Consider the following 108,809-nt stretch of genomic DNA (forward strand, 5'->3'; position numbering starts at 1 on the left):
ATGCTGTGCTTCAACCCGCTGCGCCACCAGGGAGGGCCTGCACAATGAAGATTTTTAACTGGCTCACTGAAGTTGATCCACTAACGAAATTAATGTTAATTAATGTTCTTTTAAAATGTGGATTTTGAAGCTGAACTGCCTTGATTTTAAATTCATCTTTGCTACTTATTAGATATGTAACCATGGGCAAGTTACTTGACGTCTTCATGCCTCAGTTTTCTCATCTTCAAAATAGGGAATATTAATAGCATCTGCTTGATGGGTTTGTAGGGAGGAATAAATGGGCTAAGTTATGTCACATGACTAACTTAGAGGCAGCACTTAGCAAATGTTCACTGTTCCACTTGTTTATAAGGAATAGAATTATTGATTAGATTGTAAAGGCTAGATGCATTCAGAGAAGGTTTATATGGAAGGGTTTAAAGGAAGGAAAGTATTTTTGACATAATGTACTTTTTTTTCCTCCAAGTTACAAGGGTGGTAGAAGACTTAGGAATTTCCTCCCTACTCCAAATGAATAAAGGCTTTCTTTATGAGAAAATTAAAAAAATTTAGTATTGGATTTAGTTAGCAAGGTATTTGTCAATTTGGGAAACATTGATTAATTGATTACTACAGACTTATGTTTTGGTGGCAAATGAGATAACAGCCTCTTACTTCAGCAACCTCCTATCTTGGAGCAGTGTGGGGTAGAGAAGAGTGAAGAAGTGAGGATGACCTAGTCCTACAAAATGATTCTTTATATATACATCATGTTAGGTGCTACGTTAGTGGATTTTTAAATTTTTTTTTTTAAAGATTTATTTATTTGTACATACAGAACTGGGGTACAGGCCAGAGGTGAAGGGGCGGTGAGAGGCTTCACCAGAGACAGAGTGGGGAGCAGAACAGGCAGATCTACGAAGTACACTGCTGAGGGGAGCAGCGGGCGGGTCAGGAGAGGTCTGCCACGCCTTGTGGTCACCTCCGGGGCAGGCGGGAATCGAACTCATGCGGAAGTGGCTTTAGATTTTCAGTGCAGTGCTTTAATCCGCTGTGCCACCAGGGAGGGCCTGGATTTTTAAATTTTTAAACGTGATATGAAAATAGAATGCACAATAATAAGAAATATGCAAGACTCAAAGAAAGTGATAAACCTTTACTGAGGTACTTTTAAAAGGTAATAAGTGTTTTGTCCCAACTTCTGTGATCGGCCGCAAGAAAGGAAGGCGAAAGGCAGAGAGGCTGAGCAAACAGTTTATTTCTCTCGGACAGCAGCTGAGACAGAGCCCAAGAGTAGGGTCCGCAGCTACTGCCCACTCAATAAGGGGGTTAGGTCTCTTATATAGATTCTAAACTCAAGATTCCAAAGGGGTGACTCATCGTTGTGTCCTTGATGGGAGGCCCAGTTCGCTGTCACCTTCAGCTAGTCCCATCCAGGATCTCAAGGTTAGTTTTATTACCACTTTATCAAGCTTGGATACAAGGCAAAATTCTATACCGCCTAATTCAGTCCTTGTCAGTAAATCTTTGGTCACTCCCAACAATAAATTCAATATTTATGCTATATTCCCATATATATAAACTTTAAACGTTATAAAGATAGTGCATAGATGTCAGTGCTTCCCAATTTATTTTACAGATTTTATGCAGGCTGCTTTGTAAATCCAGTAGGGTATGAACCTTTTTGAGAGCTTGACAGATTCTACATACAATTCATTTGAGAACTTTTTAAAAGTTGACAACGTTTTAAAAAAGAACAATAACTGGAGGTCAGTAGACAGGAGGGAAATGGGATCAGAACTGGGGTGGGAAGAGTGCACTGGACTATAGTGATGACACACGGGTAAATTGGTGGTGGGACGCCCATAGAGATTACAACTGAGATGAAAAAATGCACAAACTAAAGAATAAAGTCCAGAGATGGACTTAGATATGTGTGGAATTTAGAATGGAAGAAAAGCATTTAAAAATCAGGGAGAGAAGGATGGACTACTCATCAATGCACCTGAAACAGTGAACTGTTTGGGGAGTGAAGGGATAGACAAAAAATGCTAATTAAGTGAGTATGATCAAATAGTCATCATATTATAGAGTATATTTAAATAAAGTATTGAATTAACCCCACTTCATTCTTCCTCTAGAAGGAACTGAATGATTCTTAAAGTAGTTTACACCTGACCGGTAGACTACTCTAGAATGCCTCACCTTCTGCAGTCACACTTGAATTTATACATTCAAGAAGCAGTATATTCCAGACTTACTTATACCATTATACATGTGTGTTAAATAAGATATAAACTAATTAAATATAAATACAAAAAATGGTTTTTAAGAAAATTAAGTTGAACGTCTTGAAATACGTAAATACAAGCCCTTTCTTTTCCCAGTTTATTGTCTTACTACTTCCGGGCATGAATACTTTTAAAATAATAGGGGAAAGTCATAAAATTTTAATTAAGGTTCTGTGCTCAGTTTTCTTACAGTTGTCGCAATTCTTACTCCACTTTTAAGAAAAAGAATCATGCAAATATTCAAGAAAGAACATGTGAAACAATTAGAATATTCATGCTCAAAAAAGAGTATGGCTTTTTTTTTTTTTAAGATTACTTATGCTTACAAGAACTGAGGTGTAGGCCAGAGGTGCAGGGGTTAGAGGGTTCATCAGAAACAGTGGGTCAGCTCCCTGGCCAGCTCAGGATTGCTGCCAATAGCTTGATACAGCTGTCTTTAACCTTTGTGCCACCAAGGAGCCCAAAAGAGCCTGGCTTTCTACGAAAACATTGGTACATGTAAATACATGTGTTTGATTTAGTTAAAAATAAAATATGTGGAGTTACTTTTTTAAATTACCTGACTTACTGTGCATTTTCACATAACCAACAGCCTCTGGTTCTATTTGTGTTGGGCAGTAGTTTTTGTCCTCTGAAAGTAGTAGAGGAGATGCTTTTATATGATTTATGTAAACTTTTTTTCAAAGCAGGGGTCATCAAGCATTTTCTGTAGTGGCCAGTGGGCAAATATTCTGAGCTTTACAAGCCAAAAAAAGAAAATCAAGGCTGTTGTTTAGGTACTTTTATACCAAGAGAGAAAACACATTTTTATAAGTTTCTTATGGATGAAACTAAAATATAGCAACAATTGAATGCAATTTTAAGGTGATATATGTTGCTTAGTTGGGTCTTATAATTAGTATCTCTTATAAAAATTGATTGTAGGGTCCTCCCTGGTGGCGCAGCGGGTTAAAACACAGCACTGAGAATCTAAAGCCACTTCCGCATGAGTTCGATCCCCGCCTGCCCCGGAGGAGATCCACATGGCGAGGCAGACCTCTCCTGACCCGCCCGCTGCTCCCCTCAACAGTGTACTTCGTCGATCTGCCTGTTCTGCTCCCCACTCTGTCTCTGGTGAAGCCTCTCACCCTCCGCATCTCTGACCTGTACCCCAGTTCTGTACGAATGAATAAATAAAAAAAAATTGATTGTAAATGATCTGTTAATGCTTATTTGCAATGAGATTTTACTACTTAAACTTTGAAAATGTCTTCACACAGACATGTGACTAAATATTGGTATCTGCTCAGGCATAATTTAATTGAGCACATTAATCACTTGAGAAGCATTCTAGAATATTAGATTTTTCTTTTAATATTTGCCTTTTAGGATATCATTTGCAATACAGGTTAATTACTTCCAGTGAAGGTTTCACTATTGAAATGAAGCACTGTGAAGCTATCCGCAGCCACTGCAGCACAAATTCCATCCCAGGCCAGGGAGGTACCCACATGGTGAGGCAGACCTCTCCTGTCTCATCCGCTGCTCCCTGCAGCAGTATACTTCAGTCTTCCTGTTCTGTTCCCCACTCCATCTCTGGTGAATCCTTTTACTCTCCGTACCTCTGGCCTATATCCCAATTCTTGTATGCATAAAAATACAGATTTGTTTTTTAATTTGAAATACAGAAATTTTATTTGCATTTGCATCAAAGTTCCAAAAATGCTTCCAGAAATACACTCTGAGCTAAGAAAATATATCCATTGAAAATTGATTTAAGGGCCTCCCTGGTGACATAGGGGTTAAGTCTCAGTGCTGTTTCTACTGCAGCCAGGATTCCCAGCCAGGAGCTAACCCACTTAGGTGCAGAAGACCCCTCCTGTCTTCCCTGCTGTTCCCCTCAGCAGTATATTTTAGTAAATTTGCCTGTTGTTTCCTGAATTCTCTCACCCCCACCCCCCACCTCTGGTCTATACCCCAGTTCTTCTATGCACAAATAAAATAAATCTTTAAAAAGAAAAAGGTGAGATTTGTGTCATCCAAAGTGCCATGTTCCCAGAGCATCATATGAGACAATGCTCTGCCTTTTTGTTGCAGTTCTTATACTGTAATAAGTGACCTTTTCACAGGCTGTTTAGTGCCACATGTTTTGCATTTCTTGTGCTTTTTATTTAACTTAAATCCCTCCCAAAGAACTGCTAAAATGTAATCTAATATTCCTAAGTCTGTGCTATGTTCCTTATGAAAAAAATACACATGCTAAATAAGCTTCATTCATTCATGAGTTATTATTGTACTGTTGCCTGTAAGTTCAGAGTTAATGATTCCACAAAATGATACATCCAGAAAGAGGAAGAAGAAATTCACCAATCTGTCCATAAGGTTGCTCAAGAAAGTGTTCTCATCTATAGTAGAGTCTATGGAAAAGTGAGTAAATTTGTGGTTTCATGAGATGATGAACATAAGAAAGGCATATTGAGGCTAATGCCAATGAAAGTCATGTTACACAGTATTAGGAAAATAGTAAGCCCTTGTTGGTTAGTGCTGGCTGGTTTGCATGCTTCAGAAGGTGATTTGATGTGAAAATGTTAGCTGTAGACAAGGCAAGTTCTACAGATCAGGAAGTTGCAGAATAATTTTAAAATACCTGCTAATTGTTATAAATGGGTTGTGTGGAAGAACAAGTTTTCGATTCTGAGATTGGTTTGCTATAGAAATACACTGGTGGGCCCTCCCTGGTGGTGCAGCGGGTTAAAGCACAGCACTGAGAAGCTAAAGCCACTTCCGCATGAGTTCGATTCCCGCCTGCCCCGGAGGTGACCACATGGTGTGGCAGACCTCTCCTGACCCACCCGCTGCTCCCTTCAGCAGTGTACTTCGTAGATCTGCCTGTTCTGCTCCCCGCTTTGTCTCTGGTGAAGCCTCTCACCACCCCTGAGCCTCTGGCCTGTACCCCAGTTCTATATGCACAAATAAATAAATCTTTAAAAAAAAAAAAATACACTGGTGAATATTTTAGTTAATGAAACTGTGACCAGAGGCTTATAGGAACCTAGTCAGTATTTTCCTTAGGCCTAATGATTTAATAATTTGCCAATTCAGTATTTGCAATAACCTTAAAAATTATAACTACCATGAATAAGAAATGTTGACTGTAATTTTTAATTATAGTTTAAAAAGAAAAGATCTCGCTTTTATTTATATAAAATTACTAATTTATTATCTTTGCTCTTAGTGTCATTTGTGAAAAAACTGTGCAACAAAACCTTAACTTTTATACCAGTGTATGGTTTGATCCCACCCTTACCCTATACACATTCTTTGTTACCCATGTGGGAGAGGTATCTCGGACAAAAGAGTCAGCTCACACTCAAATGTTATAAAAACCTTATTTTCACAGACTGTATCACCTTCACAGATATTGCTTTTTGCACAGCTAAATCCTCAGTCATACTTTAAATTACACACTTTTAAAAAATTGAGGTAAATTTCTCATAACACAAAATTAACCATTTATTTGAAAGATTTCTTTTTTAAAGATGTACTGGGGTACAGGACCGAGGTGCAGGGATGGTGAGAAGATTCACCAGAGACAGAGTGGGGAGCAGAACAGGCATATTGATAAAGTACACTGCTGAGGGGGGCAGTAGGTGAGTCAGGACCATGGCTTGGTCCCCCATGCCATGTAGGCCAGCTCCCTGGCCAGGGATCAAATCTGTGTTTCAATGGCTGGCAGCAGCCTGATAAGCTAAGCTAGGGGTTGATTAGACTCAACCCCTCACATCACCAGAGAGCCCATTCAGTACACTATTCTAACTCTGACTTTTGGTTCACTGTTTCATGCTGCTGGCAAGTTTCTCTGCTTCCTTGAGAACTTTGCTAAGCTTTTTGAAGAATGTTACATTTATTCAACATTAGTCTTGAGAAGTGGGTTTTAGTAAGCTTTTCTAGACTGCTAGATTTCAAAATAAAATACTTCTTTAAAGATTGGTTAACATCCTCTATTCCTGTATATTAAACTCAGAGTACAAGATTACTTTTTATATATTCATTTCTATTTTTTTAAAAGATTTATTTATTTATGCATATAAGAACTGGTATGGACCATAGGTGCAGGGATCAGAGGCTTCATCAGAGACAGAGTAGAGAGCAGAACAGGTAGATGGACTAAAATACACTGCTGAGGGAAGCAGCGGGCAGTCAGGAGAGGTCTGTTGTGCCGTGTAGTCACCTCCCTGGCAGGGAATCGAACTTGTGCTACAGTGACTGTGGACAGCTTCATAGTGCTACGCTTCAACCCATTACGTCACCAGGGAGGGCTTTATTTCTATTTTTAAATGATAACACCTCTTTCTTATAGACCTGAGTGGTTTCTGTTTCTTTATCAAACTATAGGGAGCCTGATTTTCTTGTCTGCTTCCTGAGGAAGCAAAAAGACAGAAACTTGGTGAATAGCAAGATTGGTGGTTGCTGTAGTAAGCATAAGCATGCGCTTCCTGGCAACGATGCTATTAACAGTAGGAAGTGGAATGATGACAGTGCCTCTGTAATTTACCATAAGGTTTTGTTTCCAGTTTTTGGAATAGGAGATTCAGTTATATCAAGGAATTGGCTCTTCCAGTTTATTTTATTCATTCATTCAGAGTGATCAGAAAGTCTCACATATTGCACCATACTTTGGGAAATTATGATAATTATGATATATTTCTAGCAGGGCTTTGAAACTTTGCATTAGCTCCTACAGAGGAAACTGCTTTCCTCTGTGCTATTAATGTATTTTGACTATAGGTGTTATTCAGCCAGTGGATGAGAACATAGATTGTAAATTTAGTTAAACCTGAGTTTGAGTCTCAGTCTTCCTACGTGCCGGTTGTTTGCAGAAAAGTTGTTTATGTGCTCTGTGCCACACCTTCTTCATCTGTAAGATCAGCAGAATAAAACATTTGTTTCCTGGCCCTCCCTGGTGGCGCAGCGGGTTAAAGCACAGCACTGAGAATCTGAAGCCACTTCCGCATGAGTTCGATTCCCGCCTGCCGCATGCCCGGAGGAGACCACATGGCGAGCCAGACCTCTCCTGACCCGCCCGCTGCTTCCCTCAGCAGTGTACTTCGTAGATCTGCCTGTTCTGCTCCCCACTCTGTCTCTGGTGAGACTGCTCACCGCCCCTGAGCCTCTGGCCTGTACCCCAGTTCTGTATGCACAAATAAATAAATCTTTAAAAAAAAAAAAAAAAAACATTTGTTTCCTGTGCTTGTTTTGAAAATAATGTTAAATAAAGTACATTATACTGTTTTATAACTGTACCTAGTATATAACAATAGTAGCTATTATTCCGATCCTTACTGAGCAACTGCTTTTTGATATGCCTGATTCTCTTGTTAGTGATCAGCCTTTATTGGCATTTTACAAGATTTGACCAAATCAATTGTTTCAGTGATCAAGCAACATTTCTTTGTTTAAAAAAAAAATCAGAAATAACATCTGGAAAATATTAAATTGAATAGTAAAGATCCTTATTATTTGCACTTAGTAAGGAATGTGGTCCATGTTTGCCTCACCTTTTAATGCAGTTAAAACTGTTTTTTTCTTTAAGCCTTACTATCAAGTTTAAGAATAAGCCAAATTAAAAAGAACTGATAGTATAAGGAAGGATTCACATTTACCGTTAATGTTCATTTTGGTAGAATTCTTTGTATGTTGAACTCTCAGGGAAAGACTTAAGGGGAGAAAACGTTATGATTGCCTATTATATCTAAACTCTATGTATGTTCTTAAGACTTAGTTGAGGGAGGCCATAAACACTTAAAACAGTTTGTGACTCATACTTTGCTAGAGTTAATGATTTATTCTTGTGGCTAAGAAAGGGGAAGGAAACTAAGAACTTCTGACTTGGGCAACACCAACAATTAAAAGCCAATTCTAAATCTACTTAGAAATGCTTATTGAGTATTGATGGGTATTGGAGTAGTCATATCTTGCAACTTGTTGAAATAAGGATTGAGAACTCTCCTTTGGAGGTCATTGTTGATTAGAGCAACTCCTATGATGACCTTAAGGGCCTTTGTCAAAGAGTTTGAGGTAAGGGAGGAGAGACACTTAAGTATAACCTATTGAGAAGATTGGTAGGGAAGAAAAGAGAAGAAAGTGGGGGGGGGGGGGGGAGTTGAGTCTGCTTACATGCTGAGGGAATCTGCCCTGAGACAGGAAACTGCTTGAAATGATAGTATCAGTTTTCAAAGAAAGAAGGAAAGATCTAGATTTTGAACAGCTCTTAGAATAATTTGACATGTTAGCTTTTTTGAAATTATATATTTCTTTGTTAAAGGTTTATTTATTTATGCATACAAGAACTGGGGTATAGGCCAGAGGTGCAGGGGCTGAGAGGATTCACCAGAGACAGAGTGGGAAGCAGAACAAGCAGGCAATTGCCTGAAGTACACTGCTAAGGGGAACAGTTGGCAAGGCTGGAGAGGTCTGCTGCACTATGTGGGTCACCTCCTTGACAGGGGATTGAACAGTGGCTGCAGATAGCTTCATAGTGCTATGTTTTAACCCCTTGTGCCACCAGGGAGGGCCCTGATTTTTTAGTTTCATATAAACCCGTGCTTAGGTTGTCTTTTTGTTTGTTTTTTGTTTTGTTTTTCCTTAACACCAGCAGTGTAGTTACGATTCACCCTTGGTGAAATTGGGTGCATTGTGTATATAATATACCAATTTGTCTTTCCATTAGGGTATTTTCTTTAGAAGAAAACTTTAGCATAACATTTTAATGTTTTTATTAGGTATAGTAACAGATGGTGATGAGATACTTATATTGTACAAAGGTTCTACCATTGTTAATGTTTTTATTTTGTTTATTTGGGGGGATTTTTTTTTTTTTTAACCTCAGTGGTTTCTGTTTCTTCATCAAACTACAGGGTCTCTGCATCTTAGATTGCCCTTTAGAGGAATCCTTCCCTGGGCAGAAATTATTGAGCCCTAGGACAAGCACATTGCTCATCATTTCCTGAGGAAAGGGTGCCTTCCTTCTGCTTGAAAGCTGAGGTGGATTCTGAGGGCGTTAACAGCAGAAAGCTGTCAGCTAACCATATGCCTTGCAGCCTGGCAGTTAAATCCTTTTTCTTGACAGATCTGAACAATTTATCTTTGTCTGCCATGATATAAAATCTTCTGCTTTTCTTTTCTTTTCTTTTTAACATAAGTACATTATTATGTGGTCTTCTAAGCTTTAAAAAATGGATACATAGTATCCCAATAGGGCCTTACTTAGTTTATATATCCATTCCCTAAGTTCTTCAATTTTCATTCAGCATGAACATATTTGTATGAAGTTCTTTATTGTATTTAGGATAATTTTCTTGAATAGATTCCCAGAAATAAAACAGATTGAAAGGTGTGAACATTCTTAGGTTCCTTCATATTAGAAGTTGTCTGATGATCAAGCTGTGTCATCAGGTCCACAACAGTTTCAGATCTTGTTGTTTTCATGGCTAAATGTAGCTGGAAAATTGGTGACTATTGTTTCTGAGCTAGTCTTGTATGGTGTTTAATGGGCTGTGAATTGAAGGATGTGGACCTCTGTCCAAAGGTCTAAAGTGGTGAAGATGATAAGAAGGAGGGCTCCAGAATCAGATTGACCCAGTTCCAAGTCCTGGTTCTGCCGTTTACCATTTTGTGACTTTAAGCAATTCTCCATTGATCAGTTTATTCATCTGAATAATAAGGATAAGGATAATAATGCCTTCTGTATATAGCTATTTTGAAGATTAAATGAGGTAGAAATCATAAAACACTTACTATGATGTCTAACTTATTGTGTTAGGGGGAAAGGATGTCCTGAACAAACTTTTGAACTCTACAGATACAGGTTTTGTGGACTCCACCTCCACTCCAGACACCGAAACTACAAATCCCAACAACACGAAAGGAGGACTGCTAGGACCCAAGGGCAGAGTTAAGCAGCCATTCTTGGGGTTTTGGATGTAAAGCCCCTCTCCCTCCCTCCTCCCCCCTCTGCCCTTCGCCTCCCTCCCTCGTGGCTGGTTGCTTGGCTCTTTTTTTTTTTTTTAAAGATTTATTTATTTATTCATATAGAACTGGGGTACAGGCCAGAGATGTGGAGGGTGAGAGGATTCACCAGAGACAGAGTGGGGAGCAGAACAGGCAGATCGACGAAGTACACTGCTGAGGGGAGCAGCGGGCGGGTCAGGAGAGGTCTCCTGCGCCATGTGGTCACCTCTGGGGCAGGCGGGAATCGAACTCATGCAGAAATGGCTTTAGCTTCTCAGTGCAGTGCTTTAACCCGCTGCACCATCAGGGAGGGCCTGGTTGCTTGGCTCTTAATCAGCCTTCAGTGTGCTGTTAGGGTTCCAGGTCAGTGGAACTGGGTAAGACTTTAGTTAACTCGTCTCTTTCTCTCTTTCCCTGGGTTGTTTCTTGTAAATAAACCCATTATTAACCTGTTTGTGTGTCTGCAGTGCAGTTGAATCATAAACACACAGATGAGGATGCACAGACAGGCAACCCAGTTCACCTTGGGTTGCCCTATAACAGTTGTATTTACTTCATGTTAGGTGTTACTTTGATATTAATTTGATTATTTTAGTATCTTAGGAAATAAAATGAGAGAACATTTAATTCTGATGTTACAGGTTTTTTATCTTTCCCAAAAGAAAAGGCTGAGGCTGAAAGAGGTTAATAATGAATTTAGCCTGGGTTGTTTACTTAGTAAATGTAGATCTTGGACCTGAAGAAGGGTCTTCGCCAATGCAGGGTTTTTCCAACCTTAACCTTTGAGGCCAAACAATTCTATGTTACAGAAGACTGTTCTGTGGTTAGTAAGACAATCAGAAATACCTTCAGATATTACCAAGTATTCCATGGGACAGTAGCGCAAGCTTGGGATGTTAACCATGGATCTGGGAAGTCTGGAGGGGAGAGGGGAGGGTAGTGTACAGGGGAAGAGGAGAGTACAGTGGCTGGAGTGTGTTGAAGGACTGTGGGCATTTTGGTGGTGGGAAAACTGGGGTGAGCACACCTGAGGGGAGAAATGCTGTATTGTGAGGGAAAAATAAAAGATGCTTTATTAAATATGTTTTGGAATAAGAGAGCACTAGTTCACTATCCTGCTTTCATTGGAAGTTCTGGTTTCTCCTGGAATTCACTTCTCATGATACTTTCAGTGATTCAGGCTTACAATTTATAATGGAGTTTTGTTCTGTGTCTCCTGGAATATTAAGTGTAGCTCTGTGAGGAGTCTTGTTAGATATATTATTCTCCCCAGAACAAATTTGTTAGTTTAAATAGAACTGTTCCATGTGTCTAAAGGTTTTATCCTTTGTTGCAGGTGGCACAACTGAAAAAGGTATTCATGGAATTCTAGTGAGAGTGATGGATGATGCAGTTCAAATAACTGAGATAAGAAAAATAAGACTATAGCTATGAGGAGGTTTCATTAGAGTTCTCAAAGAGGAAACCTAAACCCAGATTCTTTCCCCTTCCATTTTATTTCCATGCTATATGAGTAGCTTATTTTTTTTTTTTATGATCATTAATGTTGTAATTATCATCCTTTAAGAGAGTGGTTGTCAATTTGATGGTGAATCAGAATCAAAGGACTGGGTTACATAGCCAAGTGATCACTTAAAATTGCTGGATCAGATGTTAATTCTATATTCAATTTTTTTGAGGAACCATCATATACATACAACATATACCACCATGGCGGCTGCACCATTTCACATTCCTTCTAAAAACATACAAGGGTTCTGGATTGTCTATGTCCTTACCAACAACTATTTTCTGTTTTGTTTTGTTTTGTTTTTTTATAATAGACACCTTCATGGGAATAAATGGCATCCTCGTGGTTTTGATTTGCATTTTCCTAATAATTTGTTAATGTTGGGCATCTTTTCATGTTCTTATTATCTACTTTGCAGAAATATTTACTCAAGTCCTTTGATCATTTTAAGTATTGGGCTTCATATTTCCTTTTCAAAAGTGAGATTATGCTGTTCTGTAATTTGCTTTTAAACTTTTCATTCTTATTGTAGTATGCACATACAAGGCCTAGAGAGAATACAAATCAGATGTTTTGTAGCTCTCCATGCCACTGTGCCAAGACAGTCTTTATTTTAAAGACTGTTTTTTGATGATCTCTATAATTCTAGGTTATAATACCTACAATGCTGTTTCTTTCTTTAATCTTTTAAAAATTCAACTCATTACAATTTTTTGCTTCTCTGATATGAATAATGAGAACTATCCTCATACCACCTGGCTAATTTGTTACATGCTTTATTTTTTGACTTTCTGCTGTGTATTAATTTTCCAAAATTACTATAACAAAATACCACAAACTAAATAATTTAAGCAACATAAATCTGTTGTTTCACAGTTCTGGAAACTGGCAGTCCAGAATCAAGGTGTCAGCAGAGTTGGTTCCTTCTGAGGGCTGAAGTAAGAATTTTTTCTTGCCTCTTTCCTAACTTTGGAAGCTCAGACATTCTTTGCCAGGTAGATGGCATTCTCCCCATGTCTTCACTTCATTGCCCTCTAAGCATGTCTATCTCTAACCAAATGTTTCCTTTTAATAAGTATACTGGTAAAATTGCATTAGGGTCAGCCATATTGACTTGGTCATCTGCAAAATCTGTGTTTCCAATTAAAATCACAATCACAGGTACTTGGTGTTAGGGCTTTAACATTTTTGAAGGGTTTGGGAGGTGAGGATACAATTCAGTCCATAAGAAATTGGTTAACTTTCTATCAGAAGTGCTCTTGAACCTCTGTTTTCTGTTGTGTCCATTTTCAGCAGTATTTCTTAACTCTCCCACCTTGTGAGGTAAAGCTATTAGTACCCCTGTCTCTGTCAGACTTAATTTTCAGTTTAACCTGTTGAAATTTTAACCTCTGCTTACTCTCCTAACATAAAGAATCCTTTCATGGACTTTATAGGTTATCTAGAAACTTGGAAATCCAATAAATAGCATTTACATTATTATGATGTTCTATTTTAAATAAATTTAAAATATTTAAATATCAATATTATGATATGCTGTTTGGTGTAATTGTTTTTGTTTGGAGAAAATATTTCTTCATTCTCTATCTTTTCTGTATTGCTACAATAACAAAAGATCCCAAAATTTAGTAGTTTAAAGGAACACAACTATTTAGTTTATGAATGTGTGAATGAGCAGTCTGTGCTAGGTTAACTATTTCATCAGTGGTCTTGATTGGAGTCATTCTTGCAGCTGTAGTAAGATAGTGGTAATTCTAGGACTGAGATCATTTGAAACATCTATCTAATAATTGGTAATTTGCTGGACCACCCTCTTTATAAAGAAGTTGGCCAGGGATTCCTCCGTGTTACTAGAGAGCAAAGTAGAAACTGCAAGGTCTTTAGAGGTGTCAACTTGGAAGTCATGTCATCCCTTTTGCTGTGTTTTATTGGTTCAAGAAGCTCACAAGTCCAGCTCATCATATTCAAGGGATGGTGACATAAACTTCACCTTTTGATGGGCAGGGTATACCAGAATCTCTTATAAAAAGTATGTGTGCACAGGGATGAAGGTAGTTCTTACAGCCATCTCTGCAAATGATCTAACATACTGTGTTTTTTTGTTTCCTTCTGACCTCTTTTTAAACATTTTATATTTCTCTGGTTTTTGTAAGTATTACTGTAGAGAAGCTAGATTCAGGTTTTCTACTTTATTTATTAGCTTAGAGTTCTTAGAACTTCATTTTGGGCCCTCCCTGGTGGTGCAGCAGGTTTGAGCACAGCACTGGCCACAGCAGCTTCAATGCAAGTTCAATCCCCAGCCCTGGAGGTGACCCACATGGCACAACAGACCTCTTCTGTCTCGCCTCCTGCTCCCCTCAGCAGTATACTTCATCGATCTGCTTGTTGTGCTCCCTACTCTGTCTCTAGTAAATCCTCTCACCACCCCTGGCCTGTATGCATAAATAAATAAAGTCTTAAAAAAAACTTCAATTTGTGTCTCTAATGTCTGGTTAATTTGATAGAATTTTCAACCTTTGTTTCTCAAATTTTTATTCCTTTTATCTGAGGCTCAAATTATATATTGATTAGATGATTTCCTGAGCAGTGGTTGAGACGGAGCTCCCTAGGGTGGGGTCCGCAGCTACTGCCAGTGCTGTAGGGGAAAGTGTGTCTTATACAGGCTTTAGGTTCACATTCTAGAAAGCTGACATGTTGCTGTACACTTGGATGCAAGGCCCAATTCCGGTCACTGTGCTGTTGCCCATATATGGTCACACAAGTAGCTGTTGTGTTACTGCCCATAATCTGGTCACACTCAACATTCTTCACTTTTTCTTTTGTTATTAGGAAAAGGGGCGTGGTTTCTCCATGGCTACTTCCTGCATGACTTAGGGACATTCGTGGATTTCCTGTAAAGGAATATAGGGGACCATGGAGTGTAACAAGAGCTGATTTACTGTGACCTTGTTTAGGGCTTGTACCCGTGCCATTAAAAAATGGATCATACATGGGGCCATGGTAAAGAAGGCTATGACTAATATCAAGGGGCCTTGTAAAGGAGCTAGCCATGGTAGAAAAGGTTGTTTCAGCCATCCCCAGAAGGCATCTCTTCTAGTTCTGGATTCTCTGATGATCTTGGCCAACTCGCGTAGCTTTGCCACATTTTGTTCCACCTGCCCTGAGCTGTTAACATAAAAACAACATTCTTCATTCAGGAAAAGACACGTTCCACCCTTTTCTGCTGTTAGAAGGTCTAGGGCATGCCTATTCTGTAATACTACCGAAGCCAGAGAAGTTATCTGTTTCTGTAAATCTACAGCATCTGCAGCTAAGTCAAGTGATTCCTGGACCTTATTTTTTAGTGCTTCGAAATCTCTCATTTCCAATGCCAGACTACTGGAGCTTACAGCAACTGCAGTGACAGATGATGCCAAGGCCAGCCCTACTAGTATAGGAATGAAGGCTGCCCTCCTTTTCCTGTTGCGTAATTGTTGGGCTTCCTTCATCTCTCCCTCTGTGAGTAATGTAAAAGAGGGTATAACATAGGCTGGTGACCATGTGTTGGCCAAGCTGCAGTTGGGCTATGGGGCTAGCTAGCCTTCTTCCCATACTATATGCACCTCTGTTCAGTTGCACGCCACTGGGGCAGAGTTCAGAGGGAGAAAGGGAGGGAAAATGATCGTCCAGGAGAGGTTTAGGTTTGAAGGAGTAGACACATTCCTCCTTCCTACTGCCATAAAGGGCATTGGACTGGAATGCAGCACAAGAGAAAGCAAAAATGATTAGTAATTATGTTGAGGTGGGAAAGCATGTGTGCAGTGTCATTGGCTAGGGATGGTCATGTAGGCTGTGTTAATGCTGTTTGACCGTCTGATTGTGTTGTTTGATGCAGTTATGGGTTTCCTGTAGTATTAATAGGGTTTTTGCTGTTTCGTCCACCTGCCATACCTTTGATATGGTCAGGACAGCATCGGGGGTCTTAGAGAATTGGTCATTGTAGAACCCCATGTCTACTCCCTGGTCCCATTTTGGCCTAGCAGGGTCGGTAATTTGGAGGGTAAATTGCTTGATGGCAGTGTCATACCAAAAGATATTCTTTCTAAGGGTTGTTCTGGAGCCAAAACCCTGATGTTGACCCCTTCTAATACATGATCACCATGGACACCCAAAATAATTTGGATACCTATCTTTACAGGATGGATCTGTTTGATCTATGGGGGAGCAGAGGATAGGCCAATGTAGTCCAGCCTGATGAGATGTGTTGGTACCAGTCCAGTGAATCAGGGTAGCATGCCCACTTGACTGGTTCCAGAGTCCCTGTCCCACCAAATATGAGATTGTGGTTCCCTATGGGCCGAGTTTATGGATAGTTAGCCAGAAATTCCAGTAACCAGGAGTGTCCTGAGAAACAGACGATGAGTAGGTAGGTAAGGACAGAAAAGAAAGAATGTATAGGGTCAAAATCCATAAAGGTTCCTTGTAGGAATTCACATTTCACATGGTCTCTACACAGGGTCCAAATCCGGAGATCCGGGTTTAATGTTGGGAGAACTGCTTTCAGGAACTGGGTCCAGAGGTGATACGTGTCAGGAGAAACGAAGTGTTGTAGGTCCGGTGGACGTGACTGACCATGCATGAGTTGGCCCTGTAGGAAAAACTTAAGAGTTTTTGAATCCAGTCTGATCTTCCTGCCACCTTGACAGCTGATGGTGTGGATAGGACCACTATGTGTGGTCTAGTCCATTTTGGTTTAAGTGGTTCCGGGTGTAGTGATTTGACATGTGCTACCTCCCCTACTTGGAAGCCACTGCCCCTGCCTTGTGTTGTCTGTGGAGTATACTGATCAGCACGTTCTCTAAGCAGTCTGTGCCAGAGCTGTGGGAGAGAAAATATCAAGGCAAGGGGTCCTGAATTCATTGGAATGGGATATTGCAGGAATGGTCTCCCATACATTAATTCAGAGGGGGACAGTATCATGCCCTTCTAGGGGGCTGTACAGATCCTCATTAGTGCCACTGGAAGGTTGCATACCCAATCTGTATGGAGTTCCAAGGTCAGCTTAGTAAATTGTGTCTTTAAAATCCCATTCATGCATTCTACTTTACCAGAGGACTGGGGTCTATAAGGGACATGTAGTCTCCATACTATGCTTAAGTCTTTAGTCATTTGTTGAGTGATATTAGAGAGAAAGGCAGGCTCAGTCTCTGCGCATATCTGGTCACACTCAACATTAACCATTCTTCTGTATTTTCAACCTCTTGCCATTTCCTCTGTTAGTGTAGACATTTCCTTTTGATCTATCTTCCGTTTACTGATTCTCTATACAGCTGTATTTTGCCTCTTCTTCAATCCATCTATTGTGATCATTCTTAAAGCTATTATGTTATCTCAGTTACAAAATTTTTTTTGATTTTTCCATTGCATTTTTATATACACATAACACTGATTCTTGACTGAAATCCTTAATGCTGTGCTACTGTTCTTGTGTGCTTTTTCTGATTCTTGTGTTATCAATTCATGGCCCAGCCTTTATATTTCCAAAATTGCTTTTAGAAAGAATTTGAGATCTAAGGTGATAACCTTCTTTCTATAGATGATTTATATATATTTCTAAGATTGATTTATTTATGCATACAGAACTGGGGTGCAGGCCAGAGGTTCATGGGGTGAGAGAATCCACCAGAGACAGAGTGGGGAGTAGAACAGACTAATGTACTGGAAAACACTGCTGAGATGAGCAGCAGGCAGGTCAGGAGGGGTCTGCCACACCATGTGGGTCACCTCCCTGTCCAGCCATTGAACTCGTGCTGCAATAGCTTCATACCTGTTACGCCACTAGGGAGGGCCCAATATACATTTGTTTTTTAATCTTACCTAAATGTCCTGAATAATTTTAATCCAGTTTCAGGGATTGGGGTGCTTTTAAGCAAAACTGCAGTTCCTACAGGGGCAAGTTGACAAGGATATCTGCTATGTGTGATACACTTTGCTAGGTGTAAGTTATGTCCTGTGACTAGAGCAGACATGGTTTTGATCCACAGGGAGCACATTCTCGGTTATAATTGTAGGTGAATATACGATTTAGTTGTTTAGCAATAAATTGGCTGCTATACCAGTGAATATGGGGAGTGTGGAGAAGGTGGGAGTGCTCTTATTGCTAACCAGGACACATTTTGTTTAAGTTGAGACCTTGCTGGTGTGAGAGAACTGGGACCAGGACCTTCTAAACAGAAACAGCCTGTATAGATTGAATGGCAACCAGAATAAGTAAGTGGAAGAAGGGTTAAAATTGACTTAGAACTATATTAAAGAATTCTGGGAGACATCGACCTCTTCCACCATTTTTCTCTCCCATCTCCCTTTGGAAAGATTAGTGAATTAAGAGCCCATTAATCTAGATTCCAGATTGAGCTCTTTGTTCATATGAGAGAGAGAAGATGAGTGGGGAGGAAAATGGGATGGGAAGTGGTGAGTGGAATATATGAGGAGAATGTCCATGTTGAGTTTCTTTATATTCCGCACGTGTGTTTGCACAGTTTGTCACTGTGGTTAGCATTTTGTAAATACTTATTAATTCAGCAAAATGAAAATAGAGAATTTTTTTACATGAACTTATAGAAAAGAAGCATAAGATAAAAATTTTCCATCTTAATCCTCAGTGTAAAGAAAGGAGAGTAAATCAACAAAATAAAGAAGCTCCATATTCTTTCTGCCTTCTGGATGATGAGTTTTATTAACATGAGAAAACACTTGAGAAGTGAGTTCCTTACGGGTAGGCTTTTCTTTCTTGCATTGCCACTTGGCCCAAGACAAAGGAAATGGTGGAACAAATGAGCAAATGAGTGGTTCCTTGCTTTAGAACTGTCCTTACCTTTCAAGACATTATTTATCATCCACTTGCTTTCTATAAAGTTCCAGGAAGAAATAAGAAACTATTTCCCTTCATAATATTATTAGCCTAAATTTCTGATCGATGGATTATAAAATTAAATTCTTTAAAGCAGAACAGTCAGAGAGTACATTATCACACTGAGGTAAATAAGAGCGTATCTCTCAGTGCCTTGTGAAGTGTGTTCTGTCTTTGGTCACAGATGTTAGGTCTTGAGCTGATATTTGAGAGGGAAAGATAGGAACTTAGTAGAGTTATACTCCCTGTATTTTAATTTTCCAACCATTATGTAAGGTTTTCTTTTTCTAGAAAGAGACTAATCTGGAATGAGAATTCTATCAGTAAAAGCAGATTTAAGTAGGTCATCTGACTCTTTTGTGCTCCACATTCATCCTGGTTATAAAAGGGCCTTTCATGAGTTTTCTAGGCTTTATCCCTGCCAGACTCTCCACAGGCATTGTGAGAGGATTAACACCACCCCCCTCCTCCCCGCCCTGCCCGCCTTGCTTGTCTCATGGACTCTTTTCTTAGAGTACATGTTGACTGTTAATAGTTCAGCAGGAACTTTTCACAGACACTGAATACATGAACAGTCCTTCTAGATAAGAGATTTCAGTATCGATTTAGTGTCATTAGCTGTAGAAGTTAGTGTTCACTAGCTTCTAATAGATAGTTACTTGCAAACTAATTTTTGCCTATATAAAAAAACATTTAAAAATGTTTTTATTAAATTTATATATAAAATTTGCCTCTAGTTTCTATCCAGTCAATTGGATAGGAGGTTAATGAATGCTACATATAACTACATGTGCATAATTAACTTTATAAAAAGAATACAAAACCAAAATAGTTTTTAAAGTTTTACCTGTGGGGGGAAAATCTTTCTTGTTTGTTAGAGAAGGAAAACAAGCATGAGATTTTGAAGATGTATTTAGCGCACTGTGGCATAATCTGAGGGGTAGTAAAGGATTTGCATTTTACTGGCATTATGGCTAGATTCCAAAATTTTGGGTGAAGTTAATCTCTAGTCTTCCAGTTTATTTACTCTTTTGTTTTCACTAGAAAATACTCTCTTAACACCTGAGCTTTCAGTCAGTTAAGGCCAGTATTTTTGTCTTGCCATCTTTAATGTCTACTTTCCTAGTAAGTTCTTCCTAACCTTTGTTCAGCAGTTTAGCTATTCTACTGTCAGTACTCTACCCTATTACATATAATTCTGTTACATTTACTCAGCAGTGCTTAGAACATTTTGCTACAGAAGAATTATTTTAAAGATTTATTTATTTATGCATATAAGAACTGGGGTACAGGCCAGAGGTGTGGGGCATGAGAGGATTCACCAGAGACAGAGTGAGAACAGGCAGATTTACTGAAATACACTGCTGAGGGGAGGAGTGGGTGAGACAGAAGAGATACTGTGCCATGTGGGTAACTTCCCTGGCCAGCCGGGATCAAGCTAGTGCTGCAGTGGCTGGCCATATCTTGATAGTGATGTCTTCAACCCCTGTACCACCGCAGAGGCCCTAGAATTTTTTTTTTAAGATTGACTTATGCATACAGAACTGGGGTACAGTTCTGTGGCAGCTGTGGCTAGCTTGCAGTGCTGTGCCCTAACCCATTGCGCCACCAGAGAGGGCCCGAAAAGAATCCTTAAGAAAATGGGTCTCATCTTACTTGGGCCTCCTCCTGGACTGCCCGGTGTGAGCACTTGCTTTTTCAGCAATAGCAGTCTTAGTCTTTTTGATCTTAAAACTTTATCCTACTATCTCCCACTTACTAGCCTTTGAGTTGCCACATATTCACAGGAAATGTTGATATCAGATTAAAGTTCCCCACTTTTGTACTGTTTCTCATATCTTTCCCTATTTTACAAATCTTGCTTTCCTTCCCTCCTGAGATTCCTTATTCTCAGCATTTGAACAAGATTAGGTCTCCCTTAACCTAACCAGCCAGTCAACCCTTTCCTGAATGCAGATCTATCACTATTTTTGCTGAGATATAAAAACCCATCTCTAATCACATTGGTAACCTCCATATTATTTCTGATAATTTCCCTGGGTTTTCTATGTTAACAATCATGTTATGAAAATAATTTTATCCTATCCAATTTCATGATTCTCTTATTGTTGAGGCCAGAACCTCTTTTTGTGTAATATTACTATTTTATAATAATTACTGTTTCATCATCATAAGGAATTTTTTTAACTACAAATTATAAAGCTGTGTTTTTTAAATCATGTAGTCATGTTTTTGCCTACTGTTTTTTCACCAACTGAAATGATTATTTTTTTTTACTTAATATAAGTGAGTTCTAAATAGAGGCTTTATATATAAATATTGATCATCTTTTCTTGTACATTGCTTCTCAGTTTTTTGACTAAGTGTAAAATATCTTGTGCACCTTGGGTAAACTCAGATTGACCATAGACTCACTTTTGTGTACCACATTCAGTTTGTTAATGTTTTGTTAGGTATTTTTGAATATGTTATTGAGTGAAAGTGCACTATAATTCCCTTACTTAAGAATAAAATTGTCCAACCTTAGTGTCAGATTTCATTTACCTCTTAGAGAAATTGAGAAAATTCCCTCATTTGTCTCATGTATCGTCTGGGCCTAGTCTTTGTGGGAAAAAGTTTAGTTTCTGTTTCAGTGTCAGTTTCTTTAAGATTTATAAGAATAGTCAAGTTTTGTCTTCCCAACATGGTTTTAAGTTCTGTTTTTCTAGAGATTGTTCATTTTTTAAAATTTTCAACAATTTTTTGCCTATTGTTTTAATAGTCTTATTTTTATTTGCTTTATCTGTAGTTATTTCCACTTTTCCTAAATGATACTTGTGCATTATTTTATTCTGTTTTATTTTAACAAAAACGTGGACTTCAAAAAAATTTTTTACTGTCTTATTGGCTATTCCTATAATTTTAAAACAACTTTAAAATTGACATATCTAATAACCTTGCATACATTTAAAGTAGTAACATTTTTGCTTATTCGTCTATCAGTGCACATTTAGCTTGTTTCTACCTTTTGGTTATTGTGGATAATGCTACTGTGAACATGGTATACAAATATCTGAGCCCCAGTTTTCAGTTCTTTTGGGTGTATTCCCAGAAATAGAATTGTTGCTTCATATGGTAATTCTATGTTTAATTTTTTTAAGGAGTTACTATACTGTTTTCCACAACAGCTGCACCATTTTACATGTCCACCAGCAGTGCACAAGGCTTCACATTTATCCACGACCATTTTGATGTGTGTTGCTTTCTGTGGGCTATTTGGTTTTGGATTTTTTTTTTTATAACACCCAATCTAATGGGTGTGAAGTAGTATCTCACTATGGTTTTGACTATGATTTGACTAGTTAGTGATATTGATCATCTTTTCTTGTGTTTATTGACCATGTTCTGTTTTGTAGAAATGTCCATGCAAGTCCTTTACTCATTTTTAAATCAGGTTTGTTTGTTTTTTTTGGTTATTAGCTGTAGGAGTTGTGTATATTTTCTGGCTTTTGGTCCCTTATCAGGTAGATGTTTGCACATACTTTTCTCCCATCTGTGGATTTTCTTTTTTTTTTTTCTGTGTGTTTATTTTTTTTTTCTTATTTTATAACAGTTTATTTTTACATCATTTTTTACATTTTTTTTTTCTGTCTCAATTGTAATCCCCGCGGGTTTCCCATCACCAAGTCACCCGTGTGCCATCATCATAGTCCCGTGTACTTCCCTCCCCCGCCATCCCATTTTTGATCCAATTCCCCACTCCACCCCCTCAAAATGTCTCTGGTATATGGCTCTTCATTATTCTTGTTATTTTCTCGCCTGGTCCATTATACTCGTGCTATGAGTGAAACCATCCGGTATTTTTCTTTCTCTTTCTGGCTTATCTCACTAAGCATGATCCATCCAAGTACCTGCAAAAAACATGTGTTTCTCTTTTTTGGTTGCTGAGTAATATTCCATTATATATATATGTACCACATCTTTTTTATCCAGTCATCTACTTTTGGGCATTTGGGCTGCTTCCATGTTTTTCCAATTATAAATAAAGCAGCAATAAACACGGGGTGCAGATATCTTTTTCAATCAGTGTTTTTGTGTCTTTTGGGTAGATACCTAGGAGTGGGATTGCTGGGTCATAGGGAAGCTCCATGTTTAGCAGTTTGAGGAACTTCCAAACAGTTTTCCATAGTGGTTGTACTAGTTTGCATTCCCACCAGCAGTGCAGGAGAATTCCTTTTTCTCCACATCCTCGCCAACATTTGTTGTTGCTAGTTGTTTGAAGATGTGCCATTCTCACTGGGGTGAGGTGGTATCTCATTGTGGTTTTAATTTGCATCTCCCTTATTATGAGTGATGTTGAACATTTTTTCATATGCTTGTTGGCCATCTGCATTTCCTCTTTGGAGAAGTGTCTTTTTAGTTCTTCTGCCCATTTTTTGATGGGGTTGTTTATTTTTGTTGAGTTTCGTCAGTTCTCCGTTTATTTTTGTGATCAGTCCTTTATCACTACTTTTGTGTGAGAAAATGTTTTCCCAATTAGTGGGCTGTCTGTTTGTTTTTTGTAATGTCTCTTTTGTTGTACAGAAGCACTTTAACTTGATGTAGTCCCATCTATTTATCTTTGCCTTCACTATTGTGGCGTTGGGTGCTCTGTCTTTAAGGATGTCGCTGAAGTGTATGTTGTGTAGTGTTTGACCCATCTTTGCTTCCAGGTATTTTATGGTTTCCGTTCTTATGTCTAGGTCTTTAATCCACTTTGAGTTGATTTTTGTGACTGGAGTGAGGCAGTGATCTAGTTTCATTTTTTTGCATGTAGCTTCCCAGTTTTCCCAGCACCATCACCATTTGCTGAACAAATTTTCCTTGTTCCATTGTATCTTCTTTGCTCCTTTGTCAAAAATTAGGTGTCCATAAACTTGTGGGTTTATATTTGGGTTTTCTATTCGAATCCACTGGTCTCGGTGCTCTACACGATCAGAGAATCTTCTCTAGTAACGAACTGTGAAAATGATCCTTGAGAGTATAGTCTTTGGATTTTCTTTTCATTCAATCAATGGCATCCTTAATTTTTAATTTTGATGAAGTCCACCTTATCTGATTTTTTTGTTGTTGTTCCTGTGCCTTGGTATAATATTTACATAATTTTCAAATGTGTTGTTGTGAACATATTTTACTTTTCCCCCTAAATTTTCTTCTAAGAGTTTTATATGTTCTATGCTAAGGTTTTTGATCCATTTTTAGTTAAATTTAATGTATGTGGTGTAGGTAAAGATCCAACTCAGTTCTTTTGCAGGTTTCTTAACAATTTGTTAAGAATTATTTTTTTTTTATGAAAAATTATTTGGGCACATTTGTACTTTCTCTGTTCTCTGTTTTAGTCATACATCTGTGTTTTTATCCCCTTGGTTAATTATGGTCTTAGTTACGGTTATTCTAAACCTTAACATTGTGTAGGTTGATTTCTCCCGTTTTATTACTTTTCAAAATTAACCCATAGCTTTTATTTTAAGTACATACAGTATATAGTACTTTATTTCATACATCTGTAGTTTATTTCAAAATATGCTGTAAGCAAAACAAATATTTCTCCTTTTTGTTCTTTGTCTTAATTCATCTGCAATATAAATTTTTACCAAACTCCACTGAATATTTTTTGAAGTAATCAGATTGAACTCCTTGCTTCCAGTTCATCTTTCTCCAGGCTAAAATTGAATCTTGCCTTAGTTATATATGAAAGGCAATAGAATTTAACAATCTATTTAATAGCCTTAGTCATCCTATTTCACTGCATAATTTTATCTGTGGAAGTGAGCTCCTCTCCAAGGCCTCAGACTCCTTCTAGCTTTAGGTGGTCCTCCATTGGACTGCTCTATCACATTACCTTTCTCAAGAGAAGACCTGTAAGTTGATTTCCATTCTAGGACTTCTCAAAGAAGTTTTTCAAGCTGCTTTGCTCACTGGCACATATTCAGTACTGTCCTCTCCACCCTTCTTTGGTAGCATGTATCAGTTTTCTTCTCATCAACACCCACCTACTGCAGCCTCCTATGCTTGGCAGATGTCTCCAGCCTGACTCACTGGTTGCTGCTTTTGTCACTCTCACAGCTGTCTCCTTTCTTTGGCTTACTGCCTGATTTCATGGCAGCTGCTCTCTCATTGCCTATCTACCACTCTGTTCCTTCTCCCCTCCTCCATCCCCTAACCCTGCCCCATGTAAGTACAAGTATTGTAGCACTTTCCCCACAGTCAGAAACAAACTTCATGGGCCCTCCCTGTCACAACCAGTTAAAAGTGCAGCACTGTGAAAAGTCGCTGCAGCTGCTTCAGTGTGACTTCTATCCCGGCCAGGGAGCTGACCCACATGGCACAGCAGACCTCTCCTGTCTTGCCCGCTGCTCCCTTCAGCAGTGTACTTCATCAATGTGCCTGTTCTGCCCCCCACTCTCTATGGTGAATCCTCTCACCACCCCTCACCTCTGGCCTGTACCCCAGCTTTGCATAAATAAATAAATCTTAAAAAAAAAAAAAAAAGAAACATTTCTTCATCTTCCACATAGTATAACCCAAGCATCCATCCTCTTTCTGATGACACTGCCTTTTACCTGACTCAGACATCTGAACCTTTCTTACAGCAAACATACGCATTCATTCAGAATTGGCTCCAATATCTTTATTGCTTGTGTATGTGAGCAGGTTGAGGTGTACCCAGAAGTTCTTAGCGTGGTGGGTCCTCTTCCTTTTTACCGTCACCAGCTTCTAGCTGTTCAGGATGTTACGTGCCCTTACGCACGGCATCCATGTGCAGGTGGGAGTGATACTTGATTTTACAGATCAGATCGTACCAGCTGCTGTTGAGAGTGGCCTGGGCCTTCTTGTGGATGGTGGTCTACACATAGTGTAACAGGTACAGGTTTCATGGACTCCGCCCCTACTCCAAATGCTGGAACTGCAAATCTCATCAGTACCAAGAAGAAGCACGCAGGGACGTGAGGGCGGAGCTGAGCAGCCAGGTTGGGATAAAACCGGACATGTGGGCTTTGGGGGGCTCTTGGCCTGATGGTTCGCAGCTGATCGTCTTGGTGCTCAATCGGTTTTCAGCGTGCCGGTGGAGTCCACGTCAGCAGAACTGGTAGGACATCCTAGTTAACCTGTGTTTCTCTCCCTCTTTCCCTGGGTTATTCCTTTACCTTTCTCCTTATAAATAAATCCATTATTTAACCTTTTGAGTGTGTCCATAATACGATTGAATCGTAACGCACGGGTGAAGACCCACAGACAGGCAACCCAATTCACATTAGGGTGCCCTGTAACAAAGGATGTGGTGGATTTTCACTAGCCAGATCTCCAATTCATGACCACTATCACACCTTTGCCCTCCGCTGGCTTCATGGCCTCAATCTTGTGAATCGGCAGGTTGTAATGGAAGGAGTAACGGACCTTGGGATTATATTGTTTGGTGCTGTACACCTGCTTGTACCTTTTGATGAGGAATCTGGAGCATTTCCAGCTGGCATCCATTGGAGATGCGTGGACATGGTGGTGGCTCCTCTCACCGAGCACCCAGAGATGGAAAGAGTGGCACTCATTAAGTCTTCAGTTCAACCCTTGTAAATTCTGTCAGTCTCCTCTAGGTATTTCTGCCCTACTCTGAAGCTCTCTTGGTTTATAGGATAGATTACTTCTGAAGTCTTAACTCAATGGCCTTTTTTACCGTTACCCATCAAATGATACCTTACTATCAGTCATTTCTAAATCCAGATTGAGATATTCAGCCTCCCTGTGCTTAATGCTTCTGGTGATTCCTCAGTGTTTACAGTTGAAAGCTCAAAACTTTTGTGGTTTACAGTCCCAGTAATGATCTAATTACTGCTTTCTCTGCCCTCATCTACATTTCCTCCATACAGCCTTACAGACCCAGTTTTCCTTGTCTGACCTTTTCACATTCATTTAACAGATATTTGTTGAAGACCTGTTTAATGCCCTTACACAGTTCTAGTTTATTTGTGCCTCACTACTGGTGAATGAACTATCTGATAATGTCCACATTTAGTCTCTCTGTGTATTCCCAATATCTGGTGAAGTATAAAGAGAAAAACATGAACTTTGGAATTTTAAAAGCCCAGAATTTGAATACTTAATAGTTGCTTGTGAGGTGACCTTAAACAAACTCCTTCTTAACTTTTGTAATATTTAGATTCTGCACTTGTGGAATGGAAAAACAATATCTAACTTGAAAGGTGGTTGTGAAGATTAAATTGTCTATAGCATACAAAAAAGGAGTAAGAAGAGTACCTAATGTAGAGCTTCTGTGTGACTTTTTTTAAAAGACATTTATTTATGCATACAGAACTGGGATACAAGCCAGAGGTACATAGGTAATGAGAGGATTCAGCAGAGACAGTGGGGAGCAAAACAGGCATATTAACAAAGCACACTACTGAGGAGAGCAGCGGGCAGGAGGGGAGGTCTGCCGCGCCATGTGGATCACCTCCGGGGCTGGGGATTGAACTGGTGCTGAAGCAGCTGCAGCCAGATTGCAGTGCTGCGCTTTAACCCACTGCACCACCAGGGAGAGCCTCTGTGTGATTTAATAGAGGTATTATGGACCTCACACTTGGTCATATTTTATCAGTATTAATGTATTGAATACTGAACATTTAATTTTAAATTAATGGACTCTTAATGGAAGCTTTCATAGCCAAAGTCTAAATTCTAGGGAATGTATAGGTAGAGCACTTCTTTGCTGGACTTCTTAGTGTTGAGTCATTGTAACATTTTTTTCAAGTGGAAGCACCATTGTACTTACTAGCATATAGGGGCTGAGAAAAATGCATTCCTGAGCACCCTCATCATTACCATTCCTGGACCACTATAAGTTCTAACACTGAAAGTTAAGTCTTCTGATTCCTTGTAACCAGCTATATCAGAATTGAGGTTGGTTATATATATCAAAAAATAAAATATTTATTTCTTGTATATACAAAATGTATATAATGTAAACCAGACTGATTTGTTTGACAGTGTAATCCGAGAACTCAATTCTCTTCCTCGTTCTGTAAGTGCTATCCTCAAAGTAACTTCAGGGTCCTTATTTTTTTTTAAACATTTATTTATTTATGCATATAAGAACTGGGGTACAGGCCAGGGGTATGGAGGGGTGAGGATTCACCAGAGACAGTGGGGAACAGAACAGGCAGATTGACAGAAATACACTGCTGAGGGGGATAGTGGTCAAGACAGGAGAGGTCTTCTGCACCATGTGGGCCACCTCTATGGCTGGGGGTCGAACTCATGCTGCAGTGGCTGTGGCTAGCTTCATAGTACCGTGCTTTAACCCTTTGTGCCATGAGGGCCCAACTTTAGGGGCCTTTATGGCTGTTAAGGTGGTGGTAATCATCACATCTAAGTTGCATATTACAGACAGGCAGACAGGGAAGGAAGACTCCTTCCCTTTCCTTTTAAAACACCTTCCTAGAATCTTATAATACTTTAGTTTATATCTCTTGGACAGTATTTAGTCATTTGTCATCACATAGCTAAGGAAGAGGTATGTTCTCAGTTGTACTAGCACCAATTTCTTCCTTCATCCTCTTACAGTTACTTTGTTGTGGGTGTTGCCTATATAGTTTAAGCAATTTACTTTTGAAGTGTGTGTAAATATGTATAACCAAGGCTTAATGAATTTACTATTCAAGTGTTCTGCAATTCTAGTCTCTGAAGGTACATTACATGATAGTTCATAATAATGCCAGTATCAGTATCATAGACTTGGGCAGCATTAATTGAGAGGAACCATACAATATGTTCATTGCAGGCTGAACTTTGAGATGGGAGAGCAAGTTTGAATAATTTAACTGTCCAGCATACCACATATTTCTAAAAAATCTTGGATCTGCTATACTGAATGTGAATTTTAAAAACATTTATACAGTATGCTTAGACTCTAGTGTGAGGAAAACAGATGTATTAATTTTTCAGAACTTCCTTTGTCTTATATCTTAGGGTTCTTAAATACTACTAATTGCATCTGGTTTTCCTCTGTTGTTTGAATGCTAAACTTTCCTGATGAACACCCTAATATATATGCAGTGGGAGCAGTTTTTTTAAGTAAGAAATGTTTTTGTAATGAAATAAGGGTGGTATACTGGCCCTGTTTCTGGGTGTGGTGGGGTAGGAGGAACACAATGTATGTGCATTGTGTTCAGTAAATTTGGGACCTGCCCAAACTTCATGATTCATCTCCCAAAGCCTCCCTGCTCAGTTATATACTCATAGTTAACCAAAGGCTTATGATTCACAAGAGCTTTTTGAAAAATGAACAAGTGTTTTTTGAGAATGTAAATATAAATTTGAGGTTCTTTATTTTCCTAAATGTATAATTTTTTTTTCCTAAATGTATAATTTTTAACCCCCTTGACCTTTTCTCCCACACTCCCTCAGTGTCTGTGAGTTTATAATAATTTGGCTTTGTCAGTATGCCTGTTTTGTTAATTTATTTTACTCATATATATGAATTCATTCAATATTTGTCTTTCTCTCTTACTTTACTTTCCATAATCCTCTGCAGGACTTTTCATCTTGTTTTGAATGGTAACTTCATCTTTCCTTATAGTTGAATTAGTCACTCATTGAATGTATATATCATATCTTTATCCAGCCTCCTATCAGAGGGGACTTGGATTGCTTCCATATCATAGTCATTGTATGCAATATCACAATAAACATGGCGGAGCTTAGAATCTTCCTGTGGAACAAGGAGCTAAGTCTTAGCATTATCAAGCTATTGGCAGCTACTGCAGCATGAGTTCAATCCTGGCCAGGGAGCTGACCCACATGGCACAGCATAAGACAATGGAAATGAAACTGAAACAGAATACAAAGGAAGGGGCCATAAAGTAAAAGAACAAACTATAAGAACATATATGCACAAAAAATAACAAAATGGCAGTATGTATGTAACCATATATGTATGTGTGTATATCAGTAATCACCTTAAATGAAAGTGACTTGACTTCACCAAGGAAAACATTTAGAGTAGCTGAATAGATAAAAAAGTGTAATCTTTTGCTGTTAGAGGAAATACTCATCAATAAAGAGAAGCACAGACTTAAGAAAGAGACTAGAAGACAATTCTATAAGCAAATGGTGCCCTGCCTGGTGGTGCGGGTTAAAGCACAGCACCAAGAAGCTAAAGCCACTCAGCATGAGTTTGATCCTTGTCCTGGAGGAGATCCACATGGTGCGGCAGACCTCTCCTGAACTGCCTGCTACTCCCCTCAGCAGTGTACGTAGTCAGTCTGCCTGTCTTCTCCCCACTCTGTCTCTGGTGACCCCCCTCACTGCCCCTGCACCTCTGACCTGTACCCCAGTTCTGTAGGCATAAACATAAATAAATCTTTAAAGAAAAAAACAACATGGTGACTGTAATTGATAACCACATTGTATGACTGAAATTTGATTAATAGAACTTAACTGTTGTCCTCTCCCCCCAAAACTGAGGTATGGATGTGTTCATTAACACAATGACGGAAATCCAAGAACACTACATATTTATATGTATGAAATCTCCACAATGTACACTTAAATATCTTAACAATAATCTACTGCTACTCATCCTGAGGTTGCAAGCTGGCCTGAAGCTGTCCAAGTGCCCTCTGTACCTGTTAAACAATCCCTACTGAAGTTGGGGGTACCCAGCCTGCCTCTGAAGACTGGTCTGCAGCTCTCACTGAGTAGACCACTGAATGGGTAGGAACAACCACAGAGTGGTTAAGCTGTTCTTCCACGGACTCTTTAATAGAAAGTGGAAATAAAGTTGGTGAAAAATAGTTTCTTTAAAAAAAAAAAAAAAAACCCGGTTCATAATGGTAAGATAATATAACCTGGAATAAATGCAGGAAAAAATGTATATGGCAAAAAAGAATATGGTATCACTTTGAAAAACATGAATAAATGGCAAAAACACTACATTCCAGGATTATGAAATTCAATACCATGTAAATGCTGGCTTTCCTTGGATTAACATGTTATCAATCTTTTATTATAAAAACTTTCAAATATAGTGAAAGTTGAGAGAACTTTGTACTTACTACCTAGATTCTATAATTAACATTCTGCTATGCTTGTTTTATTATATATCTACTATCTAATCATTTCACACTCATCTGTGGTTCATACTATTTTAAATGTATCTCAGTTAAATATGTACTTCCCAAGTACTTTAAGAATACATATCATTTACGATAGTACAATATTTGTTAAATGGTGGAATTGTTTTTAGAGGTAAAATTTATGTGCAGTGAAGTATATAAATCTTGTATTCAGTGAGTTTGTAAAATGGATATATACATGCAGTTCAGTTCCCTGTCCAGATAAAGGCACTGTTGCCCATACAGGTACTTATATTCTTTTCTAGTAAATCCTCCTTTTCTTTCTTCAACAACTGTTTTGATTTTTTTCCACTTATTTCGGACTTCATCTATATGGAATCATGCATCGTTACCCTTTTTTCACTCAGCATAATACCCATGTTGGTATATGTAGCAGTAATTGTGTACCTTTTTTGCTCTGTAATAGTTCACTGTGAGACTGTATCACTGTTTACATAGTCTCTTATTGATGGTCACATAAGTTTTTTCTGGTTTTATGAATTCCTATACTCGTCTTCCTCTACTCGCTTATAGTCTCTTACTGATGGTCATATAAGTTTTTTCTGGTTTTATGAATTCCTATACTCGTCTTCCTGTGGATACATGCTTTTCTATCTCCTGAGTAAATATATAGGCGTGGATCATAAAGTAAGTGTAGTTTTTTTTTTTTAATGATATAATAGTTTACTTTTACATCATTTTGTGCCTTTTTCCATCTCAGTAAGTGTTTATTTTTATAAAACGCTGTCACACAGACTAATTTTTAAAACAAAAATGGCACAAATAGCAACCAATCTTAAAAATCATGCCTAACAAGTCAGAACCATTCCTACTGTTAGAATGTGTGCACAGAATTTTTGGCATCAGGCAGACTACAGCTGGTAAGACTGATTTCCTTCTGATATTGACAGGGCATATTTCCCTCCAATTCAACTATTGATCTGTATCAAGACTAGCCCTTCATTAGAGAACCAGCTTTTAAAATCCTTAATTCAGAAAGAGGTGTTGTGGGGAAGAGATGAATTTGAGAGAGTGTGAGGTGTCATTAAGTTAGATAGAACAGAGTGATGTTAAGGATTAACAACAAAGAGATGTGGAGTGGGGGTATCAATGGGCTTTTCTCTTCATGAATTTAAATTTCATTGTTTTTGCAAGAGCTATTTTTAAGATAGTTGAAAATCAAACCGTGTCTTGTATACTGAAATGATCTCTAAAGAGTCTCCTTATTCAGTATGGTAATTCCATTTTGTGAATATGCTGTAATTTCTTTAACCACACACCCCCACTCTCATTAATAACCACTTATTTCTAACCTTTTTCTGTTGCCAAAAACAATGCTCTATTGAATAGCCTTGTACATAGGTCATCTTAAAAGTATAGGTGTGTCCGCAAAGTTGTCAAGTGTAATTGTGTCAGTGTTTGTGCTCTTGTAACTGTGATAAATATTTGTAAATCATATGAGAATGCCTGTTTATTCAAATGTTTGCCAGTACAGTGTTGCTAGTTTTTATTTTTCCTCATGTAGTAGGCAGAAAATGACATCACGGTACAGCTTAAATTGTACTTCCTCTGATCATGAGTGCTACTGAATATCGTTTTAAATATTAAAGAGAACAACTTGATTTTCTATGAATAGTCCGTTTCATATATTTTGCTTTTGGTTCCCTTTTTAGTAATTTGTAGGAATCCTTCATATATAGGGAAATTAGTTTGTGAAAGAGTTGCAAATATTTTAAAATAACTCATTCTTTAGAAATATGCCATTTCTGTTTCAGTGAAATACTTGAAAAAGAAATCAGATTGCCATGGAGACAATTCTTCCTAGAAATTTGGCTGTAAAGTGGAGTACAGCGAATGCTAGCAGGAAGACTGATGTAGGCTCAATGGAATTTTTCTTCATTTCTTTGAGAAATTCTTTATTGTGTTTTAACACTTGTGAAAGGAAGAAGTCAAGCTAAGATAGTGGTACAGATCTGCAGGACAAAGATTCTAAGCGACTCATCCTACCAAAAGGTTCTCGGTAGGAATTGCAGAGAAAGAAAATGTGTAAGATATGGTAACTGATGTCTCAGTCCAAATTGCTTCTGTTATTTTCTAACGTGAAGACAAGGCTAACAGCCAAGGTTGTGGAAGGAGATGGTTGGAGTGGAGAAAAGAGGTTCTTTGCAATCGCTGCTGTCAAGTGTTGGTGAGAGAGCTGAATAGAGAAATACAGAAAGACTGCATAAAGTGGAGTGCAGTTAGATTTACTCAGTAACACCTGGCAATGTTAGTGTAGGGCTGACTGTTGAATTCATTCAAGATCAACCTTTATTTTAATCTCTTTGTAAGTGTAATTGAAGAACAATTAGCAAAGGAATTTAGGATATTAGCAAGGGAGTAGTTGAACTGGCACCAAGTTTTCTTGGTTTTGTGGAGAAGGAAATATAGGTAGTACAGATCTTTCAGAAAGAAAAGATTGGTTCATCAGGATCAAAGAGAGAACTGTAGGGATACAAGTGTGGTTGAAGGTTGGCAAGATTCAGCATTATAGCTTCTCTTGGTGATGTTAAAATCTAGAGTGCAGCCTTTGTCAGGATGCCCCCAAGAGTAGAGGAGGTGTCAGGTCATTGAGAAAAGGGGAAAAGAACACTGAAACTGGCCCATATGTGAATTGTGATTATCTGTGTAGATGGTCTTCCAGGAGAATACAGGGACTTGGGGAAGAAAACTGAGCCATTTTGCAATGTCTTCAGTAACAAGGAAGTGCTAGAAATGATAAGGCAAAGAAGGCTTCAAGAACAGGGATTATTATGGGGACTCCAGGAAAAACGGTTTTATTTGAGGAATGAAAAACCTCAACCCTACTTCCTGATGGTGTGGCTTTGGGCTGTTTAGAGTAGATACTTGGAGACTGGAGGAGGGAAGGGAAGTAAGGATGGGTGTGGTTGCAGTTGAGTCAGTAAGTCTCCAGAATTTGCCTTGAATATCCTATGTCCTCTGGGAAGAGCAAGGCCTGGATGGTTTTCCTGGTTTGGATCTATGCTTATATCTTGTTGTTGACATGGATTTTAAATTTTGATATGTCTCTCACTCCCTATGTTACATTTGCAAATCCTCCCCAATTTGGCATCCAGTCTGTTCTCTTCCCTTGCATTCTTTTACTTTAGGTATATGCCATTTCCTTTCAGTTTTACTTCTTATATTCATGCTCTGTAGTTAAAAATCTATTTTCTTTTTAACTTTTGTTTATCATTTTTTTTTAAAGATTTATTTATTTGTGCATACAGAACTGGGGTACAGGCCAGAAGCTCGGGGGTGGCGAGAGGCTTCACCAGAGACAGAGCGGGGAGCAGAACAGGCAGATCAATGAAGTACACTGCTGAGGGGAGCAGCGGGCGGGTCAGGAGAGGTCTGCCGCGCCATGTGGTCACCTCCGGGGCAGGCGGGAATCGAACTCATGCGAAAGCGGCTTGGCTTTAGATTTTCAGTGCTGTGCTTTAACCCGCTGCGCCACCAGGGAGGGCCCATCATTTTTACTTATAAAAATATCATAACTTTTTACTTTAGTCATTTCGAAAGAAAAATAAAGCTCAGTGTCAAACTATTTTATATAAAATGTTTCTAGTCTTTCACTCATATTCATAGATAAATTTGAGATCATGGTATATTCGATTTTGAATTGTCCTTTTTAAACTTAAAAATTTAGGGCATATGGGCCCTCCTTGGTGGCGCAGCGGGTTAAAGCACAGCACAAAGAAGCTTAAGCCACTTCCCCATGAGTTCGATCCCGCCTGTTTGGAGATGACCACATGGCGAGGCAAACCTCTCCTGACCCGCCCTCTGCTCCCCTCAGCAGTGTACTTTGTCCATCTGCCTGTTCTGCTCCCCTACTATGTCTCTGGTGAATCCTCTCACCCTCCGCATCTCTGGCCTGTACCCCAGTTCTGTACAAATAAATAAATAAATCTTTAAAAAAAAAAAATTAACGGCTCAGGCCCTCCCTGGTGGTGCAGCAGGTTAAAGCACAGCAAAGAAGCTAAAATCACTTCCGCATGAGTTTGATCTCCGCCCCAAGGTGATCCTCATGGCTCAGCAGACCTCTCCTGACCTGCCCGCTGTGCCCCTCAGCAATGTACTTCATCCTCCGGCCAGTTCTGCTCCCCACTCTGTCTCTGGTGAAGCCTCTCACTGCACCTGCACCTCTGGCCTGTACCCAGTTCTGGATGCATAAATAAATCTTTTTAAAAAAAATTAAGGGCTCCCCAGCTCTTGCATGCATAAATAAATAAATGTTTTTTTAAAGGAGCATTAAAAATGAAAGGTTTATTCCATTTCCTTTGAAATTCTTTGAATATAGCATTTTATTATTGGGATTTTGGATTGTTTCTACTGTTCCATTTAGTGAAACATCTCTAGTGAACATTTAGATTGGAGGAATGTGCATGAACAACTCAGTCACATCAGCATATTTTAATAATAGCTGGGAAATTTCTGCCTAATACTCCTTTGGTGAGTAGTTTGGACATAGTTAGAAAAATGTAGGATCTTCTCTAACACCATTCCCTATTTTTCAGGCCAGCATGGATTCCTGGTTCATTCTTGTTCTGCTCTGCAGTGGTCTGATGTGTGCAGGTGCCAACAATGCCACCACAGGTAAATTGCCATTCCTTACGGCTGGGGTTGAGAATACAGTTTTGCTTCACATTTAATGATACGTATTTGGAGACCTAGGTGAGGAGATGAAATTTAAATAAAATAATTGAAGTTTTATTTAAAAGCAGTGGTAAAATTAAGAATCTGGAAATCTCGAGTCATGTTTAATGTTTAACATTGTTCTGCATATCACATACTATTATGAAGTAATGAAGATTATGTGTTTATTCTTAAAAGTACATATATATTGGTATTATTTAAGACTCCTGTGTATTGATCTTAGGAACTTAGTGAAAATTCACTTTCTTCCACCCTAGACTCTAGACTTTTGGAGGTGGTAGGAAGGTCCAATATTAAATAAGCATGAAGGGTGTGTATCTCAGGTTTGGTCTCCAAAAGTTTGACAGTTTATTAAGGCTTGCTATTTTGTGCCTCATAACTTTTGAGCTAATGCGTACTTCGTATGGTGTTTCCTTATTTTTTGGTGTTTTTAGTTTCACCTTCAGTCGAAGTTACAAGATCAGTTAAAGCATCAACAGCTGAGTCACTTGCAGAGGCCAAAACTTCAAGTCCTGCTTCTTCAGTAACTTCTCTTTCCATGACACCAACATTCAGCCCAAATGTAACTCTGCGACCCACCTATGTAACCACTGTCAACTCTTCAGACTCTGACAATGGGACCACAAGAACAACAAGCTCCTATTCTGTAGTCACTACAGTTTCGCTGAATGGAACGTGGCTTCCAGATAACCAATTCACAGGTGCTAGAACGGAACTTTGGGAGGGGAATTCCAGCACTGCAGCGACCACTCCAGAAACTTTCCCTCCTTCAGGTATTAGAAATGGGTCTCTGTGTGTACTCATTTGCTCTTTGAGTTTATTCACCCTTTGCTTTCTAGCCATAAAATGTATTGAAATGATTGCCCAAGCAGAACAATCAAGCCTAGATACAGGAAATTTCGATGATTCTTAACATAAAGTTAAGAGGAAAGAAGAAAGATTTTGGAGGACATTGTGCTATGCATGCGGCCCTACTTAGATTGGGGAGGCTTAAACATATCTCAAGGTTAGAGAAGGTTGAAAATACAGGATAAAAAAAGGATGTAATTAATGGTGCTAGAGATTGGAAAGAGTTGCAGGGGCTGAGTAATAAGATTAGTGTTGAAAAGGAAGGGATCCAGAGAGATCTGGAGTAGGAGAATAGGCCTGGGTGTCCATCAAAAATAGAGGTGGAGTGGGAATACTGTAGTTAGGGGTGGGTAGAGTTAACTTGCAGTGCACTGTCAGTTTGTTCAGGGCCTCAGCCTGCTCACTTACCTGCTTAAATTAATCACTGGTTGAAGTGGAAGTGACTCTGCAATAGAATCAGAAACCTGAGTCTGAGACTAAGTAGGGCAAGTTTCTGATCTCTCTGAGCCTCTGGTTTTTGTTTGTAAGAGAGGATTAGGGAGTCCCTAAAAGGGCTTCTGTGAGGAGTAAAGAAAAACAGTTGTTCCTTGACAGCTATATGATTGCCACTCCTTTTCAAGTAAAAATCACCCTTCTCACTTCCCTTGGCTCCTGTTTCTCCCATTCGATGGCAAGTGCCCTGAGATGAAATCACATCTGCTCACAGGGGCATCAGAAAGTACTTTCTGATATGAATCTCACTTGGTTGCTACAGATGACATCTTTTAGCTAGACTTGAGAACCCACCTGCATGCTTTAATCCCATATTTTCTAGTAGAAAAAATAATGCAGCACTTGTAAGTTAAAGCACAGTCTGCTGAACCACACTACCTGAATTTGAAGCCCATCATTGCCAGTATACTAGCTAGTTGACCATAAGCACGTTTATTTCATTTCTCTGAACCTCATTGTAAAATAAGAATGAATGATAATGATAGTATTTGACTTATAGATAAGTTATTAGAATTAAATGAGTCAGTATGGATGAAACATTTACAGTGCACTTACATATGGAAAGTATATTTTTTAAGCGTTAGACATTGTACTAGCAGTTTTATAGAGTAATCCTATATGGTAGCCTATGAACTCCATGAAGTAGGTTCTATTTTATATTTTACAGGTAAGTCAGCTTTATTTATTTTTTTAAAAAGATTCATTTTTTTTTGTATATAGAACTGGGGTAAAGGCCAGAGGTGCAGGGGCAGTGAGAGACAGAGACAGAGTGGGGAGCAGAACAGGCAAATCAAATCAACGAAGTACACTGCTGAGGGGAGCAGCAGGCAAGACAGGAGAGGTCTGCTGCACCTTGTGGAACAGCTCCCAGGCCAAGGAATCAAATTCATGCTGAAGCAGCTGAGGCTAGCTTCATAGTGCTTCACTTTGACTGGTTGGACCACCAGGGAGGACTGGGAAAGCAGTTTTATATTGACAACCATTAACTTTAATAGTCTTATTCCATTTCTGTTCTTTTCATTTTACATGTAATATTACACAGATTTTATTTTAGTTATATGCAAACACATACTGCTGAGTAGTGGTGTAGCACATAGTTCTTGCTGTGAATTATGGCAATATATAGAGAGAACAGGCAAAGTAACTTGTACAAGATAAATATGTAAATGAAAAAGGTGAAATTGTAACCCAGGCGTACTCTACTTAGCCTATATTCTTTATTTTTTTAAGATTTATTTATTTATACATACAGAAATAGGGTACAAGCCAGAGGTGCAGGGGCAGTGAGAGGATTCACCAGAGACAGAGTGGGGAGCAGGACAGGCAGGTCGATGAAGTACACTGCTGAAAGGAGTAGTGAATGGGTCAGGAGAGGTCTGCTACATCATGCAGATTACCTCCAGGGCTGGGGATCAAACTTGCACTGAAGTGCTGTGGGTAGCTTGCAGTGCTGCGTCCTTACCCGTGGTGCCACCAGGGAAGGCCATACAGCCTGTATTCTTTTTTTTTTTTTTTTAAGATTTATTTATTTGTGCATACAGAACTGGGGTACAGGCCAGAGGCTCAGGGGTGGTGAGAGGCTTCACCAGAGACAGAGTGGGGAACAGAACAGGCAGATCAACGAAGTACACTGCTGAGGGGAGCAGCGGGCGGGTCAGGAGAGGTCTGCTGCACCACATGGTCACCTCCGGGGCAGGCGGGAATCGAACTCATGCGAAAGTGGCTTTAGATTCTCAGTGCTGCGCTTTAACCCGCTGCTCCACCAGGGAGGGCCCAGCCTATATTCTTAACTTACATTCCATGTTGTTTTTTACTTAAGAATGCTGTGAGATGATCATGGATAATTGTATGCTTTTAAATGGCTGTTTATTTTAAATTATAGAGGTAAAATGATTTGCTTTACTTCTCAGAATTATCAGGTAGTAAGTTACTTCTTACTTTTACGGTTTTTTGACTCTACTGTGAGGGAACTGAGTGTTCCAAATCTGCCTTACATCAAAATTATGCCATAGCTAAGAAACCAGTTATTCTGTAGTTAACATATTTTATGTCTCAGAAGAAACAGACTGCATTTCAGTGGTAATTTTTACTCAAGGTGAGTAAAACACAAGGAAACTTTTATGATACCTGTTACGGTATTACCTGTTTTCCCACAATTGCTGCATCATACTTTTTGGTTAAATGTATTTGTTGTGTTTATATCATTTTGACTATGTAATATTATTCATTGCTGAGCTAGCTATAGCATGGTTTGTGATTTTCTGGATATAATCACTGACTTCTATTTTTGTTATTTTATTTTCTCTTTGCCTAGTTAGTTCTGCCCACAGTCTTCATAGCCTCTCAATACAGTTTCCTACAAATTCAGACCTTTTAGATTGTTCTTTCTTACCCACAGACTTCCCTCCTGAGCTGGCCATTTTCTTACTCAAATCTAGGCTTCTTGATTGTTAGGGTTGTTGCACAGGTGTGTTAGGATGGGATTGTCCTTCTCTGTCATCTAGGAAAATCTCTTTTCTGCTTCCTGACTTCACTGTTTTTTTTTGTTTGTTTGTTTGTTTTTTGATTACTCCATCACTTAGTAGAACATCGCCAGGAACTTCTGAGAAAGGGATGCATGGGAGGTAAATTGCATGGTACCTTACATGTGTAAACATACATTTAGGAGGCCCGCCCTGGTGGTGCAGTGGATTAAAGCACAGCACTGTGAAGTGGCTACAGCCACTTCAGCATGAGTTTGATCCCCTGCCAGGGAGCTGACCCTGATCGCACAGCAGACCTTTCCTGTCTCACCCGCTGTTCCCCTCAACAGTGTACTTCATCACTTTACCTGTTCTGCTCCCCACTCTGTCTCTAATGAATCCTCTCACTGCCCCTTGCATCTCTGACCTGTGCCTAAGATCTATATGAATAAATAAATCTTTAAAATATTATAAATATTTAGGACTGTGCATAGAATTTAAAGGAATATTTTTCTCCCCAGAATAATTTTAATTGTTGCCCAAACTGACTCTCATCTCCCAGGTTTGAAGGATTCTACCGATAACCGTAATTCTAAATGCTTTGTGTTTGTTTTATCTTTATTGTTGATGTCTCTGTATTTCACAAAAATGGGTCTTGATGTCTTTTTCACTCATGTTGAACTTTTTTCCCCCTCAAACTTTTCAGTTATTTACATACCTGTATAGTTTTGAGACTATAGTTGACACCTCCATATGTGCCCTTTACTCACCCACCACCAGAGCTCCATTTCCAATGCCCTGTGCCTCCCCCCTCCTATATCCTACTCTAGTTACTAGTATATTTTTCACAAATTAATTTTCTGTGCTTTTCCAGTTTTTCTTTGGTTATTTGTATTCTGTAAATGAGTAAAGCCATTAATTGATAATTGTCTTTCACTTTTTCACTGACTTAGCATAATATCTTCTAGACCCAACCATTTTGTCACAAAGTACAGTGTTCCATTGGGTGGACATTCCAGTTTCTTTGTCTTATCTGTCTATAGGCATTCCATTACTTGGCCATTGTGAATAAGGCTACTATGAACATAAGCATTCATATCTTTTGTACTTGTGTTTTTATATTCGTTGAGTAAATACCTAGCAGGACATTGGACATATGGTATTTCCTTTTTGTTTTGCTTTGTTTTGTTTTCTTTTTTTTAGGAATATATAAAATTTTCTGCAAAGGCCATATACCAAATTACATTCCCATTAACAGTGGATGAATGTTTCTTTTTCTCCACATCCTTGCCAACACTTGTTATTTCTACTCTTTTTGATATAGGCCATTCTCAAAGGGGTAATTTATATGGGGATATATCACTCTTCCTGATTTTTCCTTTTTAAAATAAGCAAGTATGTAGCTCTCCCCATTTTTTACATTAATATCACAATAAATACACTATGTATGTTTCTGCTCATTTCTTTTTTCATTTAGTTTATCATGCTTGCTCTATATTAAAAAGCTGCTTCGGGCCCTCCCTGGTGGCACAGCGGGTTAAAGCACTGCACTAAGAAGCTTAAGCCACTTCCGCAAGAGTTTGATCCCCACCTGCCCCGGAGGTGACCACGTGGCGTGGCAGACCTCTCCTGACCCGCCCGCTGCTCCCCTCAGCAGTGTACTTTGATCATCTGCCTGTTCTGCTCCCCACTCTGTCTCTGGTGAATCCTCTTACCCTCTGCATCTCTGGCCTGTACCCCAGTTCTGTATGAATAAATAAATAAATCTTAAAAAAAAAAAAAAAGCTGCTTCATGGGGCCCTCCCTGGTGGCGCAACAGGTTAGCTGCTGCGCAGCTCTCCACTCTGTCTCTGGTGAATCCTTTCACTGCCCCTGCATCTCTGGCCTGTAACCCAGTTCTGTATGTCTAAATAAATAAATAAGTAAATCTTTAAAAAATAAATAAAAAGTTGTTTCATTATATGAATTTACCTATATCTGTTTATCTGGTTTCCTCTGTTAGTGACTTGAGGTTGTTTTCAACCTCAAGTTGTTTTTTTTTTTTTTTAAAGATTTATTTATTTGTTCATTTGTTTATGCATGCATACACGCATGAATACAGAACTGGGGTACAGGCCAGAGGTGCAGGGGTGGTTAGAGGATTCACCAGAGACGAAGTGGGGAGCAGAATAGGCAGATTGACAAAGTACATTGCTGAGGGGAGCAGTGGACAAGACAGAAGAGGTCTGCTGCACCATGGGGCCAGGGATCAGACTTGCACTGAAGCAGCTACAGCTAGCTTGCTGTGCTGCATCCTAACCCATTGCCCCACCAGGGAGGGCTCTGTTTTGAGAGTACTCTTAGATAATACAATTTGACATTTCAAACATGTATGAGAATATTGGTGTATTAAATAATTTGAAGCATGCATTCATAAATTGGTGGATGTAGCCCATTTTCATTGTTGGGAAATAAATTGATGTATATATTTCCTATTCAAATTGGAATATATAGCATGTTTCAAAGCTGTTTTCCTCCGCTCTCTTCAATGTAATGGATTATCAAACTGGATCTATACCAGTCTGACAGGTAAAAAGTGCTATTTCAGTATAATTTTGATTTGTATTTCACTAGATGAAGTAAACCACCTTTCCATATTTGGAAGGATCATTTATGTTTATATTTTCTGAGACTTCTATGTTTATATCCTTTGCCCATTTTTCTTACGGGGTGTCAAATTTTTCTGTCTCTTTGATAGGCAGAGAACTTTCCCTAACATTAGAAAGTTATCTGTGATAAAGTTGCAGGTGTTTTTTTCCCCTCAGTTTGACCATCTATTACTCTGCATTGCAGAAGCCATCATTAGTGATTTTTAATTTTTTATTAAACAATTTATCATTTAGTATTAAATGTTTTTAAATGTCCTAGAGATTGGATCACACATAAGAAAGCTATCCTTAATCATTTTATAAATTTTTCTCATGTTTTCTTCTCTGAACTTTTTTAGTTTATTCTGTGTCTGTCCATGTGTAAGCTTAAATTTTTGATCCATCAGCAATTTGATAAATTTTTTTCCTAAAGTTGCCCCAACTTTGTAAATTATCTGTTTTTTTCTTTACTGACAGAAAATGCCCCTCATCGTATATTGAGTTTACATATACTAAATTCTCATACATGAGTTCTACTAACTTTGATAAGGTTAATCTCATTTTTCATAATTTTTGCTAGCAGTTGTTGATTATTTTTCCTTAGGAATACTGTTGTCTAGCAGGAACAAATCTTTTATTGTTCATGTAAAATTTATAGATTAATGGCAGTAATTGATATCTTCAATCTTTCTATGCAAGAAGTGATGTTTTTGCATTTACTTCTATCTAATTTTGTATTTCTTAGAAGTGTTTCAAAGTTTTCACCATTAATGCTGCATCTGTTTTCAACTTTTTCATCATGTTCCAAAGGTTTTCTTTTTTGTTTTGTCTTTAGTGGTAAAAATGGAGTATTTCCTTCCATTGTATCTTCTGACTTGCTGCTTGCTGTTGTGGATATGAAGGCTATTGGTTTTGTAGTTATATTTTATACTGATTGTCTTCATAAATTCCTGTTTTTAAAGAGCATATAAAGCTGTCAAGAATGTGTGTTAAGTTTTGCCAGTTGCCTGGTCTACTTCAATGGGCAACACCTATAAGGTTTTTTTTCTTCATTGGCTACTGTGGTGAATCATATTAATAGATTTTCAGATTTTGAGCCAGTTATATGTGAAAACTACTCTGCTTGATCATGTTGTATTCTTATAATGAGCTGTTATAATTTATTTAGGATTTTTCCATTGATAAGTTATTTTTAAGTCTGTTTTTCCTTTGTATATATGCTATTTTTAATACACTTTGGTTTTTGTATTTTTTTCTTCATAGAAAGAATTGAGATTTATCTAGAAAACTGTGTTTCATTCACCTTTTCAAATGTTTTTGAATAATTTGAAGAACATCACCTGCTATGATTAATTTCCTGTATAGCTATAAATATTTATTTTTTATGTCTTTTTGTTTTTAAAGACTTATTTATTGTTTTTAAAGAACTGGGGTGTAGGCCAGAAGTGTGGGTTGCGGAGGGGTGGGGCGGAGAGAGCGGAAAAGTGAGAGGATTCTTTATCTAGCTTCCTTTTCTCTTTGGCCCTGTCTTCTTAACAAAATTGCTTTTGTAGGTTTGGTTAGAGATAGCTTTACTCATTGAATTTTGGTTCCAACCACTTGGAAAAGGGAACAAAGGAAATGAAGCCAAGTAATTTATTTTTCAAATGAAGTGACCCAGGTGTTATACCCCATAACTTTTGATCACATCCCATTGGCTAGAAATCTTTATATGACTACACCTAACACAAAGAATTTTCAGAAATGTTTTGTCTTGCTGGTCAGATTTGTGCTCAGCTAAAAATCAGGAGTTCTATACCAAAGGCAAGAGAGAAAGATTAGGCAAGAGTTGGTGAATTCTGCTGTTAAGAATTATTTTATTGGATCTTCTTCAGGTATTTTGTAGTTTTCAAACTTTGTTACCATATGGTTGTATTGCAATTAACATTTTGTTGAAAGAATATTGTGTGTACTATATACTCACAATAGCTGTTTTCCACTTGCGATTTTCTTAATTAACAAAGTAAAAAGTGAAACTAGACAAGGTGAGGAGGGAAAATAGAATATTGTGTGTAATGTTTCTACAGTGGGAAATTTATAAAGACATGTTGATATTCTATAATCCTTAAGGTTCTCTCTGCTAGTATATAAAGTTTGTTGTATACCAATTTGATTTTATTAGCTGTTATCATTTAGGTTTTTTTATACATTAATTTTGCCTGTTGCATTTCATGGCCCCAAAATCTCCAATATTGCTGTGTTCATATTTCTCTTTGCATACTTGTACTTTTTATGACTATTGATGGTGCATTGTCTTTATACTCAAGGAGGACAAAACAACTGATTGAAGTTTAGTGAACCTAGTCAGTGTTGTTTCACAGTGTTGCACAGTGCCTCATTCTAGCTCTTACATATACAAAAAGGAAGTATATTCCTGGAGCTTGTTCTGTCTTACTTTAGATTGACTAGTAATGTTTTTCTTTAATCTGAATGAATGTTTCTATTTTTCATTTATTACCAGGTAATACTGACTCCAAGGATAGACGAGGTGAGCCACTCACCTTATGTCTGTTGTCTCTTTTATGGTGTACAATATTCATCCGTGTTTTTTTTTTGTTCATCGTCTGTGGTGACCTTGTGTATCTGTCCCTGTTGTGTATTTAATTTCTCAAGTTTTCCATGTTAACTTAATATAGAAGAGTAACAAACAAGTACTCGGTGTGTTTTTAAATGTAGATTATGGATTTTAATAGCAATACTATGTTTTAATAGGTAAAAAGACACCTCTATTTTTACCATGTTGCCTTATTAACATTACCTTTTGGTAATACAGACCCTAATTCTATGCCACACTTATCATTATCTTTAAACATCTTGACTTTGGGTTTGTTTTTTTTCCCCTAGCCTATAAAATGCCAACCCTTTGTTGCTTTTGATAGTTTGTGGTTTTTCAGTCCTCTAGTGTAAAGTCCCAAAGTCTAGAGATGTGGTCTAGGCAGGACTGCTGAATCCATTCTTAACAGAGAGCAGGAGTACCTAAGTACTCAAGTTTAGAAATGGCATGTTTTGCCTAGGACAACATTGACTACCATCAAAATGCACAAGAGAAAGAGAAATCAGTCAACATTCTAGGAAATAATCATTGCATTTGAGTTTAGAAAATGTTTGTTTCATCATAAGATCATGCTTATGATGAAATAAGCATGAGTGAAATAAGCCAGAAAGAAAAGGAAAAATATCAGATGGTTTCACTCATAGCAGGAGTATAACAGACCAGGCGAGAAAATAATAAAATAATGAACAGTTATGTACCAGAGATATTTTATGGGGGCAGAGTGGGGAATGGGATCAAAAACAGTGGGGGGAGGGAAATGCATTGGACTATGGTGAGGGCACACGGGTGATTTGGTGATGGAAGCCCACGGGGATTACAGCTGACATGGAAAAATGCACAAAATGATGTAAAAATAAGCTATTATTTATAAAAAAAGAAAAAATGTTTCATCATGATTTCCCTTTTTATCAATCAGACTTTGAGCTTTATTTTTTCTAACTCCACTATTTAACCATAGATTTTCCTCACCTAGTTAAAATAATGAAACATTTGAAAACTTATGAAATCTCATTATCTGGGGAGCATTTGAATCAGAAATGTGAATACTCTGACCATTTTCATGTTATCCACCTGCCACTATATATTTGGTAAGAAATTATGAAATATCTATACTGTGTAGAGATTTCCCTTAGTTTTCTAGCCTAGCTTTCCTAAACTCAGGAACAAATTCAGTTAATGTGGTATCCTTGCTGTTCAAATTCATTCACCAGTTTCTAGCTATCAAATGTAGAATTTAGTAAATGTATGTTACAATAGGTTTTTATATTGCACCCTAAAAATGCCTTTTTATCCAATTTTACAATAAAGTCAGAGTGATAAATTTCAAGATTAAGCAAAAGATCTGTGATTCCTCCCTCTGTGGAGTATGTATTTTGTTAAACAGCCTTTTTCTTACCCCTAATAGAATCCCTGTTTTACCTAGCTACTGTGGATTTGAGTAGTTTCAATATTATAATTAAAAATAGAATTGCCTTAGTTACTAGATTGTTGCTAATTGTGACATACTAATATATCTCCTTTTTAAGTTAAAGAATAATTTTTTGTAATTCCCTTTGACCAAACAGGAAAATGAAGAGGCACACATATTCTCAAAAACCCCATATGTGAGGAGTAAATTTTATTAGAATAGACCTTTAGAAATATTGCTGGAAATTTTGATAATCACATCCAGATTTTAATACAAATGCCTTTTGAGAAATGAGGCAACTGGAAATATTTGCATAATAATGGATTTGCTAAGGGAATTCTTCCTTTGAATTAAGGGTTACAAACTTATCTTCTGGCGCTTGTAGTACTTTCTAAGCACGAGGCTAATGTTTTATTGTCAAAGCAGAAAGAAATACAAAGAGGGGCAATGGGCAATTGTGCTTCCTTTCAGAGTCCAAAAAAACTGGTTACTTTCTCATGTGTTATTTTTTTTAAGTATTCCAAATTATTTTTGATATAATCAGCTTTTTTCCTAATTGTGCTAAAATATGCATAATATGAAACTAACCATTTTAGGTATACAGTACTTTCCACATTGTCGTGCAGTCATTACTACCACCCTGTTCCAAAATTTTTTATCATCTCAAACAGGAACTCTTAGCCTGTTAAGTAAGAGCTCCTATTTTCCTCCTCCTTCAGTCCCCGGTAACCACTATTCTACTTTGTGTCTCCGTAAAGTTTTTCTATCTCATTTAAATGGAATCATGCTATATTTGTCTTTTTGAAATCAGCTTCTTTTTTTTTTTTTAACTTAAGATTTATTTATTTATGCATACAGAACTGGGGTGCAGGCCAGAGGTGTAGGAGCAGTGAGAGGATTCACCAGAGACAGAGTGGGGAACAGAACAGGCAGATCAATGAAGTACACTGCTGAGGGGAGTAGTAGGCAAGTCAGGAGAGTCTGCCACACCATGTGGATCACCTCTGGGGCTGGGGATCAAACTTACACTGAGGCGGCTGCAGCCAGCTTGCAGTGCTGCATCCTAACCCGTTGCGTTACCAGGGAGGGCCAGCTTCTTTTTCTTAAGCATTTTTACTGCTGTTAGCTTGGATGATTCGTGTACTATATGATGTATTAAATCTACTGTGGCATTATCTATGAAGTCCCTCTGACCCTGCAGTCAGTGGGCATATAGTATTGCATATAGATCTCTGTTATTTCCTCATTTGTCTTATATCTCAGTTTTGTTAGTTTTCTTCTAGGTGAAACACGGTAGAGATTCATGTGCAGCAAGTTTATTGGAAGTGTTTTTTCTGTGCAGCACTTAATGAGGCAGTAGTACTGGTTATCGGAAGGAAATAAGGTGGCTTGTGGTCAGAACAAAGGCAGCAAAGGGCCTCAATTCCATAAGAAGCCCTGGCATTGGAGTAGGGAGTGGAACTTTTCCCCTGGACTAGACTTAGGACAAGGGCATTTCCTGGGGAAGGAGCTAACTAAAAATCCTTTTAACTTTTAACCCTCCCAGCAGCTGGGGGAATGGATTCTTTGATCCTGAAGGGGTCATTACCCTTTACTGCCATTCCCATCAAATTTTAACATACAGTGATGTGGACTTCCATTCATAAATAAGAGGTATTCCCCAATCTAAGAAAGTGCTATTGAATAGTTTTTAATGTATGTATATAGACTGAGGAGTGAATGGCAAAGTGAAATATCTGGAGAGACAGTGTAGTACAGTGGTTAAAACTGTGGGCTTTGGAGTCAGCCTACTTGAGTTTTGTGTCCCGACTCTGTTGCCATTATTAATTTTGCCATTTGCAAAATTGGTTTTCCTTCATAGGGTTGTTGGGAGGAGTGAAGTGATGCACAGAAAGTATTTGATTTAATGCTGAGCCTGCACATAGCAGTTGCTCAGTAGGTGCTCACCATCCTCATTGCTGCTTCTGCCACTACAGCTTTTAGTAGAGGAGGCCAAGGAGAGTGGGAAACTGAGCCAGTCAGTCAGAACTCAGAAATTGCACTAGGAACTAGTATGCAAAGTAGCTCCCAAGGCAGGATCACAGTGCACCCACAGTGCACTGTAGACCTCAGAGAATCCTCTGCCTTGTTCCTTTTAAACAAATTTCTACATACACTCATCTTACTTTTCTTGTTTATTTAATTTATTTATTCATACAGAACTGGGGTACAGGCAAGAGATGCGGAGGGTGGGAGGAGCCACCAGAGACAGAGTGAGGAGCAGAACAGGCAGACTGTCGAAATACACTGCTGAGGGGAGCAGCAGGTGGGCCAGGAGAGGTCTGCTGCTCCATGTGGTCACCTTGGGGGCAGGCAGGGATTGAACTCATGCAAAAGTGGCTTAAGCTTCTTAGTGCTGTGCTTTAACCCGCTGCGCCACCAGGGAGGGCCCATCTTACTTTTCTTTTAATGGATTTTTTGGCAATAGAGTTTTCATGTGAAGACCTTATAACTGATAATTGTTAGTAGCAAGAAAATAGGATAGAGCTATTGTAATCATACTTTAAATTATTGTAGATATAGTTATTTATATAATTTTTAAAATTTTGCATATGGAAGTAGTAGCATCTTGATACTTGCGAAGGAGGAGTCCTTGTGCTACAGAGTTCTAGAACCAGGCAATATAAACATTCTTATCAAATCCCAGAAACTCCTTAAAGTTTCTCAGTTCTCAGATCCAATCATTTGCTCCTTTTAACTTTCCTTAAATTCTTTACTACAGTTGAAATCTAGTAAAGGGTTGATATTCTTGTTTTAAAGAGGTATTTTTGAATTATCAGAATATGTGACATTATTATTGTGAACTCCATTTGTGATGTCATTCCCTGAGTACCTTTAATAATATATTCATTCACTACTGGTGAGATGCTAAGGATTCCAGAAAGAAAGGAGTTCCCTGTGTCATGGAAAAAATACATGAACACTGAGACTCAAAAGTCACTCACCTACACACTATATTATACCAAGTGCTGTGAGAACTTCAAACTCATTGTACCTGAGGAGTGGGAAGAATATACAGTGAGCTTTGAGCAGTTAAAATAAATAAAATAAAATAAATAATATACTAACTGGGGAAAATGAGGACAGAACAGATGTAGTAGCAAGTCACATGTTTGAGGAATTGTGCACAGTTGATGTGGGTGAGGTGGAAGTGGCCAGAGGGTAGCTGCAGTAAAATGGGTCTGGTGGTGCTTTGCCCTGACGAGTCAGTCTCTTGGTAATGGTAAGGAAAGAAGTGACTTGGTCAGATTTTTATTGTAAAAAGATAATTGCACAGCAATGTTAATGGAACTGGAAAAGATCATGCTTCGTGAAATAAGCCAGAAAGAAAAGGAAAAGTACTGGATGGTTTCTCTCATAGCAGGAATATAACGGAACAGATGAGAAAATAATAATAATGAACAGCTATATCCCAGAGACATTTTGTGGGACTGGAATGGGAAATGGGATCAAAAACAGTTGGGGAGGGAAATGCACTGGACTATGGTGATGGCACATGGGTGATTTGCTAATGGGAAACCCAAGGGGATTGCAGCTGAGATGGAAAAATGGACAAAATGATGTAAGAATAAACTATTATTTTAAAACAGATAATTACAGAGGCAAGACCTAAGGGAAGGTAGATGAGCAACAGAAATCAAAGTTTTGGGATTAAAACTTGGCCCCAGACAACAATGATTGAACCTTCAGTCATTGAGTTTGGACCCTAGGGGCAACCTTATAACTTCTATTGTTTTTAGAGGCAGTAAGAGTACTTACAGCCACATTGTATCTTTGCCTTTGAGAACTGATAAATATTTCTATCAAAACATGTAGAGGCTAGCCATGTAGCTGGGGCTAAAGGAGTATAGCACTCAATTCATTGATTATTTTTGTGGTTGGTATATCTGTCCTTTGTTTTCTTGGAAAAAGAATAAAGCAAGTAAATATTTGTTGTCCAAAAACACACTCTTGGTATCTCTGTAATACCACCACCCTTAGTGTGAGTCTGGGATGTAAAATTTTGGTAGAACGGGTGGGTTGGGGAGTAGTATATGGAAAAGATCAAATGCCTGCCAACTCCATGATGTAAAGCCACCTTTCCAAATGCCCCAGCCCAAGACAAGCCTGAGCATGATGAGATGACTAGTCTGTCCAGTTTGGGAGGAGCCCTAGGAAGGTGACTTGATCGTGAGCCTATCTCCAAGAGATTTGACACAGGGAGATCAAGTTCTTTCCTGTTTCCTTAGTAAGTCTGAGTCGTCTTCCTTCACAGACGCCTTCCTTCACAGACATCTTTACTGTCTTTAACTTGATCAAAAACACGGATATAATTCAGAAATCAGGAGGTAAAACCTGACTTTTATGATAGAGAACTATTTTGCCTGAGCTTAAAGTTGGTTCTGTAGTTTATGAATAGTCTAGAACTTAGTACTCTTCTTGCTTTAGATCTGTAGCTGTTTAATATGGGCAAATGATCCTTTATACTCAGTTTCTTCATCATTAAGTAGTATTCATGATTGTCTCCCTTAGAGTATTTAGGGTAGCTGAATGATATATTATGTATATGTGCTTTGCTCATATACAGTTAATATTTGAGCACTTCTATAGCAGTGCTCAAATATTAACTGTATTCTATCACTGCTATAGAAGTGCTCAAATATTAACTGTAATAATAACTAATAATAAGAGCTTTATACTTATAAGATAACAGGCTAGCCAACTCTCTTGTCATACTGTTTATAGTTGTCAACTCTACTAATAGTCATCAACAATACTGTACTAACCCTAGCCATACTGTAACATCAACTCAGCTCTGCCTTTGCGGTAAAAAAGCATAGTTAATATGTAAATGAACAAACATACATGTGGTGCTCCAATAGAATTTTATTTACAGAAGGCAGTAGGTTATATTTGGGCTATAGTTGCCTTATTCTAAACAAAGGTTACCTGCTTGAGCCAAGGAAGCTAAACTGAAGTTTTCTGCTAACATGTGAGCTTCTGGTTGCCAAAGCATCATATCATATCAGGTGCTTTGCAGATATTGCCCCTTTTATTTTTTTAATTGAACTCTAATTGTCATAAATAGTTTCAGGTGTACAACAATATTTGTACATATTGTCAAATGATCACTATAGTAAGTCTAGTCAGTATCTGTCAGTATCTGTCACCACATATAGGGACAAGATTTCAAGATAATAACAATTTTGAAATGTGTGATAAAGGATTATTAACTGTAGTTATACCATGTGGTTATTTTATATACCAATGATTATTTTATAACGAAGTGTGTACCTCACTCATCTTTCTCTCACGCATACCACTGTTGCCTCTTAAATCTTTGATTAGCTGTAAATAGTGGAGAATGATGATGTATTTGCATTTTGTAAAGCATTCTAAGAGGTGGGATTGTCACATGACTGTTAATGGGATAATAGAGATATAAACTCACAGATCTATCTGACCTTATGCCCGGTGTTCTAGAAACACCTTGCTGTTGTGCTCATGTTGAGATGTTATTTGGCTAGATATATAATTTCAGATTCCAGATCTTTCCTAAGAACTTAGAAGGCAATGAACCATTGACTTCTAGGTGTTTCAGATGAGTAATCATATATGAATCTGATTCTTGTTTCTATGTAGGAAACTTCTTTTTTTCTTTTCTTTTTTTTTGCCAGAAATATTTAGGGATGACCTCTTTCTTGTTGATTGATTGGATGGATGGATATTTGGTTGTTTTCAACCCCAAATTTCAAAAGTTTTTTTACCTAGACATATCTAAGTAAAGATCATTTTTAAAATATTGCCATTCAAATTTGATATGGATCCTTTTTGCTGGATAACTCAGGGGATTTTCATGTATAATTTCTTTCCCTCCTTCCTCACTATTTTCTTTTTTGGGAACTCCTCTTGCATAGCTAATTAGATTTCTAAGATCTATGCAGCTTGCCTCTTTGCCTTCATAATTCACATTTTTTATTGATCCGAGTTTTGGGAACTTCCATGATTTGATCTTTACTATTTTTCATTTATGTTTATTGTCCAGTTCAACTTTTCATTAGAAATAATCTGCCCCCAATTATGTTTTTTTCCCCTAAGAACTTCTTCTTAATACTGTTCCCCCCCCCCTTTTTTTTATTATGGTAACATATACATAACAAAATTTACAATTTTAACCATTTTTAAATGTGCAGTTCAGTGGCATTAAATAATAATAATGTATAACCATCACCATCTTTCATATCCAGAATTCTTTTCATCTTGTAAAACTGAAAGTACATACCACAGTAACTTCTTATTCCCCTCTCTCCTCAGCCCCTACCAACCACTGTTCTACTTCTGTCTCTATGAATTTGACAGTTATTAAGTGAATCATATAAGTGGTTGATAACAGTATTTGTCTTTTGCGACTTACTTCACTTAGTATAATGTCTTCAAGGTTCAGCCGTTTTATGGCAGTGTCAGAATTTCTTCCTTTTTAAGGTTGAAAATATTCTGTTGTCTCTGTGTATATACTATATTTTCTTATCTGCTCATTGATGGACACTTAGTTGTCTCCACATTTTAGCTACTATGTATAAACATCTCCTCAGGTCCCTGCTTTCAATTTTTTGGTATTTATACTGCTGGATCATATGGCAATTCCATTTTTAATGCTTTGTGGAACTTCCATACTGTTTTCCACAATGGTATGTACCATTTTAGATTTCCACCAACATTGCACAATTTTTCCACATCCCACCAGCACTTACTATTTTCTGTTTTTTTTTTTTAATAGTAATCAAAAAATTTGCTAGGTGTGAAATTGCTTATTTTGTTACTAATCAGTGTGGTGACCTCTTACACACAAATTGCAGTATATTTTTAAAGAGTCTGTTTCTTGTGTACCTCTTTCCATGGCTACTATTGCTGTCTTTGGTGTTTGTAAAGATCACTTGTAAGGTTCTGGTTGAACGTTGCTTTTGGCGCATTGAGTAGACTTGAAATATACTCATAGTAGATATAACCTTTAGGAGGACAAGCAGAGACATATCCTAAACTAGGGTGTTAGTTTTTGATTTAGTTTGGGAAATAGTTTTCTCTTTTTCCCCTTCTACATCTCTTGTGACTGTTTAGAATAATCTCAGAAACTATCCTCCTCTTTCTCTGTCTTTAGGGCCCACCCTGGAAACCCTTAGTGGATATAGTATATGGCAATCATTTGTAATGAATAGACCTTCTGGATTCCAACTAACCAAAGCATAAAAGACAATTAAGAATATTTAAATAGTAAACAAATATTAAATGATAATAAGGTATTAGTATTGCTTTTAGATTGGAAAGCAGTGTTGTGATTACATTCTTAAATCCTTATCTCTTTGTGACACAAACTGAAGTAATTACTGTTGAAGTAATCCAGTGTTCTCAACTGATAGTGATTCTTCCTTCCCTTACCACCACCAAAGATATTTGGAAATGTCTGAAGATACTATTGGTCATCACAATTGAGAGCTTGTTACTGGCATCTAGTAGGTAAAAATGTCTAGTGCACTCAACAGCCATCCACAACAGAAAATGATCTAGCACAAAATGTCATTAGTTCAAGGTTAAGAAATCCTTGCATAGTTGGAGGGGAAAGTGGTACACAATGATGTTGTGAAACGAAGGGATGAAAATATCGGGTTTATTGTTGTGGTATCTTTTCTCCTGTATAATTTTGAAAGTTTTACATAGTAAAAGTTTGAAAAATATATAATACTACTTAAATATTTTTAAAGATTTACTTATACATAGAAGAACTAGGGTACAGGCCAGAGGTGAGGTGGTGGTGAGAGGATTCACCAGAGACAGAGTGGGGAACAGAACAGGCAAATTGACTGAAATAACACTGCTGAAGGAAACAGCCGGTGAGACAGGAGAGGTCTGCCACACCATGTAGGTCATCTCCCTGGCCAGGATCAAACTCGTGCTACAGTGGCTGCAGACAGCTTCATAAAGCTGAGCTGACTTTAACTACTGTGCCACTAAGGAGGGCCCACAACTTAAATTTTTAAAAAAGTAACCATAAACACTCTTTGTGCCTAAACCCCCTACTCTATATAGAGAATTGTTTTTTCAGCTGAGTCTGAATGGGACACCATTGCTTTTTACTTGGCCTGTGGGTGTACCTGTTTTGCATTTGGTTAAATAACCATCTTGCTGATCCTTATAGCCCACTTTCATGCCCAGTCCTGGTTGACTGAGCTTGAGACTCAGACTGATAGAACTAGTATGTACTTGTATACCTACAGACTTATTTTTCAACTGGAGATTTCTTTGGTATTGATGAACCTCTCAGCAATCCATTCCAATCTGCTTTGTTTTCCATAACTTCCTCAAAATTGTGGTTAATAATCAAGAGCCACTCTTGATTCATTAGTGTTTTTTTCCCCCAGCTTCTGTCATTTCTACATAGTGTAATTGTTATTTAACAAAGACATACTTAGTGATACTAATTTTTATTCATTTACTCAGTAGTTGGTATTTGTGAAATTCTCTGCTAAGTCTTAGGTATATGTTGAGAAATAAAGTAGGTATGTAATCCTTGCTATTATAGAATTATGGTTTAAGGAAGGGACACTCATTAATCAACTACAGTCAAACATATAATTACAAAGTGTAAGAGATACTATCAAGGAAAATAACAGAGAGCTCTGTGAGAAGTAATAAAGGAAATAACCGCTAACATTGAATACAGAATGTGTGCTGGTTACTATGTCAAGAACTTTACATGGTGATCTTAATCTTGAGAATAAATTTTAGAGATAAGAAATGAAGATTTAAGGTTTTAAGTTAGTATCAGACCTCATTGGGAAAAGTGAGGTAGTTTTTGGAGTCAGTGGGTTTGGAGAGCAGTGTCCTTGGGTTCACTCTGGGAAACGTTTCACTGGAGCTCCCCTTTCAGCAGCACTGGCAAGTTTTCCAAGTGAGTTTCTACATGAGACAGAGGCGTTAGTTATATTTCAAAGAACAGGTTTGTTGGGAACAGGGACAGAAGAGTAAAAGACACTCGCATAAACAGAAGCGGGCATAAACAGCTGTCCTGTTTGCTGAGAGAGGCCTGCATGGTTGCAGGCTGGTGGCCCTGAGGAAAGCGGCCTCTGCTGAGGGAGCTCAGGGAGAAGAGGCCCTGGCAGCATAATCCAGGTCACAAGCAGGTAGGCAGGCAGGCAGGAGGCTGCTGCCTTGCAGAAAGAGAGCAAGCTGGTGAAAAGGAGCACCTGCATGCTCACAGCAGAAGGACTGTGGCCCTGTGTGAGGGCTGGCTAGGTTTGATCATCATCTTTCCCTGGGGAGGGGGCTTATCTCTGGGTGAATGGTTTGCTTCTTCGTCTCCCTATCTTCACCTTCAGATCTGTGTTTCTGACTTCCTACAGCAGTCTGGTAGTTTCTGTCGCTGGATTAATGGCTATGTTAATCCTTTCTACTCCCACCTCCTTGTGTGAGTCTTGTAATGCCTCCTTTCCAGTTTCTCTATTCTTATTCTAGTTTTCCTCTATTCTTAAAATGGGAATTTGGGTTAGCCAAACAAAGGATAGAGTCTGTGTAAAGCAGAAAGGATAACATGTTTACAGATTTAAGAAAGGCATGAACTCAAAATGGAAGGATGCCAGTGACTAAAGTTTAATGAGCAAAGAAAGTAACAGGAGATGGGAAAGGAGATGGGCTAAATGAGGGGATTATTATAGAGCAGGGTGAGGATGTTGAGAGTTCATTCAGAAGACTTGGGGAACCACCTAAAAATGTTAGGTAAGAGAAGGATATGGTCTCATTTACTTTCTACTAGATCTCTCTGCCTACTTTGTGGACTGACTCAGGAGAGAGACAAAAACTGTGGTCCAGATGAGAGAATCAGGGTTACAGTAATGGTAACAGAATGGAGTAGAGGCAGAAAACTTAAATGTGTTGCTAGCCCTAAGACATACTACTTGCGGCTAGGCTAAATGTACAAGGTATGATAAGCAGGAGGAAGAAATCAAGGGGATTTCCACACCTCTTACTTGGACAGCAGGGTAGATGGCAGTTCTAGCTACTAAATGATGAGGGATAGGTTTCAGATAAAACCTTAGCGTTGCTCATGAAATTTAGAGTGAAGGTTGTTTATAAGTAGTCAGGAGATGAGCTCAGAAGAGTGGTCTTAACAAGCAGTGCAAATGTGGAAATTGCTAGCATATTATTTGTGCTTACAGCTATATGCCTGATCAGATCGACTAGATAGAGTTTGGTGAAGAGTGCCAGAACAGAACCCCATGGAATTGAGCTATTTGGAGATCCAGTGTTAGAAGAGGAACAGCTGACAGGGGAAAATGAGATGAAGCAGCCAAGAGACAGAAAATCACAAGAGTACCAAGAAAGAGAAATGCTTCAAAGAATAGAGTTAGCCAGTTTCAGTGTTTGTTATGAGCCACATCATGTGTTTGAAAATTTAATGGAGCATGGTATAATCTCCTGTATCTTTAAAAAAAAAACCCCACAAACTTTCTACCCAATATCTCCCTCCAGCTGCCCCTTTTCGCTACGTCCCTTTATGGTAAAAGTCCACACCTCCGTTGAGGAATTGATACCTACCTCCACGTTCTGTATTTCACTCCATACAGGCTTTCTTAGTACTCAACTCAAATTACTCTTAAAAAGGTCAGCAACAGCTGCCATTGTCACATTCAGTCTCACCTTTACATTCTACTTAAGGCATTGGTAGTATTTGAGTTGATTACTTCCGTTTTCTTGAAAAGCTATTTGTTATGTCTTGTGATGCCATGTACTACTGCATGACTGCCCACCTATGACTGCTGCTTGTGACTCATTTAAACTGTCTTTTAAAAAATGTAAATCCAGTTCCCTCCAGTCACATAGTTCTCATCACATTCAGAATTAAACCCACATTCACAACCATGGCCTACAAAGCCCAAAGTCTTCTGTCTCCTATTCACCTCTCTAGCCACATCTAATGCCAGAATTGGACTTTATGTTGTTTCTTGAACTTGCCAGGTTCCTAAGGACTACTGGTATGCTTCCTATTCCTGCTGCCTAGAAAGCTTTTCACAGGTCTTTGCATAGTTCACTTCACATTAATTAGACCCTTGTTCAGATATAACTACCTCAGAGAGACCTTCCCAAACCACTCTAAAATAGTCAGCCACTGCCTGCCTGCCCAACCCTCAACAGCCTGTCAGTTTCACTCTGCTTTTGTTCATAGCACTTGTCATTCTGTGAATTGTGTTACTGTTTATGAATATTGTGTGTCCTCCCCCCTCCCTTACCTCCCATTTCTCTCAGAACATAGCCTCCATGTCACTTCTATGCCTTAAAACTATTCTGTTCCAGTGCCTGGCATGTAGTTGCTGATCCATAAGTATTTTTTGAATGAATGCTGCTAAGAGGTTGAGTCAGATGATGATGGAAATGTTTTTTCATTGATTATGATATTATGACATTTGTTAATTTCCTTGATGAGTAGTTTAAATGGAGCTGTCAGGATAGAAGTCAGACAAAATAGATTAAAGAGTATCTAGAGCTAAAAAATTAGAGAAGACAGTTGTTATGAGAACTTAACTGTATAGAAAAATATGGGGCTATTAACAGCTGGAGGAAAATGAAATAAGTACAAGATGTCTGTCTGTTAGGTGACAATAATGGATGTACTCTAGAGCATATGTGACAGCATTGACCTTCACATGGGAAGGACATGTCTTACTTTTGAGCAGGACTTCAGATGGTAAAGATAGTGACAAATTCAGATGAGTCATATAGTTTGCCATGGGGGTGGGAGAGTGGAGGGGAGGAGGCAGCACCTGGTCACCTGCCATGAGAACAGAGGCCACGTATTAGGTAGGGACGAAACCCAGTCCTGTAGCATGGAGGAAAGATTGTTACATCTCTACGCCAGGTGGGTTGTTTTCATTTATTTATTTTCCTTTATTGAGGCAAGATTGGTTTACATCACTGTATATGATAAAGAGAATAGGTTCACACTACTTCAGATATATGTTAACCACACTACCCCAGACCAAGCCAGGTGTTGCTGTAGATGGGGTCTCGGTACACGGTGGCCAAGGGAAGAGTTCTGTAGAAAAGAGCAGCCAGCATGTTTTGATACGTGTTACCTAAGGGTCTAATAATAATAATGTCTTGTTTGATCAGGGATAGTGTTCTCTGTGCCAGGAAACCATTTGGTATATAATAAGAAAATTGCCCATTTCCCCTAGATGGCTGAGAGAGAGAACATTGCTAGCCCTGCGTATCCAACTTGCCATCAGAATTGGATGTGTTTGTGCTTTTGAACACTTGAGTGTTGTTTAGTTTTAGTGTGCTGAGCATTGTTATAGGCTCTGTAGTAATGAATGAGACAAAGTCTCTTGTCTTCAAGCAGTTTTTAGTCTAACACAAGGAGACAGCGCAAACCATGTATGATATTTTCAGAGATGGGGTGAGCCTGTTACCCTGCGTCCCCTCCAGTAGCTATGGGGTGACAGTGGGAGGGTCTCTTGTATACATTCTCACTGTTCATGTCCTACCATCTACATAATGAACCCTTCTTCCTCATTCCCTTAGCAGCTAACTTGAGCCTCAGTTGCACACAATAGTAATGACGTGTTTTGTTTTCTTGATTTCAGATGAAACACCAATTATTGCAGTGATGGTGGCCCTGTCTTCTCTGTTAGTGATCGTGTTTATTATCATAGTTCTGTACATGTTAAGGTGAGCATACTAATGCTTCTGCATTTTCTTGGACTCTTTCATTACTCCAATGTTGCAGTAAGCTCACCCAGTCCAGAAGACATATGTCTTGAGAACAGTGCACAGCAGAGAAAGAGAACAGCTCCTAATAGTTTCTAAGATTAAAATTCTTAGAAATGGCTTGAAAGTTCTACATAGTCTTCCTTAAGACCCAGCCCCTACCTTTTTCCATCTGTCCACACCCAGTAACCCAATTTCAGTTCATTGTAAAGCCTAGGATGGTGGTTTGGAGGTTAAAAGAAGAAACCATAGTCTGTGTTATTAAGAAATATATATTTCAATATCATCAGACCTAGCCCTATTGAAACAGTCCCATAAAAGTGCTCCAATGTAGATTATGTGCTTGGCAAAGGTCCACTTTTTGCCTAGTTGGGACTTTGTCCCCAAGCCCCTCTAAGGACTTGTCCTAGGCTTATTGAGCTGAACCGTGTGAGTTGCAAGATTTTTTCTGACTTTTTTTTCAGGGTCCTCTACATATTACTACTCAGAGAACAAAAGCAAGGAAGGGGGGCCCGGGTGAGAACATAAGGAGATGCATTTGTGTTCTTCCTGCTGAAATTACTGACTGTAACTGATTGGATTTAACTCTGCTCCTATCTTTGATATAACTTGCTCTGTAATCCCTCTGTTCTTCTGGAGGGATAAAGAGAGAGATAAACAGTTTGGCATGTGACTCCACCATTCTGTGGGAGATAGAAGATCACTGTATCTCACTGCAGCACTCACTCAATCTGAAGCTCCAGACTTATCTCTTAGACACCTGCGATACTAGGTTGCACTGGGGAGATGCCAGGATTTTTGTTTTGATAATAGCTCTTGCTGTGCTCCCTACTATACACTGCCCACTGCACCCTTTCTGTGTGGTGGCTGTAATCTCCAGTGGGTCTTGGAACTGGAACTGCACAGAAAAGCCATATAAGTCAGATTATTCTATTGGTGTTACCTGGGTTGGATTCTGGTATGTTAAGAATAGTCACGAACATTCTGAGGCACTTATTTGCCATGAAATGGAGATTCCCCAGCATGTGAAGGAAATGCCTCTAAAGGAGCCTGTTTATTTGGTAAAGGAAGTTTAGAAAAGCTGAACTGGTAAGTATAAATACAAAGGCAATGACTGACCTCTCCTGTTTCTGTTTTTATTTTTTCACTATGAATCTTTTCTCATTAGATTTAAGAAATACAAGCAAGCTGGAAGCCATTCCAATTCTTTCCGCTTATCCAATGGCCGCACTGAGGATGTGGGTAAGCCACCTCTTAATAGTATGGGGAACCTCGATGGTGAAGAAAATCAAGAAATTAGGGACATCTTCATCTTAAAAGGAAAAAAGACTTGAAAAGGGAAGCCCTAGCTCTTTGATGCCTAATCTTGAGTAGAACCCCGGTTTAGTGTCCAGAGAAGGGTGTGTTACTACAATGCACTTGACCAACCTCCTTTTGTGAACTGCAGAACCCCAGAGTGTACCACTACTGGCCAGATCCCCAAGTACCAACAGGAAGTATCCACCCCTGCCTGTGGACAAGCTGGAAGAGGAAATTAACCGGAGAATGGCTGATGACAATAAACTCTTCAGAGAAGAATTCAATGTGAGTTCTTGTTGAGGCTGCTATATCAGCAGGGAGGAAAGCAGACCTAAGGTGAAACCTTTTGAGTCATGGGATAGAAAACAGGTTTCTAATGGGTTAAGAGGTGAGAAATTTTTTTACCAAATAAATATGTCTAATTCCTTTCCTATGTGATCATAAACAAGAAATGAAAAAATAATTTACTTCACTCATCTACTCACCCACCCATCCATCCACCCACCCACCCACCCACCTACCCAGCCAGCCAGCCAGCCAGCCAGGCCAGCCAGCCAACCAACCAACCAACCATCCATCCATCCATCCATCACTTTGTTTAATGACTACTTATCAAGCATCTAATACATACCAGTAGTATTCTAGGTGCCAGGAATTTAATGGGGAGCATAAATAGATCCAGTTTTTGTACTTAAGGAATTTGCTGTCCAATAGGGAAATTCCCAAGAATAAAAATAACTCTTAAGTTATTAAAATAACTCTTAAGCAATTATAGGACACGAAAGAATGGTACACAGTTGTAAGAGTCTGTGTTAAAAGATGTGGTCGTAAGAGTCCAGGACAGGGGTTAAAAAGAGTCTTAAGTCAACAATAGGAGTAGATCATTGTGGGAAATGAGGATCAAGGCAAACTGTAGAGCACAGGATTCATCTTAGATATTTAGATTCATATTTTTTATAGCTCCCTCAAGGAAGCAGAAGCTGTTTGTGAATCCACCATTTGGTGATTCCAGCTCACCAGTTTGAACCTACATCTAGAACTTAAAGAAATGATGTTTTAAGCAAGACCTAATTGTAAGCAAGTACAGCAGGGATAATGGGATAGGGAACATTCCAGAAACATGAGCACGAGCAAACTATCAATAGGGAGGGTTGATGAGAGAAAGGCAAATCAAAAAAAACTTAAGTAGGCTCATATGTAGTTGAAGGAAAGAGATTAAAAGTAGTAACTAGCCATGATACTATGGGAGAAGACTGGATCAGGAGCTCGATCTTAAAGATTGTCATGAGAAAAGTGGAAAGCCAACCAGATTTGTATTTTGAAAAGATGGTTTTGACTGCTGTAATGAAGACTAGCCACTAGTGAGACCAGGGTAAGATACAGGGAATACAGTTAAGGACTATAAAAGTTGTTAAGACTAGAGGTACTGGTAGACTAACCTCAGGTAGTAATGATTGGGGGTGGGGAGGAGAATTTGAGGACATAAATGAATAGTACCAGAATTGACTGATTCATCAGCTTGAGCATTGTTAAGCTTTGTCTTCTTCCCACCTTTCCACCCAGCCATCTGTCAGCTTTGTCCCTTAGGCTCAATAAATGCTACAGTTAATTTTGGAAAACAAGATTTTTTTTTTTCCTGTGGATCTCCTTTAACCAGTGAAGAAAACTTTCCCTTGTCATGTGCTCCTCCTTAACCAGTCAAAAGCAAGGGGAAATAGTATTACTGCAGCTGACTGAGACTCCAGATTAACCCTGACTCACACATGGGATAGGAGGGCAACCCCACAGGAGGGGAACTGGCTCACATAGGAGCAAGGGGGAAGGAAGGAAAGGTTTTGGGATACCACTAGTATCTACTACACTGTCCAACATCTTGCAGGAGTGGAGCATGAAGTAGTTAGATTTGCACTCTATTATGTGGACAGTAGATGGAAGGGAGGTAAGACTTGAAGCAAGAGACCATTTTCCTGGCAAGAATTAATGAAATGCAATTGACCCAGAACAAGCCAAGCTTGAACTATGTGGGTCATTTCTAGTCAGATTTTTTTTTCAATAAATACATAGTGAGCTTATTTTCTCTTAATATTTTTAATATTTCCTTTTCTCTAACTTACTTTAAGATTATAGTATATAATACATATAACATACAAAATACATGTTAGTCAACTGTTTAGCTAGTAAGACTTCCAGTCAGTAGCAGATTATTACTAGTTTGGGGATGGGGTAAGCAAAAAATTTTATGTAGATTTTTGATGGAATAGAGAGGTCAGCCCCTCTAAGCCCTACCTTGTTCAGGGGTCACCTATAGTTTACACTCTTTATTCTGGTTGTTGGGAAAGCAGCACTATTTAGTGCTCATTACTGACTGAGAACATTTATCTTATTCCACAATACAGCACCAAAGTTCTCCTGCAGGCATTCCACTGTTGAAGTCTATAGTCCCAACTGGCTCTGGGTGATGAAATAGATAACCCCACAGTCATATTTCTTTTTCTGTGAAATGAATTATTTGTTTGGGAGTTAGTATTCCTTAAGATCTCATGCATTCTCAAACTAGTACAACCACTATGGAAAACTGTTTTGAGGTTCCTCAAACTGTTAAACATGGAGCTTTCTTACGACCCAGCAATCCCACTCCTATGTATCTACCCAAAAGACACAAAAACATTGATTCAAAAGGATACCTGCACTGCCATGTTTATTGCTGCTTTATTCACAATTGGAAAGACATGGAAACAGCCCAAATGCCCAAAAATGGATGACTGGAGTTAAAAGTTGTGGTACATATACACAATGGAATATTACTCAGCAACCAAAAAAAGAGACACATGTCATTTGCAGCAACATGGATGGAATTGGAAAAGATCATGCTTAGTGAAATAAGCCAGAAAGAAAAGGGAAAATACTGGATGGTTTCTCTCATAGCAGGAATATAACAGACTAGGCAAGAAATAATGATAATAATGAACAGCTATATACCAGAGACATTTTGTGGGGGTGGAGTGGGGAATGGGATCAAAAACAGTGGGGGAAGGGAAATGCACTGGACTATGGTGATGGCACAAGGGTGATTTGGTGATGGGAAGCCCAAGGGGATTGCAACTGAGATGGAAAAATGCACAAAATGATGTGAAAATAAACTATTATATATATGTGTGTGTGTATATACATATAAATATACACACTTATATATATTTTAAAAAAGATCTCATGCATTCCAATAAATCTGTGGATGGAGGTGGTGGTCCCAGCAGCATCGTAGGCAATTCAGGTAAATATTACTGGGAGAACCCTTCGCCTTGCTGCCATCCATCACTATATACATGGATCTACTAGGTCAGCAGTGGCAATGAGGGAAAGGGCTAGTGCCTCCTGGGATTTTAGTAGTCAGTGCCATCTGGTGAGCATACACATCGAGCATAAATGCTTCATTTTTCTAACTATCCACTACCCAGGGTTTTGCTTAAATTCTGATGTCTGTGAAATAGACACTGCACTATCTTGTTTGAAAGTATTTTGCCACTGAAGAATCCCATTTTGAAGTCAGTCTCTTCCACCAATATTTTTTTGTATCAGTCTGGGATATATATTTCGGGAAAGCAGTTCTAAAATATTCTGGTGCTCTCCTCACCAGTGTACACCCTACTGCAAGACACAGGTTGTAAAATCCCATCAAGGACATGGTGAACGTTTCAGCAGCAAGGTTGAGCTTGTTGGGTCCTGTGTTACTGATATTCTCTATTTTATGCCTGGTCCTTTCTAGTTTTCTCATTGTTACCTAGCTGAATATAGCCAACATTTAATCCTGGTTTCCACTGGCCGTTGTAGCCCACCAACAGAACCAGGGTCAGTTTCCAAAGCTAATTTCAGTTGAGTTGACCATACCACAACCAAAAATTTGGCTTTATCCAAAAGTTATACTGTATTGTCTTTGGTCACTATCCACCAAATTTGTGTCAACAACTATTCTGCAATTTTTGATGATCTAAATCAGTGAATTCCTAAGTTTCTTTTAGATGTAAGCTCTTTGTTTTTCTGTCTTATAATGTATTTTGTACTGTCCTGATAATCCATGAGCTATGATAGCTGGGTGTGGGACAGTTTTTACTATTAAAGCATGCAGTGGTAGAGGACATTTCGACATTGACTTTCTCAAATCTCTGTTTCTTAAAGCCCTGTCTTTCACATGAGCAGCTCAGGAAAGATGTGCATTCCATTGATATTAAAAATCAGCAACCAACAAAATTCATCTTTAAGATTCAGTCTTTAAGATTTGGTTCATCAGAATACATAGCACATAGAAAGGCCCTGAGTCTTTTATTGTCTTTGGAGATGAGCATTTGATATTGGAGTTGGACTTTTTCTTGTTTTGTTGCCTAGTGTTGTCAGATGCAATTCTTTTCTCTTATTTTTTTTTAATATTTCCTTTTTTCTAGCTTACCTTAAGAATATAGTATATAATACATACAACATATGAGTTAACATATGAGTTAATCAACTGTGTGATTAGTAAGACTTGTCACCTTTTTATTTTAATATTTATTTATGCTTATAGAACTAGGGTGTAGGCCTGAGGTGTGGGGGGCGGAGGTAAGAGGATTCACCAGAGACAGAGTGGGGAGCAGCAGGCAGATCAGGAGAGCTCTGTGGGTCAGCTCCCTGGCTAGGGATCAGACTCGTGCTGCAGTGGCTTCGGAGAGCTTCATAGTGGTTTAACCACTGCACCACAAGGGAGGGCCCTCTTGTCACCTTTTAATTGAAACTCCACCACCTCTTTACCACCAGCTAGAATACATCGCAGGTGATAGTAAACAGTAACTGCAATAACCTGCTGTACAGTTGTGAACAATGTGCAGCCTGCTTTTTCCCATTCCAGGTATTTGTTAACAATTCCTTTCCCTTCATCTGAACCCAGTGATGAGAGTCACATCACTTACATTGCCCCCCACCCTTCCAATAGTTTTTTAGTAATCACCCACACTCTAATACTAACTGCTAAGTTAGTTAAGCTCTTTTATTTAAAAATGAGAAGTTAATCAAATTAAACAAAAATAAAAAAGACCGTCATTTGTGAATACAGCGGGAATACTAGCAAAATAAAAAAGAAAAAAGACTACCAAGCCTTGGGCAGGACAGGCTTATCCAGTGACTCTGGATCTCATTAGGGAGCCCTCTGCCTCTTTCCACATTTTAAAATCCTGGGAAAGGGGATCTGAGTGGCACATTGTGAGTCAGGTGTAACTGCTTGAGATTAATTAACCTTGGGAAGGAAGAGGAGAAATAATTACCAACTTGTGTCAGTCAGTCATAAAAAATTCTTATAATTTTGGGATGGAAAAGACCTTTCTAAGCAAAAAAGAAGCAAGATGGGATAGACTGAAAGATAATATATTAAAATGTTAAGTTCTCTATGATGAATGATGCCATAAAGAAACTGACCAGTTAGGAGAAACTATTTGCCACAGATAGCTAGAGGATTTCCCATAACATATAGAGAACTTCTGCTAACCTGTGAGAAAAAAGTATTACAATAGAAGAATTGGTAGTTTACAAAAGAAAAATGATTTTGTAAACGTAAAAAAATAAATACTGGATGATATCACTAGTATGTGGGATGTACAGAAACTAAGAGTCAGATAGACAAGCTTAAAAACTACCCTGAAAGCTGACTGCAAAACTAACTAAAGTACCCAGAGCAGGGAGGGTTAAGCACAAAGAGGGAAGGACACATGTGGACTTGGTAGACTGTGAGTGGTAGGTGCACTGTGGCTGCATACCTGATGGGAGTATCCAAATGTTACTTCAGTTAAAAATAAATAAATTTAATTTTAAAAAGCTCAACTATGTCTGGTGATTAGTGAAGGACAGATTAAAATTAAGCATTATTTTAAGCTTATTAGGTTGAAAATTTTAAAAGGTTGATATCAAGGATGGATAAGGTATGGGGATATAGTTGCTGTTATACATAGGTAGGGCTAGTTTAAATTGGTATGGTACTAGAAAAATGATTTGACAATTTTTATATTTTTTGAGAGAGAACACTGGAGTTTTTTGGTTTTTTGGTTTTTTTTTTTTTTTTGGTTTTTGGTTTTCATTTTTATTGAGTTAACTTTGGTCCACAGCACCATTACGATTCAGGGGAATAGGTTCAGCCCTCCTCAGATACATATCATCAGGGCATGTCCACCCCTGGAACCCTCACATCCCTTTGGGCCCTTTTCTTGCTTTGTCCCAACCTTTCCTCTTAGTAGCCTCAATTTCTAGACTATATTAGTTTAGTTTTGGCAGTTTCTTTATTTAGTTCCTCTGAATTCTACATCTAATTGAAATCATTCCATATTTGTCTTTCTCCCTCCAACTTCACTTACTTAGCATAAATCCCTCCGATTCCATCCATGTTGTCACAAATGCCAGAGTTCATTTTTTTTTTAACAGCTCAATATTATTTCTTCATTATATGTACCACATCTTTGTAATCCACTTTTCTGTTGCTGGCCACTTAGGTTGTTTCCATAACTTGGCTATTGTAAATAGTGCTGCAATGAGCATAGTAGAGCGTATATCCCTTCTGATAAGTGTTTTTGCATTCTTTGGATAGATGCCAAGGAGTAGAATTGTGGATCATATGGTATATCTTATTTTTTTAAGCTTTTTTATTTATGCATACAAGAACTGGAGTACAGGCCAGAAGTGTGAGTATGAGAGGATTCAGCAGAGACAGACGGCTTAACTGAAACACACTAATGAGGGGAGCAACAGACGGGTAGGAAAGGTCTGCCATGCCATGTGGATCACCTCCCTGGGCGGGGATTGAACTCATGTTGCAGTGACTACTGATAGCTTCATAATGCTGAGCTTTAACCCCTTGCGCCACCAGGAAGGGCCCAGTATATCTATTTTGAATATTTTGAGAAACCTCCATATTATTTTCCACTGGGACAGGAGTTCTTTTCCTCCACATCCTACCTAACATTTGTTATTTCTAGTTTGGTTTTTTGGGGGGGGGGCCAATGATATCTCAGTTTTGATTTGCATTTCCCTGATAATCATTTCATTTGCTCAAAGTCCATTTGTATGTATTCTTTGGAAAGTGTTTATTTAGTTCTTCTGCCCATTTTGTGACCGGGTTCCTTGATTTCTTTCTTTTGGGTTGTACTTTGAGATCTGGAATATTAGCCCCTTTGAATGTATTATCTCCCATTCCGTGGAATGTCTTTCATTTTAATGATAGTTTCTTTCACTCTACAGCAGATTTTTAGTTGGATGTAGTCCTATTTAGTTTTGCGTTTATTTTTCTTGCTGTTGGAGTCAAATCCTCAGACTAGTTAGTACTTTGCCTGTGTTTTATTGTATGTACTATGTAATTTCCAGTCTTATATCCAAGATGGATATATTGTGTTAGCTTTTATGTAGTCTAGTTTTCATTTTTCTGTATGTGGCTGAACAGTTTTCCCAACACCTTTTGTTGAAAGACTGTCCTTTCTCCATTGTATAATTAGGCTCCTTTGTCATAGATTAATTTGTTCATATAAATGTGTGTTTAAAAAAATAAACGGATGAATAAATGTATGAATGAATGAGAGTTTATTTTGGGGCTTTTGCGTCTAGTTAAATGCCATACTGTTTTGATTACTGTGACCCTATAGCATAGTTTGAAGTCTGGGTGTGTGATACCACCATTCCTCTTCCTTTCTGTCAAAATTGCCTCGACTATTCCATCTTTCTGTGGTTCCATATAAATTTTAGAAACATTTGTTTTATTTCTCTGATAAGTTCCCTTGGAGCCTTGATAGGTATTTCAGTTAATCCATCAATTGCTTTGGGTAGGATAGACATTTTGGATATGTTAATTCTTTTTTTTTTTTTTTTTAAGATTTATTTATCTATGCATACAAGAACTGGGGTACAGGCCAGAAGTACAGAGGGTGAGAGGATTCACCAGAGACAGAGTGAAAGCAGAACAAACGGATTGACCAAAATATACTGCTGAGGGGAGCAGTGGGGAAGACAGGAGAGGTCTCCAGCACCATATGGGTGGGGATTGAATTCATGCTGCAGGGCTGTGCAGATAGCTTCATAGTGCTGAACCTTAAACCCTTGCACCATCAGGGAGGCCCAATATTTAATATTTTTTGATGCTACTTTAAATGGGATTGTTTTCTTGATCTCTTTATCTTCTAGTTTTTTAGTTGCATATGGGAATGCAGCAAACTTTTGTATGCTAATTTTGTAGCTTGACACTTTACAAGGTATTGTTTCTAGTGGCTTTTTTTTTTTTAAGATTTATTTATTTGTGCATACAGAACTGGGGTACAGGCCAGAGACTCAGGGGTGGCGAAAGACTTCACCAGAGACAGAGTGGGGAGCAGAACAGGCAGATGGACGAAGTACACTGCTGAGGGGAGCAGCGAGAGGTCAGGAGAAGTACACTGCTGAGGGGTCAGGAGAGGTCTGCCACACCATGTGGTCACCTCCGGGACAGGCGGGAATCGAACTCATGCGGAAGTGGTTTCAGCTTCTTAGTGCAGTGCTTTAACCCGCTGCGCCACTAGGGAGGGCCTCTAGTGGCTTTTTAATTGAGTTTTTAGGGTTTTCTATGTTTGTTATGTCATCTGCAAGTAGTGATAGTTCTGCACTTTTTTCAGTTAGGATTCCAATTTTATGTTTTGCTTTTACCTAATTGCTCTAACTAGGACTTCCAGTATTGTGTTGGATAGTAGTGGAGACCTCCTTGATATGTGCCTGACTGTAGAGAAAAGCTTCCAGTTTCTCATCATTGAATGGATGTTAGCTGTGGATTTATCACATATGGCCTTTAGTATGTTGAAGTATATATCCCTTCTAACCCCATTTTATTAGTTTTTATCATAAAGTTGTGCCACCTCTTGTCAAAATGCCTTCTTTGCATGTATTGTTATGATCATATGATTTTTGTTTTTCCTTTGGTTAATATGGCGAATTACATCAGTTACTTTGCATATGTTGAGCCATCCCAGGAATAAGTCCCACTTGGTCATGATGTATGATCTTTTAATGTATTGTTGAACTCTGTTTGCTAAGATTCTGTTGAGGATTTTTGTACCTGTGTTCATCAGGGATATTAATTTGTAGTTTTCCTTTTCTGTAATGGATTAGACATTTTAAATGCTTATATTACTTGACCTAACTTTGGGGACTCTTATCAGAAAATTTCTTGTGCACAAATATTTGTATAAAGATGGCATTACAGCATTATTTTTTTAAGATTATTTATGCATACAATAAGTGGGGTACAGGCTAGAGGTGTGGGGGGATGGGGGATTCACTAGAGACAGAATGGGAAGCAGAACAGGCAGATTGACTGAAATACACTGTTCAGGGGAGCAGCGGGTGTCAGGAGAGGTCTGTTGTGCCATGTGGGTCAGCTTCCTGGCCTGGGTCCAAACTTGTGCTACAGTGACTTTGGAAGACTTCATAGTGCTGTGCTTTAACCCGTTGCACCACCAGGGAGACCCCTACAGCATTAATTATAATAGCAAAGAAAATAAAATAAAAAGCAGTATCTATGAAATATTAAAATGGCTAAATGATTTCTTATATCCCTTATGAAATTCTATACTGTTGTGTGTATATGTATATGTATATGTATATGTATATGTATATGTATATGTATATGTATTGTTTTAGAAAAATATCCAAGTCATTATTAAGGAAGAAAACACATCACAGAATAATGTATTATATAATCTTCATTCAAAAAAGTGTACAACCATGTATATCCATGTGTGTTTGAGTGTTAGTATATATTTTTTTTTAATTTTTTTTTAAAGGTTTATTTATTTATTCATACAGAACTGGGGTACAGGCCAGAGATGCGGAGGGTGAGAGGATTCACCAGAGACAGAGTGGGGAGCAGAACAGGCAGATCGACGAAGTACACTGCTGAGGGGAGCAGCGGGCGGGTCAGGAGAGGTCTGCCACGCCATGTGGTCACCTCTGGGGCAGGCGGGAATCGAACTCATGCGGAAGCGGCTTTAGATTCTCAGTGCTGTGCTTTAACCCGCTGCGCCACCAGGGAGGGCCAATTTAGTATATATTTTTAAAGTCTGAAAGAATTCCATGAACCATTAAGTAGTAATTATTTGTAAGGCAGGTAAGAAGGTTGGAGAACCATAGTGGCGAACTTACATTTTTTGTTGGTGGTGGGTTTTTTGTTTGTTTGTTTGTTTTAACTGAATTGACTTTCTTTTACATACTTTTTTTTTTTTGGTGTGGTAAACAAAGCTAGTTGGTTTATCATAATACCCATCATATTTTAATGGATTTAGATAGGCCATGGAAGATAGTTTTGTGGTCAAGGGATCTGTATATATCACTAAATGGGAAATTGTTACTGAGAAAAATGGAATCACTGGAGTGGACAGCTAAAGGTATAATAAACTTAGGGAATGATAGCTGTGTACAAATACTTGACAAAGTAGAAGAGTATATTGCATTTTTCTGAATCTCCACCATGGTTGAAAGTTCCAGGTTATGGCTCTTATCCTAGAGATAATAAGCTGGAACTTTTTTAATTTGCCAACATTTGTCTCAGAAAGAAATAATTGAATTTGTTTATTGAAAAGCCACTTTGGGCTCCCTAGAGCATGTTCAGAGCTTTAAAAATAAAGTTAGCTCCTATGAGGAACCAGATAAGATAGAGAGAAAAAGAAGGAAAGAGATAGAGCTAACGTGGTAGTCAAATTCTGTGTATTTTGAAATGTAACACACAATACCCCCGATTCAAAAAAGACAGTTTAGTTTTTGACTTTCCAGGTAAAAAATGTATATATAACTTGTATATATAATTTGATGACAGAACTGTGTGACATCTGAATTGAAGCCTGACGCAAAATAACCTCACCATCAATGACTCGTCTAAGTAACAATGCCAGTTCTATGGGAGTTAGTAGGAACTGTGTCAAAAGCTTTGGACTCCAACCTTCTATGGAGTTGGGGTTCAGTGTCTTTAAAGGGCAGAGGAGGCTGCAGCTACATTTGGGTTTATACTAGTCGGTACAAGGGAAATACAAAAGAAAGTGTGTGCATGGATGTTGTGTTCTGAACTGTTCCAAGATGAGATGAACTGCCTTGGGAGTAGTAGATACCCCCTCACAGCAAATATTCAGGCACTGGTGACTGAGATGAGAGTATTTTATTTGCAAAGGGATTCACACCTAAAAGTGAATGAGATTTGGTAATGTTCTGGAGATTATACAAAGAAAGCACTGTGAGGTAAGAAAAAAGTAAAAGGTGTAAGGATTCTAAAGGAAGTGACAAAATAATACATTTTCCACAAAGGGGAATATTCTTCTCATAGAAATTGGAAAACTAACTCATCATATAAACTATTAGAATTAAAAATTATTTTAGCCACTTTGCTAAACAGCATAAAGATAATATGTATCTATAGATAAGCCACAATCAGAAAATCTGATGCTAATTTTTAAAGGATGCCATCCAAAATGTAATCTTCCTGGGAGAATAAACTTAACAAAGATTTACAAATTGCTTGGAAAAAATTACAAAAATGTTCAGACATAAAGAAAAAAGTCTAAAATAATGAAGTTAAGATCAATGAATTAGAAGACTCAATATTGTAAAGATGTCAATTCTCCCCAAATTGATACATAGATTCAATGCAATTCCAATAAAAATCCCAACAGGTTTTTTGTGGAACTTGACATGCTGATTCTAAAATTTATATGGAGGAGAAAAGATTCAAGAATAGTCAAGACATTCCTGAAGAAGAAAAACAAGGTGAGGAGACCTACCTTACCAGATATAGAGTTATTATAAAATTTAGTAATTAAGACAGTTTTGTATTGAGTCTGGGATAGATGGATTGACAAATGGAATAAAATAGCCCAAAAGTAGATTTATGTGTAAACGGAAACCTATTCATGATAGAAATGCTAATGTAGTTTTTGTGGGGAAGGAATGGTTTTTATAATAAATAGTATCGGGACAATTGGGTAACCCCATGGGAATAAATGAAATTGTACTGTTGTCACATCAAATATAAAAATCACTTCAATTGGTTTAAAACAGTGAAACATAAAGGAGAAAACACTGAAACTTAGACAATAAATTAGGAAAATATACTTAGGATCTCACTATAGGAAAGGAATTCTTAAGACTTAAAAAGTATTGATCCATTTGACTACATATTCAAAGCTTTTATTCATAAATAGATACCATAAAATGAAAGAGCAGTTCACAAACTTGGTGAAAGATAAAGCAAGATCAATAAATATTGGTGAAAGACCAGTAAAGGATGAGTATCCAGAACATATAAAAAAAAAAACTTATAAATTAAGGAAATCTAGAAGCAGTCAAGTAGAAAAATGAGGAAAACACTTGGCTGGGTACTTCATAGAGGAGGAAACTGTTTACCTGTAGACTGTGGAAAGATGGTGAACCTCAATCAGAGAAATGTACTTAAAAGCTACATTTGATACATTGAAAGTCTAACAGTAGCAATGTCAGTAACAATACAGAACACCCGTAATACAGTGTTGCTGGTGGAAGTAAAAATGGTCCAACTTCTTTGAAAAACAGTGTGACCTTGCCTGCTAAAGTTAGAGACTCATACCTGAGATTCTTGTAAGCACAAAGAAGCACATACAGTATAAATAGTGTTTATTGTTAATTATAAACAACCCAAATATTCATCAGTAGTGGAATGGATTTTAAAAACTGTCAAAATGGAACACTACCAAGTACTTCAGGTGAATGAATTTTGACTACATAGAAAGACCTGGATAAGTCTTTAGAACATAATGTTAAGCAAAAAAGGGAAAGTTATCATTGGAATCATTACCTCACTTTTACTAAAAAAATAGACTGAATAATAAAAATGCATTAAGGATATAAAAATGTTTGGAATACCAATAACACAAGATAATTATAAACAAAATTCTAAGTTTACTTGAGAAAAGGAAACATATGACAAGAGCGCAAAGAGAACTTCTAAGTTAAATTGAGTATTATCTTTTTTTTTCTTTTAATCTAAAACTATGAACCCTTTTTTTGTTTTTTTAAATGACTTAATACATGGTCTTGCTATTAAAAGCAAGGGATGAAATGATCTTTAATGCCACCTAGTGTTTTGGAAACATTTAACATCTTTTGGTTGGGCTGCTTCACCTAGTTTCGTGAGCTAGTTTTTTCCCAGAGTAAAAATGGAGCAGAATTAGGATTCCCTTTGTTTTCGTTCTCAACCTATATGCTCCAGTCTGACCCTCTGCATCTGGCATGTGTTCTCCAAGCAAGCCCTTTCTTTCCCGCATCACACAGTAGCTCCTGTTTATTCCTAACTTTTCTTTTAGGAGCCTCCACCCAACTAGAGACCAAGTGTTTCTCCATCATGGCTTGGGAATCTGGAGGTACTGGTTTAACTATGAACTGTGATGATTGTCACTGTCTCTGAGGACTATTTTTAAGAGTCTTGTTGTCACGGCCTGTTTTACATCATTTTGGACAAGAGAGAAGAAGCATGGTTTTGAATTGATTATGAAGGCTTTAAGTAGTGGTACTCATCCTCACCCTCAGGTGGAAACCTGAGGAAATCTAGCCTATCTGGATGAAGAGAAGGCAAACTACAGGTGAATTGGGAGATTCCAGTCTTAAGTGTAGTCTTGTTTTCATGTGCAGGGTCTGTGAAAGTTTTCTCCCTGTCATGTATGGACAGCATAGGGTCTAAGGGAAATGACTCTCTTAGTAAATAACATGCAGAACCTCCAGAATTTCAGTTCTGAGAAGAAAAATCTCTTGAGATTTGGACTTCATGCAGCCTTAACTCCCTTTATATTAAGGTCTTTCATTTTAATTTATCCTACCATTATCTTGCTGGTTCCCAGGAAATACATACGCTTCTTTCTTAAAACTCTTGCTTTCATCTGGCAACATTGGTTCCTTTTAGGATGCCATTTGCTTTTTAATCATATATTTGTAAATATATTATCAAAACTAGAAACCTGAGTGCCTTTTTCATTTCTGTCTCCTCCTCTCCCCATCCACCTTCCTTTTATTCCATCTCTAATCTAGTAATTCTAACTCCAGAATCCATTTCCTTGTACTGTCATCTGTTCGTGCTTTGATTCTTGCCTTCTTCGTAGTTCATTTCCCACCTAGCATTCAGAGTAATTTCTTTAGTATGTACATTGGGTTGCAGTTTAAAAACCTCAAATGGTTTCCTCATGCATTTAAAGTAAAAATTCAAACTCTGTTCAAAAATCTACATAGAAATAGATGATCTAACCTTACTAAGCTCATCTCCCACTTCTTGCCATCCCCACCAACCATGCTTTCTCTGTTACACCTTCCTGACCTTTCAGTTCTCACACAAGTCAAGCCTTCTCCTTGCCTGGGTCCTCCCAGATGATGTTTTCTGTCCTGGAATACTATTTTCCACACTCATCCTTCCTTATAGAGATCTACCCTTGTTATAAATGTGAGTATTTGGGTATTTCTGATACTTTGCCTAGTAACATTCCCTTCTTTCACTGCATTTATTATAGTATATAATCTTATATCTGTTTTTTGTATTTGTTTGATGACTGTCTTTTACCCGCAAGTTTGTATTGTCCATAGAGTAAGAATTGTGTGTATATGATTGATTCACCGGTGTTTATTCAGTATGAGGTCTGGTACCTAGTAGGTACACTGTGTTTTTTTGGTGACAGAATGAATGTAATATACATGAAGGATAAACTGCCTAACTGTTCCCCTACTGCTGAATACTTAAGGTTGTTTTCAGTTTTGGGTCTTTCTAACCATTATGAAGTAAATAAGTAAACTGAAATTTTTATATCTTAGGATAGATTCTCAGAAATGGAATTGCTAGATCAGAGGGTATGAATATTTTCAAGGCTTGTCAAGAATATATCCTAATCATTTACCAAATGGTTGTCTCAGGAAACTTACCTCCCATTTTGTTTTCTTAGTTTGGAATATATAGAACATATAAGAAGAAAACATTTCAAATAATAAAGTTAATAATAAAGCTAATTTATTAAACACTTATTATGTGACAGACAATGAGATTATTTTACTGCTTGAAGAGACAGATACTATCTCAGTTTCACAGATGAAGAAATTTGGGCCTAGAAAGTGAAACAAATTTCCTCAAGTTCACACATTCCCAACTAACTCCTGTCAAACCATTTATGCTTATTCACACCTCTCCCAGCCCTAGCTAATTTGCATTTGTTCCAAAACTGCTACAGATTCAATAACGACTCATTCAGATCCTTGACTTCTAACAGCTAAATCCTTGTGAATGCCTGAATGCCCACTCACCCACCTGCCTGCCTGTCCTTGTATTTTGTTTGTTTGTTTGCTTGCTTGTTTGTTTTACCACATGGTGCTGGAGGCTGGGCTGCTGTGCCCACTGGTCAGATTCCTAGAGAGGATGTAACTCAGCTCACCCGCTATTTCCCACCTATATAGTTCACTCCAGAATGCATTTTACCTTTGTGTGGTGGGTAGTATAGGGGACAAATGCCCATTCTATCAGCTCACTCTTAATTATAGGGGTGGTCAATTTTGACCCAACATCATAACATGCCCCTAACCACATAGAAAGAACATATTGTACTTAGAGTAGCAGGAATGGCATGCTGCCCCCCACTGGGGATACTTGGTGTTAAACTCTAAGTAGCTTATAGGCTACTTAAAGAGAGATGCACTCTCTGTTAGGTGTTAAGTATTTGCCTGGGACCATCTCCCCCATCCCCACCCCCCACCCCCAGGAAAACGTAGAACTGCTGACAGGTCAGGATTTGGTGGATCAGGTTGTATGTTTGGTTTGTCCCTGTTAGTAATTCCTCAATTTCTCTTACCCTTTTAGGCTCTCCCTGCTTGTCCTATTCAGGCCACCTGTGAAGCTGCCTCCAAGGAAGAAAACAAGGAAAAAAATCGATATGTAAACATCTTGCCTTGTGAGTGTGTGTTTGTAGGTTTTCTTGGGATGTAACCTGAAATTGCTGGTTTTCTGATCATGTAGTTTGAAATTTATTCATCTGAAAAGAATCTTGGAGTAGATCATAGGAGCATTGAGGATAACAAGTAAGGTCATGCCTTTGGGCTGGAAGAATCTCTACAGCCTCCAAAGGAACCCCAGGTATTTAATCAGTCTTTTTATGGCAGGCCAAGGAGTAGTTTCACTAGAACCAGATAAGAAATGAGTTGCTGGGTTTTGGTAGTTCTCATTACAAAGATTTTCTAATACAGAGTTCTCTTCATTACCCCTTCCCAATTGATCTCTAATCTAACAGACATTATTTTCAGGCCAGTGGTCTCCAAAGTAGGATATCCATAATTCGGGAGGATGTGAAAGCAAAATAGCTGAACGTTCTTTTATTCATTCTTTCAAAAATGTTGGTGTATTTCTTACTGCATAATGGAAACCAGTATACTAAGCATTTAAAGATAGTCTTGCTATTTGTGTCTGAATGTATGTATATATATTTTTTAATATAATTGGTGTGCTGTTTATAATACTCTTTTTTTGCCATTATATGTTGGCAGTTACATCTGCCTCAACTACTTTCTGTTCCATATTGTGGATATATCTTAATATATTTAACTAGTTTCCTATTATGGATGAGCTACGTGCAAATTGTGCTGTTATAAATAGTAATACAGTGACATCTTTACACATTTGTGTCTCTGACATTAAAACCACTAAAAAATAAAATTGTAATTAATTGAAATTTTAATTACTGCTTTTTTTTTTTCTAGATGACCACTCTAGAGTCCACCTGACCCCAGTTGAAGGAGTTCCAGATTCTGATTATATCAATGCTTCATTCATCAATGTAAGGAACTTGAGTTTTTCTCATTATTGCATTCAATGATTATTGAATGTCATCTACTGGCACCTTCTTAGCTGCACATTAGGAAGAATTACTTGTAATTTCATATTTTTAAATATCATATGGATAGTTTAGAATATATTCATGTTTACCCTGCCATCACTGCCAAAGTTTTCCCATCAGACACCTGAATCTAAATGTGTACTTTCCTGTAAGAGTAGACTCCTTTAGATAACTACAAAATAAAGGCAGGCCTGGCCTGCTCTCGTAAAAGGGAGAGCAAGACAGGAACACCTGACACAGAGTAAATATTAGATTGGTCATGTCTGCTATGAACCAAGGCCTGTGAGAAGAGCTGAAACTGAGGTGGTTTTAGGGGTGCTCTAGAGAATGTTATTGAGATGGTATGAAAAACTTGAATATGGTATAGAATATAGGAAAGAAGCCAAGTTTAAAAAGAGAAAGAGAGCAAGCTAGCAAGCGCAAGCTAAAGAGATTTTAAAGCACATGATGCCCTGAAGAGAACAATAATGATGAAATTTGTACACCCATGTTCACAGCAGCATTAAACACTACAGCTTAATGATGGAAGCAACCCAAATGCTATGGAGAAACAAAATATGGCATATAATGGAATATTATTCAGTCTTTTAAAGGAAAGGAAATCCTTGCAAATGCTACATGGATGAATCTAAAAAACATCATGTATACTACGTGAAATAAGCCAGTCACAAAAGGGCAAATACTGTATGACTGCTTATATGCCTAGAGGTACCTAGAGTAATCAGAATCATAGAAACAAAGTAGGTTGGTGGTTTTTCATAGCTAGGAATATAGGGGAATTAAATTACTATTATTTAATGAGTACAAACTTTCAGTTGAGGAAGAGGAAACAATTCTGGAGATGGATGGTGATAATGGTTGCCTAAGTTAATGCCACAAAACTTTATACTTAAAAATCACTCAATGTGGGCCCTCCCTGGTGGTGCAGCCGGTTAAAGCACAGCACTAAGAAGCTAAAGCCACTTCATCATGAGTTTGATCCCCACCCTGGAGGTGACCCACATGGCGTGGCAGACCTCTCCTGACCTGTCCGCTGCTCCCCTCAGCTGTGTACTTTGTTGATCTGCCTGTTCTGCTCCACACTCTGGTGAATTTTCTCACTGCCCCTGCATCTCTGACATGTATGTACCCCAGTTCTGTATACATAAATAAATAAATCTTTTTTAAAAAATATCTAAGTGCTCCATTTCATGATATGGATGTCTTACCACAACTTTTTCAAAGACTACTAATGGAGAGAAAATGTGTTGAACTAAGAAGGGGCATGTCTTTCTCTGAGAGTCACTGGTACAGAGAAATATGCAGTAGTGTTGTAGTTGTTGGTATGCAGGAATCAGAGTCAGGGAATTCATCTGTTTTCGCTAAAAGTCAAGGCTTTCTGCTAAAAGAAGGGTATGGGAATGTGACATGAGAATGGTGAGGCTTTAGAATAGTACCTGAGACCAGTAAGAATATAGAAGAGAGAAAGAAAAGGGCATGTCTAAGATGTAAAGCACTGATGTTAGGACCAGTGTCAGTTGTGTGGTTTTCTCCACCTGTACCCTAGGCTTTGTGTGTACAGTAAACAAATGGTATCAGACAAAGGGATAGGGTGTATCGCTTGCTGCTTCAAGTAATCAGCCAGATAGAAGTGAAATGGCCATATTTATATATTGATCAGTCACGTCACCATGTGTAGCATGGATATAGTAGGGGCCTGTATAGTTGGGAGCTGTTAGTTGGTCACAGATAATGAGGGTCCTTGGAAGGAGGGGAAGCAAACAAAGCAGAAAAATTTGGAGGCAGAATGGTGGATGATTGTACATGGAGAGTAGGATGATGAACATAGAACTATTTAGCATACAGTTGGACATGTTTATCTATCTGGAGCTCAACAGAGGTAGTCCAAAGTGATCGCCTTAAAAGTCATTAGAGCAAAGAGGAACCCTGGCGCCCAAAGACCTCTTCCAAGCACACTGAGCAAGGGGCATGGTTGGGTGAGACAGAAGGAAACAGGGATAGAGGAGTATAGAGAGTGGAGCGTGGAGGAAGTGTTTGGTGGTCAGTAAGTTGATGTGCAAACGTGAGAGCCAGTGCTGAAGGGGAGCAGATACGTTCTGGACAGTTAGGGCAGACAGTGTCATTTCACTGAAGCAAACTGAAGCCCTCTGTTGCAGGTTGCCAGTTACCCACATTTATCAAACCCTTTCCCCTTCAATCTTATTAAGATAGTTTACATAACAGATTCATCCTTTTTTTTTTTTTTGTTAAGATTTATTTATGCATACAGAACTGAGGTACAGGCCAGAGATGCAGAGGGGGTGAGAGGATTCACCAGAGACAGAGGGGGAGCAGAACAGGCAGATCAACGAAGTATATGCTGAGGGGAGCAGCGGGCGGGTCAGGAGAGGTCTGCCGCGCCATGTGAGTCACCTCCAGGGTGGGGATCAAACTCATGTTGAAGTGGCTTTAGCTTCTTAGTGCTGTGCTTTAACCTGCTGCGCCACCAGGGAGGGCCCAGATTCATCCATTTAAAGTGCAGTGTTCAGTGATTTTTAGTAAGTTTGCCATCACCTTAATTAGAATATTTTAAATAGCATTATTGTGGTGTAATTTACATAGTGTTAATACTCATTTGAAATTTATAATTCAGTTTATTTTAGTTAATTTACAGATACATGCAGCCATCACCAACCTTAGAACATTTTCATTACCCCAAAAGAGAAACCTATACCCATGAGCTATTGCTTACCCCAATAAGACGTTCTTGGTTATGTTGTCCTTCTCATCCACTAGTGAGTTAGTCCTCATTCCACCCCAGCAGCCCCACTTGCCCAACCCCTTTATGTGTAAAGAGTAACATTAAAGATAGATCTTGAAGAAAAGTTGTACCTGGTACCCCAGAACGGTGGCAGCAGGCATAGGGAATGGGCCTATAGCTTGGGGAACACAGGTCTGAAAGCAAACCTGTCATTAGTAAAAAAAGGAGCTGGCAGGAGGGCTTCCAGCCTGGAATGTTCAGAGGAGCCAGTTTTTTCACTCACCTTTAGCTGTCTCAGAGGATGTGGGGTCTCTAGAAGTGTTTTGGTAGAAATGTAACTGTAGCCCAGAATAAGCTGGCATTTGACTTTTAAGAATTCAATGTCTCAGGAAACAGGGAGCTACATTTTATCTTTCCCTTGAACATAATGCAAAAAGGATAAGTAGTAGTTCTGCCTCATTCTAGTTACACCATATCGAGTACAGACATATCTAGTTACACCATATTGGTTAAGCACCGCTGCCATATCACTGTGGAGGTATGCTTTCAGGGGAGACATGGCACACTTCTAGGAAAGATGGGGCAGGGAAAACTTGGGGCTAGTGCCTTTCTACTGTGCTTTTAAACTGTTCTCGGCATGTGTGCTCTAGTGAGAATTTAGTAGTGACTTCTTATGGAGCCAGGATATGATGTGACTTAACATACTTTAAAAGCATCTCAGTTTTAATTACAAGTTTAGTACCGTAAGCAGAATGCAGCAACCTGGATTAAGACATTCTCAATTTCTACCTTCTGTGATTAAAAACATTTGCAGAAACTTAAATTTCTCTTCTCAAGAACAGTTTTAAAAAGCTTTTTGATCCAAGTGCCCTAGACTTTGGTGATGGCACATGGGTGATTTGGTGATGGGAAGCCCATGGGGATTACAACTGAGATGGAAAAAGGCACAAAATGATGTAAAAACAAACCATTATATTATTTAAAAATAAAACTTCCTGACCCTGACTCTAAATATTATCTGTCTCCAGGCCTAAAGTTTCTCCTGTCTTGGGAAGTGACCCTCCCCTCCCCCGTTTAAAATGGAATAGCAAGTGGGTCCACCTCAGATTCAGGCTTGCCCCTTTAATTCTGCCACTGCCTTGCAGACGTCATCATCTTGGTGTGACATGGTACCCCATCCATGAAGCTGTGTCCCTCATTGTGCTTCTTACTGTTGTCTGAGAGCAGCAGTAAGAGATCTTTAAATGATTTTTTTACTTAGGCTATCTTGATAAATATTGCGTTGAAACTGTGAGGTTGAGATTTGTAGCTAAGCAATGACTAAAAAAAGTTACTGCCACTTGTCATTTTTTTTTTTTAAGAGACACCTCCTCAGTTAAGTGGCACCCCATGCTCCTGCATTCCTTGGTTCTCACTTGGTTCTCAGTAGGAGAACTCTGTTGTCAGGTCCTGAGAGCTGTTCCACCATTGCCATGGGCTGTTCCCAGAAAGATTTTGCACCTCAGTAAAGTATAATCAGAGTTACCCTTTTTCCTTGCTAGTGTGAACCCAACTTTCCCAGAACCACCACTTATGACTTAGGGGATCCTTGTCCATTAACACTAATACCCAAATTTCCAGCTGTTTAGAAAGCACCAGAAAGAAGGTAGAACATAGGAGTTGGTACTTGTATATTCTTATACTTGTGTTCATTAGTTACTCACTTTCAGGAGGCTACCTAGATCGTATAATCTTTGATTCCTGCTATCCAAAACTAATCCCTAGAAATTTCTAAAGAGGAAGTCTTTGTTTATTGCCTGGACCATTTCACAAGGGAGGCTTTGATAACTGGTTGGGAGTCTGGAGAACTTTATTCCAATCCATTTTTCATTTTCACTTTTTTTTTCCCTATTCCCCACCCTCACCCAGGGCTACCAAGAAAAGAACAAATTCATTGCTGCACAAGGTAAAGTAGTGGTAATTTTTTATTCTTAAACTTAATCATGTGCTCATAGTGGGCTTGACTTTTTTCCCTCCAAATACTAAGTAAGAATGCAGGGCTTTTTGATATTATCACCCGAAAGAAATGTAATCTGTCGTGCAGGTTTATAACTGAGGGCCTGTATCTTGATGACTTAGTGTTACAGGAGCTCTTTAAAAGAAATCTTTTTATGAATGTTCATAAAAAGACAGGAGAGGACCATTCTCATACTCACTCAAAACACAGTCTGAGGAGGCCCTTTGTCTTTGGGACCCTTTGCTAACCTTAAATTCCAGACAGACCGCTCAAGAGTTCAAATTTGCAATCACTTTCTAGAGAGAATTGGTTACCTCACAAGGGCCAACCTGGCTCATTTCCTCCCCTGCTCATGAAGCTTTACTGTTCTTCATAGACTCATGATCTAGGAGCTCTCATAGCATGAACCCAGTGCCATAGTCCTTTGCAGATATTTTCACAGCCTGCTGATATCGCAAGTATCTTCACCTTTGGGATTCCAGCAAAATTGTCTTGATGTTTATAACATAACTTCAGTATTTCAAAAATGCTAGTCACATTTTAAGGCTCAGCAGCAATATGTGGCTAGAGGCTACCACGTTAATGCAGATATAAAACATTTCCATTGTTTTAGAAGTTCTAGTAGAGAGAACTATGAGGGAGATAAAATGCAAGTAGTAGGTGGTTGGGAAAGCCTCAGTCCTGCCCGCCCTTTACAGTTTCCGCTTGGGCCTACACACTGCAGCGGGTAGCTTTTCCACTCTCAAAAGCTAGCTGTCCATTCAGGCCCACCCTCCACGTTCCAGCTCAGCTACCACCCAATCATAATTTTGACGCCAAAACCACAAGCAACTCTTATTTTTATTTGCCATCCGACCTTATTGATGCTAAAAATATTTGTTTAATAAAGGTTGACTTCCTGATGGACCTCTTCTCAGATTCCAGTCCTTCTGAACCTTTTCACAGTACTTGACTCTCCTTGAAACCCCTCAGTTCTCTCCTGATACTCACTTCTCTTGATTGTTCTTATTTTTCTAAATATTCTTTCTCTGGCTTTTATTCTTTCTGCCTGTTAAGTATAGTTTCTCCCCCAAATTTGTGGGTACCTGCTTCTTCCTTTTCTGTCTCTTGTGACACCACTTTGCCTCTCCATCTGCCCTTCCTTGTTCTCTTTCCCAGACATTTTGTTCTGTCTGAACTTGAAATGCTGACAGTGTCCTTCTTTTCTTCTCCCCATCTGTATTTTCTTTGCGAAATCTCATCTAAAATCTACCTCTGTTTAACTGGCTGCTACATCTCTTGAGTTCCTGAGTCACATTTTCAAACAAATTTTGTAGCCCTCCACCTGCATGCTCCCTAAACTATAGATTCAACATCAGAAACTATACATGACTTTGTCAGTCCTAAAACTGCTTTCTACCTATAGTCTCTGGCTGTCCCCATAACTGGAATGTAACCCACCTAATCAGATTAGATTTGTTATCTTCCAGATCCCTTCATCTAAACAGTCCTCTTTGTTTCTTTCTCTGAGATCTGTCTGACACTTCACTCCTACCTTTTATTCCAGCTCTGTTATACTGCCCTCACTCCTGGTTCTTACAGACCCAAGTTGGCTCCTTGCAAGACACTTTCTGCCAGAGGGTCCTCTCAATGCAAAACTTGTCAGGACTCATGGAAATCCTGTGATTTGCCATCATCTGAGACAACCCCCTGTATCCTCCCCTGCGCATCCCTTATTCTTCCCATCGCCATCTTCCACCTTCATAAAGACCTGGCTGAACTTGGAGCCCCTGGATAGCGCATGTACTTCTCGCTGCTAACCCCTTACTCCTGTGCCTGGGATGCCTCTTTGCCCTGTGCTCCCTCTTTACACTTCATCCACCTGGTCTGTGTTCTATGATATTGCTCAAATGTTACCTCTTCCAAGAGTTTTTCCTTATCTTGCCAGGCAGTGAAACAGTTCCCCCCTGAACATCTTAGATGTATCTATTTCTATTACTGTTTTCTTTTTAATGTCGTTTTATTGTTTTTATGTTTACCAAAGAGAATACAAAATTTAAGAAAAAGGTATTGTAAGACATAAAAACCAAATCATCTTTTTCCTTCACTTCTTTAGTCTAATCCAACCATTTTTATGTATTGATAAACATAATTATTTAATCCTCTTACAAACTACCTCACAGTTTGACTTGGAATCATGTTAAAAGCCTTCTTTCTTCAATGTCATTTTGGATTGGTTGCCCTTAGGTCTCTGAGAGAGTTACCATCCTGAGCCATCCCTTCACCAATACTCTGGGATTTCCATTAGCCTCTCCTCTGTGTTAGATCCTATTTCTCTCTGTTTGCACTCTCATTTTTGTTGAAAAATCTTCTCATGGCTTCCTAGAAAAGGCTGTGTGGGAGGTAAATTTTCAGTTGTAACCTGAGTATATCACCCAACTTCTCTGTTGCTGATGACAACCTGAGAGCATGGTAGGAAGGAATCCATGAGTTATCGAGCAGTTAAGCTCTCTGGCCCATAAAGTTCATTAGTAAGCAATTATGTTCTTCCTTGGGAAACATTGTGTTCAAGTAGAGATGGACATGTGCATTATTAGTGGACTTGGATATTTAGTTGGAGTAATATAAGGGCAGATTTCTAAAAATCAGGAATGATTGTTCCCAATTTTCCAGCATCTGTGGTCTCTTTATTGTGTATTTTCCTCATCTTTGCTTATTGGATACTTTAGGACCAAAAGAAGAAACAGTGAATGATTTCTGGAGGATGATCTGGGAACAAAATACAGCCACCATCGTCATGGTGACCAACCTGAAGGAAAGAAAGGAAGTGAGTGGAGAAATTAGGTAGAAGGGCCCCTGATAACAGGCAGCTCTGTGCCAGAGCTCTGAGTTTGAGCCTGGGTGTCCACCTTTGTGATTACTGTGCCAGCTCTATGCCTACTAGACTATGCCATGACCTGGAAACCTCCAGTTAATCTTGGGTGCGCTTAGGGGACAGCATTTCCTGGTATCTGATAGTGAAGCAAGTCATATTGGTTCCAAAACAACAGGGAAGACTTGGGTCTTTAGTCATAGAAAAGTCACTAAGGGACTTTCCTTCCATAACTGCTCTAGTCCCTCATTTCCTGGTTTCCAGTCTCTCCTCCTTTGTTGGCAGAGGGAACTGTGAACTGAGTCCCTGAGGGGTACGAAGGAGCTGAGGCTCAGGCTGACCTGGCTATCCAGTCCTCTAGCTGATCTTCATTTTTTTATGGCTGCCAAGTACATGCCTGGTAACCCCATTAGTTGGCCACAGCCAGCATCAGTCCTGTGCTAGGAGTGAGAGGCCTGAGATCAGAGCTCGTGTGTGTCTGTTTCTTTCAGTGTAAATGTGCCCAGTATTGGCCAGACCAAGGCTGCTGGACCTACGGGAATATCCGTGTATCAGTAGAGGATGTGACTGTCCTGGTGGACTACACAGTGCGAAAGTTCTGCATTCAGCAGGTACTGTCTCCTTCCCCCTTTTCATTTTTCCCTCTGGAACAGCTGACCACTTAAGATGGCACAATGGATTGTAGAATCCCCTCTCTTACTCAGGGTGGTCAGGATATGCTGTGTGTGTGGTATGTTTGGGCTGAAACCAGAGACCTGTGCTCTCAGGGAACTGTGGAAGTAGCATATTTAGGATTGGGAGGAAAAGTGCATTTGAGCCAGGTCTCTCAGGTGTGGTGTGATCTCCTGGGCACTTGTCTCACTGCTCCTCCTTTCTTACTCCAAAGACTCCTAATATCAAGGCAGTGGTGGGCACTGCTCCTAGCTCTTTAGAATGACACTGGAGATTTGAGCAGAGGTCACTTTCAGCTGAGGACAACATGGTACTATAAAAAGGAGACAGCATAATCAGACAACTATAAACTAGAGACACTCTGTAGGGGAGATAGAAGGAAAGGGATCAAAGCAAGGATGGGAAGAGCACAGGGGGCTATGGTGAGGGTGCACGGGTGGACTGGCGGTGGGGACTATGGGACCACACTTGAGAAAAGAAAGCAGCCATCGATAAGGGAAAAAAATTGTTTTTTTGTTTTTTAAAGAGTTACCTTAATCAGAAGTTCTGCATTTTCGTTCTGGCCTTAAACCATATACTGGTTCTGGATCCTTGGCCAGGTTGTATAATGTTTTTTGTTTGTTTTAAGATTTATTTACTTATGCTTACAGAACTGGGGTACAGGTCAGAGGTGTGGTGGGTGAAAGGATTCACCAGAGACAGAGCGGGGAGCAAAACAGGCAGACTGACAAAGCATACTGCTGAGGGGAGCAGCGGGTGGGTCAGGAGAGGTCTGCCATGCCTTGTGGGTCAGCTCCCTGGCCAGGGATCGAACTCATGCTGCAGTGGCTTCAGAGAGCCATAATGTGGTGCCTCAGCTTGTTGCGCCACCAAGGAGAGCCCTGTGTAATGTTTTTAATTTCATTTTCCACATCTGTAGGCCGAGAAGAATGATTGACAGCCCTACCTACCCCACGGGGTTCCTGGGGAAATTCTCTGGTTAAAATTTCCTTGGATACACTCTCATGTCTCTGTTGTTTCTGATAACTGCAGCTGATCCTGGCACCTAAGCCTCACCTATCCTCCCCTGGTGCTACCCTACCCCACAATGACAGGGTGTCCTCACTTCACAGGTGGGCGACGTGACCAACAGAAAACCTCAGCGACTCATCACTCAGTTCCACTTCACCAGCTGGCCAGACTTTGGGGTGCCTTTCACCCCTATCGGCATGCTCAAATTCCTCAAGAAGGTGAAGGCCTGTAACCCTCAGTATGCAGGGGCCATCGTGGTCCACTGCAGGTCAGTGTGGCTGACCCTTGACTCCCCACTCACACCACATTCTTCCCCCGTGGCCAGTTCAGAGGTTAGGGGCCTTAACTAAGGAGATGGGCACAGAGCAGTTGAGTTAATGTGGCCCCAAGAGAAGCAGAGACTCTTCAAGTTAGGTGCTGGGTGGAAAGCCCTTGAGGAAAGAGGGAAGGGCAGGATTTTCTAGGAGGAATACCCCACCTTGGCTATGAAGCCAAGAAACTGGGTTGGGTGCTGCCTTGTATACTTGGAGCCTTCAGACTGTTAAGTGTTAAGGTTCCCTGGCCCTGAGAGGTGGAGGTAAAGGTACAGCAGATTTTTGTCTCCTTGAGAGCCCCAGCTCTACCCATTCAGAATGCAGAGTCTGAGGGAAGAGCCCCAGCCTGTGCTGCCCACACCGTTTATCTGGCTATCCTGGTAACACTCCTGCTCTCTGGCTTCAGTGCGGGGGTAGGGCGAACAGGTACCTTTGTCGTCATTGATGCCATGCTGGACATGATGCATACAGAGCGGAAAGTGGACGTGTATGGCTTTGTGAGCCGGATCCGGGCACAGCGCTGCCAGATGGTGCAAACAGACGTGAGTAATGTATAGATAGGCAAGGTTGAGGGCATTCCAGAAAGAAAATCTCTGCCCACCTAATGGCTTACTTACTTTCCCATGTTATTGTAAATAATCGTCGTAGAGTGAGGTGAAGGGCCCTTATAGATAATGTGCTAAAGGAAATGTGAGTCGCAGACGCAGCTGTCCCTAGGGAAATGAGAAAGCAAGTAACACTTGCACTAGGCTTTAAAGATAAGAAACAGATCCTGAGGGAAATAGACAGGAGACAACTGAGAAAGCCAGTACCCAGAGATGTGACGCAACTCAGCAATGTCTGGGATCAGCAGTGAGAGGGTCCCTGATTAGGGAGCACAGAGTTCAAAGGGACTGGGAGGGAAGCTGGCACAAGTTTTGCCACCAGATTTCAACAGCCCCTGCAAACCTGTGCTTGGAATGAGCAGGAGTTGAATTTGCCCTTTCTCTAGCCATGCATCCCAGGGACAGTGCAGATTAGGACTCACCTTCCCAGCCAAGCATCCCAGAGACACACATTTCTATTCCTGCCTCATTGAACTGGAAGGAGAACAAGTAATTTTTTCCCCTGATCAGGGCAAAGAAGTGGACTGGAATCAAATAGAGGTGGGAGTGACCTGGCCCCTCAAAGGCCACATTGTATGTAACTGGGAACTTGGGCACCACCCATCTTTCAGATGCAATATGTCTTCATCTACCAAGCCCTTTTGGAGCATTATCTCTATGGAGATACAGAACTAGAAGTGACCTCTCTAGAAACACATCTGCAGAAAATATACAACAAAATCCCAGGGACCAGCAACAATGGATTAGAGGAAGAGTTTAAGGTGAGTGGGAGCTGAATCACCTCTCAAATTGAGGGTCCTTTTTCTATCTAGGTGACATAGGTAACTCCCTATAGAGTCACCAACAAAAGGTGAGAGAACGCCCTTGTGAGGCACTGGTGACTATGAGGACAGGTCTCTGACCCTTTACTTGTATTCAGAGTCACTGCCAGCCATCTGCACATTAGAATCAGTTGAGTTGTGTTTGAAGGGAAAACACCAATGGTTTTTTGGTCTTTTTAGCATCCCACCCCCACAGCAGTTATAATATGTGGTGAAAGCAAACTTCTTCTGTAAAGGGCCAGAGAATAAGTGTTTAGGCTTTATAGACCCTCCAGTCTCTGTTGTGACTACTTAATACTGCTGCTGTAACACAAAAGTAGCAATCGACACTATGTAAGCAAACAGGCCTGCCGTGTTTCCCTAAGGCTTTATGTACAGCCAGCAGGTCAGATTTGATCCATGCATTATAGATTGATGGTCCCTGCTACATTGCCATTAAACAGTGGTCTCAGCACTCTTATCAGAGCTCAGAAATAAGGCATTCTGGGTGGGGTAAGGGAGCCTAACTTTCTTAAAGCCATCCTTGTTGAACTAATGTGCACACAGTCACCTCAGGATTCTGTTACAGTGCAGGCAGGTCCTGATTCATGTCTTGAGTTGGGACCCAAGCTTCTGCATTTCTAACAAGATGAGGCTGATGCTTCTGGGTCACAGGTTAAGCTTTGAGTGGCAAGGATCAAGAAGGAACCTTACAGTCAGGGGAAGGAAGATGTACATTTGTATAAAGTTTTCTAAAGTTGTCTGAGACAACCTCTGGTGGTGGACCAGGAGGGGAGAGAGGAAGGGAAGGCACTCTCCTGTAGGGCAGGGATTCTTTCTGCAGTTCTTGTTTTGCTCACTGAGCTTAACAATGAAAGAAACTGTTCATACAAAGAATGCATGGAGTGAACAGGACCAGTGTGCAGGGCAGGGTGACTAGGCTGGAGGCCTGACAGGTGTCATCCTGTCAGATTCAGTTACTAGGATCAGTAATATTTCCCCTCCCCTTTCTAATTCAGAAATTAACATCAATCAAAATCCAGAATGACAAGATGCGGACTGGAAACCTCCCAGCCAATATGAAGAAGAACCGAGTTTTACAGATCATTCCATGTAAGATCCTGCTCCCACCCCAAAGTCTTAGTGCCCCTTCCCTCATCATCCCTTCCAATTCTCAGTATTAATGATCAATTTAGAAGTAAGAATTACGGCATTGCCTCTTTGTTACTTCTAAAAGTGTGAAGATGAAAGACCCTCCCTGTGGGCTAGGATTCACCACATCCTTACCCACCTGGGGTAAATTCTGCCAAGGGGCCTCGGGTGGGGAGGAACAATGGAAAGACAAGCTGCTGTCCTTGCAGATGAATTCAACAGAGTGATCATTCCAGTGAAGAGGGGTGAGGAGAACACGGACTATGTGAATGCTTCCTTCATTGATGTAAGTGGTGGCTGTGTTTCCTGAGCTTCTGATGCCCCATGGAAACTCAGCTGTGCCTTGCACTGCTGCCATCCAGCGCTTGGAAGATTATGCGTCCATCATCAAATGCAGAATACATAACCCATCCCTGTGAGCTTGTCTGTTGGGCCCCAGGGAGCAGAACGTGGTAGGAGACTAAGGGTACACACCAGTGTAGCAGCTGCAGAGAAAAATTCACAACGTAAACCACAGTCAAAAGCTGAAAACACCTTTCATCTTTCTATCCTATTCTCTTCATCCTTGGCTTCTAGCCCCCTCCCTGCTTTGTCTCACTATAGACAGAAGCCAGCTGGTCAGACAGTTTGGTTCTGGGCCAAATGGGACCTCTGCCTCAGAGGTTTGCTTCCGAGCACCCCGTCCCCCCCTAAGGGCCTGTCTTCACTAGCACCCCTCTCCCTCTCCACTGAACCTCCTCGCCCCTATGTTGATTTGCCCTGTGCAGGGCTACCGGCAGAAGGATTCCTACATCGCCAGCCAGGGTCCTCTTCTCCACACGATTGAGGACTTCTGGAGAATGATCTGGGAGTGGAAGTCCTGCTCTATTGTGATGCTAACAGAACTGGAGGAGAGAGGCCAGGTGGGTACAGCAAGGCTCTGGGGTGTCGGAGAACAAACGCATGAAAGGGGAGTTGAGGATGAAAGTATATTTGGACTTTTTCTTTGACTTCAACCATCCAAAGTGTTACTTCCAGCAGTACTGCCAGTCAGTCAGTGTCTGACAACCGGTAGCTTCTGCCAGCCGCAGCCTGTGTGCAAGGTGTGGTAACAGACAGATGAAAAGCAGCACCTCCTGCTCCTGAGCACCGGGAAAAATGCGGAGGCACCACCACTGTGGGTTACAGCGCCAGAGAGAGAAGGGATGAAGGACACTGGGCTCAGCTATGGGAAAGCCCCATGACTGGGAGGGATGTAACTGAGTTCAGTTTTTCTGGATTAGCAGGCTGACATGCATATAAGAGGCTCTAGAATTTGGAAATACCCCCAAGGGAAAACAAAAGGAAGGGGAAAAAAAATTGGAACAAATGTATTCATTCCTCTCCCCCTGTAGCCTACCGTTGAGTGTTGGATGTAACTGTGAGCCAATGATCAGAGCTCAAATTAGGCCAAGTAATTCACCTTCTGGTGTTAAATAATTATTTCCAATATTGGAATTAAGTGTAATTAGTGCCCTGGCGAAGACTGGGTTAAGGAGCAGTGGTAAGTCATGCAGTGCCCCTCCACTTCACCTTGGGATGAGAGGTGCTAAGGGGGCAGCCTTCTCATCAGGGGGCCGTTAATTATGGGCCAACCCTCCGCTGTCTCATGTGGCATCCTGAGTCCCTCACCTCTCATGTTTGCCGTCCAGGAGAAGTGTGCCCAGTACTGGCCCTCAGATGGACTGGTGTCCTATGGAGACATCACAGTGGAGCTGAAGAAGGAGGAGGAATGTGAGAGCTACACTGTCAGAGACCTCCTGGTCACCAACACCAGGGTAAGAGGTCTGGTGGACAGGGCTCCTCACCCAGGGAAAGCAGAGTTGCCTCTGCCTCTCTCATGCCCCTTCTCCACAGGAGAACAAGAGCCGGCAGATTCGGCAGTTCCACTTCCATGGCTGGCCTGAGGTGGGCATCCCCAGTGATGGAAAGGGCATGATCAGCATCATCGCAGCCGTGCAGAAGCAGCAGCAGCAGTCAGGGAACCACCCCATCACCGTGCACTGCAGGTACCTCCCACCCGGCCCTCAGAGTGGGGACAGGAAAGTTGGGGATGATGGACATGTGTCAGCTGGGATAGGGCCAGTGAGAGGATCTCAGAGTTTGGAGAACCAGTGAAGTGACAACTGGACAGGTGAATGGAAAAGCTGGCAGTGGGGAGAGGAGCTGTCCCCCACAAGAAACACAGGAAAAGAGCAAGGGAGAACTAGTTTCACAATAGTTTGAAGAAAAATGAATAAGACTAAGAACATGGTTGTGAAAGAGAAGGGAAAGGTAGCTCCCAGATACAGGTGACCACTGCCAGGAGGAAGAGGCCTGGTAAAGGGCTCACTTGGAAGCAAGAGTGATTTTGCCTGGGACATGTTGGGGATTGTATTTTGGGAAAAGCTCTTCCATGAGTTTGTATTGATTGTCTCTTTCAAAAGAAAGGATATATAAAAATTTCTACAAAATGGTTTTGGAAACATTTAAAGGAATTTCTAAGACTTTATCCAGTAAATTTTCTTCAGGTAGCCAAAAAAATAATTGTAAGGGGTGAAGTTTATAAAAAACTACATAATTTCCAGCTTACAGCTGTGCGCCTTGGTGAAGCAGTGACGAGTCTAACCTAAACATGTGTAACTGGGTCATCAGCTACACTCTAGCTCACTTGGAGCGACGGTAAAGTGATGAGAAACCTGCTGCTGTGTCAGTGTGGAATAATCCTCTAGATTTATTGTTTGGTAAGAGCAGTGGAAAAATTAGTATATATGTATATACAGAAGTTGGTGTTCGCATAGATCACCTCCGGGTGACATGCAAGGACTGAATGGTGTTGGCATTTTTCCAGAGAGGAAACTGAAGGGTAGAGAAACAGACTAGGAAGAACACTAGAACACTATTTTGGAAGAAAAAAAGTGGCAAGAGCGCACCCTGCTGCAGAGACGGGACACTAAGCGGGAGAGGTGCTGACCCCAGCAGTAAGCTAAGACCCAGGAATGGAAACAGTGAACACGGTTTTTTGCCCATTAGATCAGCAAAACTAGAGCCACTGCTTGACTGCCAAGTAAATACTTTCTTTCCCAAACTGTTCTCCCTCGGTCATCCTTTCCTGGCAAACCCCATTATTCCCTAGCTGCCATGCACCCAAATGTGGCTGAAGAGCGCCCTATTCCCAGGTATTGCTTTATATTTCTCACTGTTGGTTTTTGTTTGTTCTAAGATTCATTTTATTTATGCATACAAGAGCTGGGGTGTCAGGCAGAAGTGAGGAGGTGGGGGGAGGATTCACCAGAGGCAGACTGACTGAAGCACACTGCTGAGGGGAGCAGCGGGCAGACAGGAGAGGGCTGCTGCGCCCTGTGGGCCACCACCCAGACCGAGATGAAACTGGCTGCAGTGGTTGCAACACAGACATATAGCTTCATGGTGCTGAGATGTAACCTCTTGCGCCACCAGAGAGGCCCCTGCATTTCTGACTTTTGTCTTGCAGTTGTCCCCTAGTGCTTTTATAATTGGGGGGAAGTCTCTGCAGTCCTCCTGTGTCTCCCACTCTTCTGGACCCAAGACAAGGCAAACTAGTGCCCAGTGCCAAATCTCACCTGCTACCCGACTTCATGTGACACACTTGAAAGCTATGCACTCTTCAGTGTTTTAAATGTTTTTTTAAAAGATCAAAAGAATGTTTCATGTTGTGAAAGTGACATGAAATTCAAGTTTCATTGTCCATGTGAAGGGTCTTTGGCATGGAGCTCTGCCTTGTTGGCCACGGTTGCACTCAGACTGCCACTGCAGAGTTGAGTACATGTGGTGCTTTCATGGCCTCACTGCTGTCAGCACACCGGCAGTCACAACTGTGCGGTGGTACTTCAGATTTTTCTCTTCCCAACAAAACTTGAGGTACTTTTTATCTAGACCTTTATAAAAAAGCTTGCCAACCTTGGTCTCAAACCTCCAACACCTCTCTCTTCCTCATATTTAAGAGATGACCTTGTTTTCTATTTGACTAAGAAAAGAAGATGCCAGCAGAGAGAATTTCCACTTGCTCCCACCATTGAGTTGCCACTCTGCTCAGCTGTTGCTGTGTAGTATCACCACAGACTAGCAAGCACACGTGTCTGTCTCATGCTGATACTCAGCTGGGAAAGGAGTCTCTTCCAAATCTGTGGTTGTTGGTGGCATTAGCGCCTTTTGAACTGCTGGACTAAGGGCTCTGTTTTCTGAAGCTCCTTGCCACGAGGACCTTTCTCAAGTGTTGCTCCTATCACACCAGCAAGTCTTTCCTTGCATTGTGGTCTCGTGTAATGTATCACATACGTGTCATTGTGTATGTCCTATCACCCTTGCAATGTTTTCTGTTGGTTAGAAGCACCTCCAGGGGAGGGATCACACAAGGGCGGGGATCTTGGGAGCCACAGTGCAGTGTGCTGTGCCTCCCTCCCACCTGGATACCAGCTAGCACCTTTCTGTCTCATTCTGCCTGAAGATGGCTTCTTTCACTGTCCTTCCATGCCAGGTTTTCCTCTGGATAACTGCCATCTTTGTACAGACACGATATTTCTCCCATCTTAATATTAAGACACACTTTCCCCTCTACTTTTTACCTGTTTCTTTGTTAATAGTAAGCCTCTCAAAAGATTTGCCCAGGGCCTCCATGGTAGCACAAGGGGTTAAGTTGCAACACTATGAAGCACAAATGTGATCCCCAGCCAGGGAGCTGACCCTCCTGGCACAGCAGACCTCTCCCATGTCACCCCCCCGTCCCCCTCAGCAGTATATGTCAGTGGATCTGCCTGCTCTGCTCCCCACTCTGTCTCTGGTGAATCCCTTCTCATACATACCTCTGGCCTGCGCCCAGCTCTTATATGCATAAATAAATCTTAAAAAAAATTAAAGATTTGTCCTTACTCCTACTCACCATTATAGCTGCTCTTGTCAGAGCCATTTGTAACCTCCGTGTTCCTAAGCCTCAGCTTCCTGTCCATCAGCATTAGACAGTTGCTTGCTCACTTCTCTGTGGAATGTTGGAAAGGATGGCTCCTCTCCTGGTTTCTGTACTCACTTGATGGTTCCTTCCCATCTGTGGTCAAGGGTCCAGTCCTTGGCTCTCTTCCATCAGCTGACAGCCCATTCCCCTCCATGAACTCACCAGTTTCCTGCCTTTAATACCTGCTCCCAATCTCTATCACCAATTCACTCTCCCCACTAAACTCGAATTTGTATGCCCAGATACCAACTCAGCATTTGGCATCTTCGCTTTAAAGGGTTCAAATCTTTCTTCCCAGCCCTGCTACTCTACTGCCCTCTGCAAATTGGTAAGTGGTTATTTTACCCACTTAACTGGTGAGATGCCTTCAAGCCACCCTGCTCACACATGTGCTTTCTAATACTCTCCAGCAGAATCATTTCGGAATCAGGGACTCATCCCTTCCCCATGACCTCTATCCAAATCACCATTCCTTCTCCGCACCAACTACCAGCCTTCCTGGTTTCTCTGCTCCCACCTTCCCCCTGTGCTTAGTTCCCAACCGAGCAGCATACGAGCTCTTTCTAAAACTTGAGTCACGCCACTTAGCATCCCACGATAGCTCCCAAGATGCCTCATGATCGAAGGGCTCTTTCTTACTGCCCCACCACACAGCAGGAACTCAGTAGGAGTCCAGTAGGTGAATCATCTGGTGACGTTGCACAGAAGGGATAGCGTGATCAGTGTGTGTGGTGCACACACACCAGGGCAGAGGCTAGAGTATGTCAGGAGGAAAGTGGTCAGAACTCTAACCTGAGTAAGCAGCAGGGCAAGCCAGGCATTTTGAAGGTAGCAGGTGAAGCCTCAGTGCTGAGGGACTCTTCACCACTGGCCCTTGGCAGACAAAGCAGGTTATCAGGCAGGGCGCTGGGCACACTTTCTGTGTGAGCTCCTGTGGGTAGGAGCTGGTGGGCCTCCAGCAGCTCCAGCTTTTGCCCTTACCTGCTGATTCCGCGGTCATATGCCTTTTCCCAACAGCAGGCTGAGGCAGGTGTGCTGAGTGTGTCTGCTTTGTTACAGCGCGGGAGCAGGACGGACGGGGACCTTCTGTGCCCTGAGCACAGTCCTGGAACGGGTGAAAGCAGAGGGCATTTTAGATGTCTTCCAGACCGTCAAGAGCTTGCGGCTGCAGAGGCCACACATGGTCCAGACACTGGTAAGCTGCCCCCGTATTGTCTTTGCACCACACTCTTTGCAGCCCCTCTCTGTCGACGGGAGTGGGGGGGGGCACTCTTCCAAGGGCCAGCTGGTTGTCAGACGACTGTAGCCCCAAACTAACAGCTTCGGAAGACAGGCCACCCTGTCAGAGAGGCTGAAGGAGCTGCCTGAGAGCCCTCCAGAGCTCATCTGCTCTCCCCCTGAGTCCTGGGTAGGGAACTCACGTGCTCCCTGTCATTGGTCTGACCGCAGTCCAGTCTCTGGTAGCCACTGAGTATGGAGCGAATATCCAAAAAAGGCTCTTTCACCCTGTGAAGCTAGAACTCTGAGTCAGTAAGTATGAAATGGTCTGGGGGTTGATGAGGCTTTTAAAATTGAGGCACCTCCACCTGTTGGCCATGGGGAGGTGAGGGTCACACCTCCAGCTTCCCAGTCTGCCAGCCCACTCACATCTGAACGCTTCAGGCCTAGGGCCATCAGATGCTGACAGGCAAATCAGGGCTCAGGAAAGTCCAGAAACACTGATTCCCCTGGACTTTTTATGTTGCCAAAGCTATTTGGAACTGCAGGCATTGTGTGCTTTCTCGTAACCCTGGCTTTTTCCTCGATTTTACTCTCCAGGAACAGTATGAGTTCTGCTACAAGGTGGTGCAGGAATATATTGATGCATTCTCAGATTATGCCAACTTCAAGTAAGAGGCGATGAGACCCCCATGGACAGAATTGCCTTTAATATTTTGTAATATTCTGTTTTGTTAATATACCCAAAATCGTGTATATATCTTATAACTGTTTTAGAAATTGGTACATAGGCTTCTATTACCTATTAGGTGGAGATTTTATATGTAAATGTGTTAGCACTGATAGTCCTTTTTCCAATGTTTTATTGGGGAATTAAATAGTGTGATGTTTGGATTGGTATCGTGAAATCATCTGCCTGGAAATTGGGCTATATTGTTCTTTGATTCATACATCTGTTCCTGAAGAAACACAAAACCCATTCCAGGTAGCTTGTCATCAACTAAGTTTTTAAAAGCACAAAGTTCTCAGAGCCCTTGGCAGATTGGATGTCCCAGCACTCCTGTTCAGACTCCTGCCCCCTCCTGCTCTGTAAATAACCCCCTCCCTCTCCATCCGGCCCCTCTCCCACCACCCACTCCAGTGGCGCTAAAGGACTAGAGCGGTATCTCTGGCACCACACTAGGGATTATCAGGTAATAAAAGCTTTGACTCCCTGAGGAAACGTTTCTCCCTTTGTCTGGGGCGGGGCAGCCACACTGGGGCTGGGCCCTCTGCTACTGTTCTGTCTGGATTTGCCGCAGAGAGGGGCAGGCCTCCCGACTCCTCTCCCACAACTAGAGCACCCCCAGGTCAGGACCAGCCTTGCTCCTTGAGAAGGCAGCCAGGCATGCCGGAAGGGGCCCAGCTTTGAGACCAGTGACCTCTTCATTCCTGGTGCTTCACTAGAAAACTGGATTGTATCATCCTGTCCAGAATAAGTCTTTGTATCACAGTTAAGATGTTAAATAGCTTCCCTTTCATGTCTGTCCTCATGTCCGGGACTTATGTGGAAGTTACCTCCATAGGCCAGGATGGTGGAAGTCTTAGATCCCAACTTGATTTCAACCTTGGTATGTTAGACACAAGTGTCTAACTCTCGTGTCTTCAAGTGAGATGTTAATTTATATCTCGTGTAACAGCTCAGACCCAGCATCCTCCATCTCATATTCCAGTGTCCCTTAGGATTTTATTCTCATCCTCATGGTTGAAACCAGGTCACTGTCCTTTCCCAGGGAGAACAAGCAGCTGCATTTTTTTGTTTCCTTTCACATCCCGCTAGCTAAAACCTAGTCATAAGCTATCCCCAGCTATAAGGAATACTGGGAAAGCAGCCTTCAGTTGGGGCCACAGTGGAGAGGGTGAGTCTGCCGCCTCCTCGTAAGCCCCTCGTCACGGGAGCAGGAGAGTAAACTGGTTGCTGCGCCGTCAGTGCAGCGCTGAGTGCAAAGGCCAGTGGAACCTATCACCGAGGCCTCGACATCCAGCGAATGAGCCAGGAGTGCGGCTTCCAGATGGGAGCCAGCTACTCAGTGTCGGGTGGCAGGGCGTTGTGACACAACCCATAGAAGTTGGCCGGAGGCACCAGCCTCACACTCCCAGTGCCCAGCGGTTCGCCCGGCCCCTCCTGCCGCCTGCCCAGCAGCTTACCCCCTCCCCTCCCACTATGCTCCAGCCCTGATGGTTTCATCCTGTGTTGGCTCCTCCATGTTGGGCTTTAGCCTAACACCCTGCCCTGTTTCTACAGCCCCAGCTAACTCATCTTCACCTGAGGCCACCTGGTCAGCAGGGTTACTCCAGCAGAGCCTGAGCTGACGACAGCGGCTCCCAGGTGTGCCGAGGGCTTGGCATTAGTTAGACTCCACAGGTGAACAAATGGCCTTCTGAATTCTGCCAGAGGGCTGGGAGGGAAAGGCCTGGCTACAGTTACAGACTGGAAGGAGACCACAAGCAGTCCTGGAAGGCCAAGTCTGTTGCCAGAGAGAAAAGGAGACAGAGCTTCCCGAGGGAAGCTAGCTCTGATTTGGGTTCTACAGGAAAAACTATAAATTACAGAGATAATAAAAGCACCCCATTCCTCTTTTAAAATGAACACCAGCAGCTTTGAATAAAACATTTTCTATTTCTAAATCAGAACTAAGCTAGTTTGTTGAACTTCATCCTTTTCACTAAACCACAAAGCAAATGTTCTAAAAAATGACTAGGTAACCCTACATAGAGGAACAAAAATCTGTGTTTCCCAAAACAACTGTGCATACAACGTACACATTCATCTCACGTTTCTGCTAAGTGAATAAGATCACACCCACCCCACAGGATCTGACGCACCCGCCCCTCCTGTGCCAGCCACAATGCCAGGCCTGACCCCAGCCCTCGCATTCGCCCTCAGCCCAAATGCGGAGATTGGCTATTAACCCTGCAAACAGGCCTCTGCCCCAGGAGGCTGGTGGCTGGCGCTAGAAGGCTGAGCTGACGCAGACTGAGAGCGGAAGTCTGTTCCTAGGTCCCAGGGCAGCTGGGCCAAATCCACGCATAGTCCCCGGTTAAGCACAGGATGGTGAGGGTTGGAAATTGGAGAGAAAGTTACCAGCACAGAGGGTGCACTGCCCCCACAGCTGGGGCCCGCTAGGAGGGCAGGAGACCACATCTAGACAGGCTGGCCTCACACCCACCTCCACCTGGCATGGCCCAGTCTTCTGTCCAGGCATGTGGCTGAGGACTATGGCCCTAGCCCACCTTACAGGCAGACAAGTCCTCAGGAGAATGGGCCTGGCCTCCCCCAACCTCTCACAGGCTGGGGGGGCTCCCTACTCTTCCACTGAGACCTGAGCTGGGTGGGGCTTGCCCCTGTTCTGGGCCCCTAATTCCTTTTTGGCTTAGTGAGGGTTTTCTCAGCCTGAGGGCAGATGGTTGAGAAAGAGCCTAGGGAGTGGGAAGATGAGACTTGAGGCAGGACCAGGCTGGAGCAGGAATCCTGTGATTTGTCTCTGGGAAGACAAGGGCAGGGATCATCTGTCTGGTGACTCCAGCATCTGTCTGGTGACCCCAGCACTTGTGGCTGACACCCTGGAAGGGAAACGGGGCGGGGAGGGGGCTGGTGGCCAGGAGCTGGGGGTGGAGCTGCCTGATCAATAAATCCCAAGCTCTGTCTGGAGTCCTGCCACCACCTGGAGGAGCCACTTTATCCACAGTTCTCTGGTAAGTGAGCAGGCTGATCCCCCCAAAAAACTCCTGGATGGGGCTCCACCCTGGGTGCTTGGCTCACCGTTCCTCTCCCCCTTCCAGTCCTACGAGGAAGCCAGGCCCAACCTCTCTTCCTGGGCTTGCTGCCCCTAGTGTGGGAGGGCAGCACACCCAGCCCACAGACCCCTTGCGTGCTGCCACTGTCCACAGGGACAGCTCTGCCATGGCTGGCTCCCAACCGGGCCTCCTGCTGCTGCTGCTGCTGCTGCTACTGACCACCCACCCAGGATCTTCAAGGGCCCAGCACTGGTCCCATGGATGGTACCCTGGAGGAAAGCGAGCCTCGGGCTCACCCCAGGACCCCCAACGTGCCCCTAAGCTGCCAGGTGGGTGATGGGCCTCCCTAGCCTGAGTGGGAGGAGGCGGTGTTGGCTGAGGTGCCTTCACACCTAGAGCTCGGGGTGGGCTTGGGGTAGGCGGTATCCTCCGCCCCTTTCTGAGGGAGGGTCCTGGCTGCAGCAGGCAGGCCTGGCCAGGTTACCCACAGCCTCCCAAGCGATGCCCTGCCCACCCCTGAAAACAGTGTGTCCTGGAAGAGCAGGACCGAGGCCCAGTGGCCCCTCCGCGAGAGGCAGCACCTAAAGCAGACTCTGCCGGTAAGCAGGGGGAGAGGGTGTTTGAGATGCCCGCCATAGCATGCCATCTGCTCTCTCTCCCTTTTCCATAATTCTAGACAGTTTCTAAAATACTTGTGTTAAAGTAAAAGATTAGGAGCCACTAGTGGAGTAGAAGTAACTACTAAAACCTCCATAAACAGACACTGGGCAGAGGTGGGGCCCGCAGGAAAGACCCTCAAGCGTGGGTGGTGGTCACCGCCAAGGCACCAGGAAAGCCTGAGCGGTTGCAGAACTCTCCAAAGCCAGAGCAGAGGCCAGGTGTGGGGAGTTGGCCGCCTGCTAATTGTCAGGTTGGATTTCAAAGTGGACCAGGGGAGCACTGTCAGACGGGAAGAATTAGCAACTTCTCTAAGGCAAGACCTTACCACCTGATTTAGGCTGATGGGAGCGCAGGTTTTCAGATCAAGCTTGTTATGGGCGGGTAATGCCCCCTGCCAAGGAGCTAGACAGCCCCCAGCCTGGGTCCTCCAGGAAGCCGGGACCAGTGCGGGGCGCAATGACCAAGCCCTTCCCCCCTCCACAGACCGGACTCCGAGCACCACGCCCCGTCACCCGCCAATAAAGATGTGAGGTCCCAAACTGTTGTCTGAGTTCTGTCCTTTCCCCGTCCCTTTCAGGTGTGGGCCCTTAGGGGATGAAGGCCCGGCCCCCTGGCCGGAGGGGGTGGGAGGGACAAGCCCCGCCGGGAAGGTCGAGCCAGAGCCAACTCCTGGGCGGGGCGTGGACAGAGCCCGCGAACTACATTTCCCATGGTGCCGCGCGGCCACATCCGGGGCCCGGGAAAGCCCTGCAGCCGGCCGCCGGGCGCCCTCGGCCATGCTGCGCGCGCTGAGCTGCCTGGGTGCGCGGCCCGGCTGCCGGCCCCCTGCCCCGCTGCTGTTGCCCGCGCGGGGCCGCAAGACCCGCCATGACCCGCCGGCCAAGTCCAAGGTCGGGCGAGTGGCCCAGGCGCCTGATGTGGACCCTGCGGAGTTCTTCGTGGTGGCGGAGCGTTACCGGCAGTACCGCCAGACGGTGCGCGCGCTGAGGTGTGTGCGCCCGAGGGCAGGGCGGCCAGCGGCGCCCCAACGGGGTGGAGAGGGTTCTTGGGGTGCGCGGAGAAGGTGCCGACTGGGGTCGCGTCTGCGCCCAGGGCGGAATTCAGTTCCGAGGTGCGGAAGAAGATGCACGAGGCGCGGGTCGGGGTCCAGGCAGAGCGCAAAGCCCTGGAGGACGCGACTGAGCACAGCGAGCTGATGGCCTGGAACCAGGCGGAGAACCGGCGGCTGCACGAGCTGCGGTGAGCGGGGGCGGGACTGAGCCGCCTGACCCGCGGGGTGGACTCCGCGCTCAGTCTCGGCCCTCGGCCCTCGCCCCTCCCAGGATGGCCAGGCTGCGGCTGGAGGCGCGGGAGCAGGCGCAGCGGCTGGAGGCGGAACAGGCCCGTCGGGCCCAAGAGGCGCAGGCCTGGGCTCAGCTCAAGGAGCAAGAAGTGCAGCAGCTGCAGGTCGGCAGCAGGGGCTGGAGGGCGGCGACCGGGGCCCAGGGACTGGGGCAGAGAGCGAGCGAGTGCAGACTTGGGTTTTTCAAGAACAGGCGAAGAGTTGGGAGAGAAGGGGCGTAGCCAGTAGGGGTCACTTGGGTCCAAGTGACCAGAGGTGAGAGCTAACTGGGGAGGGTTCCAGTGGCTGCCAGGTGCCTGTGGGACCGCCCCCGTGCTTCACAGGGAGTTTGGGGTTTGCTTTATGGGTGATAAAGTCATTCAAGGGTTAAACGTGGGCCAAAATGGCCTGTCCAGCGAGAGAGGATGAGGTCCAGTTAACGTGACATGAGGGGAAGGGTGATCACTGTTTGAGAGAGACCCAGGCCACCTAGTGGGGCCGCACGTGCCGCGGCCGGTGGCCTGGGTGCTGGCTGAAGTGTCCAGGTAAGAAAGGACGAGGCAAGCTGCCTGATGCCCGTCACCGGAGGGTCCACCCAGGCAGCCGTCCCCAGGGGAAGCAGAAGCCTCTCCCTCAGTGGGCTGTGCGAGCAGGCGCAAATGCCCAGCACCCCTCTTCACCCGACCCTCTTTCTCCCAACAGGAGGAAGTGAAGACCTTCATCACCCGAGAGAACCTGGAGGCAAAGGTGCAAGCTGCTTTGGACTCCCCAAAGAGCTACAACTGGGCGGTCACCAGAGAAGGGCAGGTGGTCCGGCCACAGCGCCAGGGTCCCTAGGGACCCAGGAAGGAGAACAGCTGCCCAGGGACCAGTGTGTATGGGGATAGGAGGGTGGGCCCAATCTGGAATAAAGTTGGTGTTTAATGAAGAAAACGCAGCCTCGTCCAGTTTGGCTCTTAAAACTTCTGCCCCCTGCACTTACACTGGAGGGGCAGCACCCGCACAAACACCCTGTGCTGCCCGGTGTACAGCGCCTAACACAGTGCCAGGCCCCAGAGCTGCCCTCCTACACAGGAGCAAACTGGGCTGTGGCGGGGTCACCTTCTGAGCAGCGTCAAGGGCAAGTTATAGTCTGGGCCAAATCGGGCCTGCTGCCTGGTTTCATAAATAACATTTTATTGCAGCAGTGCTGTACCTAGCTGTGGACTACATGCTAGGGCAGAGATGAGTCACTGAACAGACTCATCCGCTGGGCAGAGTCTGAAATATTTGTTAGGTGACGGTTCACGGTCAGCTCTTGCTGACCGCTTTAGGGCTCCAGGTGGGAGCAGGTATCACTTAATACCTGAGACACAAGCTAACCACTGGCCAAAGACCTGCTTCTGTTTGATCCTGGGCTTTGCTGGCAAAGGTTGTGCCCTAGAGAGCCAGGAAACCCCGCTTCAGTGCCCTTCTCTGCCCATGGCCTCAGAGATTCACTGCTGCCTGGCGCTCCCAGCTTCCTGGACCACACAGCAGGTGGATGCTGGCAGGTTTGAGTTGCCCTGGCTGACTAAACCCAAGTGTGGCCTTGTGAAACCCTGTGGGCACTGGAAACACTGGGGGTCAAGTTCACACAGCTGAGTAAGCGAGCACAGAGACCCGCAGCCTACATTCACATGCAGGCCGTGAGGCAACCTCTGAGGGGAGGCCGAAGAGCTGTGACCTCCACTGAGGCAAGGAAAGTTAACAAGTTCCAGCATTTCAGTTACTTCCTGACCTGGCAAAATCTGGGGTTATCTTTGTTTTTTGATAATCTTCCCACTACTGTCAAGGGGAAGACATGAGATCGCATTCTGGGCCACTCTGCCGGCCTGTGACCGTGCAGGTGTTTCTCTCCACAAACCGCCCTGTGCCGAGCAGGAGCGCTCTCGCCACCTGCAGCGGCAGGGCCTCTTGTTCCCTCCTTTTCCTAATAAGCCTGCCCTTTTACAATGAAAAAAATCCATAAAAATAAAATGACACCTCATGGCTTCCTGGCCCCTTTGGTTGATAACAGAAATAAGACTTCACAAAAAAATCTCCAAGAAGGGTGAAGTGGGGAAGGGGGTCAAAAACTGGGGGGAGGGAAGTGCCCTGGACTATGGTGATGGCAAACGGGTGACTTGGTGATGGGAAGCCCAAGGGGATTGCAACTGAGATGGAAAAATGCACAAAAATATGTAAAATAAATACTATAAAATTAAAAAATCTCCAAGAAGCCCCTCTCTGGTGGCACAAGTTAAAAGCGCAGCACTATGAAGCTCTCCGCTGCCCTGCAGCTCAAGTTCAATCCCCAACCAGGGAGCTGACCCACAGGGCGCGGCAGACCTCTCCTGACCCGCCCGCTGCCCCCTCAGCAGTGTGCTTCATCAATCTGCCGTTCTGCTCCCCGCTCTGTCTCTGGTGAAGCCTCTCACCTCTTACCCCTCCCCCTAACACACACCTCTGGCCTACATTCTTGCTCTTGTATGCATAATTAATTTTTTTAAATCTTAAAAAAAAAAGTTACTGAGAGTATGTGGCTCCTGGCCACATACTGGTGCCGTCTGCCCGCGCAGGACCCCAGCCCGGCTCTTACTACCTGGGAGGCCTTGACACGGCCTAGCCTCTGTGTCTGTCTCCAAAGTAAAATGGGGACAGTCTGGGTGTCCACTGTGGTGATGAAATGAGACATTTACTTAAAACTAAGCTCAGCAGCTGGGGTACAGCAAGTGCTTAAAACATGTTCCCCGTCATCATTGTTCTTAATTAAACTTAAAAAGTATCTTTGAATTCAGACACAGACCAAGATGAATAACGGGCTGGGTGGAGACCACAGTCTGCCCTGCAGCTCCCCTGTCCTCCAGCAGAGGGCAGTCTCACCAACACTGGGACGGAGCCCTCAAAAGTGTAAAAGGGAGGCTGGAAATTGACTACATATTAAAAAGAAAGAGAAATGACACAGAAGCCTAGGTAAAGCTGCCATCTACCTCAGTCTCCCTGAAAACCACACTGCCTCAAATCAACTGTATAAGCATTTGCAGTCTCCTTTTTCAAAATAAGTTGCAAGTAGGACACTTCATGGTCTCTAAATCCTTAAATATGTATCTTTCCACAACAAAGTCATTCTCCAACACAACCAGAAAGCTGTCCTCTACCCAGGAAACCAAACAAGCCCCCTTCTCATTGCTCCCTCCCAATACCTCCGTTCTGTTTTCTGCCTCTCTGACCCTGGCTGTTCTAGACACCGCATGTAAGCGGAATCACGCAGATTTGTCTTTCTGTGACTGGCTTTTCCACTGAGCCTCTCGTGTCTTCCTAATGGTGCACCAACGTGAGTCACTGTCAAGAGTCTCCTGTAAGACTGAAGGGAAACGAGGAGGCGATAGTGCCGTGGCTCAGGTTAGGCCTAAAGCCGCCACAAATGGACCAAGCAGAACAAATGTGACCTTCATGGGCTTCCCGGTTAGTTCAGTCTTGGGGGAGCCACAGCCAACTTGTGCCTCGCAAAAGCCCCTGTGCGTCAACTGTGTTCATTAAATGCACAGCGTGTCCACTCAACAGAGGACTCCCGGCCAAAACCGGATATGAATGCCTACAAATCCATTCAGAAGGACAAGAGAGCTAGAAGAAAACCTCAAGAGAAGCTATGCAATTGTCCAGTAAACTGTAAGGATCGGACCCTCCCTGGTGGCACAAGGGGTTAAAGCGCAGCACTGTGAAGCTGTCCACAGCCACTGCAGCATGAGTTCGATCCCCAGCCAGGGAGCTGACCCACATGGTGCGGCAGACCTATCTCACCCGCTGCTCCCCTCAGCAGTGTATTTCAATAGATGAACCTGTTCTGCTCCCCACTCTGCCTCTAGTGAATCCTCTCACCCCCTGCACCTCTGGCCTGTGCCCCAGTTCTTGTGTGCATAAATAATTATAAAACTGTAAGGATACTTAGCCATTTGTTACTGGGGAAAATTAACAATTTAAATGAGGACAACTCTAAGCCAGAGACATTCTACAGGGAAGGGGAGGAGAGGGGAACAGGCCAAAATGGGGATGGGTAGAGCACATGGGACTACGGTGATGGCACATGGGTGAAGCGGTGGTGGGAAGTCCACAGGGATTACAGTAGAAATGAAAAAATGTACAAAATGAATAACATAAAAATTGTATAAAATAAAAGGAAAAATCATGCACAGTATTCTCACTAGTCAAAAAAAAAAACATAATGAGGCAGACACCCGCTAGAATACTGAAACCTAAAAGGATGGCTTTACGGACTCTGGAGCGACGGGAACCTCCATGCGTGCTGGATGTGAACTGGTACAACTCCATGAAAATTGACAGTATTTCTAACCAGACCATACACACACCATGTGACCCAGAAGTCCACACATATCCATATATCAAGAGACATACATTATCCAATTTATATATCCATTATCCAATATTCCCATTATTCAATACCAGAGACATTGTAAGGTGCACCAGTCACAGCAGCCTCAAACCGGAAACAGGCCAGATGTCATTAACAGTCGAATGAAATAAATAACTTTAGGCACTAGAAAATCAGAAAGCAATGAAGTTAACTACTGCGCCATAAGCAAACATCACCTTTGCAACAGCATGTTTGGATGATGAGGGACTTGGGACTCAGGAGGAGGATGACAGCTGAGGCCTTCCCAGTGCTCAGGCCAAAGCCTGCTGATTCCTTTTTCCTCTCGCCCATCTATACCCAGCATGAGCAAACCACCCGTAAGTCAGATCCCTTCTCCCATCTCGGCCCATCATCTCCCACAGGGGCCACCATGAGACCTCCTGACTCCTCCTCCCCTCTGCCACCGCCTGGTAATATATAAACCTAACCGCATTCCTCCTCTGCTCCAACCCCTCTGGCTCCTTCACTCCAGTTGGCCCTCTGGGACCTCATCCCACATCGCCGTTCTGACCCCAGGACTTCAGTCACTCCCCCACGGCAGTGGCTTCACTGCTATTCCCAGAACATGCTGGACAGTCCTGCCTCAGGACTTTTGCACATGTTCTTTTTCCTCCCCCTCCCTGGGAGGCAGAATCTAGGATGGGCCTGTGACTCCCATCCCCTGCATCCACACCTTGGTAATCACCTGTCACACATGGGGAGGGCCTGTCACTTTCTTCCAACCATCAGAAGAATATGGCAAAGGTGACAGGCTGCACACGCCCCCCCCACACACACACACCCCATGACTGTATTACACTGCAAGGGAAAAGAATTTTTGCAGAGGTAATGAAGGCCCAACTATCCAAATTCATTGGTTTGACTTTGAGTTAAAAGGGTGGTGGTCCTGGTGGGCCTGGCCTAATCAGGAATGCCCCTTGTGAAAGGGACTTGGGGACGTGAAGGTCTCTCTGATGGCCTTGGAGAAACAAACCACACTGAATCCTCCAGCTGCAAGGAGCTGACCTCTGCACCATCTCCTGGGTCTAGACGGCAGTGTAAGGCATCTGCAGGGCACCACACGCACCCCTCCCCCCACTCCAGGACCCCTGCTGAGACCGGCCCAGACTCCTGAGGATTACAGTTAGCTACTAAATGTGTGATGAGGTGTTAAGTAGCAATAGAAAAAACAAGTCCCTGTTAGGTATCTATCTTTACTCACCCTCCAAGGACAGAGGTCATCTTCACAAAGCCTCCTACACACCCTAAAGAAAAGCACAACAGCCTCCCTTTTCTTCCATAGCACCAGCTGCCTCCTAGACGACCAAAATGGACGCTGCTGAGCACCTCTCCCTGTCCCTCCACCAGAACACAAGCCCCTGAGCACCGGGACTTTTGGTTCAGGAAGTTTCTGAGACTGGTGCATCCTCAGCTGAGGAGGTGATGGACAGAGGGCAGAGCACTGGCCGCGTGGCACCTCTGTGCTGAGCGGGTGTCTGTGCCCTGGTGACTTGGCTGAGGTCACTGTGTCTACAGTGCAGGCCTCCGAGGTCAAGCCCTCGCTCATCTAGCCCCGCAGCGCGATGAGCTGATTTAGATGAGAAACAAGGCCAGCCACTGACTAGTATTGCAGGTCAGGTGAAGGGCAGCTCACACCTGTGACTCAGGCAATGAGGTTCTGCGACCCCCACGGCCTCCTCGGGAGGGGTCAGGGAGAGTGCGGGGAGTGAGGCCCTCCCAAACCCCTCACTCGCTCAGGGTGACACTGAGGAGCTGACCCGCCAGTCTGCGCTGACATTGGCCTCATTTCTTCTATGCTATTTCAAGTTAGGGTCCCCAAGTTGACCATTTCCCAGGACCCTCCGGACCTGCACAGGAGGAGGGGCCGGGGAGGGCTTTCGTGCTGGTCTCAGCTGACCCCACAGCACTGGGTCAAAATGGACAGATCACAGATGTGGACAAGTTGGGAAGGGGGTGGTCTTGGGCCAGGGGTGTCTCAGCACCCGAGACAGACCCTGATGGGGCCCTGTGCTGACCGCACTCCCCACAGAGGGACAGGAAGCCCCATCTTGAAGAGAGACCCAGGCTGAGCAGCTCCTGTTCGGGATGAGCCACACAGACCCTTCACCAGGACAACCTCTTTTCATTGTTTTCATTCTGAGATAGAGTAAAAATGCCCCCCCCGGGGGGGGAGTGCACAGGACTATGGTGATGGCACGCAGGTGATTTGGTGGTGGGAAGCCCACAGGGATTACAAGTGAGATGGAAAAAGGCACAGAATGATGTAAAAATAAACTATCTTGGGAAAAAAAAATGCCCCCCCCCAAGACCCTACTGCTTTTAAATGCAAAGGACATGGGTTACAAAGAAAGCAAGAAGATTTCTGTTCAGGAATCAAAACGTAAGAACAAGGTCACTGCTGCCACGGACACGCTTCCTTACCCAGAGCTCGGAGACCAAGACCGAGGGGGGCCCACACCCCATCTTCAAGTGAGGAGACTAAGACTGTATTCAGGGACATCAGCACTAGTCACAACAGGACGACAGCGCCATTGCCATTGTGACAAAGCCTTGAGCATTGCTAATTGCGGGCCTCCCCGCAGGCAGCAGTTACAGCGCAGCACTATGAGGCATCTGCAGCCGCTGCCACAGGAGCAGGACCCCGCCGGAGCTGACCCAAGGCGCCGCAGACCTGTCCTGGCCCGCCCCCTGCTCCCCTCAGCAGTGTGCTGTTGGGCTCCCCACTTGGTCTCTGGTGAATCCTCTCACCCCTGCACCTCTGGCGTGTACCCCAGTTCTGTATGCACAAATAACGCTTTAAAAATAAAATAAGAGCCCTTCTTAACAGAGGGGACTAGGGCACGAGCGGCACACCAAACCAAGGAGTTAGAGTGGGCATTCGCTGGGAACCTCCTGGGGCCTGGAGGGGCCCCCCAGGGCCCTGCCACCCCCACTCTCAGATGACCGCACTGCTGCTCACACACACTCCCTGTTCCACCCTAGGGCGCAGGCCACCCCACAGGTTGGCCTCCCTGCGTGATTGTCTGCTCTCTCGCTGGCTCAGTCCATTAGCTACTGTGGTGACCCTGACCCGAGCCCGCCCCTGCAAATGAGGGGGCACACAGGACATGCCCGGCCTGACCACAGCGACCCTCCGTGACCAGTCATGCGTCCGCGCTCTTACACAGTCTCCATCCCCTCAGCCCCGGGCATAAAAGGCCCCTGCCAGACACCGCAGCACCGTCCACGGGACCCAGCGACGCCGCCGGCACCATGGCCAGCCCTAGCCTCGCCTGCTGCCTGCTCGGCCTCCTGGCGCTCACCTCCGCCTGCTACATCCAGAACTGCCCCCTGGGCGGCAAGAGAGCCGCGCTGGACCTCGACGTGCGCAAGGTGAGCCGGCTGCCC

The 108,809-nt window shown here is 41.6% G+C and overlaps 3 protein-coding genes and 1 pseudogene across 4 annotated transcripts; 3 read left to right on the forward strand and 1 right to left on the reverse strand.

Moving 5' to 3' along the window:
- Positions 1-25,412: 25,412 nt before the first annotated feature.
- Positions 25,413-26,175, reverse strand: LOC101633724 (annotated as a pseudogene).
- Positions 26,176-35,348: 9,173 nt separating this feature from the next.
- On the forward strand, positions 35,349-96,449 carry PTPRA (protein tyrosine phosphatase, receptor type, A). Of its 2 annotated transcripts, XM_004687352.2 has the most exons (21): positions 35,351-35,424; positions 35,919-36,257; positions 44,415-44,441; positions 58,566-58,650; positions 59,858-59,931; positions 60,137-60,273; positions 75,860-75,950; positions 76,753-76,829; positions 81,538-81,574; positions 84,334-84,431; positions 84,968-85,087; positions 86,261-86,427; positions 86,880-87,015; positions 87,690-87,839; positions 88,898-88,991; positions 89,240-89,316; positions 89,798-89,932; positions 90,701-90,826; positions 90,906-91,057; positions 95,074-95,209; positions 95,833-96,449. In XM_004687352.2, exons 1-21 carry the CDS (start codon positions 35,352-35,354, stop codon positions 95,905-95,907), a joined length of 2,406 nt encoding a protein of 801 aa, XP_004687409.1. In that variant the 5' UTR covers position 35,351; the 3' UTR covers positions 95,908-96,449. The 2 variants fall into 2 exon arrangements, with proteins under 2 accessions (XP_004687408.1, XP_004687409.1); XM_004687351.2 differs by lacking the exon at positions 44,415-44,441 and having other exon boundaries at positions 35,349-35,424.
- A 99-nt stretch (positions 96,450-96,548) lies between these two features.
- GNRH2 (gonadotropin-releasing hormone 2) lies at positions 96,549-100,195 on the forward strand. The gene is made up of 2 exons (XM_012728252.1): positions 96,549-99,338; positions 99,472-100,195. Exons 1-2 carry the CDS (start codon positions 99,005-99,007, stop codon positions 99,645-99,647), a joined length of 510 nt encoding a protein of 169 aa, XP_012583706.1. The 5' UTR covers positions 96,549-99,004; the 3' UTR covers positions 99,648-100,195.
- Positions 100,196-100,404: 209 nt separating this feature from the next.
- MRPS26 (mitochondrial ribosomal protein S26) lies at positions 100,405-101,918 on the forward strand. Its single transcript, XM_004687002.2, has 4 exons — positions 100,405-100,657; positions 100,762-100,908; positions 100,992-101,115; positions 101,693-101,918. Exons 1-4 carry the CDS (start codon positions 100,446-100,448, stop codon positions 101,825-101,827), a joined length of 618 nt encoding a protein of 205 aa, XP_004687059.1. The 5' UTR covers positions 100,405-100,445; the 3' UTR covers positions 101,828-101,918.
- Positions 101,919-108,809: the final 6,891 nt, after the last annotated feature.

The sequence above is a fragment of the Condylura cristata genome, unplaced genomic scaffold (genome assembly GCF_000260355.1).
Source record: "Condylura cristata isolate star-nosed mole 26May11 unplaced genomic scaffold, ConCri1.0 scaffold00022, whole genome shotgun sequence".
Lineage (NCBI taxonomy): Eukaryota > Metazoa > Chordata > Mammalia > Eulipotyphla > Talpidae > Condylura > Condylura cristata.

Bases quoted from the DNA above. Each gene is read 5' to 3' on its own strand.
- PTPRA (XM_004687352.2), top strand. From the start codon at position 35,352: ATGGATTCCTGGTTCATTCTTGTTCTGCTCTGCAGTGGTCTGATGTGT. The intron at 81,575-84,333 runs GTAAAGTAGTGG...TGGATACTTTAG, and splicing joins CAAATTCATTGCTGCACAAG to GACCAAAAGAAGAAACAGTG. The intron at 95,210-95,832 runs GTAAGCTGCCCC...TTTACTCTCCAG, and splicing joins CACACATGGTCCAGACACTG to GAACAGTATGAGTTCTGCTA.
- MRPS26 (XM_004687002.2), top strand. From the start codon at position 100,446: ATGCTGCGCGCGCTGAGCTGCCTGGGTGCGCGGCCCGGCTGCCGGCCC. The intron at 100,658-100,761 runs GTGTGTGCGCCC...GTCTGCGCCCAG, and splicing joins CAGACGGTGCGCGCGCTGAG to GGCGGAATTCAGTTCCGAGG. The intron at 100,909-100,991 runs GTGAGCGGGGGC...CGCCCCTCCCAG, and splicing joins CGGCGGCTGCACGAGCTGCG to GATGGCCAGGCTGCGGCTGG.
- GNRH2 (XM_012728252.1), top strand. From the start codon at position 99,005: ATGGGGCTCCACCCTGGGTGCTTGGCTCACCGTTCCTCTCCCCCTTCC. The intron at 99,339-99,471 runs GTGGGTGATGGG...TCCTGGCTGCAG, and splicing joins ACGTGCCCCTAAGCTGCCAG to CAGGCAGGCCTGGCCAGGTT.